We start from the raw sequence: 144,179 nt of genomic DNA on the forward strand, positions 1-144,179 counted from the left end.
TTTTTAGCAGTAATTTTCATGACAACTTTCCTCTAGGAAAAATTACATTATTATTGAGGTACTGTGCCAGCATGGCTGAAATGTGCTTGGACATTTGGGTGATACTGTCTGGAGACAACAAAAGTGGAGAGACATAACCAACATGTTTAATGCTGTGGGTGGACACAATCACTCCAGAGAAACCTGCTGTTGCCATTGTTTTGGCATGATCCTCTGTGCAGTCAACAGACTCTACCACTATGAGGGAGAGAGAAATGCCACTTGAGGTGGGCCACTATTGCCTGCCCCAGATGAGATAATGATCTTCCTGGCCTCCCACCATAACATCTGCCAATGATCGTCACATATTTGGGGAGGAATTGAATGAAGTAGGTGTTCAGGACTTATAAATATGTCCACCATTCAAAAATAGCATAATCAAATTGTCATTCAAGGTCATTCATTCACACGTTACACTTTTTTTTTATGAATGTCACAGCTGCACAACTATGTCATACACACATGAACATTCCAGATGCAGAAAGCCATAGTAAGTCTAATACGATGTTATATTGCCTAAGCAATGCATATATGACAATGTGAGCATAATGTGTGCAGTTGTGTTTTTCATTTGCACAGGTCCGTCAATAACAGCCCAATGATGTCACACATCAGGTTAACAATGTCACACATCAGGCCAATAATGTCACATGTTAGTTACATGCCTTGGAAGTCAATTTCATGATCAATAGCTTTGTCTGCCTCTGCCTCCTGCTATGACTGAGGTGTATACTCACCTGTTGTTTGTGTTCCACTTTATCCTACAGGTTCTGCATTACAGTATATGATTGTCTCCCCATCTGGAGAGGACAGACATTTGAAGAATGTCTATATGGTTGATATAATGCAATATGGTTAAATAAAGGTGTGATCTTTATGACTAATGTGGTCTTTTTCTTTTGCACAGGCCCATTAACATCAGGCCAGTGATGTCACATATCAGGTACTTTTCTCTATGGTCAGTTAAGGTGATCTGTACCTTTTACCTTGGTTATTTCTCCCTGTTATGGCTAAGAGTGACATACTCACCTGTTGTTTTGATCCACTTTAATCAACAGTTTCTGTATTATACCATCTGACTAATTCCTATCAGGGAGGACACACCTGGTAAGACAGTCTATATGATTGCTATAATGCAATATGGTTAAGTACTAGTGTGACTTTTATGAGTCACATGATCTTGTTCACCTGCATAGAACACTTGCAGTGTGGAAATCATTGTAAGCCATCCAGTATATGTATATCTTATTTGCTGTGTTTTATACACAATTTGCAATTCTACATGATGTTGTCTATGTGCTTACTACAGAATTGCTGTGCATGTGTCACATTTTATACAATAATGGCATTTCAGCCCTCACCACTGTTGCTAGAGTCAGAGAAGAACATGTCAAGTATGTCACCATGTATGTTTGTTTTTAACAATGTCTATCATATTTGTTTATGTGACTTACACAGCTTATCTATGCTGCACTACTCACAGCTGCACTGACCTGGTAAGTCCATATTGTCATAATCAGTGAATAGATAAATACTTGTCTAATTATGCAAGCCATAACCTGTATCATTTAACTTCTACACATGTACACATGTCTGAACTGTTTTTATTTGCAGCATGTCCACTTCCTGCCTCCTCCAGTAGTCTGTCTGCTTTTCCAGAGGTGGTATGTGATGTGTATCACTCTAATAGTATTGCCAATGATGCATGGAGCACTACATTGGCTTGACTGTCAATCCCAGAAGAGTACAGTCAGATGTTTCCTAGTATGGGGGAGATAGTGTGGCAGACCATTCTGATGATGTAAGGGCATCTGATATTGGGCATGATGATGAATGCCCTTGATCCACTGTTCCATGTTGAGTCTGTCAGTGTTGGTGACTCTTCCCCTCACTGGACTGATACCATCTGAAAGACTACACATGGGAGTGTAGCTGATGTGTATGGACACATGTCAGAGGGTGTACAGTTACTGTAACTGGTGCATGAACATTCATAGTGACGTCATGGCACTGACTTACAGACACTTGCCCATGCTGCCAGTCATGTAGCACACCAGCTGTGTGTGTTACATGAAGGTCAGGAGACCAGACATGGAGAGGTCATGGTAGCACTAACTGTGCAGCATGACAGTGTGGTACCTGTTGCATGCTCTGTTGAAAGTCTTGTTATAGTAGTGCTAAAGCAGTGATATAGTACAAACTGAGTGTTACATGCCCTACCCTCATGAGCAGATTACCTACAGTGGGGAGAGGCAGACTGTCTCTCACTAGACCCACACATAGCCCTCAGACATCATTGTCTGAGCCGCAGTGTGCAAGCACATCTGCTATTGGCTGACCTACTCAGAACCCAGAAGTTATGTCTAGACAGGCACATTGCAGTTATGCTCCTACCCACACCCTATCCCAACCTGTTAGTGTCACCACAATCAGCTCCTCAGTACAGCATCTTAAGGTGAATGTTTCTGGGTATGGCAAGGATAGCCAAGATCCCTGTGTTTGCCATCTGTGTGGGTGCCCTAGACTTCATTAAAATAACACTGGCAGTTGATCCAGTATATGTATTGTTGTGTTATTCTAACCTTGTGGCAATGATGACCACTGTGCTGACCATTTCCTACTACATCTGCAAGTGGTTTCCCAAATATCTGAGGCCACAGGCTCTTTCTACTTATCTCACATAAATGACTACCTTCATGATGTGTTATGGTGTACATATTTGTCATTGTTATATTTTAGGTAAAATATTGACAACTGCATTGCTGTATGTGACACTCACTTTGCTTCCATTGTTGCAGCTCTTAATAGTTGACTCATCGTGAGTATTTCTCACAATCACCAACATATACCTTATTCTTCCAACACTGATTGATACATTATACTTTCGACTTTTGTCTGTGTTACCTGCATAAACAAGTATATCTCATTATGCACACCAGTGATACTTCTGGCATTTTATTCTGGAACTGCATATGCCTCCTTCTCAGCATGCACCTCTGTTTGCATATTCCACTTTGTTCTTTTCTTACTGACATGTACTTCCCATATGCGCCTTTCCAAAACTACCTGCAAACACACACACACACACACACACACACACACACACACACACACACACACACACACACGCACACACACACACACACACACACACACACACACACACACACACACACACACACACACACACACACACACACACACGAACACACACACACACACACACACACACACACACACACACACACACACACACACACACACACACACACACACACACACACACACACACACACACACACACACACATCTTTGTTGCCATGTCCCATATAATGATGCCTGTTCCATGGGTGAAGTGCACTGCTTGTCATTCATCCTCTGCAGAATTGAACATATATTTTCACCTGATTGACTCAGGTTTTTGTACATACCTGTGCATTATAGTGTTGCCTTATCTATGACATTCCTTGTCAGGCTATCCAGTAATATTTGTTTGTGACATATTGGGTATGTTGCCTTGTGGCTGGTCCTTGCCATGTTGACAGTATTGCTGCTGCTGTATGCTGAGTAGTGTGGTATATTACAGTGTTACACATCACTATGATTTATGTGATGCATCACAGTGTTACTGTACCAACCCTGCAATTAGGTTATGTTGGTTATGCATAATAAGATATACCTGTGCATGCAGGTATGGCAGACAAAAGTCAAATGTGTAATGTATCAATGAGTGCAGGAAGAAAAAGGTATATGTTGATGATTGTGAAAATGCTAACTATAAATCAACTATCAAGAGTGCAACTACTACACTATTGTCCTTTGTAGATAATATAAACAAGAAAAGGAACTCGGGCAAATTATCTCTTCCATAATTCTGGATCGATCCAAAGCCTTTGATACTGTCGCACATAGCAAACTCCTTGAACAACTGCACCATCTCGGCCTATTCCCTCCTTCACTTCAGTGGTTTATAAGGTACCTATCTGACAGACAGCAAGCTGTTAAATGGCAACATACTTTTGTTCTTTGCCTCCCCATTACCACTGGTGTACCCCAAGGCTCATTTCTTGGTCCACTTCTCTTTAACATTTTCATTAATTACCTGTATACTTCTTTTATGCAAGCAACACTTTTATAGTACGCTGATGATTCAACACTAATATGTTCATCTGACACTGTGGTGCATCTTCTTGAAATCAGACAAGAAGCCTTCACCTCTTGTTAAAAACTGGCTTCATGGTGTCCAATTATTACTTAACCCCCCAAAAAAAAACTACTCCTATTCCTCCCCAAAGCACACCTAGAGAACAAATCCAGATTCATAATCTACTCACTTGACATTGCAAAGATAGAAACTGTATCCCATACAAAATTGCTTGGTGTGACAACCTCACATCTGAACTCCACATTCAAAATAATAGAAAAAAAAAATCACTAGAAACTTTTCATGCTTTATAGGCATAAAACCTATCTTACTAACTGTGCTAAAACCACCCTAGCAACCACTTACCTCCTACCTTCACTCTTATATGGTGCCTCTCTCCTTACCAATTTGCAGGTATCTGTTAAAACTAAACTGGAAATATGCTACAACAAAGTTGCTAAATTTGCTACCAATGAACAGCACTATACACATCACTGCAAGGCTCTTAAGTTTAAACTGGCTTGAAACACCACACTACCTGGACTTCATACAACAAGTTACTGCCCACAACATCATTTATAAACCCCATGCCTGTCCTGCACTAAGCTCTATTCTCCCTTCCAATCACCCAAACAGACCTCTTTGTTCTAATGACAAATGACTTTTCACCATCCATAGGTTCATAGGTTCATAGGTAGGTACTAGGCTATCGGCCCAAGGGCCTATGTAAGCCTAGTCAACAAGGTTCCCTGGCTTACGCTACCCAAGAAAGTTATTTTCCTGTGCAACTGTCGAGCATAGACACAGAAGTGATCCCTGGGGTGTATTTCCTATTTCCCATCCACTCATCAAGATTTTTCTTGAAGAGCGTTAATGAAGAACTTTGCTTGACATAGATGGGTAGCCTGTTCCAGAGTATGGGAAGTCTCTGGGACAGGACTCTATCCCTTCAGCATGTCTTGTTTATTGTGGTGACAAGGTTTAGATCCCTAGAGCGTGTAGCTCTGAGAGACTGGGATTTCTTTAGGTGTAGCATGTCCAACAGCTCTGGGTTTGACATAGCTTTATATGTTAGGCAGAGGTCACCTCGGAGTAGGTGATATGCTATGGAGTAAAGCTGGAATTTTTTGAGGTGGTCAGTGTAGGGCATTTGTTTGAGGCCAATAATCCTCTTTGTGAGGTACTTCTATGGCCTTTCCAGCTGCTGCAGATGTCTTGTGAGGTACATTCCAAAAGGGGTGTTGTACTCTATAATGGGTCTAATGAGTGTCGAGTAGAGAGGAACAATGACCTCTTTTTTCCCGGATGAGAACCCTTTTATGATGAATTGTGCCATGTAGAAGGATTTCCTGACTACTGTGGTGATGTGACTATCAAAGGAGAGACTACTGGACTACTGTCCACCTGGGTCCCAAGGTCTCTTATCACGCATTTGGCATTAAGTAGATTGCTGCCTATGTGGTAGTTCATGGGTAGAGAGTTTTTACCAAAGGGGATGACACTGCACTTTTTGGCATTGATCTTGAAGCCATGGCTCTGACACCAAGCATCTGTCTCAGCGAGGCCCTTCTGTAGGATATCCACATCATTTGGGGACTTGACTATGGCTCCTAGTTTGCAGTCATCTGCGAACTTCATTAGCCAGAGGCCTTCTGTGTTAGCCTGTACTTCAGAGAAGTAGATACCAAACAGGAGAGGTCCCAGGATGGAACCGTGTGGTACTCCACTTGTCACTGCTTTAAGGTCAGATTTGGAGTCTGCAACTTTTACAGTGTAGGTGCTGTCAGTGAGCCAGTTGGCAACCCGTCTTGTGATGTAGGGATTTATACCACGTTTAGTGAGTTTAGCTATAATTCCAGAATGGGGGATGGTGTCGAAAGCCTTGGTGAGGTCAAGATAGGCTGTGAGAACCACCTTACCCTCATCTACGGCTTTGGTGACTGCCTCAAAGAAGTCGATCAGATTCAGGAGGCAAGATCTGCCTTTCACAAACCCGAACTGTGTGGGATCCAGAGTTTGGAGGTTACCAATGTCTTTGTTTCTGAGTTCCATAATGATATGTTCCATGGCCTTGCAGACCAAGCTTGTCAGGTTAATAGGTCGATAGTTCCTGGGATCAGTGGTGGCTCCTTCTTTGTGGAGTGGGATAACTGTTGCTGTGCACCATTTAGTGGGCACAAAGCCTGATGCAAGGCTATTATTGAACATGGTGCTTAAGTGGGGAGCCAGTTCATTCTGAAGTTCGTGTAAAACGCAGCCTGGGATGCGATAAACCTCAAAAAAATTGTAAATAGCATTTGCTGCTACTCTGTTACCAAAAAAATGGAATTGTATTCCATGGGATATTAAAACTGTAACCTTCCATCCTTCCTTCAAGCATCTTCTGATAGGTCACCTATCCAACTCATGGCTCTGCTCATGCTATATCCCCATCTGAGCTTAAATTGTCTATTTTTCTCCATCCCTATTGGTACAGATTATCTACCCATCACCACTTCCTCATCTTCACCTGGCTATCCTACCATCTCTACCATTTTACACAACCTTTTCCTAGCACCTGCTCCCAATTTATATTAATCTATCCTAATATCTCTCCCCTTTTAGTCATAAGTAAAAGTCATGAGTTTAGTTCAATTGTAATAATACTTTAAATTGCCAGAAGGACGCTCTGGAATTATAGCGTTTCACTTCGCTTTTTCTCATTGCTCTCTTTGTAACATATTTTAGTATATCTCTGTACCTTATAATATTGTTTATTTTTGAAATGTATAAATTGCAACTGTTTCTTATGTAATGTGTTTGATTTTTTTTTATTTTCTCTGTTAAATGGAGCTTTTCTCCTTGTGTCTTCCCTGAAAATGGGCTCTTGTGGCCCAGTCAGACTTTTCTGGTAAACAAATGTCAATAAACAAATAAATAAGGGGGTCTACTTCAAACCATAGAAAGCCCAGATCATCGAATCACACATCATTGAGACCAATGTAGTGAAATCACAAAGCATAGAAAACTGTGAACATCGAAATTGACTTGATCGAATACAGTCCCGGACTATAAAACAAAAGTACACAAATACAACCTACATCATACCTACCACCCAAAACACCAGAAACCTAAAGTATCCTTTCTTACATTTTTGCAGAGGGGGTGCACCCCCCACATCAGGATGGCACAGTGGTGCAGTGTATTGTATTGTTGCCTCACAGCAAGAGGTTCTCTGGTTCAGTTCTTGGCTGGGGTGCATTACAAAGACGTGTCTAGAGAATTTCTCCCCAGGACTCTACTGAAAATTGGCGTGCTCCAAGTCAGATGTTCCTGGTAAATAAATACACACACACATATATATATATATATATTTTGATTTGTCTAGCTGTAGTATGTGTGACATGCGTACATGCAGAATAAGTCATGCTATTGTGGCATATGCAAAAATGCACTTAAATCAAGGTGCACATCAAGTATAGTCTGTCCCCTGATAAATGGGTTGTGTTTCTGAATGTCATGATGTATATCAATATGTACAGGATGTGTGCTGTTTATATTACAAATGGTTAGGTATCCCACACAAAGACATGGGCAAACTAAAAGTCCATGCCAGCATTATGTCATTAATACATCAGCTAAAGTACAAATATCAAGCTACAATTATTTGTGACTTTGATGGATTTGTGCTGCTTTAATCAATGATTTGATGCATGCCCTTCCTGGTGTAATTGCCACACAAGACATGCTAATTAGAATAACTATTGAACTACAGATGTGAAAGCAGTATATTTTAATTGGTACATAGTCCTGAAGTGAGCCTTGTTAAAAATAATAGTAAGAACTGTTGTTGTTTGTCTTTTCCCGGTAAGGGGTCGTCACAGCGGAACTCCGGTCTGCTAATGATTGGCAGTAGATTTTTTTTATGAAACACTGCAGGGCCAGCTCAATGCCCAACCTTCAACGAAGGCACGCCCATTTATGCACGCATGTCTTTCGAATGCTACCCAATCATGGGGAGGGCATGCAGACTCCACACAGAAGGCACTCCCAAGCCCAGCTGAGAATCAAACGGGAGAACCTCTTGCTGTGAGGTAACAATGCTACCGCCGGACCACCGCGGCATTGACAATAAAATACTAACTGTATGATTAGAAATCATTCTGTTATGCAACTTATAAACAAAAGTATGGGATCTAGGTACAATGATGTCATTTTTTCCACTGTATCCTGCATTTATCAGACCTATCATTGAGTACATTTCCCATCTGATATGCACTTAACCAGGAGTATCCAACAACTGGAGTTTTCTTAGAGGTTCCTCACTTACAGAATACAGGGCATACGTTACATGTCCTATGCAGAACCCTATCCCTGTATTCTGTCTTCTACAGGCTGTTGAGGGGAGATTTATGCCTGGCGGTTGTTACCTCACAGCAAGAGGTTCTCCCATTCAATTCTCGGCTTGGCTTGGGAGTGCCTTCTGTGTGGAGTCTGCATGTCCTCCCTGTGGTTGGGTAGCATTCGAAAGACATGCGTGCATCAATGGGCGTGCCTTCGTTGACGGTTGGGCGTCGAGCTGGCACCTCGGCGTTTCGTAAAAGTCTACTGCCAATCATTAGTGGACCAGAGTTCTGCTGTGGCGACCCCTTACCGGGAAAAAGCCGAAAGACAAACAATAACATACAAGGCTTTGATGGACCCCACCCTGATGGACCTCTTGCATATCCTTAAAAAAACAGATCAGAATTACCCATTCTAAATAATGAAATCATGGAGGGTGGCCTAATGGTTAAGATGTTTGCCTTACAAATGCAAGGTGCAGGATTTGAGTCTCACAAGGGATAATTGGCTAGGCTTAAAATGGCTCACAAGGGCAGTTAGCTTAGTACTAATTTATGAATCTATGCCTGTGATATAAATAGGACCTGCTGGAAAGACAGGTATGTATCCCAGAGACTACCCCATCTATGGAACAGGCTCCCCATCCATGTGAAACAGAGTCCTCCCTAACCCAATTTAAGTGTAACTTGGACAGCTGGATGGGGAGCAGGAACTTCAATCCTGGTTTGGCACCTATGTCTCTAATGGACACAGGCAGCCTGTAAATGGTTAATTTCTCCGACCCCTGTTTGTAATGTTTCATCTCCCAAGCCCCTGCATACACTTATCAAGCATATGAGAATTTGTCAAAGATATGGGATATAAGGTTAGGGTTAAATGTGTCCCAGTGGTCATTAACCAAGTGCACATCTCTGAACCTATGAACCAAATGTATACTGGCATGAGATAAATGTTGTTATTCTTCACCTGTAGGTCACTAACTACATTGCATGGGCATTGGCAAAGCAAACATTACAGAGGTTAATTTAATTAATTTCTAACAAAGCGCAACATATGACAACAAATATGTTATAAAATTCAATAATTAAAGGTCTCTTTGCTAAACAGTGAACATCTACTACATCGTTATACTGGGCATGCCCACAAGGAATTGCAGCAAAGACTACCATTACATCAACTAACCAACAGAAACACACAAGAAAGTATCATAACACATGTCCATTCAAGCTTTCTGATGATTTCACGGTGTGCCACACATTGAGAACTGTTTTATAAGCCCTCGTGTCCTATAAAGTCCTAGAGTGTGGACAAAAGAATGACAATAGTATGTAAAGGTTTGTATGAAGACATGCAATACAGGTCATTATTATTTGGAAAATAAATAATGCCTGCAAGCTGTCAGTGACTTACTCATCATTAGCATTTTGCCAGACTTGAACACATACTGAGGCCACATCTCAGAGAGATGTAAATCAATCACTGATGTCACAGAAAAAGGCATATCTGATATCTCATAAAGGGCACACCTAAAGGGATTACATAACAATCCTATTGTAATGGGTATGGCTCCCCTAACCTGGAGTGTGAGACCTTAAAAATGTGGCCTTCTTGCAGTGCAGTATCGACATTTTTGCCCGTCATTCATGTCTGTCATGACTGTTTGACATACTGATATTGCTAGATTCAAGCCCCTGCAAATCATACTACACACTCTGCAGCGCTGTTTATTTTAACAGTGTCTGACACAGGAGATAGCAATGGAGCTTGTCACAAATAACACAAATCCAGATGTGAATTAAGAAACAGCTTTTGATGTTAATTTATTCAATACAAATTTGTCTGACTAATGAAAGAACATAGCTATGGTAATGTTCACACAACTGTAAACAGTCCAATATCACTGTTGGTTGGGCAAGCCACACTTTTCCATTCACATTTTTTGTATGCACACAGACACAGATTCAAGCCACAATGTATCTTTGTAGATATGCTATATGAGTGAGTATTAACTGCATGTGTCACAGGAGCACTCATAGCACTAGAATTCCAGAACACGTTTGATTACTATGAAATCCCCAATTTTTTTTAAGTTATTTGTCCAACATAAAAATGGATGCAAATAACTTGATGCAATGCTGTTTGTGTCACATCAGTACATTCACATAATGTTGCCCTTTTGTGGAATTAAACAGCCTCCTATGTAAGTCCACAGGCTAGCAAAATGCATATTGATCACAAACACCACAGTGGAAATTTTACCACCACTGTGAGACTCCACCTATATGAAGGCATTACATCATATCACTGTGTTGTAAACAAGTTCATAGGATCATAGTATCATAGGATCATAGGGGATTACTAGGCTATTGACCTGGAGGTCATTTTAAGCCTAACTGTTTCATCCCAATGTAATACCATAGAAATGCTAGTCAATACCCAAGATTGCATTTAGTGACGACTGCCCATGTCCAAGATGGGTTGTTGGCTCTATCCCCAATAAAAATTTACTGTGCCTCATCCACTCATCCAGGTTCTATTGAACAATTTCATAGAAGTGCTCTCTTTCACATGAATTGGTAGCCTGTTCCAAAGGAGTGACAGTTGCTGGGAGATAAATCTGTCCCTTCCGCATATCCTATTTAAGCCACAGGCCATACTTAGGTCCCTGGAATGGGTAGTTTTAGTCCCGTTTCATTTACGGATATGCAGCAAGTTCATTAGGTTTGGGTCTTGGATTGCTCTGTAGGCCAGGCATAAGTCTCCCTAAGAAGTCTATATGATATGGAGTATAGTGACAGGGACTTTAGTCGGTCTGTGTAAGGCACATGTTGGATCCCATTGATCTTCTTTGTTAGATACCTCTGAGATCTCTCTAATTGCTGCAGGTGCTTAGTACAATACATGCCAAATGGGGCATTATACTCAATTACGAGCCAGATAATATTATACATGCTAATATTGTTATAAACAAATATCAGACACTGTAAACATTTTACAGTGGAAATAACTGACATAGGTACAGTTTTCTGATACTTTTACTAATTTAAACTAAGTGCTTTCTTAGTTAGATGCCACACTTGAACAGATCCCCAAAACCTTAATGCTTTATTTCTAACAATTTTCACTATTTATTTCTAACATTTTTCACTGTATTTCCACCTTAGCAAATATAGCTATGCCTACTTAAGTGTTCACTTGTAGATTTATACAGACATTCATTAATATTATGAAATGTTTTTGCACACAAACCTGATAAAGTATTTATTTGGTATGAAAATAATCTTTGTTAAAAGTGTTTCAGTTTATAAGTTACTAATATTTGTTCTGATAGATATTTAGTGGTGGATCTTTTTGTTAGCTAATTAGTTAGTTAGCTAGTTAGTTAGTGAGTTGGTTTCTTAATTAATAAAGTTTGGATTAGTAGGTTAGCCTTAATAAGCTGTTCTTATATTATATATTTGAATTTGTCTCTAGCTTTTAAGTTTCATTTCTAAGGTAGCACAGTCTCCGTTTACACTATGGTGTTAAAGGGGAAGGGGGACTTGGTTAACAGAATGATCTGTGACCATTCCCTTATTTAAATAACCTGGTTATATATAAATTAATGAATGTCTTTAATGCTTTTCATTATACTCAACAAGGATTGCTTGTTTGTGCGTATCAGTAAAGGATATTGCATTTTTAACTCAACTTTGGACTACCTACTATCTTACTATTGTATTATTTTGTAATACATATTTTAAAGTTCGAACTTTATTAGGGAACTATGCGCATAACATATTTCAAGGAGTGAACTTCATACCCTACATACTGCAAAGTTTCGGCTTGGTTTGTCTTTGATCCAGTATAGGTTGCATATTGGGTTTTCTGAAACTTCGAGAGATACCATGGATTTTTTTTTTCTTTTTAGATTTTACTAATATTAAATATATGTGCTGTCTTTCTTTTTGCCTAGTACAGAGGTGTACAGATGCAAAGCTGTTTTTCCTTAAAGCTGTGCAGTATATGCTCCTGTAAGGAATAATCACATCAGACTAACAGGCTAAATTATTTTTCCCTTGTCAGGGCCAGGTTTTAGACCTAAACACCTCTTAGAATTCTATATTCATAAGTTATATAGACCAAAATCCTTTGCTTAATGTGTGGCATGTAAGTTTACCCCAGATGGTGGTCATGTTGGGGTATCAGCACAGTCAGCTTAATTCTAAGCCCAGTGTTTGAGCGACCATTTCCTTTAACAATGGGTTACAGTGGGATAGAAGAGGCAGCTCATAATCAGTCTTCCTGCTCTGGTCTCTGTAAAGTCCAGGCTGTGAGGTTTTGTAGATCAAAGTGGACTACCAGGAACTTGTAATGGTTAAAACTGACAGAAATTTAGAGAAGAACTCATAGAAGAGTGCATTCATTGTGAAGCCTCATTTCTTCAGGAAGCAATAGATAGAGTATATCTTTTTATCTTCTAACCCACTTCCTGTTAGAGTAGGCCACAGTGGTTTGGTATCCCAGGTATCCAGTACTGGTGTCAGTGGGGGAACCACTGCAAGTGGCAAGACTGTTGTCAACAACCTAGTTCCTGGCTCAAGGGTACTTATCATTTAACAGACTTGTAGTTAATATCCTACTAGGGCAGTAAAGGTTAACAATATAAAGGGAATATTACTTCTTATTATATGTTTTATATATATATATATATATATATATCTATATATATATATATATATATATATATATATATATATATATATATATATATACACACACACACACACACACACACACACACACACACACACACACACACACACACACACACACACACACACACAGACACACACACACACAAAGTCAAAGTAAATTTTATTGTCATATAGATCAACACAGAGGAAAAAGTGCGTGTCACTGCACAAAATTTTGATACTCGGGCTCGTACCATAAGAATTATAGTTTACAGAAGGAAGATTAATAATAATTTAAAAATACTGAAATAGAAATCAAAAATAAGATACTAAAAATAAACACAATAAAGTATAAAGTGTAAAGTGAGCTATGTAGATAACAATGGCATATTGCACATAAATAATGTTTGTTTACCCATTTAGCAGGTTAGGCTATGGGTTTGTTGTTCAGCAGTCTGATAGCATGTGGGAAGAAGCTGTTATGGAATCTGGATGTCCTGCATCTAATATTTCTGTTGCGTTTCCTTGTTGGCAGGAGTTTGAACAGTCCATAGGCCAGATGATGTATATCCCTCAGTAGTTTTTGGACTCTGCCATAGCATCTGTTTGAATATATGTCCTGTAGAGACTGAAGGCTGGAGCCAATGATTTTTATGGCTTGTTTAATGATCTTATCCAGTGCCTTCCGATTGGCTTGAGAGCAATTTCCATACCAGACAATGATGTTGTTTGTCAGTACGCTCTCAATTGTGGCTCTGTAGAAGGTAAGTAGGACCGGGGGGGGGGGGGGGTAGCTCTACAAAGTCTCCTAAGGAAGTGGAGACGTTGTTGGGCTCTCTTTATAAGGTAGGAAATGTTTGTGGCCCAACTGAAGTCTTGTGAGATATGTATCCCTAGGAATTTGGTGCTATTAACTCTCTCCACTGTGGATATACTATATATATATATATATATATATATATATATATATATATATATATATATATATATATATATATATATATATATATATATATATATATATATATATATATATATATATATTAACTTAGAAAACAGGTTTTGGCTGGCCTGACAAAAATATTTTTTTACTATAGGTAACAGATGGTTATAGCATGGGGAATGCTGCTTCAAGCTTTATCAGAAACCTTTGTTAAACATTTGGCCTCCACAATTCATATAAGCTATTTTAATACTAAGAGAATGATTTACCTTGGAAATATAGGAAAAAAAAACATAGTACAGTCCTCTTACAGAAAGTTAGGTGCAGTACACCAAGATAGCTGGGATTAGTGTTGAGTGGTATGAATAATATAATTTTGAGCATAGGCTATGCAAAATAGTATACAGCTGTTTGAAGAAGAAAATCGGTACATATAAGTTCCCTTGCCCTCAAAGAGTCAAGCTATTTCATTAAGATGGTATGTAAATTAATATCTCAAATGCTTAAGGAGAATAATTTAGGTTATAATACATGAAATAATGCTACAATTTGTGAAGTACAAATTCTGTCGTAATATCCTAAGATTAACTTAAATTCAGTGACCCTCTGTACTCTTTCCTACTAGTGAAGTGAATGGAAGGCCAAGGACATATGCAGGTAGTATTCATTCTTTTGCACTTTAGAGGTTGTTTTCCATGTTTAGACACAATGCATGTTTGGTGCTGTATCTGAATCTTACTATGGCAGGTAAAAGGTATAAGCAAATTCACAACACTGCAAACATTCCAACAATTCAGCAAATGGAAGAAAAAAGTATAACTCACAATAGAGAATGTACACTTCCTTTCAAGGATCTGAACCTACTTTTGAATGTTAATCAGCAGAATGTCTTCCCTTGGGAAATACTGCTTGTTTCAACTTAATGATACTTGACATTTTCTCCATCTTGTTAATATGATGGATGAAATGTCATGAAACATTAAACTGAATGCAAGCAGACCCTCCACAGGGGAAAAATGTTAACAATGGTTTCAGCACAGTGACTGGGACCATTTCATAAAAAAATACTGACTATAAAAAATAATGACGCTCCCTTCTGTTCTAATATCTAATTCTATCATTTACAAAGCAGGAAGAGAATTAAGTTGTTTGGTTCTGCAAAGTAACCATGATATTTCTAAATGCAGGCAATACAATGATAGCATTCAAACTTGTCTGCCTAACAGTGCAAGTATTTTTAACAAAATTATTCAAAGTATGTCCATCTGCTAGCTACAGAATGTGGATAATAGCCATTCAAGTGCAATAGAAATGAATAAGTGACATGAAACGGGTGTTGTATGTGCTGCATAGTAAGCAGCTTCTAAACTTGAAAGAGTGTTATCGGTTCTCACCTTCAGTCAGTTTGATATATTGCTTGGGAAGCTGTTTTACGGCATAATCGTTGGGATTACTGAAATTACTTCCTCTCTGCTTTTATTCAGCTGTTAGTTTGTGACCTCCATTCTGCTGCCATTATTCTACAGAGGCTGCCTTTCCAAGCAGGAAAACAGAACAGCATGTATTTGTGTTTAATTTAATAACTTTCTAACTGGTCTTTAAAGTTCTCTTCATTAACTTTCATTTATGCATTTGTTGACAGGGTAAATGAACTAGCTATCATAGACCCTCTGCATCAGCAAACCAGGCTACAAAAGCAAGGGAAAATACAATATGCACAATAATTGTTTGTAGGTGAGAGGAGACCAGGTAACTAAAAAAAAAAAAAAAAAACAGGAAGGACATGCAAACATAATACCAAAGGATAGAAGGGATCAGGACTGGACCATGGAGAATACAGCTGTGAGGCAGTGAATTGACCCTTTTGTGGAGATAAAGGTTTAATTATAGAATTTTCAGCTATTGAAGACTGGGGTAAAGGTTGCAGGAACTAAGAGATTGTAACAGATCACTACACCTGACTGAGTGTTATTTGATACCATATATATATATATATATATATATATATATATATATATATATATATATATATATCTTTATATATATATATTTTACATATGGATCTGTGTCAGTTGATCGAGTTTTCGGAAACTCGAAATTCATATTGTTAAGATGATACGATAAAATTTCAAAAAACTCTAACATCAAAAATAAAATAAAAGAACACAAAAATCTTTTTTTACATTTTTGCATTTTTAAGTCAATCTTTTGCATGTCAGTGTTGAGTGTATTTGATCTTTGGCCTACACAATGTGCAAATGTTAGTTTTACGAATCATCCTTTATTGATATTATGAGTGGTTCAGGAGGTATCCTACTCCCCTGTAATACTGGATGCTCAGAAGATTCTGAGTTCTGTTCCAACATCAGATGCTTAGATTCATTTTCCAGTACCAACACTATAGTGCAGTATGGGAGGTGCTCTTTTATGAATATGCGATCTCAAACATAAGACGTTAGACCAAGATCCCACCTGTCTGAATTGATGATAGGCAGATGTAAAGGATATCATGGTACTTACTGAAAAGATTAAGGGAATCTTACTAAGGCCCTGGCAAATTTTCCCCTAGTCAGGATGAATACCATCTCAGGTCCCACTGAAAAGAGTCCATAAGCTTAGTGGGATTAACCAGGATAACAAAGACAATCACAAGGTATTTTTTAGTTATACTTAAAATCTCAAAAACACAACACAGCAATGTGATAACGTGATTGTGAATGATGTTACCTACATAGTGGCTGAAGATATAGTGAACCTACTGGCCAATAAATGTAGCTCTAATTTCACCCTTCTCTTCCCTTTCTGTCCCTCATGATACACCTGAAACTAGCTTTTCTCCAGCTATCACACAAGACCAAGTTCTTAAAGTGCTATCAAAAGCTAAAAATACTTCATCAGTGGGTCCTGACAATAACCCTGGATGCATCTTAAACAGCATAAAGCATGATTTAGTCACACCTCTGATAATGCGGTTCAGTTTCATCTACAATATTGGTTTTGTACAGAGTAAATGCTGAGCAGCTACAGTCATTCCCCTGCATAAGGGAGGATATTCTGCAAACCTAGGCAATTCCAGACCAATAAGTCTGACCAGCCACATATGCAAACCCATGGAAAGTCATATCAGGGAAATAATCAAACAGGACATAAGAACCACCAAACACTGGACCCATCTAAGTTTTAATTCATCAAGTACAGGTCAACCTGGTGGACTTTTTTGAGAAGGTCACCAAAGCAATGGATGAAGACAAACTGGTACACACCACATACCTCAATCTGGTCAAAGCTTTTGACAGAATTCCATATTCAGGCATGGCAGAAAAACTAAAAACTGGGACTAAACCCCTCTTTCACCCACTGGATTGCCAACTGGTTCACAAATAGGATGCAGAAAATCAAAATAGGGTATGTGACCTCCACAAAGAGACCAGTCACCGGTGGAGTCCCCCAGGGGTCTGTGCCAGGACCTCTCCTGTTTGGCACCTACTTTTCTGATGTAAAAGCCAATACCAAATGTCTATGGCTGACTAAGTATGCAGATAACTGCAAGCTAGGAACAGTAATTGAATCCCCAAATGACCTAGCCATCCTGCAAAAAGGTTTTCCCAAATAATTAACTGGTGCCAAAAATCATGGACTGAAACTAAATGCCAAAACTGCATTACTGTATCCTTTGCAAAGTCATCTACCCCAAGGAACTACCACATTGACAATACACCCTAAGATTTGACCCAGTTGTTTAGGGCTTGCTAACTTATGTGGACAGTAACCTAACTTTTTGTGAGGTATGTCTGTGGCCTTTTTCCAGTTGTTGTAGATGTTGTTGTAGATGATATTTGACCACTGTTGTAAGAAAGTTCTTACATTTTGCACAGTTTATAAACAAAGGAATTGTGTCTAGATCTGGGGATGTCAGTGTCAGCCTTCATTTGGCTAATCATTCAATATCATCTACAACAACATCTACAGCAACTGGAAAAAGGCCATAGACATACCTCACAAAAAGTATTACAAGCCTCAAACAGATGCCTTATGCAGACCGTGTCAAAAAACTCCAGCTTTACTCTGTCACATATCACTTACTCAGAGGTGATCTCTGCCTAACATACAAAGCTGTGTCAAACCCAGAGCTGTTGGACATGCTCCATGTAAAGAAATCCCAATCCAACCGAGCTACACACTCTAGGGACCTAAACCTTGTCACCACAATAAACATAACATGCTGGAGGGATAGATTCTTGTCCCAGAGACTTTCCATACTCTGGAACAAACTACCTATCTATATCAAACAAAGCTCATTATTAGCACTCTTCAAGAAAAATCTTGATGACTGGATGGGAGATAGGAAATTCACCCCGGGGATCACTTCTGTGGCTCTGCTTGACAGGGGCACAGGAAAATAATTTTCTTGGTTGGCAAAAGCCAGGGTATCATTTGGCTAGACTTATATAGGCCCTAGGGCCAATAACCTAGTACCTACATATGAACCTATGAACCTATGAACCTATGAATATAATGCCCCCTTTAGTATATATCTGTCCAGACACATTCAACAACTGAAATGCCCACAGACTTGCTTTACTAAGAGGATACAAGGCCTAAACAACATGTCCTCCATGGACCAAATCAAAACCCTGTCTCTATACTTGGTAACCTTTAAAAAACACAAAAAACCTGCCCAAAGGAGCAGAAACACAAAACTGACTAAATAAAATAAAAATAAAAAACGCCACCAAAAACCCATACAGGACCGGCAAATACTTGACAGGCTTTATTAAACAACAAAACTAAGCGCTTTCTCCAGGTAGCTCCCAGGGCTTCATCAGAATAGCAGTTAAAATTCAAATACCAACTTAAATAACCTTCTTGAGTAAATCACAGGATCCTGTTTAAATCAATTAATTACTGAATAGGATCATGTGATTTACTCAAGAAGGTTATTTAAGTTGGTATTTGAATTTTAACTGCTACTCTGATGAAGCCCTGGGAGCTACAGGGTGAAAGCACTTAGTTTTGTTGTTTAATAAAGCCTGTCAAGTGTTTACCAATCCTGTACGGGTTTTTGGTGGCAGTTTTTATTTTATTTAGTCAAGACTTGGTAATCTACAGATTGCTAAGAGGTGACCTGTGTTAGCATACTAGGCATCCTCCACCCCAATAAAGATGGATTTACTTCACATCTGCAGGCCAGATGACATCAGAAATACTTGGTCTAAGGATCTATACCTCTTTGGAAATATCAACAGAACAGTTTGAAAGGAGATATATATCTCACAGATGATACCGCTGCTCTGGAAAAGACTCCCCATCCACATAAAACAAAGTTCATCCCTGCCTATATTCAAGCACAGCATGGATGTATGAATGGGAAAATTTACCACAGACTGCCCCCTGAACTACTAATGGACACAGGCAGCTGCTAAATACTTTATTTCATGCATGGTTTCCCCCAAAATTATCTATGATAAGATCTCTGTTAATCTCATTAGGAGTATTATATAATTATCGACCATGAGATGGGTAAGGCCAATCTCTAACCAAATGTTATAGGTTAATTTGAGCACAAAAATGGAAATTGGCTAGGTTCAAAATGGCCTGTAAGGGCACCTAGTCTAGTACTTACCTATGAACTTATGAACAATACATAAGTAAATAAATAAATAACATAACATATAATAAAAATCCCTGGTATGACTTAAACCTATAGTCATACATAATTATGTAAGGGCTCTGATATACAATGGGATATGCTGACGTTGCTATTACAGTAAACTTTAAGTTAACCAGAACTCAAGCAAACAGAACTCTCAATCAACCAGAAAAAACTTGAAGAAATAGAGTACAGTATGAGCAATTCAGTTTTTCATGTGTTGCACTTTCTGTTTTTCCCCTGCAGGAACATACCATATGTTTTTAGAGTTTTAGAGTTTTAAAAAGGAAGATGCAAATAAATTCCCTTTCTCACCAACCTGAGAACAAGTCAAATTGCTAAAATGTCAACATTCACTCCATACTCACTCAGTCAGTTTGCCTCAGATTGCACATTCTGTCTCCGATCTCTCACACGCACATTCTCTTCAGCTTTCATAGATGCATTCACTCACTCTTTCTCTCTCTGATCTCTCACACACACTCTCTTCAGCTTTCATACATCTCTCTGATCTCTCACATACTTTCACTTCTACTTTCATACATGCATTCACTCACTCTTTCTCTCTTCGATCTCTCACACAAACTCTTTTCAGCTTTCATACATCTTTCTGATCTCTCACACACAGTTGCTTCCACTTTCATGCATGTATTCACTCTCTCTCTTGCTCTCTCTCTTCAGTTTATTCAATTCCATTCCACTCAGTGTGCCACTGAAAACCATTCCTCATGCCATGCTTTCTAGTGGAAATATAAGTTTAAAATATTATTACTCCAGCCAGGCTTTTAATTACTGTAAATCAATGCAGTGTTTATGGTATGGTATTATATATATATATATATATATATATATATATATATATATATATATATATGTATGTATGTATGTATGTATGTATATATGTATACACACACACACACACACACACACACACACACATACTTATGCATACATATATATGGTCACTTAGAATCAGACAGCAAACAAGAAATTAAAAATTAAAGAGATTATAGGAAGGAAGTCACCTAAATTGTTTCAGGGGACACTAAAAAACATTTAATACAAGGTGTTGCCCTGGAGTGTAGCTAGGATTTTTCAATCTGTGCTTTATGTTTCAGACTTTTGAAACCACCAATATGACTCATGCTGTATGACATTTGGTTACAGTGCTCAATGATTTCCTCGTTACAGTGAGGTTATTATGTCATAAGCACTATTATTACCATTTGAAAATGCCACTATCATACTTTAAGGAAAAACTAATAATAATCCCCCTTAGGAGATTGCACACCCTGTTGTACTATCTGAAAATATCTGTCTATAAGGTGTATGGAGTAGAGCTGCTGTAATTTCTTGCTTCTAATTAAGCCCCTGTTTAACAGAATTTGACAAGATGATACATACACAAAAAAAAAAAAAAAACACTAGTACCTTTCCTGTGTCTCACCAAGTAAGGCCTTAAGGCAATGCACAACTATTCCAAATGTTTTAGTTATAGGTGACTCTATAGTGAGACATAAATATGCCCACTCACCAGCTTGAGCAAGAAGGCTATGGTCAGCTGCCTGTCTGATGCAAGGATTCACCAGATCACACATGCACTCAAGTTTCTCAGCAACAAGTACCATTATGACTCCATCATATAACCTAAGGATTGCAATAGCCATGCTCCGTTCGCCCTCGCTATACTCAGGCTCTGTCTGCTCCCCTCCCTGCCTCCAATTCTTACCCACCCCCACTACCTCTAGATTTATTGCCACTTAGCCACTCCCACACTTGCTAGCTCCTATCACCTTCCTGCTAAGTGAATTATCCCCCACCCCATCCATCTTCCTCTTTTGTAGTGGCACTCATCAGCTCCTAGCTGTTCCTTCTCTCTTCCATTATAGTAACCCATTTCACACTATCGTCTGATAGTGCATTTCCAGTTACATTGTTCCTCATCTCTCCAGATATGTTGCACTCCTTTCTACTACCTATCCTATTAGCCCCATACCTCCTAACCTTATATGAAACACAACCTCCCTTAAGACTTCAAGTCCCTAAGGTCCACATTAACACCCCAGAAGCCCAAATATCCCATCTTTAATCATATCCATAATAGCAGGATATATCTAACATCATGTTCACACTCCCTACACACTAACACCATGAAAATTATCTCTAGAATCAAACATTGCTATAAACTTGTAGATAAATTCCTGAAACTTATCTCCAAGCTTAGACCTAGCCTATTACTTGATGGGGATATACACCCTAACCCTGGCCCTCCCAACTCAGGCATATACTCTCCCTCTACCTGTAACCTAAGCCTCAAGCCTACAATTTCCAGGCCATCCAACTGTCTCCTAACCTGTCATGTTAATATCAGAAGCATCAATAACAAGGTGCATGAACTTCATGCACTCCTTGCTGACCTCTTCCCTGAGATTCTCTGTCTATCTGAGACATGGTTAGAACCTACCACTATCTATAATGAGGTACTACTGCCTGGGTATAACATGCACAGGTTAGACCGTGCTTCCAGAAAAGGGGGTGGGGTAGCCATACTCTACAAATCTGAGTTGACTGTAACCACAGATGTCATACAACCACCTCAGATTAACAACTTAGAGATTCTAGCCACCAAACTGCAACTCAACAAAAGTAAATGCATTTATATCATCTGCATGTGCATTCCCCCAGGTAATAATATAGCTACACTTGAAGATACCTTACACTGGATATCTAGTCACTACCCTCAAGAAACCTTACTTCTCGGAGACTTTAATATAGATTGGGCCACCTGTTCTTCAGAATCCCCAACCACCCATATTAACCTGCACTCATTTACATAAGTTATCAACACCCATATTAGGATAGGCAAACCCAACCATAAAGAAAGTATACTTGATTGGGTGCTCATTAATAGTCAGCCCAACCTGTATACCTCTAGTACCCTCCCCTAGTAAGTGATCACCATCTCACATATATAATCAAGCACAAAGCTATCAATCCCCAACAACCCTTACTAAGAAATGTTAGAAATAAAAAAAAATTTGACTCAGCCAAATTCCAACAAGAATTAAATTCTTGTAATTGGTCTATCCTAAAACGTCTCCCCTTAGAAGAAGCAGTCTTGTATTTTAACAAAAAATTCCTTGAGATTCTTGACTTTCAAACACCCACTCGCTCAAAGAGAACTAAGGCAAAAGTTGCGCCTTGGCTTTCAAAAGAGACCAGGATCAAAATTAATCTCAGAAATAAAGCCTGGGCTTTATGGTGAACTACTAACCTCCCTCACGCTCAAATTAAATACAGGCAACTTAGGAATGAGACTAAAAAACTTATACTACTAGACAACAAACAATACTACTGCAAACTACAAACAGAAAATCAAAATAACCCTCAGAAGTTCTGGGCAGGATTGAATAATCTACTAAACCCTGGTCATACTACTACCCCCTGTCCCAGCTGCCTCTACTGATAAACCCCCAGAAGAAGTCTCTGATAATTTTTACTGATTCTTTACCGAGACAATTCAAGCCCTAGCCAGTCAACTTCCTCTTAGCTACCATAGCCCAGATAGTACCACCCCTAGAAATCTACCCTTATTTAGCTTTCAACCTGTTGCCACATCACTTATCCGTACCCTAATCAGAAAACTAAAACCCACCACACTCTCAGCTGACCAACTTCCGGCTGAATACCTACAAAAATCAGCTGATGCCATTGCCTACCCAGTGTCATTACTTATCAATCGCACAATAGTAGAAGCAAAAATTCCCGATATCTGGAAAATATCCTATGTGATCCCTCTTCATAAAGGAGGCAGTTCTACTGAACTCTCCAACTATAGACCTATAGCTATACTACCTCCTCTAGCAAAGATAATGGACAAATGTATTCAGAAACAGTTCTTACACCACCTAATCCATAACCACCTGAGGGCAGATACCCAGCATGGCTTCAGATCTCGCCATAGCACCACCTCAGCCCTACTAGTCTTTTCCAATACCATAAACCTTAATCATAATAATATCCATATTTCTTCAGCTCTTTTTTTGGATCTTTCCAAAGCTTTTGATATGGTCGATCAGCAACTATTAATCCACACCCTGCAATCACTTTGTCTAGATCCCAAAGCCCTTCAATGGTTTAATTCCTACCTAAGTGGTAGACAGCAGGCTGTACTTTGGCAGACCAAACTCTCTACCCTGCTACCTAACACCCTGGGAGTACCACAAGGTTCAATATTAGGGTCCCTGTTATTCTCCATCTTCATCAATGATTTGAACACTGCCATACCTAAAGTCAACTGCATCCAATATGCAGATGACTCTACTCTGATTTACTCAGCAACATCCCCTACAGAGTTACAGTTAGCTACCCAGACCACCTTTAACACAATAGAAAACAGGCTTACCAATCATCACCTGATACTGAACCCTAAAAAGACTAAAATGCTGTTATTCTCACCTACACAAAGGTCTAGCACCATTAACTTTACAATTAAAGTAAAGGATGGCACAATAATCTCCCCTGACCTCTCTACTAAACTACCAGGTGTCACTATTGATAACAACTTAAAATTCAATTTCAAAACAAAAAAAGGCACAGTAGAAGTAGAATAAATGAACGAAAAAACTTTTTAGTGGAAGCGACAGCTGATTTATTTAATACATAACTATACGGAGTTTTCATCCACCGGGCTTCATCAGATGTATTAAATACTTTAAGCTGTAACTTACCTATTTATAACCCTTCCCACCATTAATTACTTAACAATTTAATAGTTTAATAACTTAAAATTCAACCTACATGTTAACCAATTGATCAAAACCATCAATAAAAAACTAGGTTCATTGTACAGAATAAAAAACTTCCTGACTCCTCCAGCCAAGATTGCCATTGCTCGATCTCACCTTCTCTCTACTCTCTTGTATCCATCCCCTCTTCTCCATAATACTAACAAGACTGTCCTGAACAAAATCACTATCTGTTATAATCACATCGCCAGGTTTGCCACTGGGCTGCCTTTCAGGACACATCATTATATTAATCTAATCCAGCTTGGATGGCTTGAACTACCCAGTCTAATCTTATATAACCAGCTGGTTATGGCCCACAAAATTATATACAACCCTGAAAACACCCTTGCACTCAAAAATCTGGTCACCCTGTATAACAACCCTAGAGCATTGCGATCTTCCAACAGACTCCTTATCCAGACGTGTAAAACTAACAACCTAGCCGGTGACTTTCTCTTTACAAGCTCTGTAGGCAGATCATGGAACTCTCTACCACCTGAGATTACCTCACTCTCTTCTCTAGGTCAGTTCAAAACTAAGCTCAAATACTACCTGGGATCAAAATGGAACATGCTATTGTATCAAGCCTGGCTAATCTTTTCTCCAGATTGTGTACAGCTGCTATGTAACCTATCTTGTACTGCAACTTTCAGATTTATCTACTCTGAACAACTGCACCTAAGAAACTATTAATAATGATCGTTCATCGAATTAATGTAAAAAAAATCTATATGTAATTCTGTATGGTTTGTCTCTATGTTCTCTGTAAATATCCTGTTTTGCTATCTGGACATATAATTATATTTTTGTTATTGTTTGGAGCTTTTCTCCCCGGGCCTCCACTGAAAATGGACATATATCCAGTCGGACTATCCCAGTCAACAAATATATAAAATAAAATAAATAAAAATAAAATGTCGGTGTGAACCACTTGAGATGTACCTCTCTGAACTATATGAATAGAGACATGATTCAGATCTCTGAATATGTGTCCCAGGCGGGTATGTCCCTAGCTTTGAGTAGCATTTTACTCTCACTTAGGTTGATATCACAATATAAACAGAAAATGATTGACTTCAATAATTGGCTTCATTTCTGGTGCCATTCTGAGGGGATCCAGTTACTGTCAGCTAGGGATGACATGATGGATAGACCACGCAGCTTTGCCAGAGATCATATTCACCTGGCACCTCTAGATTTCCAATTACTGGCTAAGGCACTTGCCTCCCCTATAATGTCTTTTTTGGCAAGGTCACAACAACAAATTTTCTAATGTGAAAATATCAAACATAAAGAAACTAAGGATCAGATATTAAATACTAGGAGTTTAAATCAGAAACTGCACTCTCTGGAAGCACTCCTCTCTGTGGAAGATGTTGATATCTGTGCAGTCACAGAAACCTGGCTCAAGGCTGCAGAAAGTACCCCGGCCTTTCCAGGCTACAATGCCTTCCACACTTTCAGACCACAAATTGAAAGTGTGGGAACCAAAGGAGGTGGAGTATCTATGTTCATTAAAGATATTACACCTCTAGACTGGTTATAGAAGAAAACTCTGTGGAGCTACTCCAAGTCCAAATTACCATGGGTAAGACTTCCCTTCAGTTCATCATCAGTTGCAGCTCCCCTTCCATGAACCAAAATGCCAACACAGCTTATTTAGACCTTCTTTGGACAATTAAGGTACAACCTAACATTCTAGTCATGGGTGACTTCAACTATTTTTCCATTAATTGTAAAACTTGTACAAGCCCAAACTCACTCACACAAAAGTTCCTGGACTTTCTTAATTCAAATGCCCTAGAGCAAATAGTGCACCACCCCACAAGGAGCTCCAATATTCTAGACCTAGTCCTCAATGATATGAGTGACCAATGCAACCCTTCAAGTGTAAGGCCAGCATTAGTTAAATCTGACTAGAAATCAGTCATTTTTGAAGTAGCAATAACACCAGAACTCTCAAATGAGAAGTCAAGATAAAAAACTTCACCAAAGCTAACTATATCCTCCTAAGGGAAGATATACTCAACTTCCAAGCTCCAGTTTCCACAGATGGCACTGACAGCTATACTAAGGTATACACTGATGCCCTGTATAAATATCTACATGAATGTATAGACACAGCTCTGCTGGATAGGATTAAAGCAAGATTCTCAAGAAAAAACAATCCACCCTAGTAGCCATCTAGCAGTAATAAATTATACAATAAGCAAAACAAGCTGTTATCTAAAAATACAAAAGTGAGATCCCAGAACTGAAAGAGCACTGTCCTCAGCCTAAACAAGTAAATAAGACAACTTGTAAAACCCTCAAAGAGCAACTATGAGAAAACTTCAGCAACCATAGACAAAGATAACCATAAGGCTTTCTTCAGCTAAGTCCACAGCCTAAAACGCAGAACTCAGATGTGTGTTGAATTAATTGTGGCTGGCATCACACAGACTGACCCTGCAGAAATTGCAAACCTGATAACAGACAAGTTTGGTAAAAATTTCACCCCCTATCCCCCCAAGCATACCACAAACCATGTCTTCATCATCTTCTCCTCCTCCCCGCATCTCCAAAGAGCATGTCATTAATGCTATCTCCAAGGCTAAGAACAGAGCCTCCATGGGACCAGATGGCATTCCAGGCTGCATTCTTAATGTTCTAAAACAAGAGCTACCTACTCCATTAGGCACTCTGTTCAACCATAGACTGAGTACTGGCTTTGTCCTCACTGAATGGGAAACAGCAACTGTTATCCCCCTCCACAAGGGTGGCTTAGCAACAGACCTGGTTAACTATAGACTCAAAAATTTAACCAGCCTCATCTGTAAGGCAATGGAATGAATCATCATGGACTTCATAAATAAGGATATACAGTAGGTGACCTCCAAACCCTGGCTATGTCTCCTGGTTTTGTCAAGAGCAGGTCATGCCCGCTAAACCTGGTCAACTTCTTTCAGAATGTGACCAGTGCCATAGATGAGGGCAAAGCCATGCACACAGCTTCTCTTAACTTGGCCAAGGCCTTTGACAATATCCCACATTTGAGCATCATTGACAAACTAACCCAGTTGAATATCAACCCCTATGTTGTCAGGTGGGTTACAAACTGGATCACAGATTGACAACACTCAGTCAAAGTTGGAGATTTTACTTCTATTAGCAGACCTGTCATCAGTGGGGTCCCACTAGGGTCAGTTCTGGGCCCCCTCTTGTTTGGAATATACTTCTCAGAAGTCCAGGCCAAAATGGAGGGGCTGTGGCTAACCAAGTTTGCAGATGACTGAAAATTAGGTGCTATCATTGAATTCCCTAGTGATGTCAGTGTACTTCAAAAGGGGCTTATACAGACCAATGTGTGGTGCCAAAGCCATGGTCTTAAAATAAATGCTAAAAAATGCATCATCATTCCCTTCAGTAAAAACAATGCCCCTGATGATTATAAAATAAACAATAATACCCTAAGTACCAATTCAGTAGTGAGAGACCTGGGAACACAAGCTGACTGTGACCTCAGCTTTGACCACCATGTGTCTACTGTGGTGAGGAAGGCATTTTATGTCACTCACCTGATTAACAAATACATCACCTCAAGAGCAAAAGAGGTTATAAATCCCCTGTAATCATCCCTCATCAAGCCTATTACTGAATGTATTGCTCCCTTTGGTATGTACCATAACAAACACCTGCAGCAACTTGAGGCACCTCAGAGATTTTTAACTAAGGAAATTCAGGGTCACCAGCACGTCTTATATGGAAAGAATGAAGTCACTGTGCTCATTAGCATATAGACTACCTAGAGGTGACTTATGTCTAGTTTACAGGGATATCTCTGACCAAAATCTAATGGAAATGCTGCACATCTGTAAGTCAAATGGAACTAGAGTCACCCATTCAAGGGATCTCAATCAGGCCTGTGACATAAACAGGACCTGCTGGAGAGATGGATACATCTCCCAGAGGTTGCCACTCATCTGGATTAGGCTTCCAATTCATATCAAGCAGTACACCTCCATGACCCTGTTTAAGTACAACCTGGATGACTGAATGAGGAACTGTAAATTTCTGTCTGGGATTGCCCTGGCTTCTCTCCTGGGTATGGGTTGTCCTTGCTAGAAAAACCTTGAGCATAGACAATATCTCTCATCTAGTATTATATTGGGATTTAATGGCTAGGCTTGTAAAGACCCTAGGGTCAATAGCCTAGCAACATCCTAATAACCTATGAACCTATAAACAATACCACTGTTGAGGATTTGAAGTGTGAGGAAAATATCACTGTACCGTCAGGACATGTCAACGTATGTGAGCTGAAATAGACAAGAAAGAAGGAAAAACACTAGACAATGTGGAGCGGGCTGTACTAATCAATCCCTACAAAGTTAATATACAGAATATTACAATGCATCCATATGACTGTCCTCCATTATACACACCCTGGTAAACTACTAACCAGAAGGGAGAATTACTATACAGTCACAGCATTTAAGTTTGGCTCTTCTATACAACCTCAATGTGAAACTGATCGAGTATCAGTAGCACGCAGAAAAACAAAGATCAAGAGCATAACGCTGAACAGCATTTCCAGCAGGAAATCATGCAGGTACAATTTTTAATTGTATACTAGCAATGATTCACTTTTTAGGGAGAATTCTCCATCTTTCAAGTTGGTACAATCATGAACTTGGTTTGTATAAGTTTGGGGGGAATGTTGGGAGATACCCCCCACACACACAACAAACAAAATTAAATTTTCAGCCTCCTAACTTTTGGGCATTTGTTTTTCATCCTTTCAGAATGTAGATTATCAGTGATTTGGCATTTCATAGTAGAACTTTCCAGTTTTACCCAAGTCTAAGAAAACATGGATGCTGCAACTGTGGTAACACCCATTCCTGCTTATTCTGAAATCAGTCTAATGATCCTATCTCTGCTTAAAAAGAAGACAGTTACTGAATGCACTAGGCAAATATGCTTTATGTTATTTATTTATTAAGCATGTAGACCTACTGGGCACAAGGCTCTTTTCAGTGTTAACCCAGAAGCACTGTATTAATAAATATAAACTTCTTTTTATTCTTCATCTCACTAACGTTATCTGACACTAACACTAACATTATCTGACACTAAACAGCTGCATCTATGACACAGCTTGCAGCCAAATCCCAGTTTCTCAGTTTTCTTGAAAATGGTACTTATTTTCTCCATTGTTTGACATGCTTAAATATTCAATATGTTTGGTATGTTCCTGTGTTTATTGCTTGTACTTTCAATGTTTTTTGTTTATTTTGTTTGCATATTTCACAAACAGGTTGAGTTTGAAGGAGGTTCTCTTGTGTACTAGCCTGTTTTACAAGTAATAAATAAATAATAAATAAATAACTTCCTCAGAAGCCAAGAAAGGCATTCTGATAGCCAAAGCTCTCTACCTCTGCAACTAACAATCCTCAGCTTTTACTAACCTAATACTTTTCTGGAAGGAAGTTAACCATATCATGGGATGCACCAGTTTCCATTGCTCACTTCTGAATATTACTGCAACATACACCATCAACACCAAAAACACACCCCAATCCTACATCCACAACACATAAAACTCTACCTACCACCTTTCTTTCTCAGGAAGATTATCAAACAGTGTTAGACATCATGATCTTGTGAGTACACAACAATAAACACCAAATGGCATAAACACCAGATAAACACCAGTGTCAGATAGATTTAACATTTTTGTTCCCTTTTGTTAAACAGAACTTCATTGGAATGATTGGAATTACACAATAGTAGCTCCCTAGGCTCTGATGATCTGTTTCCCTGATATCTAACAACTTACAAAAACTATCCCCAGAGTAGTTGCCAAGATGATGGTTTGAGTGCATCAGATTTTAGGTGATTTGGACTATGAGAAAGTTTTTCACATGATCTAGTTGCTATCAAATTTCATCCAGGTAGTGAAAAAGTACAGGAAAATGTATTTTGTCATCAGGATCAAATTATATTAGTCAAAAATCCCTAATTCAAAAAAAAATCCTGTCACAATATATATTAACAGACCACTTGAAGGATGTTGGTTTCTAAAACTATTGAGCAAGAGACCATCTCTACAAAGAAGGATTTCCAGAATATAAGAATTATCTTTAAAATAAACAATATTGATAAAAATGTAGGTCATATACAAGTGAATGGTGGCAAACAGTTTGTACCTCTAAAAACTGTGATCTAACAAGAAAATGTTCACATAGAAAGTATAGAAACAAAATGATATTGGCATGCAAACCTTAAGAGATATGCAGGGAGACATTTCTGAGCTCTCCGTGTAAATCATACATTCAACTCTGGTACTGTGGAACAGCACCAGAGAGCCCAAGCAAGATGGCTACTTATGCTATGAGCTCTGGAGAGAAGATCAGGAAAATAGTGATTAATCAACCAAAAAGAGCCATACAGATGATAGAATGGACTATTGAGGATAAGAAATCATGTATTGTTACTAATATGTAAGAAGCCCAGAATTTCCATTTAAAATATCTACAAAAAGATTAAGAGAGAAATTACAAGAAGGAAAATACATGCACAAGAAAAACTGTCAAAAGCTTCAAATCAGATTTGTGTTCATTAATACAACAGATTCAAGACAACATTATATAGACCAAGAAACCTTAAGCCATTTGGGAAAAGATGTGACTGAGGAAGAGGGAAAATATAAAGAACAAAATCTAGAGACTTTTGAAAGGTATTAAAAAGAAACATGGGCATGGGAAAGAAAGATCTGATATGGTGTAATATCTATGCAAAGGAGAAAACCAAACTAATCAATGCAAAATGCACCTCCAAAGATATTTGAAGAGAAATATAGGCAAATGCATTCAGATGTGGAAACTTTCACAATACAAAAAATAAGATCACAAAGGGGGAGTATAGAACAGAATATTAGTAAAATAGAAGTTAAATAGAAGCTGAAGTTATGGATCATCTGTGAAGTGAAGGATTTAGTGTAGAAACTCCAACATAGGTTATGCCACAGCATAATGGAACAATGAGTCCCCGAAGTAAAGAGAAATAGGAGACATCTGAAGAAGAAATGTGGACATTGGAAAGAAAAAGAGATTTACTATGGTGAAATATTTATGAAAAGGGGAAGGCAAAACTAATCAATACAAAAAAGCAGCACCAAAGATATTTGAAAAGAAATGCAGGCAAAGGCATCCAGACATTAAATATTTTATAACACAAAAAAATAAGAAATCAAATGAGGAAAGTAGAAAAGAGGATTTGTAATTGATAGGTTAAAGAAATAGAAACTTAAGTTATGGACTATGTGCGAGGTGAAGAATTTAGTGTAGAAAATACAATTCTGGTAATATCACAGCATGAGAGAACAACGATTCCCCAAATTAAGGAGAAACCAATGGAATGAGAAGTACCTGATCAGTTGCCATATGAAGATACTTTAAAGCCTTCAGTAGGAAACTAGTACAAAAGTTCAGTTGGAGTTGCACAGCAAGGGAAGGAGCAAAAATACTGTGGCAACTCTGATGTAGTCAAGGTTGTGGAGTGATAGTCCAGTGAGTTCTCACATGAAAGAGCAATGGATGGCACAGGATGAAGCTGAAGGGAATATGGCACAGGAAGATGCTCTGGAACTTTCTGTCAAATTTTTGCAGGAAACAGAATAAAGAATGTGACCTCAGTTTAGAAGAAACAGATCTAAGGGAAGAGTTGCTTAATTTAACAGAAATGGACAAAAATATCAAGACTGATGAAAGAAACATATTAGATAAGTCAATCAGACCCAAAATGTTAGAAGTCTGATAAAACAAATGAACATAATAATCAAGACTATTAACAGAAAGTTATGCAATATAAGAGAAGTAAACAAAATATATTATTGTGCATCTAAATTAATAATAGATAAAAGTCTTTCCACAAAAATACGGGTCAATAAGGGAAAGGAAGGAAAGAAATGAAATGCCATCGTGGAAACACTGAATAGAGAAAACTATAAAGCAATTAAGACAAAAAATCTCCCTATTACAAGAGTATAGAAGATGGAACGGATCAACAAATATACTTAGAAAGATAGATGTGATAAAAGCAGCATGCAGTATTACAACAGACTATGATCCATCATGCACTGTTGTAAATGATACATAATGATATCAGCCAGGCAGAAAAACTTAGAAGATATGTAGAAAAATATAAAGGAACAGTACAAAATAAGCAATTCATTCTTGACCAAAAAAAAGTTTTATAGATAATTGAAAAAGAAAGCAAAAGCAATAGAAACACCACCAAAAAGAGAAGAAATAGACACACTTTGCAGAAGTATCCATGAAGACCACGTGGAACATAATAAAGATGCTGAATGGTTAGAAAAAGTAAAAGAAAGACTAAGAAGCTCAAATGGACAAGATATGAAATGAGATGAAGTAACGGCCAGATAAATTGAAACAAAATTAAGAAAAGCACCTAACTGGAAAACCCCAGGCCCTGATGCTGTATCTAACTTCTGGCTAAAAGTCTTAACTTCTTTACATAAAGACTTAGCCCTGAGCGAGAATTAATTATATGTGCAACCCAAACAGACATCATTCTGGTTAACAACAGGAAAAGCGATGCTCCTCCTTCTTAAGAGTGAACATGCAAGCTATCCTAAAATCTATAGACAAATAAGTTGCCTTCAAACGTTGTATAAACTATACTCTGGAACTGATTCCAACAGAGATCATAGTCATTTGGAAAATACTCAATCATGGCAATAGAACAAAAGAGTAATAAAAGAAAGTCAGATAGAACAAAGGATCATTTGTTGTTAAATAAAGTCATAATGTAGAATTGTAAAAAGGGGAAGAATCTAAGTATGGCATGGATAGCTTACAAAAAAGCATTTGAGAGAATCCCACATTCATGAATAAAGGAGTACTTACAGATCTATAAGATACACCACACATTAATCAATTACATCACAGTGACCAGGAAACAGTGACAAACCACTTTGCTGCTAAACCATTATAAAGGAAAATTATTATCCAGGGGATAAATATTCAAAGGGGGATATTCCAGGCTGACTCTGTCCCTGTTGCTCTTTTGTCTTTGCATTAATCTATTAAACTATCAATTTAACAGATTAGATCATGGTTACAATTTGTCTCCCAGAAAAGAAAGTGTAAAGACTTCTCATCTTCTTTTTGTGGTTGATTTAAAACTGTAAATTTAATCACATGAGGAGCAGAAAGTACAACTGAAAGTGATCAAAACTTTCAAAGATGATATAAGAATGTCATTTGGTCTTGATAAATGTGCAAAAGTAACATTTAAATCAGGAAAGTGTATCACAAAGAAAATATCAGTCTGGGACAAGGATGTGATATAAGAGAATTTGAGCACTAGGGAGAGTATACATATTTGGGAACTGATAAAGGATCGACAATAAAACATGAGCAAATATGAACAAAACTCAGTAAGGGATTCTATAGAAAACTAAAATTAATACTGAAAACAGCATTGACATCTAGGAACAAGGTCCAAGCTACAAACCAATGTTCTCTTTCTGTTCCAAATTACAGTTTTGAGTGAACTGACTAGCGCCAAAAGGTATTGGATCAGCTGGACAGAAAATAAAAAAAAATCTTTATGTTTACTAAATGATATATAAAAATCAGAGTATACCAAGATTATATATTCCTCATTCTGAAGGAGGTATGGGCCTCCTCAAAATTAATTAAATATATAGATCTGCAATTGTAGGACTACATACATATCTGCTGACCTCATCAAATCCAAACATAAGGAACGTTTTGAAACATGAAGAGAACAAGTCTAAGATGACTTCCTGCTTACTTTAGCAGAAGCATATTAGTGTCAAGTGGGAACGGAAACCAAACCAGAAGTAGACAAAAATCAGGTAGCAACTGCATGTGCCAAAACGCAAAAGAATATAAGAAGGATCAGATGAGAATGCAAGTAATGTGGAAAAAGCATATATATGCAAATGTATATATATATATATATATATATATATATATGTATAATATATATATGTATATATATATATATATATATGTATAATATATATATGTATATATATATATATTATATATGGGTTCATATTATAAGCTTGAAGGTCCTGTTCATTGAATATGAAAAGAGCGACACATATTTACTGAACCGCGAATACACCGAACACCATAAACCGTGAAATTTAAAATCACGAATCGTCATACTCAGCCAAACCCACCGCCCGCGACATACTACCTACCCAAACAAAATAAATAAACCACATACATACACCATATCTATGCACTTACCTTAACCCACACTCTAACCCTAACTAACCGTAACTATCGCACACTTACCCTACAGAGATATACCCAAACAAAATAAATAATCCACACACATACAATTAACAAAACGTTACTTCTAACCCTACATTAAACCTTACATACATTACCTATCTATGCATTTACCTTAACCCGCACCCTAAGCCTAAGGTCCGTAACTATCGCGCACTTACCTTACAGAGCTATACCGCAGATGGTCCAACTATGACGAATCGACATTTTGAATTTCCCAGTTTTGAATGTTTGCTGTTTTCTTGGTTCGTGCAATACGTGTCGCTCTTTTCGTATTCGCTGAACAGGACCTTCGAGCTTCTAATATGAACCCATATATTTATATATATATATATATATATATATATATATATATATATATATATATATATATATATATATATATATATATATATATATATATATATATATTGCAAAGCAACCAGGATTTAAGACAGTAATGGTTAAGGAGAGATAAATTTAAACCAAAAGATGAAAGGTTACTATTGGAGGCCCCAGGATGGTGGACTACATACATGTCGGCTTACAAAGTCCATTGAGCATGCCAGAAAAACAGACAAATGCATGCTCTGTAAAACAGAACTGAAAAAGTTGCACATCTTGTTGCTGAGTGTGATACACTGATGGCAAAGAGTCTGTATATTGAAAGGCATAATAATGTGGAAAGACTGTTGCACTGGTGATTGTGAAAACATAACAATACTGAAGTAGATGAAAATAACTGGAAACATGAGCCACAAAACATTACAGAGAATGATGACGTTTATATGACATGGGATCACCCATTACCAACAGTTCAAAAAATAAATCTGAGAAAAACCAGATATAGTAGTCCATGAAAAGATGGCAAAAGTAACACTGATTTTTGAAATTGCTACACCCAGTGATTATAGTGTCTTATTTACAGAGAGAGACACAGTCATAAAATATTAGGATTTGCAGGCAGAAGCAAAGGCAATGTGGAAGACGGATACCCATATAGTTCCAATAGTAAAAGGAGCAAAAAATGTACAATCTTTAGATATGCTACTGATACATGTAACTCCATATGAATTGCAGAAGGAGTAAATTCTGGACACATTGCAGGTGTTGTGAAGATCACTTTTAGCTAACATTAAAGACTGAAACAATATAAATTTCAGAAATAAAAAAGAACACCCAAACTGAAGATGGCAAACCACAATGAAGAACAATAAAACCACCAAAAAGCACTTCAAGGAGCCACTTGCTCCTCATAGTACTTTTTGGTGGTTTTATTGTTCTTCATTAATTTCACAAACTTTAATCATACTTTGATTTAAGAATGTGGTCCATTCCCGTCATGGTATTAGAAACCCAAAAGACTTGGAGAAATTAAACAAGATAGTATAGAAACAAATTTAAATAATATTCTGGCCTTCAAAACCTTAAGGGATATACAGAGAGACATTTCTGAGCTGTCCATACATGTCGCACATGCATGAAAGACGCTGGTAGTGTGGAAGAGCACCAGACAGTCAAAGCAAGATGGCTGCTTACACTCAGAGTTTTGTACAAAGAATCACGAAACAGTAATTAATCAACCAGTTCCAGCTGAAAACAAAATAACAGTATCAAGGGCAAAAAGAAAAGGGAGCAGCAGCTGGTTGAGTTTAAAGCAGCTCTACTGGAGGAACAACTCTGCAAACTATTCCAAAAGCAGATGATAGTTGCTGATGAGGTATACCCAATGAACGAAACAAAAGACAATCAACAAAGAGAAGTAAATAAGCTAAAAGAAATAATCTATGACTTGGAAGTGGACAAAGCATGTCTGAGATCAGAGGTGCAGGAGCACAGTAAAAGTCTGGCAGAAATAGAAAACAATGATGTCAAACAGGAAAACTAAATAACACAGAAAACAGCGCAATAATAAAAATATAAGGATAATATGAATGTCAGAACATATCTTGCATACAGAATATAAAAGAATTCTGCTAGAATGGGTGGAAAAGAGATTTCTTTTACCCAGATTACAAGAATCAATAATAGAAAGAATTAAAAAAACTGATAGAATGTGATATTGAAGAAATGGACAGCTTAGACACATATGAGCATGCCTGCACAGCTATAAACATAAGAAATCTGGAGACAAGTCAAAAAACTTAAACTGATACCATTTAATCATATGTTAAAACTGGTGAAGAATTATTGTAATTTACCAAGAAAAGGGATTGCTGACTTGGTGGTAGCAGTGAAAGTTCAGGGAATTCCTGCATAGATTAACTACCCTGCTATCTTAGCTGTAATATAGAAGGAAAACAGATGCAAGTTCTTTATAGAGGGTGATGCACAACATTATGTTACAGTGATTGTGCACAGTGAAAATTAATGCAACAGACATAAATAAATAAATTCAAATACCCTACCAGAAATGGACTGACAGACAAACTTGCAAAGGGTCAGAGAGGAGATAAGTGTCATTGGGAGCATCTGGTATACATGTACTCAAAGGGAAGAAAAACTAAAGAGGATGCAAACAAAGGTACACTGACTGATGTTGACAAGCTAAGCGGGATGGAAAAAATCCTGGTACAGCAGATGACAGAAATGTTGGAAAGAACATGGAAAACAGAGAAAATATAAGGGAAGTATAGAAAAAAGATACATTAAAAAGAACAAGAAACTGGTCAAAGCAAAAACTCAGCAGGAGAGAGGCTGAGAGTACTCACAGCAGAAACAAGGACAGAAATACAAGAAGAAGAAGAAGAATAACATACCGTCAAAGAAGAAACACCGCATCTAAAACCTCAGGGAATACACACACCCAGTGCTGGACACCAGAGGTCCTGAGCAGGCTGGATTGGTCAAAGGAAGAGACACCGCATCTAAAACCTCAGGGAATACACACACCCAGTGCTGGACACCAGAGGTCCTGAGCAGGTTGGATTGGTCAAAGGAAGAGACACCGCATCTAAAACCTCAGGGAATACACACACCCAGTGCTGGACACCAGAGGTCCTGAGCAGGTTGGATTGGTCAAAGGAAGAGACAAGAAAAGTAGAATGAAATAATGGCAGGAAAACTGGACTAAAAAAGGAGGCCAAAAGGAAGTAAGCCATCAAAAACTGGACAGACTGATTATACAAGGAGAAATGAGAGAAGAAACGAGAGGTAGTGCAGTGCAAGAGAAAAATAGTGGCTATACTCTGTAAATGCCATCATATGTCAGTACTGGGTCATGACTGTAAGTCAAAAAACTAAAGTTGCAGAAGTGATAAGACCAAAGGGAGTAAATGAGACTGAATAAGAGTAATGGGATCTAAAAACATGAAGTACTATTCAAAGGTAAGATTTTTTTTAATGTGTTGTGCTCCAGCAGTAACAGAAATGTCACAGATAAAGGGAGGAGTTAGTAATAGGAAGACTGTTGTTACATAGTCTTGCTTATAGCACACCACATTTTATAACTATTTGTATTTATTTATTTATTTTTATTTATTGACATTTGAGTACCAGGAATGTCCAACTGGGAAGGAGCCTATTTTCAGCAGAGGCCAAGGGAGAAAGGTTGCGAAGTACTGCAAAACATTTTAAGAACAATCATTTTACAATCTTGAAATATAGTACAAAAACACATACAGTTTAAATAGTTATAACAAATTAGACATAATATAAAATCATTGGTTTAGAATAGATACAAGTTATATGACAAATATTTAATATTTAGAGAACTTCGCCAGTTTATAGAGAAAAGAAAGGTAAGTTAGTATAATGAAAACAGGAACTGTACTATGAAGTGAGAGAAAAGCAGGTTTATGGTATATTTAGCTAAAAAGCCAGGGGCTAGAAATTGATAGAAGTAAAAAAGTGAGTGAAAAAGGAGAGTAAAGAGGTGTAAGGTAAGCATAGGTATCCGCTCACATTTAGGGACATAATTTATACTGCTGTTGAGCAAGAACAGAGACAGCTTTTGGCTAATAGGTCTTTAAGAATGGCTTTGACGGATGTGATGGAGAGTATTGACCTGATACAGATAAGGAGTGCCAGGTCTTAGCAGCATGGTACAAGTATAGTTAATGCTCAGCAGATTTGATGGGTTTGTGGACTTGCAGGAGTTCTTGGTCACTGGACGGTAATGACTGACTAGGAACATAGTTGTGTAGAATGTCATTTAGTGCTGGACAGGCAGATGGACACTGAATAATTTTATAGGTGATAAGAAGCTGTGTATATATTATTTGATGGGGTATTTCTAACCAATTTAGGCTTTTTAGTGCTATACAGTGCTGGGTTCTGAAAGTAGTATTTGCTGCAAATTTGGCAACATTGTTATTTATGTGATGCCTGAAGGTTAGCAAGGATGGGCACACCATTAAGAAGTGGTGGGGAGGAGAGGCCAAGTGTTGTTTTAGTTGTGTTAATTTTTATATAACAGTAAGCTTTCTCTTTGAAGCAGTGAGCAAAAGTGTTGTTGCATACCTGAATGTAAAAGGGGAGAAGTGGAATAATAAATAATTATGGAAACAACAGTCTTGTGTTCAACTACACTGCATTACAATAGACTGAACTGGAAGGCATAAAACTGCACAAAAATAGGAACAAATGCAAAGGAAGCAAGCACCAACTATGTTAAAGTCACTTTCTTTGCCCCTTGTTAGGTTTGACCATAAAGCTGTCTCCTTTCAAGTAAAATTAAAACCAGAGACCATTCTATCCAAGGTAACCTTGGAAATTTCTCTAAGACAAACTTCCTACTCAAAAGTGATACATTGGCAAGCTTCATATCTCCACCAAACCTAATTAACTCCACTGAATAAGCAGAAATATACACCACCATACTATACTAGCATGTAAACAGCTGTATAGATGCAGCTGTACCCTATAAGAAGAAGTGTAGGGCAAACCTCAGAAACAAACCCACATGGTGAGAATGTAATATCAACAATCTTTGCAATAATAGGAAGAGAATTTTGACCAAAAGTAAGAAAAGTAATGCTATCACCCTCATCATGGAATAAACAAACAAATCAAGAGCTTAATAAAATCCACCAAAGCCAAGTCCAAGGATAAAATAACTACTCAAGCCAAAGACAATTATAAAGTCTTTTATTTAGTTATGTCAATTATCAAAAATGCACAGCACATCAAGAAGCAGAAATAATTGTGGGTGATATCTCTTACACTGAGACTGAATATATAGTAAGTCTATTACCCAATAAATTCAGCATTAACTTTACCCATTTTCCTGCTGTCTGTCCCCTAAGAAATACCTGTAACTGTCTTGCCTCCATATATCACACAAGACCAAAGCCCTAAAAGCACTATCAAAAACTGAAAATGGTGCATCAATGGGTCCTGACAATATCTCACTGATGCATCTTAAATAGCACAACGTTTAATTTTGCCAACCATCTAATAATACTTTTCAACCTCAGCCTGCATACAGGTTTTGTACCAAATGAATGGATAACTGCTACAGTCATTTGCCTATATAAAGGGGGACGTTCCACAGACCCAGGCAATTACAGATGCATAAGTCTGATTATCTTCATATGTGAAACCATGGAAAGACTTATCATGAAACCAATCAATCAGAGCATACTAAACTTCCAAACACTGGATCTGTCTCAGCTTGGATTCATCAGGGGCAGGTCATGCTTACTCAACCTGGTAGACTTTTTTGAAAAGGTCACTAAAGCAATGGATGAAGAAAAACAGTGCACACCATATTCCTTGATCTAGCCAATGCTTTTGACACAACCCCTTACTCAGGCATAGTAGAAAAACTAAATAAACTGGGAATAAACCCCTATGTCACCCACCAAATTGCCAATTGGCTCACAGAAAAGACACAGGAGATCAAAATAGGGAAAACTACCTCCAAAAAGACACCAGTCACCAATGCAGTCCCTTAGGGTTAAGTGCTGGAACCTCTGCTGTTTAGTATCTACTTCTCTTAAGTAAAAGCCAATGCTAAAGGGCTTTGGCTGACTAAGTTTGCAGATGACTGCAATCTAATAGCAGTCATTGAATCCCCAAGTGCCTTAGTCATATTTCAAAAAAGTTTGCCCTAAACCAATAACTTGTGTCAATATCATGGACTGAAACAAAGTGCCAAAAAATGCATTATCATATCCTTTGGAAAGTTATCTACCTTAGGGAACTACTGTATTGGCAATATGCCCCTAAGAGTTGATGAAGTTGTTTGGGATTTGGGAACTTATGTGGACAGTAACCTAACTTTTGACCCATATTGGCTTACTGTCATAAGAAAGTCCTTCTATAGTGAGAATTGTAAACAAAGCCATTGTGCCTAGAGCTAGAGATGTCAGTCATTGAGTATAATGCTCCTATTGGCATGTATCTGTCCAGACACATGCAACAACTGGAACACCCATAGAGATACCTTACTAAAAGGATACAAGACCTAAACAACATGTCCTATATGGACCAACTCAAAGACCTGTCAATATGCTTGGTACCCTACAGACTGCAAAGAAGTGACCTGTGTCTGGCATATAACGCATCCTCTGACCCAGTACTGATGGACCTACTGCACATCAGCAGTCAAATAGCTTCAGAAATACTCAGTCTAGGGATTGAAACCTCTTCTGCAACAGCAACAGAGTGGTTTGGAGGAACAGATATGTGTCATAGAGGATACCACTGCCCTGGAACAAACTTCCTTTTAAGCAAAACAAACCTCATCCCTGTGCATATTCAAGTACAACTTAAATCTGTGCATACATAATAGAAAATATACCCTGGGTCTTTACCCTGTAATACTAATGGAGAGAGGCAGCTCATAGTTGTTTTATACCATTATCAATGGTATGATTTCAGTTATTCTCACTAGGGGCAATATACAGTTGTCAACCATGGGATGAATAAGGTGAGTCTAACTCTAAATGAGATAGGTTAATTCAAGCAACAAAAGGGGAACTAATTAGGCCTGAAATAGTCCACAAGGACAGTTAACCTTGTATTTCCCTATGAACCTATGAGAGAGAAATAGTAGCAAACAACCGTTTTTTTTTTGTCTTTCGGCTTTTTCCCGGTAAGGGGTCGCCACAGCAGCACTCCGGTCCACTAATGATTGGCAGTAGATTTTTTTACGAAACGCCGAGGTGCCAGCTCGATGCCCAACCTTCAAAAAAGGCACGCCCATTTACACACGCATGTCTTTCAAATGCTACCCAACCGCAGGGAGGACATGCAGACTCCACACAGAAGGCACTCCCAAGACAAGCCAAGAATTGAACGGGAGAACCTCTTGCTGTGAGATAACAATGCTACCGCTGTACCACCGCAGAATTCTAGTAGCAAGCAACTGGAAAGAAGCAATAATAGAAAAGTGAAAGCAAAAAGGACAGGGCCAAACCAGAACTGGAAACAGCAATATCGTAGCTTGGGCAGAACAGAGGGGGCAATGGCCCTTGGTGGAAAGTGCTGGAGGGCACAATCAGCCAATCCTGATAGCTCTTTAATGCATTCCAGCTTTTTAAAGCTGGTATGTAGTACTTCTTGTGTGGTTTAAAAGTTAAAAAGTAAAAAAAAAAAAAATCTTTTTTTAACTGAAAACTGAGTGCTCTAGCACTTTGCATTGCTTATAAACTGTAGAAACTGCTTGCTACATTTGTATCAAGTAGTTTGCTATTGCTACAGTTTAAAACACAAAATACTTGCTTCTTTTTATCTAAAACCTGAACACTGTAGCACTCCATGCACAGTATATAAACAGTAGCAACTACTTCTTACATTTAAAGCAAGCACTTGTTAAAGTTTAAAAGAAATAGAGAAGTTCATTTTTTTTTTTGGGGGGGGGGTACTGTCTGCAAGGTTTGCAAGAAGCCAGCCAATTGGCATCCTGCAGAAATTTTTTTTTTGCTCTTCACTTGAAGATCTGTCGGGGTGGTGCACTAGTTTTTGGTACCAGAGCACAGCCAGGTATGCTTCTGGTTGAAAGGACAATGAAAATTACCCAAAGCCAGAAACACTCAAATTTCAGGCAGGAGGGTAACAAATCCAATTCAATGGGGAGGAGAGGGCTGAAAATGGACAAAGGCCAAAGGACAGAAAGTTCAGCTTAGAAGAGTACAGGAAAGGAGAAGAGAGACATTCAAAGATAATGATGAAGGGGAGGAGGGGGTACAAAACCAAAGAGAACAGAAAGAAATTAATAAACACTGAAGGTTGTGACCTGAAACATAGATGAGGGTACACACCAGATCAAAAGGAAAAGGTACACAGCAGAATAAATATGATGCAAGGCGATGCCATACTTTGCCAGGAGACCAAATTAACAGAAAAAAAGGAGGAAAGGTCACTCTGGTGGCATAAAGCTCTGACTACAACTCAAGCAACCTGGGTTCAGTTAACAGCTTGGGTGACTGACAAAGCAGCAGGAAGGGCTGGATGTGCCTACCCTGGGGAGGGCATTATATGGGTGGCTCTTCACAACAATCCTTGGTGAGCATTGCTAGAGGAGGTGTAGTCAGCAGAGTGGAAAAGGGCCTGTCTGAGCTGCTATAGAGGTGACATAATACACCACTTGACTTGCTTACACTGCATGCCCACTTAGAAAAAACACATTGCCACAGATGGATGGGGAAGTGAGTAGTTCATTCTAAGACCCCCTACCCCAATGGATGTGTCAAGATTCTGAGCCCCTGGAAGATGAAGGATTCATGACTGGCTTCAGCAATGCTGAATAAAGTCTTGCAAGGGGTTAGCTGTAGACACAGTGCAAAATGGGCATGGCAGCTGGGATGGCAGTAATGAAGGAAAGGAGGGAAAAAAGGGTAAGGGCAGATTACAATAAAGCAGGGGGTAACAGGGTAACAAGAGAGGAGTGACCATTCGTTTCAGAAAGCGACTGCATATAGTGGCTGAAAGGGTAAAGAAGAGTAAGTAGGGGAGACAGATCATCTGGCCAGGAAGACTAAATGTAAGGAGATGAACAAAAGGGATCCTGTATGCCCTAAAGAAAGATACATAGGACTTTTCTTTGAAGGTGGTATCAGACAAAAAGGGATGGAAATAAATCATTAGATGAGAACTTCATTGTTACACTATGCTCCAAGAAAGACAAACTGGAAAACGAGACTGCAGTAAAAAGATGAAAAGAGACTAAGGAAGAAATACAAAATGTGGATAGTGGAAGGAAAGAAACCCCTGAAAAGAGGGAGTGCACATTTACCAGAAACTGCTTGATTCAAGCCAGTAGACTGGACAGGATAGAAGGGAAAACAAAGCTCTAAAATTGGTAGAGGAGACAGATGTATAAGTGAGCCACATATTGGAACATGCAGCAGTAGCAATGACAATAAGGACTAAGAGGGAAAAGGGGAGGAGATAGGATAGCTATGGACAAGTTACAAATGGAAAGATAAGGAAAAGAAGCAACATTTTCTAAAAATGATAGCGGAGACAGTGGAGGCGAACACTTTTAAACAAGTCAGAACTGGAAAAACAGTGGAAAATGGAATCAAAGCAGCAGTTAGGGGAGAATCATGCTGGCAAGATAAGGATGAGATAACACAAAGATAGCTTAGTGGTTAAGGTCTTTGCCTCCCATGCACAGCGTACAAGGTTTGATCCTGACCTCTGACCAATGCCTGTTTGAAGTTTGCATGTTCTCCCTGTGCCCCCATGGGGTTTTTCCCATGTCCGAAAAACGTGTTGAGTGTTTCCATCTCAAACTCACCAATGAATGCTCTACATGGTGCCCTATTGGGGGAAGAGTTGTACAGACCAACTGCTTTGGGCATTTACTGTGGTGCTCAGTATCCTCAAGATAGGAGAACATGGATCACAGACTGTGTGCAGTGGCAGGGCTAGCCACTCGATGGTGTAAAATATGTCTCTAGGTGATTCAGTCATGATGACTAATGTCCCCAAAAATGGGCATGGGTAGTTAGTGGCTTACTCTCACCCAAACCAGGGACCCTTGCTAATGGTGGGAGGGGTATATGTTCCCCTATTGGCCAGTGTGTGCCCCTCCCATAAAGTCCAGCAGCCTTGAGTCGATAAGTGGCTGGTGTCTAGTTGCTCAGTCTGGGTTACCTGGGATAGAGCTGTTGAGTGCTGGACACCTGCCAAACATGAACTGCGCTATGCTTAATGTAGGAGCTTGGAAGATGATGATATGGAGGCAGTGCAGTGCAGTGCAGCAAAGCCACTTGACTTGGGATCCAGACTCTACTACTCAAGTACAGGCTAGAAATGGTGTAGGAATTGTGGTGAGAGAGAGGCTTCAGAAGGCAGTGAAGAATATCATCAGAATTAATGACAGACTCATGGCAATCTGACTCTGGGCAGTATTCATAATCTCAGCATATAATGGGTGACTTGAATGCACATATTGGGACAGACAGAATGCTGCCTGGGTGGTGTAACAGGAATAAAGAAAGAGAAGCCATATCTGGCAAATGGCTTGATAGAAGCCAACGCATGGTTCAGAAAGAGAGACAGTCACAAGATCACATACAAGAGTAGCCAACATGCAACTCAGGTAGACTTCCTCCTAGTAAGAAAAAGGGACTGGAGAATCCATGATTGCAAAGTCATCTGCACAGCCCAAAGCATAAACCATTAGTTGCCACAATCAGCTGCAAGCAGTGGTCAGAGAAGGCTCTAAGGTCAACAGAGACCATGCTGAAGACCTGGAAGTTGACTGGAGAGAAAGTACAGCAGTTCAATAGCACCCCAAGAAGAGGAGGAAATAGGTGGAGTTGAAGAGGAGTGGCAGCACCTAAAAACAGCATGTGTTAGGACTACAGAAAAGATATGTGGCTGAGCCAGGTATGGAAATAAGGTACATAAGGAAAGCTGGTGGTGGAATGCAGAAGTCCAGGAAGTCATCAAAAGAAAGAAGGAGTGCAGAAAGAAATGGGAGATAGAAAAGACTGACCAGGCAAGGAACTACTAGTTGGCTAACAAAGAAGCTAAGAAAGAACTTGCAATAGCAAAGAGCAGGGCATCAGAGGGCACTCTACCAACTTCTGGAAAGTGACTTGGTAAGGGGCATAAAGAAACTATATCAGGTTCCAAGGCAAAGACAGAAAGATAAAGAAGATAGTCAACACCCTTCATAAGGGATGCCAACAACAACCTGCTTACCAGTCCACAGGACATCAAAGGCAAATGGAAGGAGTATTTCCAGCAGCTTCTGAATGAAGAAAACTCCATAGAAGCTGTACTGCCCCAGAAACAGCCTACAATTAGAGAAGAAGAGGAGCCCACCTTAGAAGAAGTAAGAACAGCACTAAGGAAGATGAAGTCAGGGAAAGCAGCAGGTTCAAATGAAGCCATAGCAGATATGATAAAGATGCTGGGTAGGATAGGGGTGAAATGGCTCCTGAGGGTACTAATAACAGTGTGAAGAGAAAGACATATCCCACATGACTGGAGAATAAGCATACTTATGCCAGTGTACAAGAACAAAGGGAACATCCACAACTGTGGGCAGTACAGAGGGATCAAACCTCTACCACACTGCATGAAAGTTCTGGAGAGAGTGATTGATAAACAGATATGCAGAGTAGTAGAATGTAAGATGGGAGATGAACAGTTCTGACTCAGATCAGGATGCAGCATAATTGACCCAATGTTTGCATTGAGACAGATACTTGAGAAGAAGCTAGAAATGAGGAAAGAGTCCAACTGGGCATTCCTAGACTTGGAGAAAGCATATGATAAGGTCTCAAGAAAGCTAATGTGGGCAGTACTATGGTGGTTTGAAGTCCTGGAAACATTGGTAGAATTAGTGCAGGCTATGTACAAGGACCCAGTGACTCAAGTATGAACAGTGTTTGGCCTCACAGAGGGGGTTCCCAGTGGGAGTGGGTGTACATCAGGGTTCAACTCTGAGCCCACCACTGTTCATACTGGTGATGGACTACATTAGCAAACAGGTTGGAGGGGACAAATCAACAAAGCTGCTGTATGCAGAGGATATAGCAGTACAGACAGACTCTGAGCTAGACCTTCAGCAAAGGATAGGAGAATGGAATGCAAATCCGAAGGCAAATGGGATGAAACTGAGCACAGATAAGATGGTGGTAATGGCAGCAAATTGGGGAAATCAGAAGAATCTGAGAATAGAGATAGAAGGGAAGATAGTGGAATGGGTAAACAGCTTCAAGGATCTGGGAGTGGTGGTTGAGGAGAAGGGTAGTCTGAATGAAGAGGTCGAAGCTAGAATTAGAGGGGCTGCAGCCAACTAGCATATAGTATCAGGTGTAGTCTATGACAGAAGAATGCCAAAGAAGCTGAAAAGCAAAGTGTACAACACAGTGGTGCGACCAGTACTACTGTACTGCCCAGGTTTCTGTACCATACAGTAGTACTGTATGGTACAGAAACCTTGGCAGTAAAAGCAGAACAGTTGAAGAAGCTAGAGGTGATGGAAATGAAGTGCCTGAGAAAGGTGGTAGGATGTACACTGTGGGACAGATGAAGAAATGAGGACATAAGAGCAAAAGCCAAAGTAGCTCCAAGTGCAGAAAAGATAAAAGAGAACAGATTATGGTAGTTTGGGAACATATGTAGAAAAGCAGAAGACAATCTGGTGTGGAAGATTTGGGACAGACAGGATAAAGGTAAGAGTAAGCAATGATGTCCAGCAAAGAGGTGGATGGATTTTGTGAAAGAAGATCTGCGACAATCAGGCATGAGTGTTGAAGAAGGCAGGAGTGTGGCACAGAATGGAGAGAGTTGAACACCTCAACCCCATGTAGAAAAAATGGGATAAAGAGGGCTGATGTTGATGATGATGAAGATAAGGATGCGATACCAAAACTGGAAGGAGAACCGAGCAGGATCTAAACAGAAAAATGGAAAATGATATAGGCAGCAAAACACTAAGGACAGTGAAGCAGTAATACAAACTGAACTAAAAGGAAAGGTAACAACTGCAGTGGAAGTAAAGCAATTGTACTGTTAGGACTACTTCTGGATAACTGGGGAGGAATGAGGAAATGCCTAGCAAGGAGGTACAACAAAGGAAATGATGGGAGAAGTAACAAGCATTAGAAGAAAAAGATGGGGAAATCATTCAGCAGAAATCATGTTTAAAGATCCCTTAAGGGAATACCATCAAAAAACATACCAAGAAGAGGAAAAGGGAAAGGAAAAGGAAGCCCACTGGTTGGTTAAAGACTGGTACCAAGTAGAATGAATAAAATAAAAAAGAAAATTATTGAAAAACATTGAGACGGAGGAGACCAAAAAGTAGTGATATCAACGAAAGAAGCAAAGGTGGGGGGCCTAGATGTATACCCGGTAGAGTTCTACAAGGGGGGCAGACAGACAGTATGGACAGTTATGTTCTCTGCCTGACTTGGTGGCTCTTAAGTTGCCCGCACCTACTACTAATCTGATTTTGGACACTCTTCCGAGTCCCATCTCATCAACTCATTCTACTGAGTACAGAAAGCCCACTCTCTTACCCTCTTACATTTGAATTATCTTCTGTTTCCTCCCTTCCCTCTTACTTAAAAAAAAATTGCACTTTATTCATCTGCTTTTACCATATCTGTGCGTCTTCCTATTTTATTACTTTATTTTGCTTTCTGCTGCTTGTTCTTAAAAGGGTTCAGTTGCATTTATTCTGATGCATTTTTTACTGCTTGTTAGTAGCCTGATTAAATTGCAACTGTTATTCTAAGCCTCTTAGTTTTGATTTAAGCACTTGGGCTTCAAACTAGTTGTCTTACATAATGAAGGTTTGTGGTCTAGACTGTTGTGGCAGGAAAGGTAGCTTACATGCTTCTAAGTTAGGAATTCCTGGTTGAAGGCTTATTGTATTCTGTTATTCTCTAAGTGTCTTAGATCTGGTTTAAGTGTTTGGGCTTCAGGCCAGTTATTTTACATTAAGAAGGTTTGCTGTCTACACGCTTGTGGGAGGGTAGCCTTCACTCTTCTGGGCTAGGAATTGCTGGTTGAAGGCTTATTGTGCCTGTTATTTCAAGTGAATTTGTTCTGGTTTAAGCTCAATTAACCAGAGCTGCTCTGTGGCTGATGTCTTTTGCCAGAGGTCCAGAATGTTTCTGCTCAAATCCAAGCCATCCACAGCTAAGAGCAAGACATTAAGCTTATTTTGAGTTTGATCACCATGTTTTCATCTGTATTGTATTGTTTTACTGCATTAATTTGTGCCTTTTTGATTGTTTTTATTTTTACTGTTTGTGCCTGCTGATTATCTGCACTTGTGCACTGAAATATTGCTTAGTTAGCATAGGCTAAAGCTAGACTTGCTGTATCTAGCCTGTTTTTTATACACTTGAACTCAAATCCAGCCATCTTACATTAAGAAAAGCTCCCCTTCTCCCTTGTGGCAGTGTGAATATAACCTTGTCTAAGCTGAGGATTCCTGGAAGAAGGATCATTATGTGATTTCCTAATGACAGACTAGTTTAAATTGTTTAATTTCACCTATATGTAAGTTTCGCATTTGTGCATTTTTGGCTCAATTAACTAGAGCATTTAGCATCCTTTGCAAGAGGTCTAGAGTGTTTCTGCTTGAATTCAAGCCATCCAAAGCTGAGAACAAGAAATATAGCTTATTTTAAGTTTGATCTGCACTTTTTCATCTGTATTTTACTGTCTTACTGCACTAATTGGTGCCGTTTTGCCTGTTTTCACTGTTTGTGCCTGCTTATTACTAAGACTTGTTTTGCACTGAAATATTGCTTAGTTAGCATACACTAGATCCAGACTTGCTGAATCTAGCCTGTTTTTCATACACTTGAACTCAAATCCAGCCATCTTACATTAAGAAGGGCTCCGCTGCACTCTTGGAGCAGAAGAGTGTGGATATAGCCTTGGCCAAGTTTTGGATTGCTGGAGAAAGGATCATTGTATGATTTCCCATTGGCAGACTAGTTTAAAACTGTTTAATTTGACCTATATATAAGCCTTGCATTTACTTGTAGCTGCATAACATGCACCAGAGGTTAGCAGTGACTTGTATAGACACAAATGCCTATAAACTATTTTTCCCTAGACACCAGTCAGCGAAACCCTCCCAGGTTCCCTGCTGCTCTGTGGACAATCCAGCTGTGCACTTCTACGCTGCAGGCAACTCATCTGAGCACTGAGCAGCGTCTCCCCACTTTTTATCCCTGATCATCTGTAGAATAAGTCCCCTTGTTAATCCCAAAATGATTGTTGATCTAAATTGCCCTCTGACAAATTAGTACTTAAGAATTACCTGCTACTATGGACAGTCATTTTCCAACATTTCTCCAGCCAACCTGATTGATATGGCTTCCTGAGGCAATGCAGCAATTGCCTCATGTATACTGATAACCACTTGCTCCTAAAGCAAATAAATACAGTATATGAGAGATGTACATATACCATGGAACTAGAATCAATCCTCTCACATAACAATAAACAAGACATCAAACAGGTTGTCAGCACACACACCTCTCCACTCACACAAGATAAGATAAAGACATAGAAACTCACATACACCAAGGTACTCACTAAGAGCCTATCAAAAGACCAGAGACCTCCCAAGCACAAACAAACTACACAAGTTGGTACATGAACAGAATCCACTACTACACATACTAACACACATATCAGTGTCTTAACAATTAAGCCCCTAAGGCAAAACCCCTCAAAATGCAATGTCCTAGTCATAGATGACTCACTAATGAGACACACAGATGTACAACCTGGTGAGGGGGACAAGGAGAAGGTTACAGTCAACTGCCTGTCAGGTGCAAGGATCCATCAAATCACTCATGCACTCAAGCCACTCAGTAACAATTACCATTATCTGTCATAGTACATGGAGTGAATGACTTAAGATGTACCTCTCTGGACTGTATGAAGACAGACATGACTTAACTCTGAGAGTATTTGTCCCAGGCAGGTATGTCTCTAGCCCTAAGCAGCATTCTACCTTCACCTAGGATGATACCACCATACAGACAAAAATGATTGATTTCAATGATTGACTTCTGGTGTCATGCCAGGGGGATCCAGTATCTGACAGCCTGGGAAGATATGGTCGACAGAACATGCTGCTTTGCCAGAGATGGCCTACTCCTGTCTCCTCAAGGCTTTTGGATACTGGCAAAGACACTTGACTCCCCCATAATGCCTTTTTTAGGCAATGTCAAAACAACAAAACTTCTGATGTAAAGACATCCAGTAGCAACAAACGCATGGTCATGCTTCTTAATGCTAGGTGCTTAAATAGTAAACTGCACTCCCTGAAAGCACTCCTCACCTTGGGAGATGCTGACATCTGTGCAGTCACTGAGACTTAGTTCAAGGCCACAGAGAGTACCCCAACCATGCTAGCTACAATGCCTTTCCCACATTCAGACTTCAAAACGAGAGTGAAAGAACCAAAAATGGAGGTGTATCCATCCTCATTAAATTCATATACACCTCGAGACTGGTAAAACAGTATGACTCTCTTGAGCTACGTCAGGTCCAAATAGTTATAGGCAAAATACTCTACCACATCATCACTAGCTGTAGGTCACCCACCATGAACTAGGAGAAGCACACCACCTACCTGGATGCGCTAGAGTTGGTCAGTATATAGCCAAACACCTTGGTTATGGGATATTTCAACTATCCTTCTATCTATTGGGCAACTTACATGAGCACAAATATAATTGCTCTGAGGTTCCTAGAGTTTGCTAATTCAAATGCCCTGGAACAGTTGGTCTAAACCCCCACAAGTAGCTCAAATGTCCTAGACATAGTGTTCACCAACATGGGGGGAGTCACTGCAGTACTCCCTGTGTGTTGCCTTCCCTGGTAAGGTCAGACCATATATCAGTCTTGTTTGAAGTAAAGATCAGACCTGACCACCCATACAAGAGCAAAAAATACTGAAACAGTTCTCCAAAGCAAACTATAGCCTACTAAGCAATGGTAGAAAAGTTTCAAAGCCCTTACTAGCACAGCCAATATTGAATCCTATGCAGAAAAGTACACAAATGCCCTATATATCCACTTAAATGTATTAACTCAGCTGTACCTAACAGGACTAAAACCAGGTCCTCCCAATAAAACAAACCACCCTGGTGGACTATAAGTATAAATAAGTTACATAACAAAAGAAAGAAAGAAACTGACATCTAAGAATACGAAGGAACTTACTCAACAAAGGAAGAATACCTTCCACAGCTTGATCAAGCAAATCAGATATTTTGTAAAATCCTCTAAGGCTAGTTACAAGATGAAATTAGCATCCCTAGCTAAAAATGACTATAAGGTATTCTTTAGCAACATCTGAAACCTAAAAGGGAATGTGTGCTAAACTTATAGTGGACAGTTCCACTTACACTGAACCTCAGGAAATTGCCAACCTGCTAGCTGACAGATTTGCCAATAACTTCACCCCTCTGTCCTCACCAGCCATACCCCAAAGCATTCCTGACAACAGTTCTCTACCAAGTTTTTCCAAAGAACAGGTCATACAAGCACTCTCCAAGGCCAAAAACACAACCTCTACAGAATCAGATAACATCCCAAGTTGCTTACCAAATAATCTAAAACAAGACCTAGTGGAACCACTCGACACTCTCTTTAATCATAGTCTGAGCACTGGCTTTGTTCTGGCAGAGTGGAGAACAGCAACACTAATAGCCTTGCTTAAAGGGGGTCCATCAACTGACCCAGGAAATTATTGACCCATAAGCCTAACCAGCCTTATCTGCAAGACCATGGAAAGAATCATCATGGACCTTATCAACAGGGATATAGGCAACCTTCAAACTCTTGACCCGACCCAGTTTGGTTTCGTCAAAGGTAGATCTTGTTTATTAAACCTGCTGGACTTCTTTGAGAATGCCACCAAAGCCCTGGATAGAGGAAAAGCAGTGTATACTGCATTTAGCCAAGGCTTTTGACACAATCTCCCACTAACTCTGGTCAGTTAGAGTACATGGGTTTTCTACATAGCTAGGCTTGTAAAGGCCCTAGGGTGATTAGTGTAGTAACCTCCTATGAACCTATAAAAATACAGCTTTGATGGATCCCAACAAAATCCCAGGATGCCTCTTAAATAACTTGAAACAGGACCTATCAGGCCCACTAGGATCTCTATTTAACCACAGCCTCCATATTGGTTTTGTCCCTGTGAAGTCCAGGACAGCAACAGTCATCTATCTAGATAAAGGGAGACCATCAACAGACTCAGAAAATTACAGACCCATAAGGTTGACTAGTCTTATATGCAAGGCCATGGAAAGAATACTTATGGACCTCATAAATAATGACATAGGAACACTATAAACACTGGACCCAACCCAGTTCAGCTTTGTTAAGGGTAGATCATGCCTGTTCAATCTATTGAATGTCTTTAAGAAAGTTACTAAGGCCATGGATGAGAGTAAAACAGTGCATACTGCATACCTTGACTGGATAAGGCATTTGACACAATTCCCCACCGAGGTATTATTGATAAACTCACAAAACTGGGCATAAATCCCTACATCACCAGATAGATAGCCAAATGGGTCACAGACAGGACACATGTTGTTAGAGTGACAGAATCCAAATTCAACAAGAGGACGGTTACTAGTGGTGTGCCACAAGGCTCAGTTATGGGACCTCTCCTGTTCAGAATATACTTCTCTGAATTCAAGGCTAATGAAGATGGTCTATGGCTGACTTACATTTCCTGACAACTGCAAGTTGAGGCAATCATTGAATTCCCCCAGTGATGTAGGTATCCTTCAGAAGGGTCTGAGTCAGACAAATGGTTGCCGCCAGAGCCATGACCTAACACTAAACAAAAAAATGCAAATCATACCCTTTGGGAAGTCAAATACTCCTTCAAATTATAACATTTAGAGCATAACCCTATGAGTGGACTCAGGTGAGAGATCTAGGTACACAGATAGTAGCCTGAGCTTTGACCACCATGTGTCCACAGTGGTGAGGAAGTCCTGCTTTGTGACACAGCTTATAAGTAAAAACATGGCATCCAGTTTCAAGAAAGTTATAGTCCCATTGCACTCAGCCCTCATCAGACCAACAAATAAGTATAATGCACCTTTTAGCATGCACTTGACCAGGCACTTGCAACAGCTGGAGTGGCCTCAGAGGTTCCTTACAAAAAAAAATTCAAGGTGTAAACAACACATCTTTTGGAAATAGACTAAAAGTCCTATCCCTTTACTCTGTCTTCTACTGTCTATTAAGGGGTGGTCTATGCCTAACCTACAAGGAACACTGTTACAAATTCACATGACCATCTGCATGAGGCTCACATGATCTAGGGATCTAAACCTGTTCTGTGACATGAACAAAACATGTACAAGAGCCAGATATATGACTCCGAGATGACCTCTTCTCTGGAACATGATTCTTATTCTTGTAAAGCAGAGCCCTCCAATGACCCTCTTTAAATACAGTTTGAATCAATGGATAGGGAGTTGTAAATTCACTCCTGGGATGGTGCCCATTTCCCTTAAGGACTGGGACAGTCTATAAAATACTCAGGACTTAGGCACAAACCTAAGCCATTAACATAGTGATTTCCTATAAGCCTATGAACCTGTGAAAGTACAAATAAAACTGATGAAATCACAATGAAAATAGCCTGAACAGTAGTAATCCCAAAAGAGAGGGAAGACAGGAAGTAAGTAAGGGATTATTGATCAATCTCCACAATAAACAGACATCAAGGTGACAGCAAAAGTGTTAGCAAGGATAATGGATGTGATTCAGCTAAGAATAATACAGTGGTTGCAGAATGGTTTCATAAAAGGAAGAAGGACAGAAATGAATGGTAGGCTATACTAGAGTTTATGTAAAAAGAAGAGTAAAAGTGGAAACACATGTAGGAATTGTCTTTTTGACTTACAAAAGGCCTTTGACACATTCATATGAAATTTTCATGGAGATACTAGAAAAGAAGATGAACTGTGGAAATTTTATAGGACCAATAAATGCAATTTGCAGTAAGACAGAAATAGAAATAATGGTAAATGGGGGAGTTTCTAAGGTACTAAAAGCAGGAAGGAGAATCAGATAGGCATGCAGCCTCTCTCAAGGACTTTCATGGCAGTCATAGAAGAGCTGGCAATTAAAGTTAGGAAGAAGTTGGCACACCTAGTGGGAAAAACAGGAGCACAGTCAGGCTTCCTAATGTACACAGATATCTGCATGCTTTTGCTGGACAATGTTGAGATGGACAAAGAAGAAATAATATCAGTTTTTGAAAGACTTGGAAGGGCCTTATAGCTTAAATTCAACAAGAAAAAGTCAGTGGTGCTCAGGATAGGAGAATGAAAAGGAAAGGAATGGATGGTATGCATTCAGGAGAGGGAATACCCTAAATAAAAGTTATATATGTAGGGCACAGATTATGTGATACAATAAAAAGGATTTGAAGAAGGTGAGGAAAAAAATACAGTGGATATTATAAAGAAGAGAACATAAAGCATACACACAGGTAGAATCAATAATGCATTATATACTATTTGCTTTTAAACTAGCACTTTATACATGTTCAAATACATATTTTTCTAACAATGGGATTAGAATAAGTCTTGTATCTGTAATAGTGCATGTACTAAGAAACATGTCAGTGGACCCACTGGATACCAAACTACTCAAATTTCAGAAGGACATGGATGGGTGGCTAAAGAAATGGAAAGAGAGAAGGTATTCAAAAGCAATCTAAAGCTGATTAGGAAAAAGGTGTCTGGGATTTCCACACATACGCAGAAGGCCTTTAGCATATAACCTACTTAGTTGGATAAAAAGTAATGATAAGACCAAAAGGCAAGAGGAGGTAAGGAAAATAGGATGTGGGGGCAAAATAACTGAATGAGGAAGCACTAAAGAGATGGGACCTGAAGACATAGAGACAAGAAAAAGAAAGAGAAATATGGGAGTAAGGAGGATGAGCAATCTCAGATGGAAGAAACAAGTAGGAAAATGAAAGAAAATTGGATAAGAAGAGAGCAGGACTTAATGAAGCAAGGATGAGGAGAACAGACAGTATTCAAAACCAGACAGTAAATAGCACAACAATATGGATTACCACAGCCTGATTGGTGGAAATATGCCAGACTGTGAGAAAAAATGGCTATAGAATAGGGAAGAAGCATAAACACAGGGAAAGAAAAGAGAAAAGGAAAATGAGAGCCCTGTGGGAAAATAAAACACAGTGGAAAGATAAAAGTAGAATGATTTATGAACACCTGATGGGTAGAGTGAAAGAATCCCCAATGAAAGAGCTAAGGGAAGGATGGAAGAAGGAAGAATGGTGGCAGACAGGGGAAGCTGGATGGCAGAAAGTCCTCAAAAATATCATCAGATATGCAGAAAATGCATTCGTTGGGAGATGAGGTATTAAAGGTGTTGCACAAATGGTATCCCCAATAACAGATTATATAAGGAGTGAAGGAAAATAGACTTAAAATGCTGGAGATACATGACAGAAGAGGGGGATGGCAGGAAAATTAAATGTGGGTAATAAGAGTAATGGCATCAGAGGTGTAAAGTGCAGTAGCCAGAAACTTGAAAACAAGGGGCGCATGTTAGAAAAGTGGACTAGACAAGAAATGTCTAGACATTGTAAGAAGAATAACGCAGAAGAAAATAAGAGGTTGGGAGAAAAGCAAAGAGAATGTAAGAGGGTAATGATGTGCTTCTAGTCAAAGACTTCAAATATAAAAACTTCCACTATTCTGTGATGAACACTCAGCATTCAAATATAACTGCCACCCTCAAAATGTTGACACAAGTAGTAGTAGTTATGCTAATAAAGTCTACACTCACCAAGAAAACTGTAAAAATCTGACAGTCCCTATCAAAATTAAATAATATGAGAATGGTTAAGTGCAAACCAAACTGGTGGTTCACATGCACAAATAAACATAACAATAAAAGAAATAGATCATTTGAATATATAGAAAAACTAAAGACCAACGGATCAAGGTCAACACTAAAAGGTTATGTAATGTAACATAAAATGCCATCAGGAAAATAATGGCCTCCCATTAACTTAAGTTGGCATTGGAAGCTATGGATAACTAAAAATCCTTCTTTCTTTATGCCAAGAAATTACAAAATAACTCCTAACATTGCTCTGAGCTTATTCATAACGGTATTACCTACTCTGATCATGTGGATATTGCAAATATATTAGCAAACAAATTCAGTGCAAATGTCTCAACCCTCCCCCATCATCACAAAAAAACACTTGTAAAAGTAGTCTCCAAAACAAAAAACAAAAAATACATCTTCTATGAGACCTGATTATATACCAGGCTACCTTATGAACTAAATGTGATGGTGGATCTGCTCCTACAACTATTCAACCTGAGCTTAGCCATTGGCTTTCACCCTGAGGTTTGGTGCACAGCAGTTTTGATGAAATTCCACAAGGGTAGCCCCACCACAGACCCCAGAAATTACAGCCTCACAAGTCTTATATGTAAGGCCATGGAATGGGTCATAAGAGATTTGATAAACTACAGTGTAAAAAAGATACAATTTGACTGCCAATGTTTGGGTTTGTTAAAGGTAGATCCTGTTTAATGAATCTGAGTTTTTTGAAAGGGAAATGCAAGCTTTGGACAATAGTCATGCTATTCATATAGCATTCCTAGGCCTCACAAAGGCATTTGATACCATACCACATACTGACATTATCAACAAGCTGAATGTACAACAAAATTACCACTATGAAGTTAAATGTATGGCTAATTTCCTGATGTACAGAACCCACACTATAAGTGTAGCAGGCTTGTCTTCACAGAACATGAAAGTAACCAGTGGGGTACCACATTGATCTGTGGTGGGACCTCTACTAATCAAAATACACTTTTCTGATTTGCAGATCAGAACTTAGGAACTCCAAAATAAACATGTTGTGAGAGACCTTGGAACTTAGGTAGATAATGTCATCTACTTTGAGTTATGTGGCAACAGTGATCAAGAAATCATTCTGTTCATCACAGCTGATTATAAAGGGTATTTCTTCTAGATCCAAAGATGTCCTTACCCCTCTATATTCTGTACTGATAATTGAATAGAAGACCCCATTTGGGATGTATCTTATTAAGCATATCAAGCAGTTGGGGAGACCAAAATGCTTCTTGACAAAGAAGAAGATAATGGGTCTAAAGAACATGAGCCACCAAGAATGGCTGGTGGTCTTGTCCCTGTATTCAGTGTCCTAGAGACTCCTTAGGGGTGATCTGTGACTTGCCTTCTTGGGTATTAAGGATTCAACAATCCAAGACCTCTTATCTCTACAAAAATAAAATTCCACTGAACACTAGAACCAGAGATTTGAGAATGCTTCAGCAAATAAACAAACCATGTTGAGAGACAGATTTGTCACACAACTATCTGTCTATTGGAATAAACTTACTCTTCTGATTAAGCAATATGACACACTATCTTCCTTTAAGAAGGAATTAGACAACTGGATTGGTATAAATGAATTCACTCCTGATATGACTGGTCCTACACTCCTTGAAAAAGGGCATAAGGTCTAAGTCTAAGGGTGTATAATAGCAAGGCGAAAATGCCAACATGGCCCAGTGGCCTTGTGCATTCTATGATTCTCCCTGTTTGCTGGATAGTCAAGCAGAGAAAGAAAACAGTGGGTTTATCTTCTTTATATTCTTTTGTTTCAGGGAAGTTCATTAACCGAGATACACTATCATAAGAATTACTTATTTACTTAAAGAGATTAGTTCCTCACTGAAAGAGTAAGCTGAGCAGTGTGCAGTGGCAGAAATGCATGCAAACAGATACGGCATGATATATGATGTTAAAGTGCTGAACACATTATATATTTTTTTCTGGTGTAAAAAGATTTGTGCATTAATAGTTTTGTATAGATTACAGAATGCTCAGAATTACAATGGCTATTACTGTATTTATGTGCAATATTTTCTATATTTCTTTCACAATATTAAATTCTATGATTTAACCTGATTTTACAAAGTCTGTATTATAGACAATAAATATTTGCATTATGATTGTGATGCCAGAATGGTCTTTTATTTGTTTTAAATGGTAACCATGGAGGTGTAAAATGTGACCCTTAGCAGACTCTTAGGTTAATCAAGAGTATTCTTTGTTAGTTCCAAAGACAGCAAACTTAACATTTTGACTCCAGGTTATCTGTTTAGGCATTTAAATAACATATGGAAAAAAAAATAATTATTTATTTGTACACTAGTGTGGGTACATATAAGCCATTTCATTGACAAAGTGGGATAACCCCTTAACTATGGCCCAGCTGACCCATGGTCAGTTAGTAGCTTGGGTGATTGACAGAGAAGCATGAAAGGGATGAGTGTACCCATCTCGGATGGTCGGATTCTCATTGATATGGTCCATATGGGCAGGCATGACTGAAAGGTGCAATCAATGAGTGTGGGGGAAGAGAAAGTGCGTGGGCAAGGCATAAAACAAAAAAAAAAAACTCTGACGGAAGCACAGATGAGCCAAGACCTTATGATGCTGTTAGGCTCCATGACCAGTCCCAGCAATACCAGAGTATGTCTTGGGGTAGAAGGATGGCTTATAGACCCAATGTGGACATGGTGCACTAGGGACCGGGCTGGTAAATATAATGTCTGACAGAACCAAAGAAAAAACAAGTAAAATATACATATTGTAGATACATATTAATTAAAGCAAGAATTATAAGCTTTTACATTCAGATAGGATTATTAATGCCATGCAAATTAAATTTCTCACTGATTATAGTTTCTGTTATAGAGTATGAAACTTGAACCATCTTGAAAAGCTGATAATGTGAGTGTTGGGGAGATTTTGAAGTCTGGCAGTTAGTGCAGTAGATTGAAACTATGAACTGTTGACAAACTGCTTCTTATGGTCCGGGTTTGATTTTCTCAGCCTTCATCTTCCTATGTGACCCTGAGTAGGTTACTTAAGCAGACATTGTTCTGAAGCTTTGGCCAGACTGCAGCAGTGACCACAGTAGTTTCCTTAACACCATGTTTGGTAAGTAAATATGAACCTAAAGATTAAACATACATTTAAATGAATACAAGCTATTATCTGAAAACAAGGAAGATGAAACTTTTAAATAGTTTTGAATTTTATATATATATATATATATATATATATATATATATATATATATATATATATATATATACATATATATGTTTACTATTAAAATGTTGAATCTCAAAACAAAATCTGTTTAATTCCCCGAACTAACATTTCGAATTTGCGACTGTCACTTTTACAGAATGTCGGAAACCATCACCTCGACATCTGCATTTGCACTTATACAAAATGTCAGGAGGTGACGTCAGACCCTCGGGCACTTGTGCTGAAGTTGCCATAGGAATTATACATCTACAGCACACGTTTTTACAGTTTGGCAGGGAAGTAGGCCCCCCTGCACCCCCCATGTGGGGGATGCAATCCCCATACCACTTTCATATTATATATTCCATCTCTGAGATCGTACTACACTGAGGAAAAGAGTAAATTTCCTGATTCCCACTGTGGTGCAGTCTGTTTTCAGAACATCGATCTCACATTAGCAAATGCACACTATCATTCGTTAATGAAGAATCAAACATTTCTGGATTGACATTATCGAAACTGGAAAAGACACATTCAACCATCCCAGTTTTGCATAAGAGCTGTTCTACATTTTGATAGCAAACCTATATAAATATATATTATATATATAATATATATATATAATATATATATATATATTATATATATATATATAGAGAGAGAGAGAGAGAGTTTCAGTTTTGAAACAGTGAATGCTTATTTGATTGAATGCTTTTTCAGGCTGTGAATAACAGCAAATGCTGATATTAGCAAACATTGTTTTCAATGGAGTTTTAGCCAGCAGATTTTGTGTGGAATCATGGTGCAGAGGGATAATGGAATTTGCTCTTACCCTGTTGTTGTGTGATCTCAGAGATTTATATATATATATATATATATATATATATATATATATATATATATATATACATATATATAAACTAGCATGGTAGGGGTGGTACAATGGGCAAGCCCCCTGGGAAACAAAGGAGTTTTTATTTTGTTGTTTTTAATCATATTAGATTGAATCTAAAATTATCATTGTTTTGGTATTGTGAGTGTTTGATGTTTGATGAGACATACACATATATTCTGAAGTAATAATAATATATAATTTACTAGGAATGTGAGATAGTATACTGAATCTTTACAGTTACAACCCAGGAGCTTTCATGAAGTGAATGATACAGTAATGGATACATATGGCATGATTAAATATTGATTATAAAGAACAAGTAATTACAGGTGTGACTAGTTCATATATGCAAGCAATAGCTTTACTAACAAAAGAAAAACCTGTGGTATCCCTCTCAGTCTCAGAAAACTCAGTATGCAACCTATACTGTATCAAAAACAAACGAAGAAGAAACAGCAGTGTGGAGGGTGTGAAGTTCACTCCTTGAAATATGTTGTGCACCAAGTTCACTAATAAAATTCGAACTTTAAAATATGTAAAACAAAATAATAAAATAGTATGTAGTCCGCAGTTGAGTTAAAAATGGAATATCCGTTATTGAAACACACAAACAGGTGATCCTAGTTGAGTATAATGAAAATAATGATTGGATCATCTGTTTGTGTGTTTCAGTAAAGGATATTCCAGTCTTAACTCAACTGTGGACTATGTACTATTTTATTATTTTGTTGTACGTATTTTAAAGTTCGAATTTTATTAGTAAACTAGGTGCACAACATATTTCAAGAAGTGAACTTCACACTCTCCACACTGCTAAGTTTCTGCTTGGTTAGTTTCAGTAATACTATTTACAGTTATTTACAATATTTACAACTGATAAGCATTCATTTCTCTAAGAAAGCACTGGTTATTTACAGTATACAGGAAACTCATTTATTGCAAGATGGCATTACTAGATTAAATGCAAGAAATATATGGTACTAGCAAGTTCAAGCTTTAAAGAGAAGAGAAACAGCAATATTAAGGAAAATTATATTATGATGTCTAGGGTTATGAATTTGCACAGTGATAATAAAGGTATGATATGTATGGTCATTACTGAATATCAACAAAGAATCTTCACCTTAGCAAATATGTACTGAATTCTGAGAATTTGAGATGAATTCTCTAGGGAATATTTGAAAAATGTAACTTTGAATATGAAGGACGTATAATAATGGCAGGAGACTCTAGATATATTCTTAAAGAAATTATACTAGTGTCACAAACCTATCAAATCTGCTGAGCATGGTCTGTAATCGCACTGTGTTGTTAAGGCCTGGAAATCTTTACCTGTATCCATCAGTTCTATATTTTCCCTTCATTTCTTTAAAACCATTCTGAAATATGTCCTAGCCAAAATCCAGAGCTCTGTACTTGTTCAACCCTAAGATAAACTATATCCCTAAATATGAACACATACTTATCCATACCTTATACTTTCTTACTCTCCCTTCTTCACTCATTTTCTTACTTCTATCAAATTTTCTCCCTGACTCTATTTCTAAATATGACATAATCCTGCTTTTTTTCCCTCTCACTTCATTTTGCAATTCCTGTTTGTGTTATACTAACGTACCTTTATATTCTCTATAAACTGGGTAAAGGTTATCAAAATATTAAATCGTCACTAATGGACACAGGCAGCCTATAAATGATTCACCTCCGAGGCACCTGCTTGTAAATGTTTCACCTTCCAAGCTCCTGGTTACACTTATTAACAGTACCAGAACTTGTCAGAGACTTGGGATGCATAGCTAGGCTTAAAAATGCTCTTGTGGAAATTAGCCTATTAAACACCTATGAAACTATATAAGTTGTATCCGTTCTTAATAAATATTTTCACATTATGTCACATGTATGGACTTACTTCTGGAAGACATTAAGGTATTATACATTTCTATTACAAAGAGTCTTGTTTGACACTATGAAGGATAAATATAACACTATTTTTGTCAGAATCAACAAATCGATGGAAACTGTTAGAGAAAGGAAAACAATTATTCATGACAAAAAATGACTACGACAAAATCACTGAAGAAATCCATTTGCAATTTGATTATCACTGTGCCTTCTGGACTGCAAAAAAGAAATACTAGGGGAAAAGCAAATCTTACTATAGACTCAATAAAAGAGACTCACTTTTCCAAATGCCAGAAATTATCATACTGCTTAACAAAGACATATACAGCCCCTGCAAAATCATCTAAAACTGACGTTTCAGTTAATGAAAATGCATCAGTCAATTTACCTTTGTGCTGAAGACACCTTTTGACAATACAGAGATTTGTTTGCTTCATGATGCAATGAAAATTGTGTTAAATAACAATTTTATGTTTTTCGAGGGTCCTCACTGGCCCTCTTCAAGAGAAATCTTGATGAGTGGATTGGAAATAGAAAGTTCACCTCGGGGATCACCACAGTGGCTCTACTTGATAGAGGCACTGGGAAATAACATTGGGTGTCATGATTCCAGGGCACTTCTATGGGCTAGGCTTGTAAAGGCTCCAGGGCCATTAGCCTAGTACATGCCTATGAACCTATAAATATTTCCACCAGAAAAGAGGCATGGCCGTGGGTACAAATTGTATAACAGTTTATGCAAACATGTGGTACTGGGAGAAATGTTTTCTATTCGACTGTTAATTCCACTCAAAATATTTTTATATTTACAATATTTGGATAATATTTTTTACTGTGATATTGTTATAGGGATGAACTAATAACATTTTTACTTATTTGAATGCTACAGCTGACATTTTGGAATTTACTTTTCATAGAATAAATTAACCATGTGTTTTTTAGACATCAACATTTCCAAACATTTAACTATGGGCCAATTTGAATTTAATGTATATAAGAAATCTATGCATTCTAACATTTTTTTTCACATTTTATCAGCCAACACCTTATATGGCAAAAGAAATGGTTGGTCAACTTATTCGGCTTTCTAGACTAATTTCAGTTAATTAGACATTCATGAAAGAAGTGAATGTTCCGTTTTCAGTGTTTTTGGACAGAGGACACCGAAGGGAACTAATCAATAATTTGGCAGCTGAAATTTTCAGTAGAAAGTCAGTGACTTTCCACCTATTTTGAAGCAACATGATTCAGTTGCTTCCAGCACAAGAGTTTCAGTTTTATAACTACTATGATTTTACCTTTTGACAAGAATGACAGGCATTTGAAAAAAAATATATGCCATAATTGGGACCTAACCATTAACAATGCATCCCCCCACCCAAACAAGTTTTGGGTAGTGAGCTTTTATTTGGGTATAAAAGGAAGAGTAATCTTAAAGACAAACTTGAAAGTAATTACAGTAAGTCCACCTCATACTCAGGTATTGTTAGAAAAATGACTAAGTGTGGCTGTTGTAGTCAATATAGATATATCAATCACACAACTCATATAGCTGTACAAGTATATAAAAGGACCATTGGTTGTGTGGGACATTATAACTGTGTAACAAAAGGGTTGGTTTATATTGCATCTTGTATATCCTGTAATAGTTTTTATATGGATAAGACAAAACACCCACTTTGAAAAAGGATTTTTGAGCATAATTACAGTATAAAAAATAAAGATTCAACTAATTCCTTTAGAAAAAGTACATAGCAATGAACAAGTTCCTTATCTAGTATGAAGAGGAAAGTGGGAAAATATGATTGAATACAGGGTGTTATTGTGACAATTTATATCAAATTTGGTGGTATCTCTGGGTGTAGATGATAACATATATATTAATTCTATTTTAAAAATGAGAACTGGCAAACTATAAAAGCACTTTTTGTTAGGTACCTGCTTTTATATGCTTTTGTATATTTTATTTGGTATGTACCTTTAAGTGTTTAGTCATGTGATTTCTAAGTCACGTGACTTAGAGCACATGGTTTAGCTGGATATTTAAAGGTTTGTACAGCACTGTGGGTTTGTATCCTGAAGAAGTTTCTTATAAAAATGAGACAAAAGAAATTTCATGTGAAACTCTGTTAATATAATGAAAAAAATTCCAGGACCTTAAACTATAAATTAAAAAAAGGCTGCATCCCTTCCTTTTAGCCAAATTTTGGCCAAGTGGTTAAGTCAGTGGACTTGAAATCCATTGGAGTTTCCCTGCACAGGTTTGAATCATGTCAGTTTTGAAGGTGCAGATTTCTTTAGCTCTCATACTCCCCCTACATAACCCTTAGCTACCTCTTTACTAATATACCCCACCATAGAGGCATCCAAGGAACTCAGGGACAAACCTGAGTTGGATTGCTTGGCTAAGCTTGTGAGGACCTTGGCAGTTGTAGCCAAGTATAAACCTACAAATGTAATGAAATATAATACAAATATTACAAGGCATTGAAACTAACCACTACTTTTTTACAGCAGAAGCAATTATTTTTGCTTAACTTTGAAATGGAAACTCCTGAGGTTATATGAACTAGAACACATCTTATTTCATTTGTGAGATATTGCTACCTTGCAACCAGAGCTGGATCATGGTCAAATTGGGCCCTAGGCAGGGTTGTGGACTTGCCCCCCAGTCATTAAAGAAGCCCTTTACTTGGCTATCTGTCCCTAGTTACTATAAACATAGTTTAAACCTGTCAATGTACATACCATTTTCTTCTTTAATTTAACAATTATCACAGAGATTTGGATTTCATTTAAAACATTTTTTACATTTTACAGAAAAAACACTGACAGTCATTTTCTAAACAAAACACTCTCACGTTGAAAACAAACATCACTGGTGCCAAAGGTTATGGCTGAAAGCTATCAGTCCTGTGGTACAGGGTTTGATGCTTTCAGCCATTGTTTACCTAATGTGTGTTAAATCACTTAACCAGATATTGTTCCTGAAAAAGGACTGTGCCCAGTGGGACTACCTGATCAACACATAAATATTATTTTGAGAAACAATAAACTTATTTTCCCTTGAAACTCGCATTTAGTTCAAATACAACTGGAAACCCATCAAACTACAAGAGACATGCTGGGATTCATACTCAAATATCATACAGTTAAGTACTAAATACTGTCTATATGAAGGGTGCAGGAATTCAAAAGAAAAATGTAATAACAGATTAGCTAACAGAATGTGACAGCCCACTGGACTCATGTCCATTTTCATAAGCAGTCCAGGAGTGCTATCTGATGAAGTAACTTGGCAGAATCACATAGAATTCGAAGGCTGAGGGAGTCAAACCACATACTATAGGAAGCAGTTTTTTAACAGCTCATAATGCAGGTGAATAAGGCTAAATGCTAAACAAACTGCTGTAGCCCAACCATAATGCATTTCACATGTAAAAAAAATATTCATAGTTAAAATATTAACATTAAAATCAGACTTCATGCTCTCTAGTTTCTTTGGAGCTAAATAATAAATATACTGTCAGCATTAAGGAAACCAAGGATTATATCCAAAAAACATTGCTCATTTGATGGCACTGCTGTTTACTACAATTTCCTTATTTTGCATCAGAAGTACACTACTTCATGGATCATTACCAGGGGACCAATGAGGAGCCTAGCCCAAATTTTCAGCTGGACCAAAGCACAGTCTGGTTAAGTGACTTGCTAGAGGACAGATCATAAATATGAGCAAAATCAGAGATGTTCTACAAAACTGTAGACAGATAAAAACGGACTACTCCAAATCACTTAAAAAGTTATCAAAAGATATTTCATGAAACTGTGAAGATCTAATGGCTGACTGTAAGCCTGAGTAATTTTATCAAAGAAAAACTGTCTGGGAGTTGGTGTGGAGGATTAAGGCTCTTGCTATCTGAACCCAAAGTACAGGGTTACACCTTTAGCTAGTGAGTGACTCTTAACTAGGCCATTGTGAACACCGGCTCATTATAACATAAAAGTAATCCATGTGTGAAACTTTCTTTTTTTTTTTAATTAATGTTGGGGGCTGGACCTCCAGCAAGCTCTAGGTCATCTTGTGCTGGATCCAGCCCTGTATAAAGAGCCATATGAAATAGCATGACATTTTGTTTTCTGAATATATGAAATAAAAAGTAATGAATGAATTTAGTTTTTATTCAGACTTTCAGTCTTCTAATACTGAAATGAGCCTAATTACTGTAGTTTAAAAAAAAAAACAGGTGTAACATTTTTGAATTTTACTACTCACTTTCACATATGTAATTTAGTTTTTACATATTTCACAAAGAGAACCACTAAAGCACTTATCTGCTTTGCAGAAACTCCAAATTTTAGCTCAGTATGTCATCAATACAGCCACCAATACCTCAGAGGCTGCATGGCTATGTGTTTGAAAGCCAGAAATGTTGGATCTGAGCTACATTAAGTCTGTATTGTATTTTACTGTGAGTGGAATTGTAGAGAAACCAGAAAAGATCTAATGTACAATGTTTTGGCATGTCACAGATGAGGAAACGCTAAAGATGTTTACACTTTATGGATGATAGTTCATAGTCACAGGGTTCATATGTGTGCAAGGACAAATTGAAGAGTGCCAGTATGCCTTATGTACGTATTCTCAGTGACAGTTAATGGCAATGACTACTTGAATGCGAAGGGGTGCACGTATATGTTCAGAAGCTTGTAGGCTGTCCAAGTTGTTAAAGTGGATTAAACTACTGTGATTTATTGCAAATGTAAAGTTTTGAGTATAACTTGATTATTACTTTCAGCTATATTTGTACTTTGAAGGTGGGCATGGGCATGTGCAAGCCAGCATATATTGCTGTTGCTCAATTAAGAAGAGTGCTGCTTAGTGCAACCATATAGAAATAAATTTTAGAAAGATAATATATTTTTTGTGATGAATGTGCAGGTGTCCTTATGTGGGCACCCTGATTAGTTCTTTATAAGATGAGAAATGGGAAGATAGGAGAGCTGTAAACAGGGAAAGAGAAAATAGGGTGTACATAAAGACATCAAGTAGGTTGTGCTGAAGGAGCTGGAAGAGGACAGTTACTATATTTTTGGCAAAAGATAGGCCCTCTTATTTTTCAAATTTTTTATATAAGAGAAATTGGGGAAAAAGTAATGAAGTTGGTGTATGAGAAAGGTTTAAGAAAGAATTAAGGAAATCATGAAACATAAAAGACAAACAGAGACAGGAACACTACAGTGGGCTGATATGAGTGGGGGATGCAAGAAATACAGATGGTATACGTAAACAAATGGGTGATAATGAGGAGGTGTTGAAGCAATCACACACCCAACTGGAAAGCCTCAAACATACCTCTCAACTGCACAGATTTTTGTAGAATGTCCAGATTTTTACCTAATATTTTTGGTCCGTTTCTCATAAAATTGTGGTTTTCTGGCAAATCATTGAAGGTTAAAGTCAGAAAATAATGACAGACATTTGAGTTTCGGACTTCATACCTTTTAGAAAATTCATGCTAATGCAAGCCCTGTTATTCTATCAATTTTCTAATTTGTAAGAATAATATTTAAAAAGTATCCCTATTTTAGGGGCTTTGCCCCTCAATTATTGATGGCTTTGCCCAGATTTCTTGCTCTAGGAGGTTGAGAGGTATGGCTTCAAATATTCCTGATGTAACTCCGGTGGGGGCCCCCAGTGACATGGGGTTGAGATCTCAAGTGACTTGATGGAAGGTGCCTACCAGTTCAGTGAGTCTGTAACCTGCTAGAGGAGGTCTTGCATAAGTTGAAGTTATCTCCACAATCCACTCAACTGCATCCTTAACCAAGTCCCAAAGCTTGTACCTTTTATGCTTTTCCAGGTTATGCTGATCTGGGGTGCCCACAATAGCAGAGCCACCATCCTGACCCTGATAGTAAGTCCCCAGGTGGGCAGAGAGAGATAATGAATGTTCCCTGACCTGGAAGGTATGAGGTTGGGTTGGCCCTGAGATCTCCGGACCTGTAAAAAAGGAACATTAAAGGGAAAAAAAAGAAAAAGGAAAGCAATGCATAAATAAATAAGTAAATACATAAATAAAAGAGAGATACACAGAGACATATGAAATATACACAAGAAAGACTCATATGTTGATGTTGTTGCGGTTTATACCACAAATGACATTCTTCAATAATGCTATTCAGTGATAATACTAATGTCTCACACTCTGTTTGATTATACATTGCACTGTGCTTGTTCACTAGAATGTATATACACAGTTTTTGTCTATGTAATTTGTCTGAACTACTCTGTTATTGTTGCATTTCTGTATTTTTTGTTTGTGAAATGTTTTGTATTTAGACTGGGCTGAGCCTGAAATTGGTCAATATTAAACAGCGCACTACCCCAGTAAAAGAATATAAATAAATAAATAAATAAATAAATAAATAAATAAATAAATACACTTTGGTGAAAGGGTTACTTATGGTAAGTGTATTATTTCTGCAGTTATATTTGAATCAATTCAGCACAAATCATAACACACATTTGTTTTCATTACTTGTTTTTGTCCATAAAATGGAAGAGATAACGAATGACTGTATTTTTATGCTGTAATGAAGTGGGACCACTCCTTTTTGGCATGTACACCTCTGAAGTCAAGGCCAATGTCAATGGCCTCTGGCTGACTGTAGGCTGACTGTATTATGCAGATGATTACAAATTAGCAGCTGTCATTGAATTGCCCACTGACACAAATGTTTTCCAAGAAGGGCTGACACAGACAAACAACTAGTGTCAGAGCCATGGACTAAAACTAAATGCCAATTACTGCATAATGGTATCCTTCAGGAAGTCATTCACCCCCTGTAACTATCATATTCACAACACACCCCTAAGAGATGGCACAGTAATTTGGGACTTGGGTACACACATAGACAGTAATCTAGCTGTTGATCATCACATGTTTACAGTAGTAAAGAAATCATTTTATGCTGTGCAACTTATAAACAAAGGTATGGCATCTAAGTCCAAGGAAGTCATTGTTCCACTGCATTTAGTATTCATCAAACCTATCATTGAGTACAATGCCCATTTGGTATGTACCTAACCAGGCATATCCAACAACTGGAACATCCACAGAAGTTTCTCACTAAAAGTATACAGGGTATAAGTAACATGTCCTATGCAGACATCCTCAAGTCCCTATCCTTGCATTCTGTGTCCTACGGGCTGATGAGGGGACATCTATGCCTGGCATACAAGGCATTGTCAGACCCCACATTGATAGACCTTTTGCATATCTACAAAACAAACAGCACTAGAATTACCCATTCCTAAGACTTAAACTTTGATTGTGATATAAATAGGACATGTAGGAGAGACAGGTATGTATCCCAGAGACCATCCCTTCTCTGGAACAAACTCCCCATCCAAGTGAAGCAGAGTTCTTCTCTAACCCAATTCAAGTGTAACTTGGATAATTGGATGGGGAACAGGAAATTCATCCTTGGTTTGGCACCTATGTCTCTGATGGACACAGGCAGCCTGTAAATGGTTCATCTCCCAGGCCCCTGCTTGTAAATGTTTCAGCTCTCAAGCCCCTGCTTACATTTATCGAGGGTAACAGAATTTGTCAGTGATTTGGGATGCATGGCTAAGCTTATAAAGGTTGTTAGCCTAGTAAACATGAATGAACCTATGAGTAATATCTGCATGTGCCTTCAGTTAGTCTCTTAAACATCCTGTGTGCTTAAGTTTTATTATAAGAGATTTCCTCCTCAGCTGTGCAAGTAAGAAGAAAAGCAATGCATATTGTTTACCTGTGCTATGACTGGGGCTATACCTTGCTTTATTAATGTAAGGAATGAGCTTATATCCTGACAATTTTTGTTTAATTTTTTTTAACTTCTTTATGTTCCTGGTACAAGAAATTATGACAGGATATATTTTGTTCTAGTGATTTTCTACATTGAGAGTCATAAGGATGCCAGGGGATGGGGAGGGTTTGCTATTGTTGAACAGTTTTTTACATTTTCTTATAGTAATTTCATTTTAACAATAACATATATTTTAACAATCTGCATTATGATATACATAACTTATTTGCGTTTTTCTGAATTAATATATTTCCAATTACCTGTAAGGCAAAGAGTTCATATAATTCTTAGTTCTCAATAAAATGAATCGAACAGCACAACATGCAACAATTCGTATGCAGGTCATGCATTAGTTGCTTTGTCCCTCACCCCACTATCCCAAAGGTGTGGCTTGTAGGTCATCATCATTACCATCTGCAACCTTTTTTCCCATTTTCTACATGGGGTTGGGGTGTCATGTCAACTTTTTCCATCTCTCTCATTTAAATGCCATTCTCTTACCTTCTTCAACAGTCATGCCTGACTGTCACAGATCTTCTCTTACACAATCCATTCATCTCTTATCTGAATTCCCTTGTTCCCTCTTGCCTTCTTCCTGTCCATCCCAAATATTCTCCACCAGATTTCCTGCACATGTCCAAACCACTATAATCTGTTCTCTTTGATCTTCTCTGCAATTGAAGCTACTTGTGTTTCTGCTCTAGCGTCCTCATTTCCTCATCTACCTCACAGTGTGTATCTTGCAACTCATTTTAGATACTTCATTGCCATCACCTCTAGCATCCTCAGCTGTTCTGCCTTCACTGCCCAAATTTCTGTTCCATATAGTAGTACTGATCATACTACTGTTTTGTACATCTTACTTTTCAGATTTTTTTGCATTCTTCTGATTCACACTATCCATGGCAATCTGTGCCAGTTGACTGCAGCTCCTCTGATTCCAGCTTTGACCTCCTCTTTTAGACTTCACTTTCACCACCCCTCCCAGTAAACTGAAGCTGTCAGCCTGTTCCACTATTTTTCCTTCTATCTCAGTTGTTAGCCTCTTCTAATTTACCCCATTTACAGCTGTTACAGCTGTCTTATATGTACTCAGTTTCATCTCATGTGCCCTCAGTTCTTACTCAGTCTTCTTGTATTGCCACATCATCTGCATACAGAAACTTTGTTGATCTATCCTCTCCAATCCATTTGTTAATGTAGTCTATCACCTGTATGAACAGCAGTGAACTTAGAGCTGAGCACTGATGCACATCCACTCCCACTAGAAACCCTTCAGTAAGTCTGAACACTGTTTGTACTTCTGTCAGTGAGTTCTTGTATATAGCCTGCATTCATTCCATCAATGTTTCTAGGACTTTGAACCATCACAGGCCTTTCCAAATCAGCTTTCTTGTGACCTTGTTACAGGCTTTCTTCATGTCTAGGAAGGACTCTTCTCATCTCTAGCTTCTTCTCAACTAGCTGTCTCACTTGTAAACATTGGGTCAGTTTTTGCTGCATCCAGATCTGAATGCAGACTGCTTGTCTCCCAATTTCCCTTTTACTACTCTGCATATTTGTTTATCAATCAAGCTCTCCAGAACTTTTCATGCTGTGTGACAAGAGTTTGATACATCTGTACTGGCCACAGTTGTTCTTGTATACTGGCACTAGAATGATTATTTTCCACTCACCTGGGAATACCTCTCAGCTGTCCAGATTTTTGCAGACTCTCCAGATTTTTGCCTCATGGTTTGGTCTTTTCCTAGCAAAATTTGTGTTTTTTCTGGTAAATCACTGAACATCGCAGTCAGTAAATAATGATATACATTTGAGTTTCAGACTTCATATCCTCCAGGAAATACATACTAATACAAATCCTGTTATTCTAGTAAATTTCTAAGTTTATAAGAGCAATATTTGCAATCTGTCCCTATTTTGGGCATTTGTCTCCCAAACATTTTAGGCTTTATCCAGATTTCTTGTGCTGAGAGGTTGAGAGGTATGCCAAAACCCCATTTTTGGTGAGTTTTTTCATGTTTTTGGAAGGTAAGATGAACGGCACAGAGACACAATGAAAACATGTAAACTCCACACAGGCATTAGGCAGAAGTCAGAATCAAACCTTGTAATTTATGCATGGAAAGCAAACATTTTAACCATTATAAGGCCAATGTGTTATGGCTCAAGCTGTTTAGACATTTTGTATGTGTAATAAATTGATTTGTCAAGAAGTTACATACATTACAAAACATGCAATTTTTATATCTATAAAACAGTAAGGCCTTATTTCTACCTACTACTAAGCACTGTAAATGATATCAGCATTCATTTAAAAAAGTTATGCATTTTCTACAAATTCTGATTTTTTTGTGTATATGCACATATAATTATGAATGTTAGTGCAATCATGCCTACACATATCTGCATTGGGTTTACATGATTATAAATGCATACTTTCATTATTTTGCTTACCTTAACCTTTTGCATTGCAGAAAAAAATAAAAATACTTAGCATATAATGCCTACTCTCTTGCACCTGAGCTACCCACTGGGCCAACCAATTTCCCTTCTACCTCTGCAAATCATTGTGCCTAAGCCAACACTGCTTCCCCGAGAAGGAGATCCCTGTTAGGAGAGAGAGAGAAAGAGACTGTCACCCAGCTCCTGCCAAATACAGTGGCAGCTGGTGACTTCAAATCAAAGGGGGGGCTCCAGGAGATAGATGAGTGGGTATGGGCAACTAGAAAGGAGTGGAATAAGCTAAAAAACACAAAAACTAAGACCTTAATTAAATAGGCTGCCCTGTGTGCCAAACCATCATTATGAGAGTCCAATCAAGGCAAAATGAAGTGCAGAAGAAAAAAATATTTCAATACATTGGCTACAAGAGAGTTTACTTAATATCTAGAGGGAAACAAAAAGGTTGAGTGGCATAAAAAAATAAATTACTTTTTAAATACATTACTAGAATGCCAGTCAAAATCAAGTATAAATAAACAAGCAGCACTCAACTCAAACCAATTCTCCTTGCACTGCAGCTCTAATTATAATTTATATCCAGCTTTATAAAAGTACCAAGTAACATGCTGAAAGTAGCAATCTCTGTGATACCCCCACTTGTAAAAATGTTTCTAATCTAAAGAAGACCTGCTGCCTAACAACAACTATCTACTTGTTTCACAGGGAAAACATGATCAAAGTAAAAAATGAACAGCAAACAAGAAACAAGCTCAAGATAAATTGTTTAAAGGATTACTGCACAGGTTATGGACCACACATGATAAACTGGCATTTTGTTTAGTTTACGGATAAAGCCTGAAAAGATGACTGCAAGTCTCCAACAAATGTAATGAGGTTCTGAAAAATACTGTAATCCTGTCCTTTATTACAAATACTGTCATATGCATTTCAATACCTAAGGCTTATACGCTATCTAGTTATGTAAATATTCTCTGCATGGCAACAACAAAAAGGCTTTCAGTGCTGATAATTCTTTAACAGTATGCTTATTAAAGCTTACTTGCATCTTACAATCTCAGACAAGCTTACCTGATGGTCATTAAAGCATTGCTACCTAAACACAGACCAACAGGTACTACAATGACATGCATTTTCTTAATAAGAAGAAGCATAAATCAGCAGTATAAAAATATGACAGAAAACCATAACATTCTGAAAAATCAAGGACAGAAGAAAAGCCACTGTAGTACTTTTACCTACCTTGGATGGCGCAATACTCTGCACACTTACACTGCATAACTGCTCCTTGCCTTGTTTGGACACATCCAGAGTCACTACATGGGGGTATGGGGTACAAATATGTCATAATTTGAAAAGTCTCTGGCTGACGGTGATGGCCCTGACACATTTGTCATACCTCTCAACCTCAGAACAAAAAATCTGTACAAAGCCATAAAGAGAAGTGGGACAAAGGCCCAAAAATGACAATTTTAAATATTGCTCTTATAAACTTAGAAAGATAATAGAATTGTAGGTCTTGCATTACTATGATTTTTCTGAAGGGTATGAAATCTGAAACTCAAATATCTGTCATTATTTTCTAACTTCAATCTTTAATGATTTGCCACTAATTTGCCAGAAAACCACAATTTTATGAAAAATGGACCAAAAATGTGATAAAAAAATATAAAATAGCCACACAATACAGCTGGAATCCTGTCAAAGAAGGGACACATTTTTAATATTAGTACTGTTAACTTGAGCAGCTGACAAAATAAGAATCTACATGCATTTCTGAAATTAAAAGTAATCTATAATTCTGATCATTACAATTATTTATTAATTGTAAATCCTCCACAATTTCTTCCAAATTTGTCATTTTGCAGAGTGATTATTAGGGGGAGAGCAACACTTTGAGCCAAAATTGGGGGCAGCTGAGAGGTTTGGATATACCCAATTCTATAAAGCAATTTATTTGCAAGTACCTCTCAACCTCTTAACGCAGGAAATCTGGACATGGCCAAATAAATTGGGGGAACATACAAACAGTATTAAAAATTGCTCTTGTATAATCATAGACAGTTGACAGAATAACAGGTCTTGCTTTAGCATGCATTTTTCTGAAGGGTATGAAGTCTGAAACTCAATGTCTGTCATTATTTAGTGACTTAATTCCTAAATGATTTGCCAGAAAACCACAAATTTTATGAGGAACAAACCAAAAATAAAAAGCAAAAATCTATTCATTCTGCAAAAATCTGGACAGTTGAGAGCTATAGTCCAGCCTGGGCTGTCTTTGAGTTTGGTCGAATGGGGCCTCCCCCCTGCAGCCATTCCAATGTCCCATTATTTGGCTATTTTGCCCCATTTACCATAAACACTGTAATGTGCATACTGCTTTACTTCTATGATGATTTGGATTTCATTTAAAAGTTTTTTTTTTACATTTTACAGCATTGACACTAATAGACATCTGCAAAACAAAGCAATGCTGTCTCACAATGAAAACAGACTTAGCATTAAAACTTCTCTGCCCTTAAAACTCACATTCATTGAAACAGCATTAAAACCTGCATTCAAAGAAAATACATCCAGCCAGTGGCAGATAAAGATTAACTTTGGGCTATTTTCAAATAATAGGTCCCTTGCACAGGAAACATACATGTATTTTTTGATACACCTTCCTGATTGTATTAAATTATATTCCTTGTATAATACAATACAGTTGTTAGAGGGTGTTTTAAATGTATTGTTTTGAATATTTTTCCAGTAAACAATGAAACAAAATGCATGCACCAATAATGACAAAACCGTCCAATTCAGAACATTTCCATCATAAAAGTATACTCAAACTTCTACACTCCACCAGTATCAGTAAATATGCACAATCTCTGCAGAAGTAAGTCATCTAAACAATTCCTCAATAAAGAGATCTGTAACTAATGAAGAGGTTGCTGCTAGCAAACAACTTTATATTTCATTGGTTCATTTACAAATAAAGTGCCTGTTGCCCTTGAGGAATAAATTGCCTATGTTACATTAAAAATGATAAGCTAGTAATATTGCAAGAGAGAATGGATGGCAAACTGATAACAGGTTCATATTTACTAGGTATCTCCACCAAAAAGAGGGCATTCTCAGGACTGCAGCATCCACCCCCTTTAAAAGTATGACATGCTACAGTATCAGCAATGTATCTACATACTGTTGGAGTAGAACCCACAGTATTCTGCATCAAAGGTAGGTACACTACCTGTCGTGCTATTAACAATACAAGCAGGTTCCGCATACGCAGCACTAAACTTCTCTTCCCCTGAAGTTCTCAGCTCCTTGTAAAATCCACTCAACACGCTATTGTATCTCTCAAATTTGCAGCACAAGAAATCTGGAAAAAGCCAAAGCCCAAAAACCAGGGACACATTTTAAATGTTGCTTGTATAATCCTGGAAAGTTGCAAGAATAAAATGCTGTGTTACCACCTTGCATTTCAGTGCCAAGACTTGGCCCGAGGACCCTCTTCACTACAGTCAGAACAACATACCACTAAGTCAGATTAACTGTTTCTTGAAACATGGGAAGACTGAAACTTAAATGGCTATCATATAGTGAATTCAGTTCTCACCATAGCTCCCAACCTCTTAGCACAAAACACCTGGACAAAGCCAATAATGGGGGAATAACAGCCCCCAAACATATTCAGTAAATTCAGTTCTCAGCATAGCTCTCAACCTCTTAGCACAAAAGACCTGGACAGAGCCAATAATGAGGGAATACAGCCCCAAAATAGGGACAAATTTCAAATATTGATCTTATAAACTTAGAAAATTGTTAGAATAAAAGGTTTTGTGTTACCGTGTACTTTCTGAAGAATATGAAGTCTGGAATTCAAATGCCTGTCATTATTTAATGAATTAAATCCAGAAAACCACAGATTTTATGAGAAACAGAACAGAACAAAAATATGAGGCAAACATTTGAGCAATTTTCACAAGTGATGGTGGTAGAAATTCAGGCTTTTGCTACCTGCACCCAAGGCACAGGGTTTGAGCCTGAATTATTATCTAACTAGTAATTTTGCCTGAGTCTCTCTAGCCACCAGGTATATTTATCTGGGGCATTTTATACACACACACACACACACACACACACACACACACACACACACACACACACACACACACACACACACACACCAGTCCCGTGTAGTAAACTATCTCTGTTGAAGAAATAAGTCTCTCAGCTCCATCTCCTGCTTTGTAACCCCCACAATAGGAAAGGAAACCTTCCCTGCTTCCTGTGAGAGCAGGCTAGATATCCAGCCTGAGAGACTTGCAGTCCAGCCCCTTCCAGTCTATGCGGTTGCAACTGCATAGACTTCTGGGCATTTCTGTAGTCTGCTGCCTTCTGCCTAATCCAGACTGGTCTTAAACCATTCTGGATTCTGCACGGATGTGTGAGTAGTTCCAGGAATGCTCGCACACATGTGTGGAGTCCATTCTGGGAGTCTTTTTTTATTTTCCATTCCAGGAGTCTTTTTTTTTTAATTTTCTTTTTTTCTTATTTTTCATTTTCAGCTAGGGGGGCTGCAGTCCTGCAGTCCAATAGCATGAGCCGCCCCTGGCCAGATATCCATTTTCTTCCATTCCCACTGCAGGCCACATTCCATTCAATTTTCTGCACATATGACTCCTACGGTAGGTAGAGAAGTCTCTTTCTCAGAGAAGTTTGGGCTTGACCCTGGGGTTTCACAGATCCCATCTTATGGATTGTCGGTAATAAAATGAAGGATGTAAGTGCAGGTCATGAGATAAGAAGGCATAAACTGCAACGTCTGTGCTGTGACATCAGCATGCATCACCTTTGATGAAACTTATCTGACTGTTGTTGTTGTTGTTGTTGACCCCTAACCGGGAAAAGCCGAAAGACAAACATCGGACTGTTAAGACTGGTTTATTAACTGGATTGAGCAATTTACATGGGTGTCATCAGCTTTTTTACTCATTGCTATTACTACTTGAGTTATGTGAATGGAAAACGTTCAGCAGTATGATACGTGCATATGTGTTGCATTGGTGGCTTTTGTTGCACATGAATGAACACAAAATTTAAGTATGCATTTATTTATTTATTTACCAAACCAAAGCATTTATGGGATCATACCCTTAAGGATGATAATGTATCCCATGTCTCTTTGATGCTGTCATTTTTGGATGGGAAAGTAGTTAATTACCACACCTTTAAGTATTGTTGTCATCCTCTTTGAAGAAAATAATTAATAGTATTTTTAATGTATTTTGTGGCTCTTAGGGATACAGTAGTAGTGGGTTGCAGTTCAGTTCTACAGGCTGTTACTTTGCAGTACACATATGTGAAAGGTATGGCATACTTTATTATGCTTAAGATCTGTTGTGCACTAGTGCATGTCCCTGCACTTCAGAATAGCATACTCATGACAATCCAAGATCATTTTACACCAAATAAACCTCATACATACACACTCATGCAATGGTATGATTTATAGTTCTCAGTTCATCAGAGCTACAGTTGCATAGTAAGTTCATACATCAGCCTGAATTTGTGCCAGTAAGCTTAAGTCCAACATTTTACTTGCACTTGAGCTGCACTTGTCACCAACAGTCCAGGGAAAATGAGAACAAATTAAAAGGAATTATTGAAAAAGTTAACACTTGGAAAATATTATGGCATCACAAAAATTAGTACAATTAATTAACACCAGTTTATCAGAAGCATATGTGTACTTCTCAAGAATGGCAAATATGATTGATTTATGAAGTTAGGAATCGGTGCAGTGGGAAAGTGTTAGGTGCCTTTTTTAGCAAGTGAGTAAAGGTAACGTGATACTTTATGACCTTTAATTACAGAGAAGTCAGGCAGCAGAATTAAATAAATTAGCACGGTTAAAAAGGAGCTGTGGGTAGGTGGATGGATGGATGGATGGATGGATGGATGGATGGATGGATGGATGGATGGATGGATGGATGGATGGATGGACGGATGGACGGATGGATGGATGGATGGATGGATGGATGGATGGATGGATGGATGGACAGACAGACAGACGAACAGACAGATGGATGGATGGATGGATGGATGGATGGATGGATGGATGGATGGATGGATGGATGGATGGATGGATGGATGGATGTTAAAACTACATATACAAATACTTGTTGATAGTAGTCACTAAGGAAAATTAAAATAGCAACATGTACACTTTTGCAATATCTAGTACTAAACTGTGTTAGTGTGGTTGTACTGTGGGAATCAGGTTTAATGCTTTTAGGTTACAACATAATATAGAATGAGGACTCAAGATACAGGAGAGACAACTTCACACCTGAAGAAAACTACATCCTATTAGATGTGCTCAGGATATATCAGAAATGTCTTTTTGGAAGGGTGGCCAAGGCAAGAGAGCTAAGCCATGGAATCAAGTACTGGCTGAATTCAATGCTGTTAAGGGAAAGGAACTACGTATCAGCATGATGTAGGAAAAGAGCAAATGACCAATGGAGACATACAAAAACAAAGCTGGCAGAATCTGAGTGCCCACAGCAGCACAAATGGAGACCCTTCCACAACCCAATCATTAACACTAGATGAGATGTACCTTTTTTCCATTAGGGGTAATGAGTGCAATGCTGATGACAATAACACAAGAATCATCAGAGGAAGTATGGACACTGGTACGTTTGGACCACCACAGTAGCTGTAGTCTGACACACAGGAACGTTATTGCATAGGTGGTATCAATACTTAATGCTGGCATATACTACAAAGGGTAGCTATGTAACTAAGACCCATTCCATATTTCTTCAATAGCTGCCAGATCTATCTTGAGCAAGTAAGAATGTTCACAATGTTTGCATGGTAAGTGCCTGCATCATCTATTTATAAATAAATAATCTTTGGATGTCTAAGGTATCAATATGTAATCCCTTATTCCTTTACAGGCTCATTACCCAATTGGAACCAAGCACATCTACTGTAACAGCACAATAGACTAAAAGTGACAGCAGCAGTTACATAACTCCATAACTAGTTACACAGGCTCACACAACCAAGTCAATGATGGCATAACATTGCAACTTGAAGAGCAGGGACACCACATATCTTAATTCCATTATCTTGTGAACCATAAGTTCATGTTCAGAAGATGCCACAATTTCAGAGTTAGCAGTACCTACTGTGATGTCTTTGCAAAGGAGAGCTGGGTAAAGGTATAAGTCACAACTAACTCTGGAGACATTCAAGGCCTTGGCTGTCCAGCAGCAGATGTGCCATGACATTGTTCGGGGTCAAGCTGTTGCCACAGAAAGTCAGTTAGATTTCAGCAATGTGAATGCAATGGGTAGGCAGGACCATGGATGTGAAATGATGTGCTACAAAGCCTCAGATATGATCCATGGTATCAACAATGAGTGGAAGCATGGGAATGTAGAGCTACAGGTAGGAAACCATAAGGTGAACTATCTATCATGGAATCATCAGAGTTGCTGGCTCCCTTAAAGGTAGCACCACTTACACAGAGTCCCACTGTGAGGTGCTGGATATTGGGGAATAACTGAACAGGCCCAAGAGAGTATCCACTGCCAATGCCCTAGGTATGTAGTCCAATTCCAGTGTATTAATACATTCTGGTCCTCTTTTATCTTACTAACTGTACACATTCATTAACTCTGTTTGATGTATGGTATACAGGTGCTCCAGGAATCCAGTAGACATGACCATCTTTTCAAGGTATCGCCATGGGTATTATCTGTTATCATTTTTATAGCTGTAATCATTCTGGTTGCATGTTTAGTTACAGTTCTGGACATACTCTCACAGGATACTGAGCTTTTGTATATTAATAGGTGGTTCTTATCTGACACATACTCTGTTTCTACCCCTATCTGACATTAGATAATGTGCAACATCTGATAATGATAGCAGAGATGAGTTGAGACCATCAAAGAATACAGAGTGCTTGTTAGACACAAGAAATTTGACCACTGCTCCCCCAACCCAGACCACAGACACAGACTTTATGTCTGTAGATACATAGGATCCACAGATATCAGTGAGAGTATAAGTTAATGATGGCACCACCCATCAGGAAAATATGCTGGCCCCCAGTAGACAGATGTCTGAATCTGCCTGTAACACTTACAGTTAGACAGGTCCATACAGGGAGGTTGGTAATGGTGCACACTGGAGAAATGATTACTGCCTTCTCCATGAGCTTGATGTAACAGTGGCCACAGTCTAACATATGTGCAGTGCCATCACGAAGGCACAGGCTAGTAACACCACAGTCATGATGGAGGTAGTGAGAGTGATCTGTAATGTGCATGCTGACCTACAGGAGTGCATGTCCTATATGTGTGATTCCTGGGATAGACTGCATCACAAGCTAGATCATGCAATGTCTTCCCTGGCTCACTGTCATGTTGAGGGGTCATCCTCAGTACTAGTCACTTACTACATCCACAGATGTTAGCCAGTGTAGCCATGGACAAGCGAGATTACACTTCTGCAGTGCTAGCACATCTATTGTGGGGGGCTGTAATCTCAGGAGAGGCTGTCTCCATACTCACAGGCATCACCATGCTGGCACATCTCCTAGCAGATGTTGCCTGAGATCATGCAGCACACCAGCATCTAGCCATGGTCATGGTAAATCCAGTGCAATTTCTGGCAAAGCCAGAGTCTCATGGGTGGGGCCATGCCTTAGATATAGAACCCTCTGCCATGCATGCAGTGGATATATCTGGTTGTACGAGCTGCAGTGCTGCAACAATGGCTGAGGCTGTGTCCCTACAGACCCACAGTCATACCACCACAATGCATAGTACATATCACACCTCTATTTACCTGGCCTACCTCAACAATAATACCTTTATACCAGTAAAGGCACTTCACACAAAAGCACCTTTTTGCCTGCTTCTCAACACTTTTTCACTTCCCTGTGAAAAACATCAATCTTGTACTCTTTCCCACTTGTGCAAACGATAACTGTGCCCTGCCATTTGTACATGGTTACTTTGGTTGCCTATGTCTGATGTACACCATACCCAGCCTATCTATATATAAGTACTGCCTAGTGTTTGTTTTGCATGCATTATTGTTACTGTAGTGTATCTGCTTAAATCTTGTATAGTTATTTTGTAAAGCTATGTGCAGACTGCTGCCTCTTTGCTCCTGCCATGACATACTATGCCTGTCTCCATCTGGTATGATCATGCCCTGATGCTGGCTCCTCCACTGAATCCTCATCTGACCCAGCCACCACCGCCTGGTATGTCAGAGACTGCCACTCCTGAAAGTGCCCAGCCTGCTATATCTATCTCCTAAGTATGATATTGTGCAATATTGCACATATGGTCAGTGTTTTTTGCACATGTGGCAGGGCAATACTACAGGAAACTACAGGATGAATCTAGACAGTGAAAGTATGCCTTCAGCAGCACAAACAAACATTCAGTAATGTTTGTGGTTTGCAATATGCCATGGTTGGAATCCATTGCCTGTTTGAATGTGTGGATTTTATATGTATGACATGAGACAGGGTTCCAAGGCATATCTGGCATGAGCAACAAGATAGTCCTATAGGAAGCCACCTCTTTAAAACCACTGGTGCAGGTCAAGGTGTGCTGTATGTGGAGGCTGTGGAAACTGCCTGGATGGTCTGCACATTGGAAACCACCTAGCAGTTGATGGAATGATTCCTTTTGCATTTCATGTGCCTCCTTCTCAATTCTCCAAGTGGGGCCTTTATTTCATTGTGGGTACAGTCTATTGCCACAAGTACCTCAGAGAAATGAGCTATATCATAGGTTCATAGGTGTGAAGTAGGCTAATGGCCCTGGAGCCTTTACAAGCCTAGCTCATAGGATTACCCTGGCATCATGCCACCCGACCTTGGTTTCCAGTGCCTTTGTCGAGTAGAGCCACTGGAATGATCCCGGGGTGAATTTTCTATTTCCCATCCACTCATCAAGATTTCTCTTGAAGAGGGCCAGTGAGGTGCTCTGTTTGACATGTATGGGAAGTCTATTCCATAACATGGGCAGTCTCTGGGTTATGAACCTGTTCCTCCAGCACATTCTGTTGATTGTGGTAATGAGGTTGAGGTCTCTGGATCATGTGGTGTGGTGGGATTGGGATTTCTGTAGATGTAGCATTTCTAACAGAGCTGGGTCAGACATGACTTTATAAGTCAAGCAGAGATCACCTCTTCTTCTTTCAGCTTTTCCCGGTTAGGGGTCACCACAGCAGATCACCTGTCCGCTCATGATCGGCAGTAAAGTTTTACGGTGTCGAGTTCCCAGCCCGGCACCCAACCTTCCACAGAAGGCACACACACATGCACGCACTCACACCTAGGGCCAATTTAGAGTGTCCAGTCCAGCTACAGCATGTCTTTGGGATGTGGGAGGAAACTGGAGCACTCGGAGGAAACCCATGCGACCACAGGGAGGACATGCAGACTCCGCACAGAAGGCACCCCAGCCAAGGATCGAATTGGAGAACCTCTTGCTGTAAGGTGGCAACACTAACCGCTGCAACACCATGGTCACCCCAAGCAGAGATGACACAGAAAATAGTTAGAGTTTTTTGAGTCTGTCTATATAGGACAAGTGTTTAAGGCCTAGGATCCTCTTTGTGAGGTAATTTTGTAGCTTCTCCAGTTGTTGCAGGTGTCTTATGAGGTACATGCCAAATGGGGCATTGTACTCGATGATTGACCTAATGAGGGAAGAGTAGAGGGAGACAATGACCTCTTTTTCCTGGATGCAAAACCCTTAGTAATGAGATGTGCCACATAGAAGGACTTTCTGACCACAGTGGCAGTGTGTTGGTTAAAAGAGAGGTTGCTGTCAACCTGTCTTCCCAGATCTCTTATCATGCCTTCTGTGTTCAGTGGACTACCATCGATGTGGTAGTTCATGGGAACTGGGTTTTTCCCAAAGGGGATGATGACACATTGTTTGGCATTGAGCTTAAGGCCATGGTTCTGACACCAGTCATTGGTCTCATTAAGGCCGTTCTGTAGGATGTCAACATCACTTGGGGAGTTAATAATGGCACCCAACTTGCAATCGTCTGTGAACTTTGTCAGCCAGAGTCCCTTTGTGTTGGACTGGACTTCTGAGAAGTAGATACCAAACAGGAGAGGACCCAGGATCGATCATTGTGGGACTCCACTTGTGACTGGTCAGCAGTCTAATTTGGAGTCAGCTACTTTCACACTGTGGGTTCTATCTGTGAGCTAGTTTGCAACCCACCTACTGATATAGAGGTTGACACCTAGTTTAGTGAGTTTTTCTATGATTCCTGAGTGGGGAATGGTATAAAAGGCCTTGGCCAGATCAAGGTAGGCTGTATGAACCACCTTGCCTTCATCCACAGCTCTGGTGACTGACTCAAAGAAGTTGACCAAGTTGAGCAGGCATGGTCTACCCTTCACAAAATCAAATTATGTTCAATCCATAGTTTGGATATTCCCTATATCCTTGTTTATTAGATCCATGATGATGCATTCCAAACCTTTGCATATCAGACTTGTCAGGCTAATGGGTCGATAGTTCCCAGTGTCTGTAGTCACTCCTCCTTTGTGGAGAGGGATGACTATACCAGTGCTCCATTCGGTAGGGGCAAAGCCTGAGGTGAGGCTGTGATTGAATAAGGCACACAGGTGTGGTGCCAGTTCACTCTGTAGTTCATGTAGAACACAGCCAGGGATATTGTCAGGTCCCATAGAGGCTGTATTCATGGTCTTGGAATGTGTTGTTTTAACCTGGGCAGCAGTAATACTGGGTGTCTGGCAATCTGCTGGTATTGTGATTGGTCCTTTGGGGGGGGGGGGAGTTGGCACTGAATCTGTCAGCCAGTATATTGGCAATATCTATTGGCTCACTATAGGAGGTACCATTGTGCAGTAACTCAGAGCAAATCTGTGTATTGTCATGGAGGTTCTTTACATAACTATAAAAGGCCTTGTGGTTGTCTTTACTATCTGCTGTAATTCTGTTCTCAAAGCTAGCTTTAGAGGATTTGATGAGGGATCTCAACTTTTTGATGAGGCTGATAAGGGAGTTTTTCCAGTCTTGGGACTTTACCTTATTCTGTATCAGTTTCCTCTTTCTGTTGTACAATTTGTTTATAGCAGGGGACCACCAGATAGGCTTCCTTTTTTTGGAGGAGAGCATCTTGGTTCTATTGGGTATGGTGAGATCCATGCATTTGTATAAGTGTTCATACAGTGCATTGGTGTATGATTCAGCGGTCATGCAACTATTCTCCATTTGCATGGGTGCCGTGAAGTTAACCACCTCTGTTCTTAGGAGCCCAAAGTTAGCTTTGGAGAAATTTATCATGGTGGTTACCTTTGCAGGGGTGGGGGGTGGGAGGGATGTGAATTTCCAAAGTGATTAGTTTGTGTTCGAATCTAACCAGGGAGGAGTTGACTATTGGTGTAGAGCAACGGTCACCCATGTTAGTAATGACCAGGTCAAGGATGTTGCTACCTCTAGTGGGGATAAGAACAAGCTGGTCCAGGGTACTGGAATTAATGAATTCCAGGAAACACTGGGCAAGTGTTTGGTACATGAGTAGTTTTCCCAGTTAATGGAGGGGTAGTTGAAGTCACTCAGTATGAGTGTGTTAGGTTGGACCCTAATATTCCCCAGTGTGCCTAGGAATGTGGAGTGAGTGTCTTGGGACATGGCTGGGGACCTATAACAGGCTACAACATGAATCTCTGTCTTATCCAATGTTAGCTGCACCTGTAGTATCTCTGATGCATTATGTTGGGCTACCAGTCTGGAGGTGTGCTCATCCTTTATGAATATGGAAACACCACCATTTTTCGTGCTTCAGTCCAAGTTCTGGGGATGAAAGGTGTGGAATGAGTTATAGCCTGGTAGTGCAGGGGTGCTTTCTGCTGCCTTGAACCAGGTCTCTGTTAGAGCACAAATGTCAATGTTCTCCATTTTAAGGAGTGCTTCGAGTTAGTGCATTTTGAGATTTAGACTTCTAGCATTGAACAGCATGACTCTCAGATTGCATTTGTTTGTAGCTGTTACAGTGGTAATTTGGTCTTTGGAACACCGCCTAAAAAGGCACTATAGGGGTGGCAAGAGCCTTGGACAGTAACCAGAAGCCCAGGAGTGACAGATGCAGGCCATCTCTGGAAAAGCATCAAGGTCTGTCAATCATTTCATCCCAGGCAGACAGATACTGGATCCCCTTAGAATGACACCAGAAACTTAGCCAATTGTTGAAATCAGTAATTTTCTGCTTGTACTGTGGTATCATTCTGGGTGATGGTAGGATGCTGCTCAGGGCTAAGGTCGTACCCACCTAGGCTACATAATCCAAGAGCTCCTCCATGTCTCTTTTCATGTAGTCCAGGGAGGTATGTCTCAGGTCATTCACACCCATGTGTACAATGACAGAGTCATATTTGTACCTGTTGTTGAGGGACCTGAGTGCGTGTGTTATATGGCTGATCCTGCCACCTGACAGACAGCTGACTGTTACTTTCTACTTTTTTAACCTAGCAAGTGGGACATCAATGTGCCTCCCTTTGAACTCCTGCACTGTATTGGCTCTCTCCTTTCATGTATATGGGTAGCACATATGTTTCCCTCACATGCTGCAGAATGGCATCAAGGAACTGATGCAGTATTCTCAAGGCAGATGCCTGAGATGCCCATACTGTGTCCCCAGTTGTTTAGTGAAAGGTCCATATAGCTAACATATGTAAAGTTACATATATCTCAGTATCCATTGGAACAGGTACTTCATGACTCCCATGGTGCTGCAGACAAAGCTGACACAATTCTACTATTTCTTGGATGGTGATCCTATCAACAGGCTACTGGTCCAAAATGTCAGTGTCTTGAAGGACATGAAATGATGAGCACAGTCAGATGACTCTGCACTTCCAGGGGTGATGTCACTCACTGTTGCAAGTAGCAGTACAAGGCTATGTCTTGCTATGCTCAGTGGTATATAGAAATGTCTTTAATATTCTGAGAGTGCATGCTAGCATGAACTCAGCTGCAAATTATTCAGTTTATATGGTGCCAAGTTTTATGCAATAGTCTCCAAAAAACCTTGCAAAGATCTTCTAGACAGATCTACCTGATGTTTGTAGAATTGGTCAATGCTGGAGAAAGAAAGGACCATTACAAATTACACTTACCAGTTGTCATTGTTAGGTCATGTAAAAATGCAGTCAATTAGTTTAGGCCTATTTATTGTCTTGACTTTGTATAAATGTGTGAAGCCCACCACTGCTACCAATATGTGATGGCCACCCATATGTGATGTCCCTACGCTGGGCCAGTAATCAAGAAGCCTGAATCCTCACCACTGACACTGGAGAGTGATGTGCACTTGGAATACAAATGGATACACTCAGTATTTCCAGATGCAGACCGCTTTGCTTCAAGTACAGTTTCCCTTAAGAGCACACAGGGAACACACTCAGCCCAAGGTCTGGATGTCTTTATATCTGTCTCCTTTCAGGTACCCAATATGAGTCCTTACTGGTACAGCTGTAGGGTTAGGTGCTCAGCTGAGTGACCAACCAAGTCCTCCAGCACTCTCTCTGTGAACACAGTGCTTTGTGTCCTTTGTCCAAGTAGTTGACACACGCACACTCTTTAAGATTTAATTTTCACACATCACACGCACACACATAAATGCACACCTGGGAAAGGCTGGCACAGGTTATCTGATCTACCAGATTTGCCCAGACTATAAGGTAGATTCAGTGCCACCAGTCAGTTACTATAAGGCTCTTACAAAGGGTATACAATTCTACAGTGCAATATTAATACTAATATAAATAATAATACTTGACCAAGACAGTTAGGCCTTCTGGGGTGGCCCACACAGTGTCACCAAACAAATGTAAGTACTCACAAAGGTTAGATACTTTCTACAAGGACCAGCTACAATAAAAGTTTTAAATATACTTAATAATAAATAATAAAAGAACATGAAAATGTTGACTATATATTCACAGTAAACCACAGAGTTGAGATCACAGGAAATATTGAAAAGAACACTGATGGACAGACTCAGACAAATAAAGAAAAACAATATCTAAACTAAGCTTCACTATATTTCTGACTAATCTAGAAGAATTATTGTTCCCTAGTTAAGTTACTTACTACTGCAAGGCAAGATGCTGTGGATGAGGGTCTTTTAGTCAAGTTCCCCAAAACAGAATAATTAATATTCTGTGATTTCTCTTTGTAATATCTAAAATATAATTTCCAAGAGGGCTGGCAGAATAACCTCATCAGGTCACCTGACTCTAGGTTCTCACAGTATTCCCCTTTGAAGATGAGACAGGAATTTAGCATAAATGGCTACAATACACATCTAAATGTTTATGGCACTGCCTGGGGCTTCCCATCTTTTTACTGAATTAATGAACAAAGTTTTTTTTTCCCAGAACTAGCATCTCTGGTTCTATTCAGCACTGTGGGGTACCTTTTAATGGTTTAACAGCTCATTGACATTTCCCTTATTTTTCTTAAAGTAAGTTAGCTGGTTAACCTCTACTCTTCCAGTATCCTCTATTAAAACATATACAGTTAATTCAGTTACAACAATACATGTACATTCCTTTTTATTCCAGAAGGGTACACTGTTGATATATTTTCACACGAGCAAACCTCACAAATGCATTTTCAGCACAAGCATCTGTACAAATCAGTTTGATATACAAATGATATACAGTTGTAATATATTTGCAACACAAGCATCTTGTATAAATCCAATAAATCCATTTGATATTGAAGGGACATATCATTCTTTACAAAACTCCAGCTGGCTATGCTGGCACTTGCCCATATCATTACGAAATGCATTGCACACTAAAATCTATTCTTTTAGTTAGAGAAACACAGCAGTATTCTCTTTCTAGGCTAGCAATGTAGAGACTAATACTGATAAATGCTTGTTTTTACTTTAACTTGATAATTGCTTCTTCAGTTTCTCTTTGTGCAACCATAACCATTGTTTTTATTTGCTGCATATACATTTGCATCACTGATATTGTATGCATGAACTTTAATTTTATGCATTGAAGCAATGTATTACCATCTTTGTAAAGGGAATTGTTAGCACACAATATCCACTGAAATCCAAATGGTAAATTACAAACGGATATACTATATGTATCGATTAGGAATGTTTTCAGATGATAAAGATGCCTGCATTGTACCGTAGTGTAACTTGGTCTCTGATGTTGCAGCTGATATTGAGTACTACTGCTATTTATATGCATAAATTTCATTTGATATGTCATGTAACAGAAAATATTAGTAGCCACATTTTGTTGTTTCAGGGAAATTATCCAGTACCAGGCATTTAGATTTTCAGTATGTATAAAGCATTCTTGTGAGAATCATTCTGATACAATTTCTTGTATTAAGCTGGAAGATACTGGACTAGGATCTTGTCTAGGACATGCTGTCTGCCTTGTCCTTATTTCTTGGTGGTATAGACTCTGGGTCCCTCCAAACTTTGAAAATGATAAAATAGGTATTAGAAAATGCATGAATGAAAAGAGGAGATGAGAGAAGAGAAGAGAAGAGAAGAGAAGAGAAGAGAAGAGAAGAGAGAGAGAGAGAAGAGAAGAGATGTGAAGAGAAAAGAAGATTGATTTTGTACTAGAAAGCACATTTCAGAATTGAAAAAAAAATAGAGACCACATCTGTATGCCCATTCTGGATACTGGCATTCATTGAAAACATTCACATACTAAAAGATGACATTGTTAAAAAAACTACTCACAAAGACAACATTGCTCACTTCAATAGCAACAACTCTAACCAGTGCTTAATAACATAATGCTGTCATTCAACCCATGAAAAACAAACTACGGAGGAACCTCTTGCTTTAAATAATACTGCTCATGTGCATAGGGCAGCTACACTGATAATAGTAACAGCACCTGCCTTTGAACTCCAAGCTTTTGTCATCAGCTTTAACAGTGCACTAAACCGCATTCAAGGCTGTCATCAGTGTGCTCCAAATCTTTTTAAGTGATGATGGAGAGTATTACTCATTCATAGTGAACAACTGAGCATGTAGGAAACAACCATTTTTACCCTGCAGTATCATCTTTCATGTTAGCATGCCATTAAGTTATTTACTGTTGCAGTGGAACAAGGACAGCTGGCTGGCTAATTAAAGACTGGCAGTGACTTGTTACAAAACTTGTTCTGAGAATTATTGCTCTTCAAGAGCTATTGCACAAATGCACTTTACTACACATTTCACAGTTTCATCTTTCACTTTATTGCCAGCAGTTTTACATTACTCATCTTAGTCAAGCAATGCCAAAAACTGTTCCTCTGATAAGTCATCAAGCATGCAGCAAAGGGGAGGGAATTTTACATTTGCTTGTCCTGTTTTAGCTCATGAATACTGTCAAAGCATTTCCTGCCACACCCTCCTGTATAAGCCTATACAATCTGCTAAACTTTTTTATGACTTTCTGTTTTACTTTAATGGAAATAGGTTAGTGAAAACTTTAATCAAGCTGAATATTTGTATAAATAATTAATGTCACTTAATACTGACATGTGATAAATCATTCCGTCTGTTATCACATACAATTAATTGAATTGGCATGCTACTATGATCTACAGCATTTATTCATTTCTCATGCCTGAAAAAGTCTTGTCTTTTGACAGCAGAACATTTAGATTGCTCACTGGTATTTTGATTCTTTTCTTGGGTAAATGAGACCTCTTCAGTTATACAAACATTCGCTGATTTTTTTTTTTTTTTGTCTTCCAGGGCTGACTGTCCCACTTACCTGTATTGACTCCTTCAGTTATATGTGACAAAATAACTTCTGATATCTTAGCAAAGCATTTCTCCATAAGTGTAATTACTTTCCTCATAATTTCTTCTTGTTAAAACAGAACATGATCTTTATTTGCCTCATATCATTTAGACCCACTGACAATTTCAATACTGCTCCAGTTCTCATTTCTTAACTATAAAGAGCCAAAAGTCCCATATCCTGTCCTCATATGGCTTTGCCTGATGCTTCTAAGCAATGCCATGCTCTGTCTTGCAAGCCTCAGTCTGATTTATGCTAGCTGTCATGTAAGATGTCCTACAGTATACACAAACAACATATGAAGATTTGCTGTGTATACATAGAGCAACAGTGTGGTTTTCAGAGGTGCGCTCATGTCTTATGTGGTAGTGCAGTTTCTTGATTTGTTAGCCTTAGTCACTACTCACATAAACAATTATGAATAAATAAATATTATCTGCAGGAGTTTAAAGCATGCAAATTTAGTTCTGACATTAGCAATTTATTTGCAATGCAAGAATATGTCACGTCCCTTCTTCTCTTCCTTCTTCTTTATTACGTTATCCTTTCTTTTATCCTTTTATCATTTGAATCTGATCTACAGGCTCTACAAAAGAAATTCATTCATAAAGCTTTCATGTTAGAAAATTAATTAAAACAAAATTTGTGCAAAACATACACACAAACAGTCATAAGAAAATAAGTGGCATGATAGACAAAATATATAAACAAAAATATTAAGATAAGTAAATACTTTCGGAGAGTGTATCAACAGTTCTACAAAGATTATCTGAAATAAGATGTAGTTACATCTAGTATGAGTGACAAATGCATTATATTTTACAAATCACCCTTATATATTGTTTATTAGCAGCAGGACAGGGTGCCAAAGCAAAGGGTACCAACAATGGAAATGTTATGTTTTCCTGTTCTGTTACTCTGTATACATATGTCTGTTTTTAAAATGTCATGTTTAATATAAAAGTTTTAAAAAAAGAAAAAGAAAAGCAAACATCAACATTTCCATTAAACTTTTCAAGATTTCCAAAAGAATAATAGCATGAGAGAGAATGGGAAACACTCATCTAATATTAAGGCACCACTGGGTGCACAATAATTCTTGTGATGCCACCAAGCAGCTTCATATAGTGTTTATAAAGGATTACCTTACTTATGTACGTAGAGAAGAATGTGAGTGAAAAGGTCAGAAACATAACAAATCTCAGGATATAGCTCTATGGAACCCGAGATGAAACATTTACAAGTAGGGAGTAGATAGGCTAGAGTCACTCCTTACTTGTCGAGCAGGCCCAGCTGGAGAACACTGAGTAGTTTCAATCAAGAGCTAAGGATGGCCAGAACATGAATGAGTGGGCTGGGGGGCACAAGTGAACACATCAAAGGCTGTCAGTATTGAGAGGAATGGGCAATGTTTTGAGCCTCCTTTCCATACTGTGTGTTTTAGACCAAAAGTGTAACAGCTAAAGATAACAGATTTGACATGCTGTGTTAAACCAGAGGTGAAGAACAAAAGCATGCTGTTGATCAATGGATGGGTCAGCCCTGAAGAAAATATAGTCTGTCGTCACACTTGGGTGACTTGACATCACTGTACAGAAATGAGGAACATACTGAAAAGACATTGCAAAATGATAACATTCAAAACTGAACAGATGGAATACAACAAAGTTTAGTATATTAAAGTAAACAAGTTATGCAGTATCTAATACAGGAAAATCTGCTTACACCCACTCAACACTGCTTCGGACCCAAACATAGCACCACTACAGCTCTACTATCCTTCTTCAGCACTCTCTCTATAGCCATGGATGACCACAGACTTATTTCTTGTCTGTTGTTGGACCTCTCAAAACCTTTTGACACCATCTCACACTCTTTTCTGCTGCACAAACTGCATAACCTCAACTTCTCTGATACTGTTGCATGGTTCTCCAGCTACCTCAGTGATAGATCTCAATCAGTGAGATGGCACTCCGCACTCTTCCCTCCTCTCCCTGTAAAAATAGGTATACCTCAAGGGTCTATCCTAGGGTGTTTATTTTTTAATATCTTTACTAATCAGCTCTATACCTCCTGTCCTCAGTCATCTTTAGTGCAATACGCAGATGACGCTACAGTCATCACCACAGCCAACTCTCCCTCTAAGCACTTCTCAGCTACTCAGGCATCTTTTAATTTAGTTGAAACATGACTCCCCAACAACCAGCTCATCCTACCTAAAACGTTCAACAATATTAAACCCTCCTTCTCCATACAGTCCCTTAATAACACTCCCATTCAGGTAGAATCCAGTACTAAGCTCTTAGGCATAACCATCGACGATCAGCTTAAATTTGACTTGCATGTTAATAACTGTATCAAAAAGAATCATTCAAAATTAGGGTTCCTTTACCATGACAAGAAATTCCTTACCTCTGAAGCCAAGATTACTCTCTCTCTCTTACCTACCTTCTACCCAGTCTAATGTACAATTCTCATATTCTCATAAATCTTAACTCTGCACTCCTGACCAAACTTGAATCTGCCTACAACAAGGTAGCTAAATTTGCTACCCAACAAACCTACAAATCCCATCACTGTCTCTCTCTAAAACACCTAAACTGGCTTGAATTACCCCATTATATCCTATACCAGCCTTCCTACTGCCCAGCACTATCCCCACTTATCTCCCATTATTCTCCCTCCAGACCTCTCCGAAGCTCTAACCAAAACCTTCTCCAAATCTATAAACCCAAGTGTAATTTTGGATGCAACATGTACAGCTATCACCCCACTATTGCCGTGAATAGGTTCCCACTAGAAATCAGGACCTTTACACATCCTAAACAATTTTAGACAGCCACCAAAGAGCACTTTAAAAGTCACTGATCCTGCCATGGCACTCTCCCTCCGTAAACATCCCCTACTTCTCATACCTTAATCTACTTTCTGCCCTTAACTCACTCTTCTCACTAGCTCTCTCAAATCTTCCTTGACTACTCTTTTTACTGCCTTCAAAAATCTATTTAGCAAATTGCCTCAGAGAAACATTCTGTTGTAATTGTCTTGCCTTCATGCAACTACATTCAAATAAAACTGGGTTTTTGTAACCACTTACCCCAAAAACTATACTCATCTTAATGACATATTTCTTTTTATACATCTTGAAATAGTTATGCTATACTCCTAATTATTGACACTGTATAACATTGTATTGCTACATAATGCCTTGTAATAATCATGTAACATTGTTGTTTAATGCTAATTTATAATGAAAATTGTATAATATGTTGGAGCTTTTCTCCTCGGACCTCCACTGAAAAGGGCTGTTCAGCTCAGTCAGACAATCCCTTTCAACGAATGTAAAATAAATACATAAATAAATAAATAAATAAATATTTGCAGAAATACATGCAATATATATGTTTGACAGATAACGTACACACTGCAGCCAAACGTACTCTATAGTGCCAAGCAGCGCAACACTGAAAACACAATGCAACAAACTTAATGCAGCTGTTGATATTATATGGCTAGCTTCTCTTCCTCCACTGCATAATACATACATGTCATATTAAACAAGTAGAGTACGGTAAGTGCCACACAACTGAATACTGTGAAATTCGTCAGTGCTGTACAAAAGAAATAATATATGCAGGCTCCACATTTCAAAGAACCACAGCTCCTGCTTTAAAACCCACTTGGCGTGGTTTTGCGTGATTTTGCGCATCGTGCAACATCGCACAAACGTAGTGCAGCACTGGTTAAACAGATTTAAATCATTCCAGGCACCACAAAGTCTGCTCTTCAATTTTTCCCTTAGTACTAGTCCACCTTGCTAAGTAAAGCAGTAAATCTTTTTATAGCCCAGCACTTGCCAAATATCTCAGTAAGCACTAGCTAAGTTTAGTCCTACACCCCCTATTAATATACAGTAGTACAAGGCCTTTGAGTATGTGTCGAACTGTTTGAGCCGATCTTCATTTTCCCCTGTGCTTTGGCTGTAAGCAGCCCGCCCCCCCAACACCACTACACACACATCTTCCACTTTCTCTTATTCCCTTCTGTTAGCAAATAGTATCCATAACTGATCAATACTGTGTGTTTGCTTATTTAAACTATACCACAGTAGCCTACTGATACAAGGTTATCCTGGTTTTCCACCTGAGAAATTAAGACAAGACTTACAGTTTCAGAGCAGTCCTTGGTCAAGTGTGATTCTTCTTAACACATACTTGTCTTGCTTTGTGATTGTTTCCTGCCCTCATACAAGAACCTAACAGGGTCTCTACCCGCCGCTCCCCGCCCTGCCCCCTATTCCTCCCGCCCCAGTGGTCCCACCTTTATTGCACTCAAACCCTCCCATCTTTCCAATAGCCAACCACAGCTTAACCCAACACTACCTCCTCCATATTCCCTCTACTATCACACCTCCTCAACTGACATGTGCAAGCATACCTTTCCTTTGCTCACTGCATGCACTCTTCTTGCATATCTTACATCCTACCAAAGCTCCATCATTCCCCACTCAACCACTACCACTGTACTACTACTCACACCACCACGCATGTCTCACCCATACTCAGCTCCCCTCCCACCAGTTCAAGAACCATCCCTATGCACCCCCCACATATTCTACCAACTATATTACTCAAACGTAAAGCAACCCTACAACTTAACATAGTAGCCCTCCCACCATACCTATTACCAACAGAGAACAATCATAAAATTTCCTTTATAAACAAACACATTCAAAACTGAGAAAACTAATAATCTCATGCATATCAAAACTAGCCCTAAGTGGAGACATCCACCCCAACCCTGGCCCTACCATCTCCAACCCCAATCCTCATAATCAGACTAGAAACCACAACCTCTCCCATATTACAGCCAATAGAAAGCCAAGTGACTTCCTTCTACTAAACCTAAATATCAGAAGTATATCCAACAAAGTCCATGAACTCCATGCCACCATAGACTTATACTCCCCAGATATAGTCGTCCTGACAGAAACCTGGCTAAAACCTCACATTACCAGTGAGCAAATACTCCTACAGGTTACGCATACTAAGAGTAGACCGCTAAACAAAAGGAGGTGGTGTAGCTATAATATTTAAACATCTAAACATCCAGATCTTAAAATCATCAGCTCCACAAATAGGCAATGAAGAAATAATATATACCAACCTCAAAATTAACCGAAACAAAACCATCAACATAATTGGATGCTACTTCCCACCTGGCCAAAACATCCCTCCACTAGAAAACCTCCTCAGCTGGTCTACCCACCATCTCCCCCAAGAAACTATCATCTTAGGTGATTTAAATATTGACTGGCAATCCTGTTCTGGCAACAATCCAACCCATCATGTACACCTTCATGGCTTCACCCAACTAGTCCAGTCACCAACAAGGATAAATAAAAACTCCAGCAAGCACTCTACCCTGGATTGGATACTAGTCAGTAAGAACCCCCAGTCATATATAACAGGCTGCTTATCAGATAGCCTCAGTGATCACTCCCCAACATTCCTACTCAAAAAATACCTGTACCAAGCTAAACCTGTCATCTATCGTCAAATACGTAAAAATATAAACTTTAACCCACTCACATTCATCTCATCCCTCAAAGCATGTAACTGGCATGCACTAAAGTACCTCAGTCTAGATGACGAGTTGAATCTTTTTAATACTACCTTCCTGAACATCCTTAATTACCATGCCCCATAAGATTTTCCAGAACCAAAGCACAACCCTCCCATGGCTACAGAAAACCACTAAGTCAGAAATGAAAACAGGGATAAAGCCTGGGAGCACTGGCGAAACCAAAACCCCGCAGCTAGACAGAAATTCCTAGAACTACGCAATAGAGTCAAAAGCTAATAAAACAGGACAAATTCCAATACTACCAGTCTGCACTAGACTCCTCACAACACCGCCCCAAACAATTCTGGTCCTCCATAAACTCCATCCTCCACCCAGGTAAAGTCAGTACCCCTCCTAACATCCCTCACTCCTCAGAAAATATTGCTACCTCATTCAACACACACTCTTCACCCAAACCATACTATCACTAGCTAAACAACGCAACCCCCCCCCTCCAACCCACCTCTTCAACTAGTAATCTCCCACTGCCTTCTTTTTCTCCTGTACCTACCTCCAACATAAAAACTCTTAATTAAACTTAAACCCACCAAATTAGCAGCAGACAACCTCCCAAGTGAATACCTACAAAACGCAGCTGATGTTCTGGCCTACCCAGTATCCATCTTGATTAACCGATCTCTGTCAGAAAGTTACGCTCCCACATTGTGGAAAGTCTCACATATAATTCCCTCCACAAAGGCAGACCCTCTGCAGAACTAACCAATTACCCCCATAGCTATTCTTTCTCCACTCTCCAAAATACTAGAGAGATGCATACACTCTCAGGTCTCACACTACCTCCTTACTAACAACCTCCTTTCCAGTGCTCAGCATGGTTTCCGACCAAACCATAGCACCACCACTGCCTTACTCTCCTTTACAAACACTATCCTTCAGCATAAAAACAATGGCTATCTCTCCTCTGCTACTTTCCTAGACCTATCTAAAGCATTTGACATGGTCCCACACAAACAACTTATCTCTGTCCTCAATAACCTATCCTTCTCACAATCGGTCACCAACTGGTTTCAGAGTTACATGTCTGACCGCCAACAATTTGTTGTATGGCAGAATGACATATCTCCCCAACTACCTGTCTCCATAGGGGTTCCCCAAGGATCCATCCTTGGACCCCTACTTTTCTCTGTTTACACCAATAATCTAGCCTCTGCCACCAAACATGGCACACTCATCCACTACGCAGATGACTCTACCATCATCTGCTCAGCCCAGTCCCTACCCAAACTGCAAAAAGTCACACAGGAAGCCTTTTCCTCTGTTGAAACATGGTTATCCGATGCCCAATTAATACTCAACCCAAACAAAACTAAACTACTCATCTTCCAACCCACCAAACATACTCAAAACAACTCTCACTTTAACATCACAGCAAAGACAACACCACTATATATCCAACTGAACACACCAAATTGCTAGGAGTGGAAATAGACAATAAACTAAAATTTGACATTCACATATCCATGACCATAAAAAGTCCACAAAAACTAGGAGCATTATACAGAAATAAACAATTTCTCACCAAAGCAGCAAAGATTTCAATAGCAAATTCCCACCTTATCTCCACCCTACTTTATGCCTCTCCAGTATATACCAACCTAAGTCAATGTGATCTAAACAAGCTAGAGACCTGCTACAACAAAATGTAAAATTTGCCACAGGGCATCCTACCGTAGTCACCACTGTCTCTCACTTGCTGAACTGGGCTGGCTTGAACTCCCTCACCTCCTTCAGTGGTATCAACTCTCACTCACCCACAAACTAGTAAACCATCCACTAAATGTCCCATCCCTCCAGAATCTACTCCAACCCTATCGAACCACCAGACCACTAAGATCCAGCAACAAAAATCACTTGCAGATCACTAAAGCCAATAACTCTGCTGGTGAAGCACTATTCTCTTGCCATAGCCAAATTATGGAACTCACTCCCACCCACAATTACCTCCGCACCATCATGCACCAACTTCAAAACTTTATTAAAAGCACCTAAAACATGCTGGCTATGCCCTTGCAACTCCCACTCTAATATCATCCACCCCATCCAACTACTACCTTTCTTTCACCTCCACTAACTACCTTGATGATAGCAAGCTCAGATGCTCATAAGCCTAGTACTTATTATACAGCAGGAACTTCTCATTGTTACATTTGTTAATGCCTGTTATGTACTTCTCAGATAAAGATTCTAGTTGTCTACTGATGTACTATGTTCTTCATCTGTAAATATGTTGTAAGTAATTTCTATGTTAAATTGTTAATCACTATGTAATCCAATGTAACTACTGTCTGTTTATTTTACTGTGAAGCTTTTCTCCCCGGGCCTCCGCTGAAAATGGACCCACGTCCAGTCGGACACTCCCGGTCAACAAATTTAAATAAAATAAAATAAAATAAATTCTCACTAGCTCTCTCAAATCTTCCTTGACTACTCTTTTTACTGTCTTCTAAAATCTATTTAGCAAATTGCCTCAGAGAAACATTCTGTTGTAATTGTCTTGCCTTCATGCAACTACATTCTAATAAAACTGGGTTTTTGTAACCACTTACCCCAAAAACTATACTCATCTTAATGATATATTTATTTTTATACATCTTGAAATAGTTATGCTATACTCCTAATTATTGACACTGTATAACATTGTATTGCTACTTAATGCCTTGTAATAATCATGTAACATTGCTGTTTAATGCTAATTTATAATGAAAATTGTATAATATGTTGGAGCTTTTCTCCTCGGGCCTCCGCTGAAAAGGGCTCTTCAGCTCAGTCAGACAATCCCAGTCAACAAATGTAAAATAAATACATAAATAAATAAATAAATATTTGCAGAAGTACATGCAATATATATGTTTGACAGATAACGTACACACTGCAGCCAAACGCACTCTATAGTGCCAAGCAGCGCAACACTGAAAACACAATGCAACAAACTTAATGCAGCTGTTGATATTATATGGCTAGCTTCTCTTCCTCCACTGCATAATACATACATATTATATTAAACAAGTAGAGTACGGTAAGTGTCACACAACTGAATACTATGAAATTCGTCAGTGCTGTACAAAAGAAATAATATATGCAGGCTCCACATTTCAAAGAACCACAGCTCCTGCTTTAAAACCCGCTTGGCGTGGTTTTGCGTGATTTTGCGCATCGTGCAACATCGCGCAACATAGTGCAGCACTGGTTAAACAGATTTAAACCATTCCAGGCACCACAAAGTCTGCTCTTCAATTTTTCCCTTAGTACTAGTCCACCTTGCTAAGTAAAGCACTAAATCTTCTTTTTACAGCCCAGCACTTGCCAAATATCTCAGTAAGCACTAGCTAAGTTTAGTCCTACACCCCCTATTAATATACAGTAGTACAAGGCTCCATATCCGCCCACTTCAGATGATCAATAATCTGCTCCATAAATCATCCAGGCATGTCCAAACAGCAGTTTCAGGTATACTCTCCAGTCCAGTTGGTGAATCTGGGAATCCTGAGGCAATGTTACAATTGCCTTATGTACACAGACAACCCTCTCCTCCTTCCATCAAACACAAACATTTGTAAGAGATGCAACTATACAGCCAAACTGGAGGCAGGGCTCTCTCAACCCAAGACTGGCACAGCCAGTCAGGAGATGAAGGATGACACCTACACCACAAGACCAGTTACACATAGATAAATCGCACCAGCAAACAAGCCACACAAACTCACAAAAACATACATGGAGGCTCTAAATAAAAATCTGCCAAAACAACAGAGACCTCCAAAGCAGACATCCAAGCAACCACTACCACAAAACAACAGTCACATAACACATACTTCACAAAGTCAGTGTGCCAGGCAATCACAGCCTCCAAGGCTAAGCAGCACATCTAATACACTAGTAATTGGAGACTCTATTATAAGGCATACTGACGTCCCACTCATAAGACTGAACAAGGAGAAGGTCATGGTAAGGTGCCTGTCAGGGGCCAGGAGTCACCACATTACACAAGCACTCAGGTCACTCAACAGCAGGTACAAATATGACTCAGTCATTGTCCATGTTGGTGTGAATGACCTGAGATGTACCTCCCTGGACTACATGAAAAGAGACATTGAGGAGCTCTCTGATCATGTAGCACAGGCTGGTATGACCCTCTCCCTGAGTAGCATCGTACCCTCACCAAGAATGATGCCACAGTATAAGGACAAAATGATCAATTTTAACAATTGGCTAGACTATTGGTGTCATTCAAAGGGGATCCAGTGTCTGTCAGCCTGGGATGACATGCTTGAAAAGTCACGCTGCTTTGCCAGAGACAGCTTGCACCTGTCACTCTTAGACTTTTGTATCCTGGCAAAGGCTCTTGCCACCCCCATAGTGCCTTTTTTAGGCAAGGCTCAGAAGACAAAACCACCTCCATAGACAATACCAGTAACAAAAAACTAAGGGTAATGCTACTCAATGCCAGAAGTCTAAACCTAAAGATGCACACACTCGAGGCACTCCTCAGCATGGAGAAAATTGATATCTGTGCAGTAACAGGCTCCAGAGAGCACCCCAGCATTATCAGGATATAACACATACCACTCTTTTCGGCCCCAGAACTCGGACCGAAATACTAAAGGTGGGGGTGTATCCTTCTTTATCATGGATACCCACACCTCTAGGTTAGTGGCACTGCATGAGGCAGAGGAGACCATCCAGGTGCAACTAACTGTAGGTAAAACCGCTTTTCAGTTTATAGCTTGCTATAGATCACCTACCCTGACTCAGGACCCCCACTCAGCATTCCTGAGAACATTGGAAAACATAAAGATCCAACCAAACACCATGATATTGGGGGACTTCAACTACCCAAACATTGACTGGGAAAACTACTCAAGCCCCAGCTCATTTGCTCAACGGTTCCTTAAGTTTATAAACTCAAATGCCCTGGAACAGCTGGTTAACACACCCACTAGAAGGGACAACATATTAGACTTGGTCATCACCAACATGGGGGCCAAATGCTCTATAACTGAGGTAAACCCATCGTTGGTAAGATCAGACCATAAACTAATCACATTGGACATCCATATCTAGACCCCACCCCCGGCCAAGATAACCACTGTGAAAATTTTCTCAAAAGCAAACTTCACACTCCTCAAGACCGAGGTGGTAAGCTTCAAACACCAGAGCACATGGAAAATGAGACCCAAACCACAGAATCCTTTACAACTGCACTCTATGAGCACCTGCTGAAATGCATGGATAGTGCCATCCCAAGTAAAACCAAGACTCACGCCTCTAAAAACAGGAAACCAGTCTGGTGGACCCCTGTCATAAATAAACTATACAACAGAAGGAGAAAACTATTGCACGAGAGGGAAAAATCCCAAAAAGCAAGGGCATCCCTGATCAGTACTAGTAAGAAACTTAGATCCCTCATAAAATCATTTAAAGCCAGCTTTGAAAAGAGAATTGCCAAAGACTCTAAGGACAATCACAAGGCATTCTTTAGCTATGTCAAGAATCTGGGAGGCAACTCTCAGATATGCTCTGAGCTGGTGCAAAATGGCACAAAAATCACTGAACCCACAGACATAGCCGACATCCTGGCGGACAGGTTCAGTGCAAACTTTACCCCTCTTCCCCACCAAAAGAGCCGGTGTCTATCCCAGAAGTACGCAATTCCCCCGGACATCGCAGACACACAGGTGAAAGCAGCTCTCGCCAAAGTAAAAAACACGGCATCAATGGGACCGGATGGCATCCCGGGCTGTGTATTACACAAACTCCAAAATGAACTAAACCCACACATAAATTCACTGTTCCAACTCAGCCTAACCACAGGTTACGCACCCAAAGAATGGCGTACAGCAACAGTGATCCCGCTCCACAAAGGTGGTACCACAACGGATCCAGGGAACTATCACCCCATAAGCTTGACCAGCCTGGTCTGCAAGGCTATGGAGCGCATTATTATAGATCTCATAAACAAAGACATTGGGAACCTCCAGACACTGGACCCTACCCAATTTGGCTTCGTTAAGGGAAGATCATGTCTCTTAAACCTGGTTGACTTCTTCAAGACAGTAACCAAAGCCATCGATGAGGGAAAGGTGGTCCACACAGCCTATCTGGATCTAGCAAAGGCCTTCGACACAATACCCCACTCTGGTATCATAAATAAACTTACCAGCCTAAATATTAACCCATATGTCACTAGATGGGTTGCAAACTGGCTCAAGGATAGAACTCACATGGTCAGAGTCACGGGTGCCATGTCCGACTCTAAGCCAGTTACAAGTGGTGTCCCACAGGGCTAAGTCCTGGGACTCCTCTTGTTCGGTATATACTTTTCTGAAGTACAGGCAAACATAGGAGGACTATGGCTTACCAAGTTCGCAGATGACTGCAAACTAGGTGCCATGATCGACTCACCGGCTGACACAAGCATCCTCCAGAAGGGCCTTACGGAGATGGATACCTGGTGTCAGAACCATGGCCTCAAGCTAAATGCCAAAAAATGCATAGTCATCCCCTTTGGGAAAAACAAAGTGCCCACAAACTACAACATAGGAGGGAATCCACTAAGTACGGAAGAGGTAATTAGAGACCTGGGGACCCAAGTAGATATTAACCTCACCTTTGACAATCACATTGCCAAAGTGGTTAGAAAAACCTTCTATATAGCCCACCTAATCATGAAAGGGTTCTCATCTAGATCTAGAGAGGTCATTGTGCCCCTCTACTCATCACTGATTAGGCCCATAATTGAGTACAATGCCCCATTTGGGATGTACCTCACTCGACACCTGCAATAGCTGGAGAGACCTCAGAAATACCTCACAAAGAGGATAGTGGGCCTCAAACAGATGCCCTATGCAGCATGACTTAAGAAACTCCAGCTCTACTCCATTGCCTACCGCCTACTCAGTGGCGATCTCTGTCTGACATACAAGGCCATGCCTAACCCAGAATTGTTAGACATGCTCCATCTCAAGAAAAACAAATCCATTAGAGCTACATACTCCAGGGACTTTAACCTTAGCACAACAATAAACAGGACATGCTGGAGGGATAGATTCATATCTCAAGGCTTCCCTCACTCTGGAATAGAATCCCAGTCCATGTTAGACAGCGCCCCTCGCTGACTCTCTTCAAGAGAAATCTTAACGAGTGGATGGGAAATCGTAAATTTACTCCCGGGATCACTTCATTAGCCCTGCTGGACAGAGGCTCAGGAATCTAGCCTAAAAGAGTGGCAAAAGCCAACACATTCTGGCTAGGCTTGTAAATGCCCCAGGGCAGATAGCCTAGTACATACCTATGAACCTATGAACCTAAGCTGTAACTAAACCATGGTGATCAATAAATGTAGAATCCAACACAAGTTTCAGAATATGTTTTGCTCCTATAACATATTTCACTGCGGCTAATAATACACAGTGGTAATCCATGCAAGCCATGCAGAGGGGATATTGGCAGTTAAGCGGCTTGTGCACCAATTTTGCTAGGTCACAACTTGCATTACATTGCATTGTGGCTCTGTGTTTTGTGACATACTTCTATGCAACACTAACACAGTGTCATGCATGATGAAATGCAGATGTCAACTTCTAGCAATCCCAAAAGGATAAAGAATAGACAGAATACATGACAGAAGGAATGAAAAAATGCATTGTGAGAATGGAAACATAAATTTATTATCAGCCTCATCGTACATGTGTATCAGGCATAGTATGTCAGACTCTAGCTGACATATCATCCCAACAGTGAAAGCAGAGGTCAGAGAGACAAAACATATTTCTAGTGCACCAATTCAGCAGTGGAGCTATGTATTAATGTCTATGCTGCACACCAGTCCAAAAAAGTTTCATCAGATAAATCCATATTGCCAGAAGTCAGTGCCAGCAAATACATAGGGTACCCCATCCCGGCAATAAAGTAACCACAACGTATGCACTATGGGCTGTATGATGAAAAACATTCTTCTAAAGGAGACATCACTTAATGTTTCCCCTTATGTCATCTCTTTTTCATTCTGCATTATATCTATATGGGCTGGATTCAATAAAGCCAGCACATTGTGCTAAAACCACGTGCTCATCATGTCACGATGTGCACATGGTAGCTCACTGTTCTGTATTCAGTAAACAGTTCTACATGCAGTGTAGAGCCACACAAACATGGTAAATATTGTGGTATGCATATTACTGTATAAGCAGCTGAATTGGATGCTAATCAACCAATCCAAAATGGAGGAGCTATTCAACAAGCTATAAAGCAATTGTGTAGACTCAGTGCAGGTTTTGCCTGTGAATTTCAAAACATACTGGAATACAGCCACAGAAACCAGTCTACATGGAAAGAATACACGTAGTCCCACACTTGCATATCAAGACAATAATATACTATGAAGAACACCATGAACAATTACTACACAGGGGAATAGCTCAGATTGAAAAATACTGTTTATTAAAACAAAAATTGTTTTAATAAACGACAGTATTTTTCAGTCTGAGCTGTTCCCCTGTGTAGTAATTGTTTGTGGTGTTCTTCGTAGTATATTATTGTCTTGATATACATGGAAAGAATGTTAGGGGCTGCTGTTGTTCTTGTGTGTGTGTGTGTGTGTGTGTGTGTGTGTGTGTGTGTGTGTGTGTGTGTGTGTGTGTGTGTGTGTGTGTGTGTGTGTGTGTGTATGTGTGTGTGTGTGTGTGCAATAGGCCAAAGTCTATGCTGCTGCTAATTGATCTCGACCAAGAAGGAGAAGGGTGTTTATACCCCATTTAATTTTTCATGGTCTGCACGTTGTGGAAATGTAGAGCACTACAGGGTGGATAGAGATACACTATAGAAACTCTGTAACCTCTGTCATCCTCAACTGAGAGCAAGGGCAGACTGAGGGAAACCAATACCTGTGGAGACTAAGGTATGTGTAGATCTTAGGATATTAGCTACAAGAACCTTCCAGAGATGAACAGGGGATATGTTGGGGTGTCGCAGGCATCAACATCCAGGATACTACATAAATTTCTGAATGATGTGCTACAACATGCCAGTGACTACATACATTTTCCCTGTACACCCAAGGAAAGATGTACAACTATGCAAGATTTCTACCCTGTTGTACACTGCCCTGAAGTCTCAAGTGCCATAGACTGCATGCATATTAAAATCAAAGCACCACCTTGGGAACAGAGAAGGGAGTAAATAAACATAAAGGGCTTCCACTCCATTAACTGTCAGGTCATGTTTAATGCTAAGGAAATTATCCTGAATGCTTGTGCTGGCAACCCAGGCAGTTACCACAATTTACATATCTGGCACAACTCTCAACTCTTTCAGAGGTTTTCTAGGGAGGATATCCCACAAGATCATTTACTAGGTGATGCAGGTTATGGACTTTAACCATGGCTGATGACACCCATTAGAAATGCGCACACCGAAGAATGCTATAATGAGGTACACACCCAAACAAGAAATATCATAGAGCAAGTGTTTGGGCTGCTGAAGTCACTATTCCATTGCCTAGATACATCCAGGGAGCCCTGCAGTAAAACCCCTGTAGTTGTGCTGAATTTTCACTGTCTGTACAATTCTTCACAATATTATTCTGGGAAAACAGCTTCAGCAGGATTAGCAAGGGGAAGAAGCACACATCCCACCACCACAGGCAAGGTCACCACAGCCACACACAGGTGAAGAGTCAGATGGGGAACCACCAGCCACTGTGAGTATTGGTAGACATAAGCATGGAAAATATGCCCTTGCCCTGGCCAAGAGGCAACAGACACTCATGAACTAAGGGGGTAAAACCTTCATCTTATGCACATACATACATACAGTAACACTGATGCCAGGCAATGCTCACAACCTTTACTTACCGATGTAATGGCTGGGTACTCCTAGCATCACACTGAGTCAGCCTCAAATTAAAACAGTTGTAACTGCAGGACTATCAAGGTAAGTATTGAACCTGGAATAGGAAAATAAATGGCTAAGAACACAAATGAATGGCATATCCTTGCATACTGTTACTTGCTAATGTAACTAAATAGAAGGTGGGTGATTGTTATTGCAGTGACATCAATATACGACAGCAATGACTTTTGTCAATAGATGTGTTCTCTATCAACTAATAGACCTCATGTATCAAATATTCACACATTACAAAAACCTGTAAGAAAGCAATACAATTTCCAAAGAGCATCACAAACACATATAGACTAAACAGTCAGCTATGCACCATGGGCATCAGACAAAAGACTATTGGATTCATGGATACATAAGACAGAAAATCAAGGATATGGCACAGTTATCATCAGTTGCACTGGGTGATGTTTGGCGGGGCAGGAAGCCAAGGCTGACATGAAAGGTAGTAAGTGCCTGTGATTAAGAAAGACAGGCAGACAAAAATTTGGATAAAATATCAAATGGCCACTGAGAACAAATGAGCTGTAAAGCTCATGAGTGACCCATGTAAATGTTATGTGTGTATATCTGTATGGGCACTCAAGGTGAAATGTGTGCGTGAGTGCAAGAACACAGCCAAGCTCTGTGCTAGCTCTATGTCCTGGTATGTTGGACAGGTGTGAGCCATACATGATAGAGGTAATGGTTCATTGTCATCTCCCCCCAACCACAAGAACTGGCTCTGTCATGAATTGCACTGACATGTCTTTGTCCATGGTCAGATGCACTGCTGCTACCTGAATGTGACTGACATCTGCTGGATGAGCTCTCATCACAAGTACAAATAGGACCACAACCCCATGGCCTACCAAGCTTGGGTGTGGACATCTCAATCACTGATGGAGCGGTGGAAGTAGTGCCACTATGGGAGTGTTGTTGGGCATGGCCATGTTAGCTAACATCAGATGATGCCACTGACTTACATCCACATGTATGTTGTCTCTCTCCCAGAAAACATTCCATCACAGACACTGCCCATTCCATTGTGTCATTCATCTGATCCACTGAATTGGCCACACAGCAGAGGCAGTCATGCATGTCAGCCTGTGCCATACCTACAATCTTAAGCATGTCCTCGCAGGCCCTATTGGAACATGCATGCCTGTGCCTCCATGACAGCCCCAAAAATCTATTGAGTGTCACATAAAGACACACTAGGTCAGGTGGAGGGTGGACAGCAGGGCTCCTCTGAGCACCCCTTACAACCCTCCTGCATGGCATCTCACCTACACTTCGGCTATGGTCAAAGTCAACTGGCACTGAAGCTGCAGTAAGCATACTACCCGGATCAAGTGTGTCCCCTCCACCTGTCCAGTATCTGATGGCTCACTGGAATAGGTATGGGTAGGCCTACTGGCTGTATCTGATGGAACTACAGGGGATGGCTGAATGTCAACCTCAGTGTCAGATTCAACCTCTGCACCCCCTGAATGTGCCTGTGTTTGACCACCAGCATGATCATCAGAGTCTCTGACATCAGGTGGTAAAGTCCTACACTTCCACTGTCAGGATCACCTGTGATAATAAGCAAAAAACACAGGAACAAAAATAATACCTGCACTAAAATTTAATGTTATGATAACAAACTAACCCTGGTGGCACTATCAAAGATGGTACAGCAATGCACATACTCATGCACTCACCTCACACATACAGATAAATGCAAATTTCTGACAAGTGCTCATCAATAATCAAATAAAAATGTTTGTCTTACCTTGTGCAGATGACTCCACACTTGCTAGGTTGGATGGTCCGGGAAGAACCGAAGTGAGATGAGGATGCAATCATCACACTTGCAATAATACAGGAGGGAGTGAAAACACAATTGTTTTCTATATGTCCATTAACAATTCTTTTAATTGAAACTTGGCTGACACATTCACCTTAAGCCAATGTGTAATTCTATCAATTTATCAATAGATTCATCCAAAAAATATATATATAAACAAATAAAAAACATGAACTATTACTTAAATATTTTACTATATAAGCAAATCTTACAAACTGGCAGATGTAAGCTTACATGGAAGCTCCTCCTGGAACATACTTGTCGAACCAGAAACATCAACAGCAACATCAATCACATGTTGTTGTGCAGTTTCCACTGTGCTCTCTGGATCTCTTGACAGTGAACAGAAACTCTTCATTTGGTGTCAGTGGTGGCAGTGCCCACCCCCACCCCACCCCATAGCCAGCTGTTCACAGGCAACTGCAGCTGCTCTCCTCCAGGCTGATGAAATCGTACCAGTGGCCCTATGACGCACCTGATCATAAGTCCTGTTGCATTTCGTATACATTTACTTCATTGATTATCTGGTTTCAAATCTGCAGCCATATTCCCACATCCTCTTTCAAGCATAAAGGGCCGTGGTCCCTGAATGCCTGGAGTATGATGTCATTTTCTGAGTCAATGAAAGGTTGTTTACATGGACATGCACACTTGGTGCCATAATCCTATGTGACCTAAAGCAGAAAAGGATACAACACATAAAAATCACATAATGAAATTCCTGCTTATATACATGTGTATATTTTCAACATTAACCACTGGAGACACACAGTTCAGTTATTAAAATATAAGGTTATATGGCTTGTGCCATATGATACTCATTCAAAACCAATGTTTGGTCAAAACAAGGAATATCAATGAAGTAATGTATTGTTTACCATGGAAAGAACATGATAACTACAGAACTGCAAGAGCAAACCTCTTGAAAACAACTTTTTTGTGGTAACACACAAATGGTACTGGTCTTCCCCGCCCCCAAAACAACAGACAAATGACAGTTTGTACAAATTAAGGAATACCACATTAGTCAATTGTTGTAAATGCTTTCAACAAAATTCTCATTAAACATGTATACATTTTATGACAGAAAAGTCAATTTTATACAATTGCCAGTCACCTCTCATTGTGCCCAGCACTACCCTGGAGGAGTCTATGGGCCATCTTAGAAGCCTAACACCCTGTATCATTGACAATATAGTACATTATCCTGAAATAACATGGAAGAGTGTAAGATAACCAGTTGTAACAATAACACTTGGGATGAAAGTTAATAAGGGCTGTCTATCTGAAAAAGTAAAATGCCTGAAAAAATGCCTATACCAACAGTGAACTTACAAGAACAGCATACAGACAAAAGTTCCATTTTCTAATGCATATATATAAAAATGTATTTGTAAAATGTTAACAAATCTAGTATGTACTTGAAAAATACAATCATGCCTTAGCAAGATCAGAAGCCTTCTGTGCAGATAATTCCAAACAAATAGCAATCTTCTGTTTTTTCCACATACACCTCTCCTCACCGTCAAGTTCCTTAGCTACACAGGTACCCTTTTATAGTCTGGATTCAGGTCTCTGAGCATGATCAAGATGCAAATGAGGTGTGAACTCATCATAATTGCTGAATGCCAACTTTTGACTTTATGTAGCAGGCGTTAACACAGTGGAAGCACTTCCTCAGTGTTAGCTGTAATGGATTGCAGCGGTGAATGATTAGTGGTAGGATGAAGGAAGATACAACAGCAATTCAGACTACCTTACTTGCAGTAAGTGTGTCACTCAAGATACACTTACAAAGTGTAGAAGTAATTATAACAAGCTTTTAAATGAAAGTGAACAGCACACATTTCTCAATTTTGATCACTAATAAAAACTCTCCTGCCTTTGCTGAAAACTGTATTTTACTGTCATGTAATTATATCATACATTTTAATGAGAATGATACAAAATGCACTATAGATTGCATGTCTGAGAGTACAGCACAGTTAAGGAAAGAATGAAGACAATACAAAGAGAAGGCAGAGTTGCATTGGTGCAAACATTGTCATACATGGTTGTATGATCAGTCATTGCACTAAATATGTAAGCAAACAAGTGAGTATGCAAGTGTATATGTATTCTTAATGCTGTGGAGGAAATGGGACTTGTTTGTACAATGATTTGCATTACTGCTGAAAAGTTGTTTCTGTGACAGAGAGATAAGACATCCACAGCAAGTTTTGTAGTTTCATTAGTTTAACAGTTCAAATCCAGACTTGTGTAAAAATCTGTAAGGTGTTGTGATGATATGAGCAAGTGCCAGCACAGTCAGCTGGAGTTTTGTAAAGAATGACATGTCCTTTGAACATCCAACTGATTTATGTAAGATGCTTGAGTTACAAATGTATTAGAACTGTATGTCACATTTATATCAAACTGATTTGTACAGATGCTTGTGCTGAAAATGTATTTGTGAGGATTGTTTGTGTTAAAATGTATCAACAGTGCACTCTCTTGAAATGAAAAGAAATGTACATGTATTTTTTAAATGAATTAAATGTATATATTTTAATAGAGGACACTGTGATAGCAATGGTTAACCAGCTAGCTTGCTTTAAGAAAAATAAGGGAAATGTAAAAAATGGCACCCGGCTGTGCTGAATAGCACCAGAGATGCTAGGTCTGGGAAAAAGCCTTTGTTCATTAGCTGAGTAAAAAGAGGGGAAGCCCCAGGCACTGCTATAAATATCTAGATGTGTATTATAGCTGTCGCTGCTAAATTCCAGTTTCAGCTTCAAAGGGGAATACTGTGAGAACCTAGAGTCAGGTGACCAGATGAGGTTATTCTGCCAGCCCTCTTGAAAATTATATTTTAGATATTGCAAAGAGAAATCTCAGAATACTGAGTATTCTGATTTTGGGAACCTGAATAGAAAGCCCTTCACCCACATTGTCTTGCCTTGAGGTAGTAAGCAACTTAACTAGGTAGCAGTAATTATTTTAGATTAGTCAGGAATATAATGAAGCTTAGTTTAGATATTGTTTTTCTTTATTTGTCTGTGTCTGTCCATGAATGTTCTTTTCAATATTTCCTGTGATCTAAACACAGTGGTTTACTGTGAATATATATTCAGTATTTTCATGCTCTTTTATTATTTATTATTAAATGCATTTAAACTTTTATTGTGGCTGATGCATGTAGAAAGTACTTAAACTTTGAGAGTGGTTATATTTATTTGGTGGCACTGTGTGGGCCTAGCTGTCTTGCTCAACTACTATCATTTGTAGTAGTATTAATATTGCACCATATAATTAGACACCCTTTGTAAGAGCCTTATAGTAACTGATTGGTGGCAGCAAATCTACCTTATAGTCTGGGCAAAGCTGGTAGAGCAGGTAATCTGTGCCGGCCTTTCCCAGGTGTATGTGTGTGTGAAAATTAAATCTTAAAGACTGTGTGTCAGCTACTTGGGGCAGGGACATGAAGCACTGGGTTCACAGACAGGGTGCTGGAGGACTTGGCTTGGACACTTTGGACACTCAGCTGAGTGACTACCCCTAAAGCTGTACCAGTAGGGAGTCTTATTGGGGACCTGGAAAGAGACAGATATAGAGACATCCAGACTCCGGGCTGAGTGTGTTTCCTGTCTGCTCTTAAGGGAAAGTATACTTGATGCAGGGAGGTCTGGATCTGGAAATACTGAGTGTATCCATTTGTATTCCAAGTGTACATCCCCCTCCAGTGTCAGTGGTGAGGATTCAGGCTCCTTAATTACTGGATCAACATGAGAATGTCACATATTGGTGGCAGTGGTGGCCATGACATATTCGTAGCAGTGATGGGCATCACAGGTGTGTTAAAAATTATTTTCAATGTTATTTATGTTTCTTTTTTTATTTATATAGATCTTTGTGCTTCTCACAGCTTAGCGGAATACAGTGAAATGGCAAAATAATTTAACATTAATGGACATTGCTTCTGTGATTACGACAGCATAAACTGAAACTGTGAATCAAGTGTGTTTAGCACATGTGGTAACATAAGGAATCACACAGCACATAGTATGTGTAGATCAAGGTTCAAGTCTCAGATTTATCTTTTAATGACAAAAAGTAATAAACACTTTTTACAATAATAGTGCATGTTGTGCTTTGCCTATCTTGTTTGTGTGTTGCTCACCTCTGTGCAAACATAGTGTAATGGCACAGATAATAAGCAGACATTGTCAGTTTCATAAAATATGCATTGTTACATCTTTTGCCTTCCATCGAGCACACTAAGCGGCGTTGTGCATTGGTCAGCAAGCTTCCACAAGACCTGTACTTCCAGAACATCTGCAGAAAATAGGCAGACAATTGTCAGTTTCAAAAGGATACATTGTTGCATCTCTCACTGCCAATTGAATAAACACACTAAGCGGCATAGTGCAGCAGGCAGAAAGCTTCCACAACATCTGCAGGCAACAAGCAGACATTGTCAATTTCAAAAAGGATACATTGTATCATGTGTGGTCTTCCACTTTTCAAACACACTAAGTAGCATTGCATGGCAGTCAGCAGAAATACACAGTAATGAACGTGAAAATATACAGCTGTTGCCTATTTGTTCCTGTGGCAGCAGGTGTAAGTTAAGGCTACAATACACACAAGCCAGGATTCTAATCCAGCAAATCAATAGTTTTATTAACGGCATTCCACTTTACTTTATATAAAAATTCACAATAGAAAAATAATTACACATACAAATAACTATGTACAGAAGGTGAATTGAGAATACATAGTATATCATCTATATTAAATGTCTAACTGTGTGTATCAGTAGAATTATGGTTCTACAATTAACATTTATTTTCTGAACTTTCATGTCACACACATACATGATTAAATACTCAACTCTTTAATGTATATGTTTAACTAATGAGCAGGTCTGGCAAACAATGTCTTAGTTGCAATGTGCACTCTGCACAGTACTGACTGTAAAAATACACTTGTTCAGCCTTCACTATAACAACTGATATAAGCTAATATCCACACTACAGGTTAGCCAGGGTTCTAATCTAGCAAACTCAAAATTTTATGAATGCTTATCCACTCAATTTTAAAAACCAAAGAACAATGTAAAGATAATTATAAATAACAATAACGATGTATAACACTGGAGATCATATCAATTATATGTGTGACTGAGGGTATATTGACAATTATGTTTCTGTACGTCAAAGTGTTTTTTCTGGCCTGGGATGGACTCCATACTTCAATGATAGTATACACATGAATTAATAAACCAGGACCTTGTCATCTCGCACACATACATGGTTAACCACTCATTCTTTCTTGTGTCAATATAACTAATAAGCATGTCTGTGAAACACTTCTTTTGTGGCAATGATGAAAAACGCCTGTGTGGAAGAAGATGTTTTGTCTATTTTACATAGTTTCCAATCCCATGTCATACAAATTACTTTTATCAGTGTGTCCAGCCACAAAACAAATGTATCAGGTCATAAAATTTATACTCTCAAATACATGTCTGAAAAGTTAAGTCATCTAACAGGTACTGCAGCATCCAATACATAAACAAATACAAATTGTCAGATTACCCTTTCTAAATCATAAACTGCCTTCCTCTTGGTTTGATAATGTTGCTCTCTACTTAGCATCATTCAAAGGCAGTTGGCATGGTTGTTCAGGTCTGCGCACTAGCCTTAAATGTGATAAAATGAATTGGCAGGAAAACACTCTAGCCATTGCTGTATGACCTGTACAGACAAGACAGGAGCAAGAAAGAAAGGTGTCCAATTTATGGCTCAAAGGTGGGGTATAGAGGAGTCCATAAGCTTTATTGTATTCCTTGTAAAGTACCACAGCCATTGGCTATTGCATGGGGACTATATTGGGTCTCAGTATAAATCAGAGGCATGGAATAGTCTTACCAAGGCTGTTTCCAGTATGGCTGGCATTCCACTCACTGGAGAGAATGCAGGCAACACTTCGATGACCTGAAAAGGTGCAAGCAAGCACAACTCAACCAGTAGCTGGATGAGTTTAGGACTGCTGACATCCCACAATTGTGTAAGTATACAAATAAAGATACTTTAAATTATATAGAAAGCTGAACATAGCCAAGACTGGTATGCATAATGCTTTTCTCTTTTCCTCCACTTTTTCTTTTACAGTCACCCAGGAGATTGCAGCAAACAAGGTTGCCCATTCTGAACATTTGGAAAGACTTAGAGAAACAAGGGATATGCATGAAGTACAACATAATATTATTTTATTGAAAGTATTGCTCTTCTATACATTCGTAGCAAATTAAGCATGCATATCATAACTGTAAAATCAAGCATATATGCTTTAGTATGTAGCTCAAGCCAACGGTAGAAGTCAGTTGCAATAAAGTGTTTAGATGTTGTGGGTTCAAATCCCACAAGAAACATATATATTGTAAAATAATTTAAAAATATTGAGTAATAATTTCAACAAAATTGGCTTACGTGCATAACGTTAAATTATTCTGTATAATCTGTTAAGGCATATTTGAAATATATGCATATTGTAAGGATTACTTGGAACAATCATCAATCATAGTTTGTAGTTGTTAAAAATTATACTTAATGTAAAAATAAATTTATTATTTATATCATAATAATTTATTGTATGTGACAAATGATGGTTCTAATTATCTTTTTCTTTTTTTGTCTCTTGCCCCACCCCTTATCTCTCTTTTTTATTTCTATATGTATGGTCACAACATTCTGATGTCATCAATTTCTGACAACTGACAAAATGATTTCCAGCACAGGGAGGTAATCCACACAGCACAGCTCAACCTGCCACTCTTCCAATGACTGCCACACTGACACCCAGCACATATGGGACCCAATCTGGCAGTACTGCCTCTGTAGACCCTGCCACTACCCAGGCCCTCAATGTCAGGTAGCATTACCCCAGCAGCTTGTGCAGTGGTACCCTCTGGGAGTATTGGTGGATGTGGTTATTTTGTCACCTGCCATGAATGCTAAGCATAGTTCATGAGGTCATAGAAAGTACCATTGGTGCACACCTCAGCCAGATGGAGAAGATGCTTGTCAGAATGCTAGGCAAAAGAAAACATCAAGCACTCCAACAGCAATCACAGGAAGGGGCAGTGATGACAGTTCTGAGGGTAAGGACTAGAGTCTCACTGTCCCCAAGTTTGACAGGCATAGGCATCCAATGGTCCCTCCTTATCCCCAATCATGGTGTCCCCTAACCTTTTGTGTCCCTCACCATCCCTGTTTCTTGTCTTGTTTGTCCTGTTTGTCTGCAGCCACTTCCTCATTTACTCTGCTTTCCTGACCCTGACATACTTACGCCCCATACCCAACTGTCCTCTCTTACTGAAATAAAATCACAAAAATAAGCACCTGTCCCACCAAAAAATATATTGTCTGATACATATCTCTTCACTTCCAACTTGTGTCTCCTCAACACACTTGATTTGGTCCAATTGGCTATACAACATTACTGCATTGTTGTCACCCATCTTTGTTGAGGTGACAGTCCAAATTCATCCAATATTCTATCCATGTATATTTTACACTACTGAAGAAGTGGATGGCTATGGTTCATTCCTAATTCCCTCCTGCACATTCCTATATTGCTTTCCTTTTGTTCTTCCCCATGCTTGCACCCCATTTAATTTTCCTATCTACCCCATTTTCACACCTTTAATCTGGTCAAAAAATAGAATCACACATCACACTCATGGTAGAAATTCCCCCTAATAAAGCTTTTCACTTTTTATCCTCTACATTTGCATAGAGTTTGGTATCATACACCAATGGCAAGTGATGGTGAATGGCTCTTCACGTCCTATGGCATAGTGCAGTTGCCCCCACGCAATGGTGCTTAAAGTCACTGCGCTAAAGGAACACGCAGTTAAAGCAGAATAAATATATTTGTATTACATATTTCCTATTACATTTATTTGGACTGATGAATGTATAAATATGCCAATCCATATGTGTACTGTTGACATAAATTGAGTAGTGTTTGTTTTTATACAGTACTTCACTGCAGTCATTCCCTCTCACATTTCCAAAAATTATCACAGGTAGTTATTTGATGACATCCTGAATGCATATGTAAGAAAAAAATTAAATTGAGCTGAATTCAGACCCTGTATCATCTGTGCTCAAAATAAGAGGTCAGTGCTCTTACACCTGCTCCTGCTGCCATAGAGACAGCTAGGCAGCAGGGGCTTTTCTTCCACTCAGTACTGTCTATGATGCTGACTGCTGTGCCTCTCTGCTTAGTGTGCTTGCATGGAGGAAAGTCACCCAATAGAAGTAATAGTATTTTCTCAATAAAGCAGAGAACCACATTTGATCATCACTTAACTCTGCAAATGGGGAATACAGTACAAATAGTTTTAGTGTCATAAAATGCAAGACACAACATTTGATATATAAACTACATAATGAACACCAAAGTATCTGTTAGCTATTTCTGCCATAGGCAATATGGATAAGTACTTCTCAAGTTCAATTAGTAGTCATTAAATGTGTATTTTGCATGCACAGTTTGCAATCAATCATGCAAACCAGCTGCTCTGTGGTGTGCTATGGAAAGAGATGATTAGCTTGCATTACCTATGTTTATTGCCCAGTTAGTCTTCATCCCAGTAAAATCCATGTACAAACTATTTTTAATGACTGAATACATATTTACACTGAGTCATGTGTGCTCTTTATCCATGCACTTGAAAATTGGCATGTCAGTGCTAATTCCCAAATCTCAACTACATTACAAGAATAAATAGCACAACCAGATTGTTACATCACCTAAACCTTTATACTCATCCTATACATGCATTAACATGGACAGCAGTTTTTCACAGATATGAACACTGTACAGACACAGCTGCATACATGCTGCTCACAAAAAAAAATGTTTGTGTCTGTATGTGACAATAAGTGTCTAATGTACACAACATACTGAGAAACAGCTGCATATGTCTCAGTGCTGCTATATGCATTCCTGACAGCTTTTTGCATCTGGTATGAGAAGCTGTCTTTTAAAGTATACCTGCATGTTGGAAATACAACAGGAAATACAAAATCCACACTTTGCAAACAACTTTCATAACAGGAAATGTTACCCACATCATATAATGATGTCGTCATATATAAAGTCCTCTATGACAAGGCAAAAACATACTTTAGGGTGTTGCAATCATTAAAGGGAGAGTGTGAAAGTTTCAGCCTACAGAAGACATTTTTTTAGTTCAGCAATCCAGAGCATGTGCCCTAAAAATGCCACATACCTCTTATCTTGACACTTTTTATAATATTTTTGCTGCATTTTTAACTGTTTAACTCTGCAGAGTGTCCTGCTCTCAAGTTTCTCTATACCAGGAGTGTCCAACCCGCGGCCCGCGGGCCGCATGCGGCCCTCAGAGCTCTTCCATGCGGCCCGCGACCCTTAAATTTAAATTTAAAATTAATTTCACTTTTTTTCCGTGTCCGCGTAGTTTTGCTCTTCTGCGCATGCGCCAACTTTCTTTTTTTTACGTTTTTCCCATACCAGCGTCTTTCAGCTGGTATGCGCATGCGCGAAAACACCGTTCGGGTGATTTTTGTAAAGAAAAGCTGCAGGAAGGAGCGCGATCGTAGCGTAGCCGTAGAGAGAGGATTTATTTAGTTTATTTCGCTGTGTACACACCGACTACTACACTACAACAAAGGTAAGTTACAAGAGGAAGGCTCAGCTCGCTTTTCTATATTTAAGATGTTACTGTTAAATCGAGTGTAATAGAATCACAACTAAGTAATACACTCAGTGATCTACTGGTGCAAACACCTGGTAGGAAGTACACTAATGTAAGGATGCTAAATAGCTGAGCAGTTAGCTTTCACTGAATACATACTACAGCACATGAGAGCATGAGTGAAAATAGAAATTTGTTAAAGCATATAAATGTCTAGTAATCTGCAATGACCATTCTTTTGTGCCACTTTTTTGAATAATGATGATAACAAAGAGTAGAAATGAAATATGTTTTTATTGGCTTTTTAACCTAGTGAGTACAAAGGCCTACAATAGTTACAGAGGGCAAGAAATCTGTACTTTGTCACATAGTGCTATAACAAATCTTATAACACTGATACGCGAGGTTGCTGGGTCTGTGTGATCAGTGTTTAATTTCATCAGAACTGTCTTTCAGTACATATTGTGTGCTCAAGTTTTTGTTCACAAGACTCAGAGAAGAGGAAGAAGGTTAAGTTTTATATTTTGTTTTCCACCTTTTCTCCAAGTTCTTCTACCTTGAAATTTGCATATAGAGACTGAGGGTATGGGCACTTGCTTCCACTTAAAAATAATTGCTTACAATATTGTGCAACACCTGGAGTGCCACTCCTTTGAATGTGCAATGTTTGCTGGTTTATATGCTTAAGCTGCATGGATCCTTGCCAGCCATTTGTGAGGATACTAGTGAACCTGGACAAAATCCATGTACACATGAAAAGAAAGTGCAAACTCTATACAGCTGGTAACCAGCGGTTATGACTGACCACCGGGTATTTCAGTTGTCAGGTAGACACCTTAACCACTGAAAAGTTCTGTTGACCAGAAATACAAAATAATGAGTTAAGATGTTGCCTTAAATTGTATCTCTCTAATGCGCTGTACAAATCCTAACAATCTCCTGAAAGATTTGAAAGTTTTGGATATATAGTTAATATGATATATGATCTTCTGGTATGGAGAGCTGCCAAACAAGAATATTGTAGCTGGCTTGTTAAGTTACTTAGCAGGCTGAGATTGGAGAGGCTGATGTGAAGCATTGCTCGAGTAACTCCTTACTTAGGGAAAAGGTATTTAAGTAAGGATGTAATCATGAAAAAAATAATTTTAATTCTGAAAATTTGGTGGTAAAGGCACATATCCATTAGGGCTATCTCAAGCCATGTAGTTAGGATTGAGATCTGTCTGTGGATTTTTACAGTTTTAAACATGTTAAATAAAAGAATAATGTTAGGTTGTGGTTGACCTTGTAGTTATGTAGTAGATATTATTATATGTCAATGAAATATATCTACATATTAATACAGCAAAAATAACCAAATTCTTTAGAAGAGGGGATTCTTAGTCTATTCTTATTTATGCAGTGATGTGGTTTGAATGGTTTGTGGCTAATGCCATCAATACTACTTTGTAATACTATCATTTTGTTTGCTTCTTGGTTTTTAGTGGATTTAGATTGAAGGATATATTTTATAATGCTGGCTAAGAAATCTTTTTTTTTAATTAAGTCACTGATATTACATAGTTATGTGTATAACCTATGTACATAATATAATTAATAAAAAAAAAGAGAATTACCGAAAATATGGGGGAACTCATAAGGCAGTGTTAAATTCTAGAGATGCTACAGAACTTTAACACAGGAAGTTAGCAAATTTCAATGACACAGAACACTAATGCATCAGTATAACTATAAGCATTATGCATTTGATAACATGAGAAAAGAAGCAAATGCCAAATCTGTGTGGCTACTCTACAAAGCATAGGTCATGTTTTGATTTGTGCAAGTCTGAAAACCAAACTCTGATAAAGTCAGTGCCATACTAAATATGCAAAACCCAAACAAGTTGTCTCATATGATTGATAGGTATGGTGCAATATCTTTCCAAGTTTAATATAAACTTGACAGATACAATTGTGTTACTCAGGAAGCTGTCAAAGCATGATATTTCATGTTTTTGTCACTATAACAAGACAAAAGCCTCATGATGATTAACAAGATGGTTATAAAAGCTCCTACTTTGAGGTTTTATGGTGTTTCACAGCTTCTTAAATGTTTTTTTAAGTAGATCCTAGCCAACAAGGACTTAGTGCAGTATTACTGCAGCAGATAGACCAGCAGCATTTGGATCAATGGCCTGGACAGAGGCAGAAACAAGTGATGCACATATGGATAAAGAAAGCTAGACTGCAGTCTAGTGAGCTAGATAGGAGGCTGCATTTTGTTTGATTAGCTTGTTGATAATGCCAGAATGTGTGGTAGTGCCAAACGCCTTTCCCAGGTCGAGGTAGTGTGTACCCATCTGCCTATATCTATTCTAATGCATAGGTAACTTGTTCAAAGAATCCTGCTAAGTTTAGGAAGTGAGATCTACCTTTAATAAACCCAAACTGATTTGGGTAAAGCGATTGCAAGCTGCTGATGTCCTTGTTAATAAATTCTATAATGACATATTTCATTACCATACAGATAACACTGGTTAGGCCTATACATCTATAGTTACCAGAGTTAGTGGTGGGTTCTCCCTTGTGAACTGGAATGTTTATAGCAGTTTTGTATGCTTCAGGTATGAATCCAATGGAAAGGCTGAGACTGAATACATTTAGTAGCAAGTCTGTAAGGCTGTGCTTACCGCTAACAAAAAAGGGAGCCTGGCACATTGTCTGGACTCATGAAGCTAGTGTTCTTTGTCTTAGAAGTGCATTCTGGACTTGCAATGAGGTGACCCTGGGTGCATGGACATGCTAATATATATATATATATATATATATATATATATATATATATATATATATATATGGGGAAATTTGGGGAAGATAATGGTAAACTTTTCCTTTCCTTGTTTCTAGGAGTGAGAGGGAAAGACTGTTAAGTTAATCAAAAGGTGGAGCTGATCTAGTTCATTTTCCAGAAAAAATATCTTGCTAAATGGAGCACGAGTGTTCCATAACTAGGAAGCCATTTTAAATTAGTTTTAATTTTTTGTTGATGTAATAGGTGTCATATTTTAACAAAAAATTAGGTGTCATATTTTAACAAAAAAAAAAGGAAAAAATTATCTTAGCTGCACATTGTTCACATTTTGTGGAACTCCTATTGTTTTTAATTTTTTAACAGCATAAGCAAGCTGGTCTGATTTTTACTATTGATGCCAAAAAGCATGGTTGTACATAAGTATTTTGCTCCCTTAGAACTATGCTTCTGGAGAACTTAAATACTTTCTCTGGCATCTAATTTAATAAGCTACTGTAAAAGGAGATGTTACAAAAGTATACAGCTCTAAGATTGTTGTTGTGTGACATTTTGTACCTGTTTTGGCTAACCAGAGTTGTGACTACATTCTCATCATTATATCAGATGCATTTAAATAAGATATGTGATTCATGCATGTAGCCCACTTTTTTCCCACTCTCTTCATGTTTTTCATTGACAGCTTAAATTTAAAAGATGCAAGCTAGGTTAATGCATATCCCTTTTAGGGATGTATGGGTTTACAATACATCTTTGTTAGCTAGTATATGCCATAAAGTCAGTACACAGAAAAACAGCTCAAGGAATTTGTGTTTCACAAAAGGACTGTAGGACATTGCACAACATACAAACACTTTGAGCTGATGTCACTGTCTGCCCAGATTCATTTTCCTTGATTTGCCTAATTTTATCTTCTGCGTCTTGTTCCTTGTTAGTGTACAAGTTCAAAGTTTTCATCCATCCAAGCCAGTATCATACCCATGTTTTCCTGTTCCTCTGTTACTTCACTTTACCCCGTGTGTTTTACTGATTATCTGAATGCTTTCCCTTTTGCTTTTTGATTGTTTCAGGTAGTAATACATTTTGCCTGTATAACAGCAGTGTTAATTCAGCCCTCTGTAGCTTCCAGGCCACTACGTGTTTTACTTTGGAATTTAATCAATTTGACAGTTAAATCTTCCTTGAATCCTGACCATATCTCTCAACTGTCCAGATTTTTGCCTCATTTTTTTTGTCTGTTCCTCATAGCATTTGTGGTTTTCTGGCAAATACCTGGGATGATCTGAGGATTGAAGTCACTAAACTAAATAATGACATACATTTGAGTTTCAGACTTCAAATCATTCAGAAAATGTATGTTAACACAAACGCTGTTACTCTGTCAACTTAATAGCAATATTTAAAAATCTGTCCCTATTTTGGGGCCTTTGTCCCCCCATTTTGTCAGGCTTTGTCCAGATTTTTTGTACTAAGTCTGTACACACCTTCATTGTTTTGGAGGTTATGGGGGGATGATAAAAGGGGCTTAGCTTGTGATCACTGAAGGTGTTTGTACTCTCAGCCAGCCATACAGTGAACATTCAAAGATCATATCACAATTGTTTTATTTATTATTTTTTGTTAGCTTAGTTAGTCAGGGAGAGCAGGCAAGCATGTCAGCAGAGGAGTATGGCAAGCTGACAAGGAGCCAGTTGGCTGAAATGTGCCAGACTAAAGGACTTGTGTATGCTAACCTGACTAAAGCAGACATGATTGCAGCTTTAGGCACAGCTGCATCACTGAACAGCAACATCGAGGGCAATCCGACTGGCTGTGGAGATGTAAAACTCTCAGAAAATGGACAGTTCAACCTTTCCACATAGGTCGGACTTAAAAATCCATCTGGAGCTAAAGAGACTTCAGTTGGAGGCCAAGGGTTTGGAAATAGTGTGTGAGTGTGTGAGTGTGTGAGTGTGAAAGTTAGTTGGTAGTAACTTTTGAGCCAGAAAAACATCATCCTCATGGATAGAGTGAGTCCCATGCACACGTGTTTAACGTGGTTTACAGTGAAGTTGGTATGTTGTCTTGAGATACAACAGAAAGGAACTGGGGTCTATATTCAGCAATGGAATAAGGATTGAATAACATGGCTTTGGATTTGTAGATATTCTGTAATGTAAAAGATTATGGCAAAATAACCATGCTTGCATTCAATTTATATCTCCTGCAGAACAAGATGAACTCAAAATGCCCCAGAAGCTACAGTTGGCAATGCATAGTTATCATAGCACTTTCTAAGGCTGCATTGGTCTTGAAGTCTGTCTGTAAATGAAAAGTTCTCCTTATATTGAGAGTTCGAGCTAAGGTTCAAAACAATTAATTTTCTAGCTAGCGTGTGTAGTAAAATGGAAGCCTTCAAGGAAATGTGTGTGTTAATTTATCTTTGCTTATGGGAGGGGTGCAATTGGTGCAGAAGGAGAGGGTGGTGACCCCTCTCATCTGTTCAGATGTTCGTAGAATGTCTGTTTGTCTTATTTTTAGTCTTTTCCCCTCTATAAATTTGTCATTTTCTGGTAAATCGATGAGGATTAAGTCATGGCTAAAGCTAAATGGTGACATACACTTGAGTTTCAGAGTTCATATCCTTCAGAAAATGCATCCTAACTCAAATCCTGTTATTGCAACTTTCTAAGTTTATAAGAGCAGTTTTAAAATGTGTCCTTTTGGGGCTTTTTCCACTTCATTTATTAGGCTTTACCTGGTTTACCAGATTTCTTGCCCTGTCAGGTTTTGTGGTATGGGGTGGATGTTGGTGGGGAGTGGTCATGATTGCTGGACACAGCAACTGTATGTACAGTATAATAAACATGCTTCAGCTTTCTAGTCTCTGGGGAAAAAAAATTGTTTATGATAGAATCTGTGACTGTGCTGTTACTAAACTTGTCAAATGCAATGTGGCAGAGAGAAGAGGGGAAAGAATTACAGGACTGATGGATTCAGGGAGCATGATTGTATTAGTTATAGTACACAGTATGTCTGTAAGCATAAAACAAGTAGTAAAAAGAAAATGTATCATTTCCTGCAAGTGTTGTGTGTTTTTGGTTGTATGGTTTGCATTGTTTTTCGGCATAATTGATACAACTACATTGTAAAGCTGTGCACAGTTTTCAGAAAATATTTTTGGACTTGGGTTTGGGAAGGTAATGTGGAGTTGTTTGTAGTGAAAATTTAAAACACCTCGATAATCAAACTTTTTCATGCGTTATAGTAGTTGTGTCTTAAAAAATAAAGGGCTGCTTTCTTTGTGTAAAACAGGATATTTAAGCAAACTTGTCCTTACTTAACTTGTGTGTGGCCAAAGCCAAAAAGTAAGCATCAGATTTCTCTTCTGTCCTGGCTAATGAGACTTACGATGATGGAAATGAATGTACTGCAACAGAAGGGGAGGGGGGTGAAGAAATAAAGTAACCTCAAAGAAAAAGAAGAGTAGACAGTGGGAGACAGACACAAAACATTAATATTTTTTTCTAATGCAGTGTTAACGGATAGATTTCTACTGTTTGTGGGAATTGTAAAGTTGGCTAAGCAATTTGAGTGTGATGTTTGTTTCAGGTTGATATTGCAAACGTTTCTGATAGAGTACAAACAGTCTTTTTGGAGGGAAGGGGTTCTTGTCATTTGGACCACAACAATGTTCTGGGGATAGTTACTTTTATTTTATAACAAAATGTTTGTATTTGGCACGTAAATGTAGTTCCACTAGGAAGAATTTTGGTACAGGACATAGAAAATGGAGGTAACAGATGAGAGTAATCAATATGTGTGTCTGAATGACAATAAGGAAATAGCTGCAGGATAAAACTGAATTGTGGATAAATACAGAATACACTGTTATTTGGACCAATTTTAATTCCTGTCCGATAGTGGAGTAGAAAAGGAAAATACACAATTAGGAGATGTGAATGTTGTTGTGTCACTAGTGTCTTTTGGCTTTTCCTGGTTAGGGGTCGCCACAGCGGAACTCCAGTCTGCTAAAGATTGGTAGTTGATTTTTACGTGCCGAGTTACCAGCCCTGATGCACAACCTTCAACGAAGGTACGCCCATTCAAGCATGTCTCCACACTGAAGATGGTATAGCTGAGAATTGAACCAGACAGCAGCACACAACCGCAGCACCACCACCACGGTCTAATTAGAAGGTGTGAATATTAGTCATTAATAAATATAAGCATATTACACAAGTGAAACAGTCTCTGCCAAAGTGACCCCCTCCAGCATATTACTACCCTTCCTCCCATTCTGCCCTAACTGAGGTGGGTTCATAGGTTCATAACTAGGCTATCTGCCCTAGGGCATTTATAAGCCTAGCCAGAATGTGTTTGGCTTTCACCACCATTTTCAATTTATTTTGCTATGGCCTTTTTCGAGGTTAGTATACTGTGCCTCTGTCTAACAGTGACACAGAAATGATACCCGGGGTAAACCTACGATCGCCCATCCACTCATCAAGATTCCTCTTGAAGAGAGTCAATGAGGGACTCTGCCTAACCTGGACTGGGATTTTATTCCAGAGTGAAGGGAGCCTCTGGGTTATGAATTTGTCCCTCCAGCATGTCCTATTTATTTCAGTGCTGAGGTTCAAGTCTCTCGAGTGTGTAGCTCGATGGGATTTGGATTTTCTGAGGTGCAGCATGTCCATTAATTCCGGGTTGGACATGGCTTTATACGTCAGGCACAGATTGCCTCTGAACAGGCGGTATGCCACTGAGTAGCGCTGGAGTTTCTTTAACCGGGCAGCATATGGCATCTGTTTGAGCCCTTTGATCCTCTTGGTGAGGTACTTTTGGGGTCTTTCCAATTGCTGCAGGTGTCTGGTAAGGTCCATCCCAAAGGGCCATTGTACTCAATTATGGGCCTGGTGAGGGTAAGATGCTACTCAAGGGCAGGGTCATACCGGCCTGGTCTACATGCTCAGAGAGCTCCTTTATGTCTCTTTTCATGTAGTCCAGGGAGGTACGTCTCAGGTCATTCACACCAGCATGGACAATGACTGAGTCATATTTGTACTTGCCTTGCAGTGACCTGAGTGCTTGTGTTGTGGCGGATCCTAGCGCCCGACAGGCTGCTCACCGTGACCCTCTCCTTGTTCAGCCTGGTGAGCGGGGCGTCAGTGTGCCTGACGATAGTCACCTATTACAAGTGTATCAGGTGTGTTGTTTAGTCTTAAGGGCTGTGACTGCTCGGTACACTGGCTTTGTGAGCTATGTGTTGCACGTGTTTTGTTTTGGGGTAGCGGTTGCTTGGGTGTCTGCTTTGGAGGTGTCTGCTGCTTAGGCAGATAAAATCTCAGGACATTTGCCATTTTTAATTTTTTGTCAGGACACAACTGCCCAAAGAGGGACTGTCCCTCGCAAAGTGGGACAGGTGGTAACCCTAATTGAACTATGCTGACTCATTTGTAAAATTACTTGGTAATTATACAGTCTGAATAATTCATTACAATATTTCAGTTTGTTATACTGTTCCATTGGTTATTCGTCAGTGCTGTCTATACTAGGCAAAATGACTCAAAAGAAAGGGGTGTTAAAATCTGTAGTCTAGTGAACGTCCATCAAACTAATATGAAATGGAGGTCAATATGTATATATATATATAATATATATTGATTGTGGCCTTTTCCAGTAGTTATCTGTCTGCATGTCTGTCTGTTAAATGACTATGTAAGCTAGTCTGTGAACATCTCAATGCATTCGTGCTTGAAGTGTTTGAAGCATTCCTGAATTTCACAATTGCCTGTTGCAATTACTGAAGTAAGCATCACGAGTGCAAATTACATACAAAACAAGGCATTATGACAAAAAATACTTTTTGTCTTAATTAAATAAACAAACCAGTCACAATTGAAAGGTTTTTAAATATATTTAATAATAAACAATAAAAAGAATAAGACAATATTCAATAACTCAATGAATAAAGTGACACAGTTCAGAATTGCAGGAAATACATTGCAGGACAATCTCAAAATACAGAAAACATCTACTAATATTGCTATATTGCAATCTGTCCCTAAGAGAGGTTACTTATCTCTCAGAAATGTGCCTAAGGCCCCTGGCCTAAGCCCTGGAACTGGAAGTCATAAAACAGTAGTAAACAGTTTTACATTTGAAACCTGTCATTTTGTCTGTTTCCACACAAAAGATTAAAAGAACTTCTGGCTGCAGTGTAGACATCCTGTCTTGTTGATGAGATAACACAGTCGTAAAACAATTCACTTCATTTGTTACCTAGCTGCTAGCTAGCATTTGGCAAACCTCCTTCTCTTTCAATACAGACAGTTATAAAACAATTCACTTCTGTTCTTACTGTTGTCAAATTTAACTCTTTATGTTCCAACTTCTACCTTACAGCACACATCTGCATGCCATAGGTATAGTTACAATACACACATCTCTGTTCTTTCCCAGCAGGGTACACTGGTTACATTCTTGAAGCTCAGTACAGAACATACAGTTCAACACACACTTCTGCACCAATAGTTTAACATACACATATGTATAGTATTTTTTTTACATTTGTAAGACAAGCATAGAAAGCATATTAATATTCAAAAATGACACACAGAATTATGTACATTGTACAAAATAACATCTAGCTGGGCTGGCAGGCTCACAACCGCTTTACCCAAAACTAAAGGGATGATGACGCATTTGTTGGCATTTGGCTTGCGGTCATGTGTATGGCACCAGTCATTTGTTTGGGTGAGACCCTCTTATTCAGAATTGTTTTATTAAGTCAGTGATGTGAATTCTTTACTTTATTCATTGCAAATTTGTTGGCTTAATGTTGTGGATTGTAATACTGTAGGGCTGCTAATGTTGACATTTTACCTACTTTGGACGGCTGGAGTGGTTTTCGCAGTGTGAATTGGTAGTACAGTAGTAGTGAATTAATGACAGTGTCAGTGTGTGCCAGTTTTTTTCATTGCAAGTGAATGACTTTTCTTGGGTAGCATGCAAAGTACACAGTATTTAACTTGAAACTTGATGGTACAGCTTTGATTATGTCATTGAATGCTGCCATTCTTGTAGCAGTAAGAAACTGTTGATTACATGCAGCTAACCATACATGTTCATAGCTCTATCGCAGTCCATCTGAATTTCATGAATTATGAAGAACTTTTCAAAATGCCCAGTATTACTGGCACAGAGTACAGACCAACAGTCACAGTAAATGTGATGTGCTTTATGCGTAATGGGTGTTTTGAAGACTAATGGCATTAGTACTACAAATGAAACAAAGTGCCTCACTGGCCCTCATATGTAATCTGCCCAACAGGATGGGTAACTGTAAATTCACCCTAGGGATATTTTTGTGTTATTTTGCAGATGTGAAATGATCCCTTGAACACCATTAACATATACTACTACAAGTATGGATAGTTTTAATTTTTATTTCCTTATTTTTTAATGTAAATTGTTAGCCATTGTTTTAAAAATTATATAACTAGGAATAAAGTAGTTAAGTTACTCCTCTTTTACTTTTCAGATGGCTTCTACATCTGGTGAAACCAAAACCATGAAATGCAAGATAGCAGACGAAAGAAGAGTCTTTCTGGAAAAATGGACTGATGAGTACTTCTTTGTTGAATCTCATAACAAAGCGCTCTGTCTCGTGTGCAGAGAAGTGGTATCCGTTTTCAAGGACTACAATTTAAAAAGGCATTATATTCAAACGCACCCCAAATTAAGTGAATTGCAAGGCGTGTCCCGTCAACAGAAAATATCAGAATTAAAAAAAAGTCTTACATTTCAACAACAGCTGTTTCGAAAATCAGCTACTCAACCGGATTCTTTACTGAAGGCAAGTTATGTTGTAGCAAATTTAATTGCGAAAAAATCCAAGCCATTTGCCGATGGTGAATTTGTTAAAGAATGCCTTGAAAGTGTAGCAGACATAATTTGCCCTGAAAAAAAATCGGAATTTTCTAAAATCAGTTTATCACACCAGACAATCGCAAGGCGTGTGGAAGATATAGCCAAATCTATTGAAAATACGTTGGAATCTCGGTGTGCAACTTTCAAGTATTACTCCATAGCTTTGGATGACAGCACTGATATTACAGATACTGCACAACTTGCCATATTTATTCGTGGTGTTGACAATGATTTCAATATTACTGAAGAACTGGCCTGTATGGTTCCACTGAAAGACACAACGAAGTCTGCTGATCTGTACAAGGCAGTAAAAGAAACACTGGCAAGATTTTCCTTGACCATCACAAACCTGTCTGGCACAGTAACTGACGGTGCTCCAGCTATGGTTGGAAAGAGGGAAGGACTAACACTGATGGAAGAAGATGCAAAACAGATCAGTAATGTGCGTTTCATGAAGTACCGCTGCATTATACATCAAGAAAATTTGTCTGCACAGACTTTAAAAATGGAAAATGTTATGAATGTTGTTGTTAAAACAATAAATTTCATAAGATCCAGAGGATTAAATCACCGCCAGTTTCAGGAGTTTCTGACTACTTTGGAATCTACCTATGGAGACATCTTGTACTTTACTGCAGTGAGGTGGTTAAGTCGTGGAAAAATGCTGAAACGCTTCTATGACTTACGAGATGAAATAAAGTCCTTTATGGAGTTAAAAGGAAAGCCTGTACCTGAATTTGAAAGTGCAAGCTGGATGGCTGATTTAGCCTTCTTAGTAGACATCACTGCTCATTTAAACGACCTGAACTTGTGCCTCCAAGGGGAAAATCTATTAATAAATGACATGTTTCAAACAGTGACGGCATTTGAAATGAAACTTAAATTGTGGCACAGTCAGATTAAGAACAATAGCTTCATTCACTTTGCAACACTGTCTGAGCAAAGCCATGCAAATACTGAAAAATATGTGGCATTACTTAATAGTTTAGCACAGGAGTTTGAGAGCAGATTTCAAGATTTTAGAAAACACCAACAACAGTTCAGTATATTTGCTACTCCATTCTCAGTTGACATCGACATGTTGCCTGCAAACCTGCAACTGGAATGCATAGAATTGCAGTCAGATATGCAACTTAAAGAAAAATTTCTGCAAGCATCTTTATTTGACTTTTATAAGTTATACCTACCCAAAGAAAAATATCCATCACTTCACGAACACGCCCTGTTCATGACATCTCTTATGGGGAGTACATACATTTGCGAGCAGTTTTTTTCTCGTATGAAGCATACAAAAATAAAATCAGAACAAAATTTCAGATGAGCATCTTGAAAATACTCTTCATCGCCACTACATCTATCAAACCTGATATAGACGCACTGGTATCAAAAAGACAAGCTCAGTCTTCACATTAAAAAGGTTATGCTCATAATGTTTGTCTACTCTACTACACAAAAGAACAATCCTGACTTGACAGCCTGAACCTCCTGATATGGACACTTAAGTATAAGAAGAACTAGGACCAATAAGTTTGAAATCTGCAAAGGTCTGTGCCTGGCTGCACCCTTGTGAACTGGTTTCACGAATAAAAGTGCCACTACTATTTTATTATAAAGTCACTTATTTGTTTAAATGTGAGAAATGCAGATTGGAGAGGCAACTGCAAAACAGCATGTGTGAGTTTACCTTGTGAAACTGGAGTGTGTTTTGGCATACTACCATGTTCTTTGTGTCTCCACAGTAAGTGGGTGAACCAAAGTTAAATGTGTTGTACCATCTGTTAGTGACAGTGAAACAAATGTAAAAATAAAAATTGTTCATTTTTTAAGAAGTAAAAGTGTCATCATTCCTGATATTGCCAGTGCCATATTTCAGGGACAGATTGCAAAGCTAGAAACAGAAGAATACATGAGCGCTTTGGACAACATATGGCCATAAAGGACATGATGGAAGACATGGAAACCAGCAAAATCACAGGTATGATCTCATACAAATTGAAAGGTCTGTACCTGTTAATTTTTTTTACAAATAAACTTTACTAAGATGTTAGAATGGATTTAACTGTTTTTTAAATAATTAGAAAGAGATATTGAATTTTAGGGGAAATATTATGCATTTATTAATTTATTTATATTATTTATTAATTTATTTATTCAAATTAACCTACAATACAGCCACATTAGTTCACATAAACCAGTGTTTTTTTTTGCTCTTCAGTTAATGTGAGACCTTTTTTTTTTTTTTTTTTTTTTTGCTCTTCAGTTAATGTGAGACCTTTTTTTTTTTTGGTCCTCACCTGCCGTTTGCCCCCACACCATTTTTGTTAACCCAATGCGGCCCTTGCAACTGAAAAGGTTGGACACCCCTGCTCTATACAGTACTACCCACCAAGATGACATCATCTCTTTTTCTCCATCCCCACTTCCTCACTATTTTAAATAAACTCCTTTGACCTTTCCCGGGAATGTTTTGGTTCCCCTGGGAAAGCAACACATGGTCTTTATTGTTCCAATCAATCTGCAACATCATTTCCATTGTATTCAGTACTTGTCTTGCACAATAAGGAATAATTATTTTTCAGATGTAAATATTTCATTTGTATCAGCACCTTTTATTATAGAAAAGGCATTGTTTCCATCAGGTCTGAAATCTGTCTGTTGATTTTTTTACATAAATTTAATTGGAAATTGCAGTTGCCAGTAGCTGATGTGATCAGCAAACAAGAACTGGAATTTCTTTTAAGTTTTCATTAAAAAAAAAAAACTCTTTACTCCCAGTGCTAAGGTAATTGGTGGCAATTTATAGCAGTGCCATTCTTAGCATCAGGTGATTTAGTTACACGTTGAACACTGTTTTCAGCTTCTTTAACTTTGAAAGTAGATGGCAGTTTCTGCCCGTCAATCACACTGCATGTAATATAATCCAAAGTTACAACTGCATTTCATAGTACATTTAAAGTAAAATTAAAAGAAAGTGCCAATTCCCGTGTACCAATCACACTGTAGTGTATTTGCAACTTTCGATTATATTACATGTGGTGTGATCGACAAGTGAGAAATGCAGTTTACTTTAAAAGTTAAAGAAGCTGAAAATAGCAATCACCACCATAGCCGGCCTTAGGCATAGGCCAACTGGGTGGCCTCCTAGGGCGCCATTCTAGCAGGGGCACTTTTTCAGTGTTTATTTGGTGTAGGTAGACCAGGATGGGGGCACCAGGTGGTGTGGTGGAGGGCACTGTGGAGCCCTTTTGCCTAGGGCACCAGTTGACCTAAGGCCGCTCCTGATCACCACATAGCTAGAAGACCTGATGCTACATTCCTGTTATAGGTCAGCATTCAGCAAGAAGTTTTTGGTAGTGCTCATCATTCACATAATTATGCAATAAGGTCCCTGACTTTGCCTTATGATTTCATGTTTTCCCTATAAAACTTTCAGCAATCAGCAAAAAGGTGAGGAATGCAGTAACTTAAGTGTGGCAGACAATTGCGTTTCAGATTTCATATTTTTCAGACACTTCAGAAAATATGTGCTACTGCTGAACCTGTTATTCTAAAAGCCTTCTAAGTATAGAAGAGCAATACTGAAATGTCCATGCTTTTGAACCCACCCACGCCCATTTTTTCCCTTGTCCCTCATTCCTGGGATAAGGAGTTGAGAAGTATATTATATTTCTCTAATTAATCTGTGTGTGTGCGTGTGTGTGTGTGTGTGTGTGTGTGTGTGTGTGTGTGTGTGTGTGTGTGTGTTTATGTGTGTGCGCATGTGAAAGGCTGGTATGTAAAATGGTCTATTTCTCTGTGTGTGTGTGTGTGTGTGTGTGTGTGTGTGTGTGTGTGTGTGTGTGTGTGTGTGTGTGTATGTATATATATATATATATATATATATATATATATATTTGTATATATCTATCTATCTATCTGTCTATATGTGTCCACTTCTGAATCTCAAAATACTGAAATCCCGAATTTCAGTATTTTGAGACTAGACTATCGGAACCTCGCAAATATAAAATTACATAATAACAAAAGATAATAACATTGTAAATTACAAAACACAAATAAAAGCTCAACCACCCCCCAAAAAAAAACGCAAAAACAATAAATAACTCAAAAAACTAATACAACCATAATTTCTTGCAGGGGGCAAGCCCCCCTGCACCCCTCACAACCCCACTACTTTTATATACCAACTACAAGGTTGCACTGACTCGAAAAAAAAAAAAAAACCTGCTGTTAAGTGTCCTACACTCCCATTGCAAACAGTCATATTTACACTCACTAATACAACACACACACTACACGTACAAAAATCACCACAGTCAACACTCACACACACACACACACACACACACACACACACACACACACACACACACACACACACACACACACACACACACACACACTGATATAATCCTCTCAGTCAAAATAGAGGAAGCTACCTCTAATAGTAGACCCATAATGAGCGGTGTACCCCAAGCATCAGTCCTGGGGCCCCTACTGTTTGGGATATACTTTTCTGAGGTGCAAGCCAAAACCAGTGGTCTATAGCTGACCATGTTTGTATTGTAGGTTACTACAAGCTGGGTGCTGTCTTAAATTCTGCTAGTGATGTGAACATCCTCCAAGAGGGTTTAACCACACAAACAAAGGCAGGAAAGCAGGAGTAGGTCCACCAAAATTTTATTCAACCATTAAAACCATAAGCGCTTTTGTCAAGCACATTCCAAGACTTCTTCAGATAAAAGCCAAGCCCATATGAACCATGTATAAAAAGCATATCATGTCACATGATCTCCCCTCATACAATTACATAATTAAGACCAATTTAAAAACAATTGCAAAATTCCTTTAACCCTTCCAATGAGTAAACTTCGCCATGAGCATGTAAGGGCACCATGAATGAAAAGCATAGATACGAATAAGCAAATATAATAAACATAAAATCACTATAAACAATTATTATATAAAGCTATTCTATATAACTTATCTGAATTGTGCTTTCATTTTTAATACATATACTCCCAAATGGGCCATACCCAATCTAATGACTGGTGCCATAACCATGGCCTCAAACTGAATGCCAAGAAATGCATCACTATCCCCTTTGGGGAAAATGGCATCCCCACTAATTACCACATTAATAACACTGTACTAAATATGCAATCATTCGTGAGGGACTTGGGCACCCAGGTTGATAGCAATCTATCTTTTGATCACCATGTTACCTCTGTTGTACGGGAGGATTTCTACATGGCCCACCTCATAAGGGTATTTCATCTAGGAACAAAGAGGTCATAACATCCCAGTATTCCTCCCTTATCAGACCCATTATCGAGTACAATGCCTCCTTCGGCATGTACCTTGCCAAGCACATGCAGCAGCTGGAGAGAACACAGAAACTCCTGACCAGGAAAATCCAGGGTCTCAAACACCTATGCTATACAGATAGGCTAAAGCCCCTGTCCCTTTACTCAGTGTCATACAGACCTGTTTCTGGCATACAAGGCCATCTCAGACCCAGCCTTGATGGAGTTGCTGCATATCCATAAGTCAAACTCCACTCGCACAATCTGCACACAAGGCCTTAACCTGGTCTGTGACTTTAATAGAACTTGTTTGCAGGATAGATTTGTGTCCCAAAGACTGCCCCATCTGTGCAATAGACTCCCTCTCCATGTCAAGCAGAGTGCCTCTCTAGCCCTCTTTAAGAGGAACCTGGATGACTGGATGAGAAACAGTTGCTGAGTTTGAAGGAACATGGGCAAAATTCTTGGTTATGCTTATAAAGGACTCCATGCTTATAGCCTAGTATCATCCTATGAACCTATGAACACACACTCTCACCTACCTACCCCAACCTACTCCTAAAACTCCCCAAAAATATTAAAAACTAACAAATTTCTACCTCAAACCCTTAAAAATTAAACACCTACCTGAATATCTGTACATAAGCAAACATTGTCCACCATGTAGAAATCCCAAACCACACTACCCTTAAAGAGACAGTAAATAATAAAGTACACACCACACCTATCACGAATTCGAGAAAGTTAGATTTGACAAAGTGCAGTTTCGAATAATTGAACTTTTGACATTCTGGTCTCAAAATACTGAAATTCGAGATTTCAGTATTTTGAGATTCAGAACTGGACCTATATATCTATATCTATATCTATATCTATATCTATATATATATATATATATATATATATATATATATATATATATATATATATATGGGTCGCTTTCACAATATTGAAATTTCAAAACATAGAATCACTGGTCTGCGAAGACCAGATGATCGAAGTTTTGAAATATCAAACCTTGTAAATGGAGATCATCATACAGTGCGGAACAGGAACTTTACTCTTCTCTTCACTGTAGTGTGATCTCAGAGTTGGTGTATTTAAGTAGCAGGGGGTATATATATATATATATATATATATATATATATATATATATATATATATATATATATATACATATATGTCTAGTACAGTCAAGCTAAATGCTCCTGTTATTAAACTTAGTTATGTTTTGTGTGTTTTCTAAGAAATTAAGAAATTGTTCTTATCCTATGTACTTTGTTTTTATTTAGTTCTTGAAATATAATCACGACGTCCATTCACTTTGTGGTCCATCCACTCCCCGAAGCTAAATGGCAGGTAATTAGAATGGAGGTTATATACAATGGTAACCAGATAATTGTGTAATCTGGAAGCACTCACTTGGTAGCTTATTTTGTAGTTTATGGTGTTTAAAAATGATATTTATAAACATAACAGAATTCAAAGGCAATCAGTTTAATTGTTCTTGGTCTAAATAGGGAATTCTGCATTAAAACTGAATTATTGTAGACAATGGGAGATGAGAAGTTGTATTAATAGAGAGGGAACATTAAAGGGAAATCTCTGGGTAAACAGTGCATCATAACCGGAGTGGTTCTGACATGTATTACTAAATACTGTGACATGGTTGGGTTTTGATGTTGACAGTGCAACCATGTGTAACATGCATCGTTATTGCTTGGTGCCATGGGCTTAGGCAATCATGGTATCCCATCTGTATTCAGAGAAGGCTGAAGTAAATGTTATGATTTTGAAAATGGCAGCATCGTTTTAGCATCGTTTTTGATACCGTACATTTCTGAAGCAAAATTGCAAGCTGTCTTGGATCGTGTGGTTTTTGGGATACTCTTTTTTACATACAAGTGACCTTCAAAAGTGTTTTAGAACTGCATTAAATTAAACTTTGTTTACATTTGTTTTGTGTTGTAGAAGTGTATTTGTGCATGTTTTAGTAACAATTTTAACATTTTAAAGTGTGGATGCTATATTTACAAGAGTTGCACAGTATTTTAAACATGTTTATTTGTTGACTATTAGGAAAAAAATTAGTGTGAGTTAATCAGTAATATGGTCATTCTAGGTAGGTAGGGCAGGTGTGCAGAAGTCTCCCAGCTAGCAAGGGACAGGTTAGGAGCAAAAAGAAAAATAATCTGACTCCATGCAAGATGATCAGCATCTACTCTCTTCTCCCTTTTGTAATATTTTGTATGCCAGAAAGTGGAGGAGAATGAAGTAGTTAACTGAGCATGATGGTCATGGGTGATGAAGGGATGAAAAAAGTATATAAAATTTTAAGGGTGAAAATAGGGATTTTCTTCTTGGTGGTGCCAGTTCACTCGTATCTCTGACACTGTGATAGAATATGCAAAGGCAAAATTAAGCTTGATCAAGCTTGAGTTTTGCGAATATGACAGACTATGTAAATAGCATAGCATTAGCATCTGCGACCTTTACTGAGTATACATGTTAATAAAATATGATGTTACAATTGTCTTTGGTGTACTTAACCAAATGATAGGTTATTGAAACATTTGTTTGAATATAAATAAATAAATGCAGAGGTGAGGTAGCAGGATGTTATTTTAAGTGCATAGCTTTTGTGTGCACACAGAAGTGTTATCCTGCTCTTTACCTTAAAAACACTGACCTACTTGGTGAACTTTGATTCAGAATGTAAAATGGATAAGAAAATAGATAAATAGGCAATTGGTGTATGGGCCATGTTGATGTTTTGAAATCTGACTATAGGTATGAAGCAAAAAAGGCACCATTAGAGTAGATTTCAGTTTTTCTTGATTTACAGTTGATACCTTTGGGCTTATAGTTTTCATTCTGTCTTCTTATAAATCAGTTTGTTGTACATTGACTAAGATTTCTAAATTTTACTTTCTGATTTGTATAATGGGTACAAGATAATTAAGTTAGATTATGTAAGCATTTTTTTTTTTTTTTGCTTTTGGAATGACTGGTGTAAAAAGTAGCCTTGTGTACAGTTTATCTTGGTATTAGCCCTATAGTTATATATTTTCTAAAGTTTCTGTAGAATTTTTGACAGTTAAACGTTTATTAAGATGCTTAATACAGAAGAAATTTTGTGTGCCAGTATGTAAAATGAATTATGCATGAAAAGAACTGAAAATTTTGTTCTGAACTGAGCTTCTGATGAGTATTTTCTCATTGTCTCTGGTAATTGTAAAAATAAGTGATAATTGTTGGCTCTTTACTCTGAAGTACCTACTGACATATCATTTGACTGGGAATTTCATAGCAGATAGACTGAAAAATATGAGTAAGAAAAGCCTCGATAGGTAATTAAAGGTCAGACTGTGCACTCAAAAATATGGTGGGCACACAAGAAGGAGCATCCTGAAAGTAGCAGAATATGTTGGGCAGGATAGTACGATTGACTTAGGGAGCTGGGGATTATCAGTGGATGTGGGACATGCAAGAGAATGGGATCTGGAAAAGGGTAGGAGACTGACTAGTAAAGTGATAAAAGGAGAGGCAGTACAAGGACAGTAGGCAAGATGGGGTGGAGAAAAGTTGGTGGGAATTAGGTAAAGGGCTAAATGACATGGGCAGAGCTTTTCAGAGAAATACAGGCATGTGGTTTGGCACAGAGTAAGGTGAGGATAGAAGGTACTTGGGTGAAGTCTCTACAGAGAGAACAAAGAAGAGAAAGCCAAGGTAGTGGGTAGGTGCAGACAGCAGTGACAGCTGCTGATGACTAAACCAGAAGTGAGTGCACAGGGGCAGGCACCACCTGACAGCAGTCAGGGGGTGGAGTGGGAATGAGCAGGGAGAGAGTGTATACATATGGGAGTGACAGAGGATGAAGGGGATGGAACAATGTAAAGGGCTTGTAGGAAGACTGCAGGAGAGTCTGTATGAAACTGACAAAGGCTGGAGGTAGTGGAAATGACAGATCAGAGAGATGCTTACATGGTTTTGATGACTGAACACTGTTGCTGAAAGGATTGAGAGTCTTGGCTTGGATGACAGGAGTGATCATATTACAGTGAAACCAGTTCTGTTACTTAGGAAGACATGATGGGAGGTAGCAAAGTTAGGCATCAAAGGGGAAGAATGAACACCTGTGGTGCATTTAGACATCATTAACCTCTCTGAGAGAATTTAGGTATTATCATGCAAGGACAGAGAAATGTCTGAAGAATTCCAGAATTTTGGGTTGGAAGTAGCATTTTCAGAAGTGTTGCCTTTCCTAGCAGCCATCACAGTGTGGAAGAAGAGGATTAGAGAGTAGAATGACTGTCTCTAGCAGTAGAGAGACAGAGAGTTGTGACTGGTAGAAAGATGAGAGTGACTTGAAAAAGAGAGCAGGACTGTGCTAGACAGAATATTTGTCTTGGTACAGAATAGACAGTGTTGTTTTAGATCAAGGTTTTAAATGTACATCTCAGTGGTTGTTCCTTTAAATTTAGATGGTAATAGGGGAGTGTTGTGGATGCAGAACAATTGAGTAGGCCTTCAGGCAGTTGAAAGAAAAAGACGCAGAAGTAGCAGGGAGTGACTTAAAGCATGTTATCCTGGAGAAAATTGGGGAACTGCAATGATTGGTGCAAAAAGGCAGGATGGATATTGTTGCTGTGATGAGGGAGTGGGACATGGTGATTTGTGTGATATAAGCTGTAGCAGTGGTACAAAGGGAAAGGATAGAGTAGGAAAAAATGCAATTTAGATGTGGGAGCCTGGGTAGGAAGATGTAAGATCAACTGGTGTTAAGGCATGAAGGGAGAGGTGGACATTGCTGGTATCATATCAGAATTCCACGGTTACAAATGTATAACAGTTAGTTAAAACAGAGATCAATGCTACTTTTTTTGTTAACATTATTTTCAATGTAGGTTCATCGGCAACTACTAGGCTAACTGCCATTGAGGGGCCATTTAAGCCTAGCCAATTTTCCTTGGTGAGAACAAATCTTTGTCTGTGATGTAAACATCTTAACCATTATGTCAACCACCAATCCCTGAATGTCAATAAATGTGCTAAAATCAACTTGTGCTCTGATCTTCAACATGCTACCCCTGAACCATGACTCTGAATTTGTGCAGCTCTGGTCTTGAACATGATTTATGAAGCTGTAAATGAGGATTGTGTAGCAGCATCCAGCAGTTTAACAGAAATTAACAGAAGGGTCCATAAAATTATTACTCCCAAAATTCCATGCTAGAATTTCACATAGTTAAAGTGCTATAATCCTGCACAATTTGTTAAAATGGGCTGAGTAACTGTTTATATTAAAATACATACTGACTTTTATTGCTCTGTTCTGTAAAAGTACAACTAAAAATCTAGATGAACTAGACATTTCAGCAATGCTCTCGCCTGCACACCTCATCATGATTAATTGCATGTACGTACACATTAAATTCCATCTAATGTTTGTGCCCAGTTTGATATTGTACCAGAAAGTGGGAGTAGCAGTGACATCATAAATGCAAGGTGTGGGTGCAGAAGACTGAAAAATGAGTAGATCCTCCCCCAAACTTCCTTTTCTGTCAATCTGTCTTCTCTGTTTTTATCTTCCTGTACAAGCTCTTAATTCAGTTTGATGACATTTGTCATCTTTCTGTAACCTGGATATTGATCAAGTCTTTGGGCATATTGTAAATCATGTTAATTTCCTTGAGAAAGTTACAAGGGCAATGGATGGGGGAAAACAGTGCATACAGGCTACATGGACCTAGCTAAAGCATTCAGTTCAATACCCTGCTCGGGTGTAGTTGATAAACTCACCAAACTCATCATAAATGCTTACATAACTTGTTGGATTACCAGCTACTTTATAGACAGGACCCAGGGAGTCAGGAGTGGTAATACCACCTCCACTAATAGACTGGTCACCAGAGGGTTCCTCAGGGCTCTGTGCTATGGCTGCTCCTATTTGGCATCTATTTCTCAGAGGTGAAGGCTAATGTCAAGAGCCTTTGGATGACCAGATTCACAGATGACTACAGTATGGGAGCTATCATAGATTCATCCCATGACACAAACATCTTACAAGAGTGTCTGTTACAGACAAATAACTAGTGTTAAATTCACAGGCTAAAACCCAATGCCAGGAAATGTATTGCAGTGCCTTTTGGGAAAACTGCCGCCAAGGATAAGTACTCCATCAGAAATGACCCAGTAGTCATGGATCTGGGAACATATATAGACTGTAATTCTACAAAATCCATGTGAACAAGTACCTTTTCATCCCTTGTACCTCCTTACTCTCCCTTTTTCACTTGTGTCCTTACTGCTATCTAGTTCTCTTCCCCGACTTTCTCTCTAAATATACACAAGCCTGTTTTTCCCTCACTTCATATTGCAGTTTCTGTTTGTATTAGACTAACTTACCTTTAATTTCTCATAAATTGTCTAACATTTCTCTAAATATTAAATGATTGTCATATACCCTGTATCACTTCTTAACCAATGTTTTATATTATGTCTTATTTGTTATAATTATTTAAACTTCAGATGTTTTTGTTTTGTTTTTGAAGATTGTATAATTATTTTTCTTAAACTGTTTTGTATTAATTTAGATCTTTTCTCCCTGGGCCTCCATTGAAAATGGGCTTCTACCCAGTTGGACTTTCCAAGTAATCAAATGTCAATAAAATAATTTTGGCCTTTAACCAACATGTGGCCAAGGTAGTAAGAAAATCAAGAAAATCATCCTATGCTGCCCAATGTATAAGTAAGGGCATGGTATCCTGGTCAAAGGAACTCATAGTGCCACTTTATTTGCCCTTTATCCAACCCATCACAGAGTAAAATGCCCCCTTCAGCATGTACATGACCAACCATATGCAACAACTGGAATTCACAAAAAGGTTCTTTAGCAGGAAAATCCAGGGTATAAATACATTGTCCTATATGACTCGTCTTAAAGGCCTATCTCTAGATTCTATCTCCTACAGGTTAGTGAGAGGCATTCTATGCTTGGCATACAAGGCATCCTCAGAGCCAGCTCTGATGGACCTTTTGCATATCCAAAAAACAAACAGCATCAGAACCGCTAGATTCAAGGATTTATGTTTTGCTTGTGACATAAATAAGACATTGAGACATTTTGGCAATATAGTTATATGTCAAAGTGGATCCTCATGCTCTGGAACAGGCTCCTCATCCATGTGCAGTACAGTTCATCTCTAACCCTATTTAAGCCTAACCTTGACCAATGAATGGGAAATCAGAAATTCATGTCTGGCTCCCATGTCTCTGATAGACAGTGGCTGTCAGTAATGCCACAACTACTCCTCACATAATCTCTAGAAATATCCTGACATACCCCCTCCTAATAAATACCCATGATACACAGAAACGCAATTGGGTTGGATTATACAACTATGCTTATAAAGGCCATGGTAGTCATTAGCCTAGTATATTAATGAAGAACATATAATTTAAAATACTAAGGTTTCAGTATTGTTGTGGTAAATGTAACAAGTGCATTAGTAATGGCCACTGATAGTTTATCTGTTTAGCATAGTATTTGATACTGTGCAAAACAAAATGTTATGATCAAGCTACTAAAACTTTTATTTAGTCCCAAGGTAGTGATCTGGGTAAGAGGCTGTCTCCATAAAAAGGAAATATCACTGCTTTAAGTGAAATACATTTGGAAGAATGGCTTTATATCAGATTATCACTGGCTAGAGTAGTAAGTTTTCTTATGGTTAGGGATTTTATCTGCCATCGTACAGTTTGTTCATCCTGGGACAGGATCCACCAAAGTGGTTTATTTCTTAACTTGCCTCTGTATTTGTGTTGAATGGTAGAAGAAGTTATAATGTCAAGTTTAGCTGGGAATGGAAATCTGTGCCATAGGTAGCCATTTAAGTGATGGGACCCTTATAGGGTGGTGATCTTGTAAGTCTCCTTTTGGCAGAAGCTAGTGCTAGGATGTTAACCTTGGAGAAGTCCCTGAAGACATTGGATTTGAGGACATCTTCAGTTGTGATATTATGGAGAACACTGTGGTGTGGTGGTCAGATTTAATGAAAGAGAACCAACTACAGGTATGATGCATAACTCTTCCATATCCAAAGAACCAATCCTGATAAGTTTGAGTCTTTGCTAGGGGAGAGCACTAACTGGTGGAGGGATTTGGCATTACTGAAGCTTGGAAACCATTGCCTACCTTTGTTACTTGTAGTGCATGCTACTCTGTTTCTGGACAGATAGGTTAAATCACCATGAAGGATTGTATTAGGTTTGTTAGTTAAGGACTCTTATTTGTTGAAGCAGGATTATTCAGATGCATGCCATCATGGAGGGGTTTTTTTGAACATGATCCTGCTCCATGATACATGGACGTTAGTATCTACTAGAATAAAGAGGGATTGTAGGTCATTATCCTGCTGGATTAGATATGAAGTAATGTTTTTTTTAAATAAAACTAGACATTCCTCCAAAACATAACTGTCCTCGGTAGAGGATCTAAATGAGTGGTAGTCATTAAAAGCAGGTACAGAATGAGTAGTGTCACTGCATTGGAACCATCTTTCTGTAATTATAGAAATGCCTATATTTTTATGGATTATGAAGGCCTTGAGGGTGGGCATCATTTTGTTTAAGCTTCTACCATTGATTAGTGCATGGTTTATATGGACCTGGTTTGACAATGAAAAGTTGGTAGGTGCAGGAGAATGAGTTTGCCTAAGAAATGCTACTATATCAGCAAAAAAACATATTTGGCAATATGTAGATGCCCTGGGCAGGCCATACATACTATAACAGGTAAGACTGTTTACCATCTTCTTCCAGCCTGGCACATATTGCACTCCACTGGAATGACAGCAGTTACAGCCCAATTGTTTAAGCTGAATTTTTTTTTTTTTGTGGCATCATTCTTAGTTATGACAGGAAACTGCTCAAAGACTAGTTGATTACCAACCTCCCAATATGCAGAGACCTAAGCCATGTCTTCCTCTTCTTTAGTATCATCTAGGGGTGGTCAAGCGGGACTGGTGGGCAGTGAAGAGAGTGTCATGGAATCGTTTTCTTAGGGTTCCATTTCACCTAAGGCCAATGCAGTTAATAATATATTGTGGGTAATTGCTGCAATTTTTTTCCTTTTTTTTTTTGGATTCTAATATATATTTTTTTCATGTAAGATTTTTTCCTGCTACTTTTTAAATGGACTATATTATCATAGTGGTTGCCTTACAAACACAAGGTGCAGGGTTTGAGTCTCACAAGGACTAATTGGCTAGGCTTACAATGGCTCGCAAGGGCACTTAGCCTAGTACTATTCTATGAAACTATCTATCTATGAAACTATAGCAATTGTAGGAATACAAGGCTATTAGACCAGAAGCCATGTGTGCCTTGTTAATAACCACCCTCTGATTCTAGAAACCTTTACAAGGAGGGTAGGGCCTGTAAGTCCCAGACTGTATTTTAGGGTACCCATCCAAACTGTCAAAGTTATGTTTGAAGGCGGATAGGGAATTGCAAGGCTTGACATTCAAGGGTCAGTTTTTTCCAGAACAAGGGAAGTGCTAGGTGTTTTATGTATTCCCTGATGTATATTCAGGTCTCTTGTTCTAGTGTTGGCTGTACTGTTTACACAGTAAGAAAAATTAAGTCTCAGTAAATGAGATCCCTCAGGGAGTGGAAAGCAAGGCATAGGTCTCCCGTCAAAGCGGCCATATAAGAATAAGTACAGAGATGGCAACCCAAGCCTCTCCAGATTGCTAAGATTTTTGAAGCCAGAAGTTCTTTTTGTTATGAACATCTATGGGTTTCTAGATTTTTTATATATATCTAGTGAGATGGGTTCCGTTCAGAAGCTCGAAATTCTGAAATCTCGAATTTCAGTATTCCGTGCCCATGAAGCCAAATCCACATAATAGCAAAAGTTTAGATGCGCGAAATTTAAAACCTCGGATACCGGAGGTTTTAAATTTTGTGCTTCTAAAGTTCCGCTATAGTCATGTATTCAGGTAAGTGTGTGTGTGTGTGTGTGTGTGTGTGTGTGTGTGTGTGTGTGTGTGTGTGTGTGTGTGTGTGTGTGTGTGTGTGTGTGTGTGTGTGTGTGTTAAGGGGTTTGGGTAGGGGCTGTGGTGTGTGTCAGT

The sequence above is a fragment of the Protopterus annectens genome, chromosome 2.part1 (assembly GCF_019279795.1).
Source record: "Protopterus annectens isolate FY-2018-M chromosome 2.part1, PAN1.0, whole genome shotgun sequence".
Lineage (NCBI taxonomy): Eukaryota > Metazoa > Chordata > Ceratodontiformes > Protopteridae > Protopterus > Protopterus annectens.